The following is a 121896-nucleotide window of genomic DNA, read 5'->3' on the forward strand; positions in this document are numbered from 1 at the left end:
TCCCAGTGCCTAAAGCTGGAGTTGGAACCAGCCCCTTCATGCTGGCTCACACAACGCTGGCTGCTGGGGGAAGGCACTGAAAGGAGACCTGCTTCCCTCTCCCCACAATAAAGCTATTTACATGGCACAAAATGGTGTTAGAAGCTGCGGAGGCAACTTCTGGGCTGCTCCATCCTCCAACAAAATCCTGGGGGCTCTCCCCCTCCCTGCTCGCAGCTGACACTCCCTTTCCCAGCAGCTCTTACTGGTCATTACAGGCAACAATAATGGAAATTGTAAAGTCACCCAGTTGCAGAACAAAGCACTTGCAACCGACTGAAAGTTTTCTACGTCAAAAATATTTGCATTGAAAAATGCACTCAGAGGGCTGGTTCTGAGCTTATTCTGTGGGACCAAGTCCAGAGGAGGTCTCCATGGGCAAGACCTGAAGAACGGACAGGACATTGCACTAATGGTGTTCTATGGGAATGATTAAGCCAAATAACATGTGGCTGAGTAGAGTTCACTGTCATTTTATAAACTTAATAAGGCATGTAATAAATAACTCTTTCCCCACTAGTGGATCTGGTTACTTGACTTAAAAGTCCTACCCAGGAAACCCTCCTGCCTTTTCTGCTGACTTCACTGTATTTCAGCACCATAATAGAGAAGTGGAATTCAGCCTAAAAGTCAGACAATGAATGCAGAAGTCTACACTTAGGAAAAAGATCTAAAAAAGAACTGTTGATCTGTCTCTTCGCTGACATGTCGCAGAGTATCGAAACGGCCACTGCCTTTATTTTCTTTAATCACTTATCTCCATAGAGGGAAGAGGAAATTCCCAAGAATGCATGATCGTTAAAAATATTAACCAGGGCCTGGTGATTATTTTTGGTAGCTGAAAGCTTCCTGACTAAAGGCTTTTGGTTTGCATTGGACTCTGCTAAATGTTTTAGTATAACTTTCATAAATACCCATTATACTCAAATCAGTGCGCAGCTTACAATTCAGCTGGGAAGGGCGGGGAGGTGTTTTTCTTTTGTTTTGTCATGCCGCATGCTAAAGTGCACAGCGCTCCACTGAATTAGCAGTTAGCTATTTTCTTGTATCCTTAAATAAGGACCAGTTCACACAGTCAGAAATCTCTGTTTCCTTTTGGGCAGGAAAAAGGAAGTGAATGCGAGGGGCAGATTTGGAGTTTGCTTGCAAGAACAATTGAGCTCCCATCCAGAGGGGAAGGGGATCTGCGTCAAGAGGAATTCGCTTTTTTTTTTTTTCTTGCTGGAAGGGAAGAGAAAATGACCTTTAGTTTAAAAGCCTGAAAGAATAAAGGTCTGAGCAGTTAGAGCTGCCTGCACAAATATAATCATAAAGGCTTTTTCCTGACAAAGGGCTCCCGCAGCCGCTTGTGCCGTCCCTCAGCCACAGGGTCTGACTGCGAACGCTGCCCCGCGTGCACCCAGCTTAGTGATCCTAGGTGAAGGGCGTCACCAAGACCTGTCAGAAGTTCCTGGCTAGGAGGGACAGTCCCTGGGGGTTTCCACAACATTTTTCTCCCTCTTCCTCCCAGGCGCTGCCAATCTAATGGATTGGATGAGATTTGGTCGATGGGATTGAGTGGATCTTCTTGTCTTTCTCCCCCAAAGTCCTATTTATAGTTCTTTGTACAAGCAGGCAGGGCATCAATTCACTCTGTTATGTGGTCAAGACCTCACACTGGTCCCTTTTTGGTCAACCACAAAACCTTCTCCCACCTTCCCTGGGAAAAGGATGTGAACTGAGGTCTCAGGGGCTTGACTAAGTGTCAAAACATTATCTGTGTGGCCTCATCCATGAGCCCTAAACATTTTAATCCTTACTACAAGTCTTCATTTTAGTGGGTCCTGAATATCCACGTTTTTCTCTGTATTTCTTTCTCCCTGCCATGCAAGGCAGACTTACAAGCAAGCTCCAGAGCTGAAGAACACAGGAATTGAGACCTCAAAAGATGCTTAAGCATCCTGTCTCCAAGGGCACTAAGCACTTTAGGACATTTGAGTCAATCAGCCCCAGAGCCAGTAAGGTCAGTGCTGTGGTTGGGACCTCCCAGTGGTACCCAGTGCTTTGCCAGAGCAATCCTGGGTGAGGAGCATTAACTTATAAACTGCTGCAGCCACAGGGACTCATTGCCCTTCCCTCCATCTCAGTGCTTTTCACAGCACCCATCAAACACTGGCTAAACCCCTGCTGCAACCCAGCATGAGCCCTAAAATCAGAGCTCAGGCTCACAGCTCACGTTGTGCACCCTGCAGCAAGAGCATCACCTTCCCAGGCCTGTTTCCCTCCAGGGATGCAGGTAATAAACAAGGGATCCAGCTCCGGTTTGGTTTCCCACATACTCACACAAGCTTCTCGGAGCAGTTTTTCTTCCATCCAAGCAAAATATTTGCTCAGAACATGAAGCTGCGGCTGGGCAATGTCAGCAGCAAATGTCAGCAAGTGTCAGCAGGAGAGAAGCTAATTAGACAAAATGGGCCAAATTTCTCGGGGGGGGAGCCCCTCTGCAATCACTGCAGGAAGGATGGATGTGGCTTAATGGTTAAATAGATTAGTTTCTGCTCTCTTGTTGCCCCCATCCTGGTTTTAAGCAGGCAGGCAGCCTCACTGATTTTGGCCGGAGCAAGCCTGCCTGCCCAGCAGCTCGTCTGGCCCCGGTGACGGATCCTGGGGCAAAGCAACCCGGCCACGGAGAATCCTGACAGCACATCACGGACACCTCACAGCTGAGCTCAGATGAAGTCACCTCTCGACACTAAAGCTGCGGTTCTCCAAATATATCTTGGCAGGCTTCCACTTTTCTTCTCCGAAGCTGTCCGGCCTCAATACGTGCAGCTGGAGGGATGCCCCTGCCAGCACTCAGAGGGACAAAACCGGAGCCGACGAAGAGCCAGAGGGACATCTTCTCTGCGAAGGTCATTCGTCTGCAGAGCCTGGCACTAGGCAAAGGTGCATCTGGGAGCATTGTGGCTGCAGTGACTCATGGCATGAGGAAATGGTGTCACCCGCCAGCTCTCTGCAGCAGGGCTGCCCCTCACCTCCACCGCTGTTGTCAGCTCAACACGCATTTTTACCTTTTACCACCAAAACTTTCAGACCAAGCTCCCCCAGGTGAAGCCTGAGTGTAACTCGGGGTCTGCATATGGGTCTGTTGCCATCGAGGGAACCAAGCTGGGCAAACCCATCCCTATATCCTATCCGGGATGTCAGCAGAAGAGAAGTGTGAGTGGCATATGGAGCAGGCAAGGGTTGCAGTGCAACACATAGATAGGAGTTTGCCAGCTCCGTGGTTTTCTATTCTTATTTCTGTTCCCCTTGAGCTCCCAGCCAGCACCTTGGTGCATAAAGGTAATCCATTAACCTGCAAGAATGAGGAGGTCTAAACTTTCCCCTAGTCAGTGCAACAGCTCAGTCATGCTGATGTGTTTGGGACAGGCTCCCAGTGCCAGCAATGCAGGGAATGTGTTCATACTCTGCAGGAATGCACCTTCAGAGCAGGGTCTTGGCGAAAGGAAGGGCTGCAGATGGACAAGCGAATGGCACAAAGTCCAGGAGAGCCCATAGGGCACCCCCAGGTCATTGTGAGGGAAAGGAAAACACAAATCGAAGTTCACCCTGCTCATACCTGCTGGATTTCCCCCATGGGACAATCCCCATCAGACAAGAAAGTGCTGCATAACAGTCAGGCTGACGACACAGAGGCACCACTGGTTTGCAGCATAAAGCCAGCGGTGGGTTATTTGAGGAGCTAGGAGCTGGTGTTGGTGTAGTTGGATGTGTAAGGCTGGGTACCAAGAGGTATTTTGCTCCTCTTCGCAGGAAGGATGGGTTTAGGGGAGTCACGGCACTGGGTTTGGAACTCCAGACTAGACTGGGAGGAAAAGCGCTACTGTGGTGGGACAAGGTGTGCTGTACCCCATGGATACCAAGGCAGGGCAGGTTGTGACAGGGTCATGAGTGCTTGTGCAAGGCCAGAGACATGGCAGAGCTGGAGGTGCAATGAGAGGAGCTCTGATCTCCACATCACCTGCAGGGCTGCAAAGTCTGGGGCTGGTGGAGTAAGCTCATTTCACATCCGCTCCTTGCTTTGCCCATCGGAAGGCAGCAGAATTCAGTCCCAGCCAGGGCTGTGTGCAGACATCAGGACTCTGCCCCACTCTAGGCACATAAGTGTCACCCAAGTGCCCCAATAAAGAGGAGGCGACACATCTAGCAGAAATACAGGGACCTATCCAACCTTCACTGAGCAGCAAAGGGGCGCTTTCCCTGTATTCAAGGAGGATCCAGGGCTCATGAGGCTGCTGGAGGCCGTGGCAGCCCAGCACGCTGCAGGGAGCCTTCAGCTGCTTTATTCATTGAAATCCACCCTGCACACCAGCCCTGGAGCTGCTCCCTCCCTGGCACCAGCCCAGAAGGGGTCTGTGCTCCGAGCAAACGAGTAGGTCAGCAAAGGCACCACAGCCAATGTCACAGCAGGAGTGATAACATCTACATCAGCCAGACTGTAGCAGAGAAATCAAGTCATTGGAGCAGGACATTGTCACGCGCCCAGTTCCTCCTGCTGCACAAATGAACACTTCAGTTTGGATCATGGATCTTATTCTCCACAAACATACAGATTTTGCATCCCGAATTTGCAGCACAGAGCTGCTGGGACAGTGCCTTGAGATCAAATATCAAGTAAATCTGAGCCTTACAAAGGTTCCAGGTACAAAGCCACCCCCACTGACTAGGTTCTATATGAACACAAAAACCCATTGGATCAGCATTCCTGCGGCAAACACTGAACTAAATTACTTGTCTGTTATTTCTGAATTCCTTTCTTCCCCTTTTTTTAAATTTGCTTTGTTTTGATTTTGATTTATTTTCCTGCTATCATAGGAAGCACCTAGGAGACTGGTTGTGGCATACCCTGGGCTAATTCAGTGGAAAGCCTGCTTTTAAAAGGAAACATTTGCCATGTTGCTCCCAGCTTTGATTTGCCTGTCCCTGCTTGCTTGCCAGAGCTTATTCTGAGATGTTAATAGGAAAGTTTCTTTTCACGGAGCCAACCAGCTATTGCGCCCAAGTGATTTTGTTCGAGGAATAAAAAGCATATTCACTTTGTGTTGGAGGAGATGACATTTGTTTGATTGGTGTGTTTGAGAGCTCGGTGGGGAATACAGCAGAGAAAAAAACATTCTTGTGAGGAGCTATTTCAAAAGAAAAGAAACAAGAATCCAAGAGAGATAAGAAAACGAATGTTTGCAGAATCTGGAAAAGCCTTGTGCAGAGGGACAGACACAAAGTACAAGAATGCACTTTATTTGTGACAAGCTTTCCATCCTGGGCAGCCAAACAGGACATCCTGCTTCAGTTCTCCTTCCTCTCTTTAATTAGAGTTGTGTTCGGGACACTGCCATTAATGTCATCTCAGCATTTCCATGACAAAACCCTGTTTTTGCGGGACTTCAGGAACTTGGCCCTAGAAAAATCTGTTATTAGCGTAGAACTGCTCAGCCCAGAGACCAGGGCATGTTTGCAGCCGGTTCCATCACAGGGAGGAGATGCCAGCTCAAAGCAAGGTGGTTGTGTGGGGGACGTGGGAGCAGCAGAGGAGAGTGAATCCCAGACGTAGTGGGGTTAACAGTGCTCTGTGCATCCCAGTCTCCGTTTTGGAGAAGTCCACAGTAGCACTGAAAACACAACACCCACATTTCTTAACCTATAAGTCATTGTGTGTTCAAATACAGACCCTCTGGCTGAACATGCCCCAGAAATGGAGACCCCTAAATATCACTCTGCGAAGAGTGGTGTAGCAATCCCTGTCCTGCCCAGCAGCTTCCCAGGGCTCCCTCACCTCTGTGACTGCTGCAGTTTCATGCTGAGCCAACACAAGCAGCAGCTGTGACAGAAATCACCAGCAGCTTTCCTGCTGGTTTCTTAATTGCCGCTCTTCCCCTTCACTCAGAATTGGTGGCTCAGTTCTTGCAGCTCTCACAGCTCTCGCCTCTGCTCCTCATCAGTCCCACGTGTTGGAGAAGCTGCTGCAAACTGTGCCTTGTCAAAACTGCTGCTTGCAACAGCAAAGCGAATAAGACCAAACAGGGTTGTAAAAGTAATCGAAGGAGGGCTGAAATCACACCGGGGCCTGTGGGAGCTCCAGGTCAGGGTAGCTCCAGCAAAGAACCTGGCTGACAAGTGAGCTATTAAACGACGATGTTCAAGAGATACTGAAATGCACCTCAAACACCGGGACAGCCTAGCCTGACTGAAACCTGGCTTGAGTGATAAACCTGATTCCCATCATATTTTATTATAGCGTATAAAATCATTCCTTCAGTTCTCCACAGCAAGACCTGGGGTTTGTGTGTTGGCTTTGAGCACACGGGCAGGAGAAATCCTCATTCCCAGCCCACCACTGGTACCCCACAACACCAGGCCAGGCAGATTGTGCTTGCAGCAAGAGAGCAAGAAAAGCCATAGCTCAGTCCAATCAACACCTCTGAGGCTGGTTTTGGCTCAAGAAGTGCTAAGTATTATTAGCAAAGAGAAAATACTTGTTTTCACGGTGGAAAAAATCCATTCCTTACAACTGAAAATACTATTGTGATTCTTCCACTCCTAAAGGGAGAGAAAACAGATTCCCTTGCTTCCATTGAAGTTCCAGGTGCATCACTGGCATCCATAGCAGAGCAGGCTCTGGAAGAAGCTGTGAAGCAACATCTCAGCACAGGATACTCCAAAGCAGACAGGGTTAAGCTAAACATCCTTTTACTGCTACTCTTTCACTTCCCATTTCAGGGAAGATGACTCAATGGTCCTGTGCCCTGCACTAGAGCTGTGCCGGGGGATCCCCTCCCTGCGCAGTCGTCCCGGGTCCCCCCAGGGCCCATTTGGCTGCAGGAGCCCTGCAATGTGCTGGTTTCCTGCAGCTCTGTGACATGGCCAGGTTAGTCTGTCCTATGTTTGGACCATGCCCTGCCTTTTCCTACCCTCGCTGCCGCCCCGCAGCGCAGGGAGACAGCTCGGGGCCAGACGCCAGTGAGCTGCCTGCGGTCCTGCTACTGGCTTTCCTCACCCGAAGCTCTGCTGAGAAACCGAATCAGAGAAAGTATATGATTTAAACAAGAATATAGAGTAAGAAAATGGTGATAAGCAGCTGGTTTGGGACTCTTGAAGCCATCTGGAGCTGTTTGACTGATTTCCCACCCAGTGGAGTGAGCTGGTTTGGGTAAAAGGCATTTATGCTCCATTGCCACCCCAGCTGATGAGCTCCTCCACGTATGAGAAGCCCACCCAGCTGTAGCTTAGGAGATTTAGGATGTGCTGGCCACGGGGATCCACAGGGCTAACTCAGCAGTGCCCACTGATGCTGGGCACCACCAGGACAGACGGTCAGGCTCTGTCCCCTCTCCTGGGGCTGCAGAACCACAGCGCGGGGCGAGGCAAGGCAGGAAGGGAGCCAGCGGAGATGAGTGTTTCCTGCCTCTCAAGAGCGAAACAGAAAAGCGCTGTCACTCAGTGTTCCCTGCAAGTGCAGGGGCAAGATAACTCCAGACACAGCCGCCATCACTTCCCCTCTTTGTCCCTGGCTTTTTTCAGGCCTTCCTGAGCAGAAACATCCCATCTCCAAAGGAATGTCGTTGCCACTGGCCGCCCATGAAAGGCACAGCGGCTGCGTTGCTTGCAACTCGCTGCCAGCTCAGCTGGGGTGGGGGTGCCCTGGGCACTGCAGAGTGCGGGGCGGCCAGCAGCCCCGGGCTAGGACCTTCCATGGGATCCTGAGGATGACACATAAGCCACCCCAAGGTGGTGGAAAAAGGCTACCACAGCCCTCGGTTTCCTGGCATGGGTCACTCCAGAGTGCAGGAGATGAAAGGCAGCCAGGGGCTCACGGAGAAAACGCCACTCAGGAACCCGGGGCAGCCTCAGTGTTGAGTACTATCCTACACGTGCCTTGGACTGGGACAGCGCAGATCCCTGACAGACTCAGCAAACACTGATGGGGTTGAGACAGGAACCCCATTTTGCAAAGCCAAGAGCAGGCAGGGCAGCTGCAGTTGCAGAAGAGCAACCCCACACCAATACTTTTGCTCCCACAGCACCCTGGGGCAAGAGAGGCCTTGATAGGAACAAGGGGGCAATGGGGCATCCCCAGACAGACAGCACAGCACCAATGTCCCCAGAGCCAAGGCTGGAATGCAGAGAGGCTGTTTTATTATCATCCTCCTCCGCCTCTCAAGGACAAAATAACGGTCGTAGAAACATATTTTTCATCAAGGGATTCTTCATTAGTGTTTGTTTCCTCTCCCAGCCCGTTTCCTGGAAGCAGTTTGTGCTGACAGGGGTGGGCTGGAGCCGGCTGTAGCGTAGCTGCCGTGGGATGCACGGGCTACGTGCACGCGTGTGGATGCACACACGTTCCTTCCACATTCAATGGCCCGGAGTTACAGCTGCGCTGCTTCTGACCACCCCAGGTGATGGATCTTTGTTGGAAAAAGACTTTTTCTTATGTTTATCATAAAGTGGAGGCCCAAGCACCTTGCAGACAGCTCCTGTTGTACACAGCTCAGAGCCTGCCTGGCGTGGGAGCCAAGCGTGTGTTCCGATGCTCCTGCTTTAAACCCTTCCTCACAGACGTTTACAGTTCAGCCATAAATATTTGCTACAGGCTGAAGATTTCCCAAGCAAGATTTCAGCTCAAGAGCAATTGCTTACAGAATGAGTTCTTCCCTGGTTTTTGACTTTTAGAGTTCCCCAGAGTTAAAGGCAGCTTTATTCCTAGAGCAACTGGAATGGCGATATCTATTATCACCAGTTATTGTAATGAACAATTATGGATCTTCTGGCAAGCAAATAACAAAAAATCATCCTGTAACTGGTGACACTGATCAGACACTAAACTCAAGACAGCACAGGTCCTGCCCTCTCTGTATGGGCCAGGGCTGTACATTCAGACAAGGGCTTCAGGGAGCGTTTGGCCACCTTCTGAATACCTTGCACAGAGCCTGGGGTTTGAGGTTTGAGGTTTATGGGTGCAAAGCAAAACTCAGGTCTCCTAGGCTGGAAGGCAGCAAAAACTGTCTGTACAGTTTGGATTGAGTGACTTCGGGCTGTTTGTGCAAATGCTTGTGAGCCCAAAGCAAACGTGCAATGAAAAGGACACAATAAATGAAATTATTTCCCCGAGAAATTCTATCAAAAGTACTGCAGTTTGCATCTTTCCTTCTGAAACCCTATCTGTGAGCCTGAATTAGCTGCCACCCAGCCCAGCAGCAAAGCCACTTCCCACATCCCCTAAATTTCCCCAAGTCTGGATGACTCTGGGGCAGACACGGTGCCCAAAGAGAGACTGGTGGAGGCGATGGGACCCTCATAGCCTATGGGTGCACAACAGATGGCTCGAACCACCCTGCACATCACTTCCAAAAGGAGCTCACGGAGCTGTCCTTTCCCTGAGCAGCTCCCACCATGGGGCTTTTGCCCCTCTGGGCTGAGCAAAGATGCTTTCGGCAGCAGCCAGGCTGGCAGCAAGAGGAAAAGGATATGGTGCTTCTGGGAGCTGCGGCCGTTTGAAGGCTGCGAAGGGAAACAGGCCAGAGGGTTATCCAATCTCTCCGAGCAGACATTTCCGCCTGGCACGCCCCAGCAGCCCAGTCACTCCACTTCATTAATAAATCACTAATCCCGCCTGCTGCGGCTGCCTTGGGAAGGAAACGGGAGCCCGTGCGAGCGGGGCCAGGAGCGGGGCACGTGTGCATGTGCCCATGGGGAAGTGTGCAGGTCACAACTGGGAGCCCCACAAAGCTCTTCCCAGGCAGGCACAGCCCTTTCTTGGCTCACCCAGGTCTGGTCACATGCAAAGGATGCTAAGCTGGCACTTGGCCATGGCTCCCTGCAGCCCAGGTGACCCAGGACCACAAGCACGTGTGACACAACCTGGAGATGGACAGAAACCTTCCTTTTACCAATTGTCTCAAGATCCATTACCCCTTCCCAGGTGCTTCTCTACATTTAGAGAAAGACAGAGTTTTCCAAGGCTCTCCAGGACACTATTTCAGCCCTAAATAATGCAAGCAGCATTGTTTCCCTGGGAACACAAAATACAGTTTATGCAAGGGCAGTTTGGCAGATTATCAGCAGGCAAAGGCAGGGTTTTCCAGGCCTTGGGGCGGTGGCTGCCCAGCAGCCCCAGTGAGGCTAGAGCTGCTCTGGGTGTGCAGCAGGGCCAGGGCTAAAATTTGAGGTGCTGCACGGGCCAAGGTGGTTCTCCTGATGGGCACCGCTCCCCCAGGTGCAGCTTGCCAGGACCCAAGCATCTATGGGGGAGGCTGATGCATCCACAGGTAGCAATTCAGAGCCTGGAACCAGAAATCCAGCATTCCCCACTGCGACAGCCTGGTAGCAGCAGGGATTTCAAGCGCCTGCCATGCAGGAAGACATCCTGGAACAAACCCTGCGGCTGTCACAGTGTGTCTTTACAGCGTAAACACTGGTGTAACGGTGCAGCACAGATGTTTGAGCACAGATAAAACAGGGCGTCCCCCTGGACCCAGCCATGTGCTGCTCCCCATCACAGCACTGCGGCCACTGGCCACATGAGTGATCCCTGGCCCTTTCTCCTTTGGCACACACTGCAGGGAGCTAATCTGCACTGCTTGGGGCATCCAGACTAGCAGCTCCCCATCCCTGTGGAGAGCTGGGGTGCCCAGGGCTCACTGGGAAGCTGGGGGGCACAGCATGGAGCATCATGCACCCGCCCTGGGGTATCAGCACCAGCAAGATACATTTATTTTGGAGTCAAGAGGAGCAGTATGTGCAGTGGGCATTATTCCCCACTTGTATACATACTAACTCGTTCCTTGGTGGCATCCACAGTGCCCCCATCGGAGCAGGACGCAGGCATGTGGGGGTGATGGTGGACCCTGTGGCACCAAGTCCTGCGTGGGGTGTGAGGACACTCGCAAAGACACCTTAGCTAATGAAAGAGGATAAGGGCTGTCCTGTGTGTCGCTGCTCAAGTCCCAGCCTCCAGCAGCATGATGCAACAAGCCTCAGCCCCACGCCTCCCTGGGACATGAAACGCTAAATAAAACAAATTCCTGCCACCAGCGCTGTTTCCTGTTTTCCTGCTCTAACGGATCACGATTCTCCGCAGTCCTTGACCCCAGGGACGGGTGCTAGAAAGGATGTGACAAACTGCTGCCCCCCAGCCTTAGGTGTGCAGGTCAGGGCTGGGGGGCTGCCCCATGCACCCCAAGCCCACGACCTGTTTGTTTGTCCATCTGTGCAGACACAATTGCCCTGTGATGCCAGCTTCCTCTGGGGAGAGGATCTGATAGCCCAGGGGGAAAAGCAGAGCCACAGAACAAAGCAAAGGCCAGCACAGAAAAGCAAACCTGAGCCTTTGATTCAAGCCCTATTTTTTCCCTCTTTGAGCTGGACAACAGTGTTGTCTTCCCACTTGCATTTCCTCATGATTTCAGTTAGAGTTGCTGGACCATGTCCAGAGGAGGGCAAGGGAGCTGGGGAAGGTTCTGCAGAACAAAATTTTTGAGGAGAGTTTGAAGGAACTGGGTTTGTTTAGCCTGGAGAAGAGGAGGCTGAGGGGAGAGCTCACCACTCTCTGCAGCTCTCTGATAGGAGGTTGTAGCCAGGTGGGTGCTGGTCTCTTCTCAAAAATAACGAGTGATAGGACAAGAGGAAATGGCCTCAGATTGTGTCAAGGCAGGTTTAGATTGAATATTAGGAAAAAAATTATTTACCAAAAGAGTGGTGAAGCACTGGTAGATGCTGCTCAGGGCAGTGATGTAGTCTCCATCCCTGGAGGTGTTCAAAGACGTGTAGACATGGAACTTCAGGACAGAGAACAAGAAACACGAGCAGGGCTCTGTCGAGGGGGACCCAGGAGGGCAGCGGGTACCAGCCTTCAGCCAGCAGGGAGCAGACCCAGCACTTGCGACCAGTCTTGCAAAGGGGTACTGTGACAAAGATTTCTTTTGGGGCTGAAGGGTGGCTTTGCAAGCACAGATCTCCTCTTAAGCCAACAGAGCTCGGGGAGAGCACCTGGCAACACCAGGCCATCCTTCAGAGACAGCTCAGCTCTCACAAAGTGCTCATGAGGACACGCTGCCTCACGGTGCTCTGGCCAACCCTCTGAGATGCCTTCCAACCACACATGGCTGAGCGCTTTGCAAAGCACAGGTCGGCAGAGATCACCCCTGCTCCCACTTTGCAATCACAGCCAGATAAAAGTCTTCCCCCTCCCAGCATGCTGGACTCACGTCTCCAGTTACAACACACTTAATCCTTGAGCCAGTTTGACATTGCAGCTCCGGGCTGACTGTGTGACCCAGTTGTGAGACAGCGAGGCCCCACTGAGCTCAGAAATGTTAAATACATTGTAATTGGATGCCCGGAGCCTCCACTTTTCTTTAGACGAAGAGGCCCTGGTAAGTGAATTTTCCAGAGCATTCCTGTGCCGGCATGGCAGCCGTGACCCTGGAGCACAGCTGATTCCCAAACCACCCCGGACAGAAGATTCAGAGGATTTTCCCCGTCTTCCCGCTGCGGGGAGGTCTGGGTTGGCCACATCAATTGCACGGTGAAGGAAACTGAATCCACCCATTCCTGATTTATCCCAGAAGGAAACAGGAGTGGGGCTAGATAAGGAGCGAACTCCCCGGAGGAGGGAGGGGAGAGCTTTCACTCCCTGTTCCTCCTTTGGCTTTTTACTTTTCTGTACTTTTAATATCAAATCTTCTATGCAATGCTGACAGCGCACAGACCCCAGTGAAGGGATGCTGCATTGCAGCCCAGGGAGCCTCCACCAGTAACTGCTTTACGTAGTTTTAAGTAACGTGCCAGCACACATCGACCAGCAGCTGTTGAATGTCACAGATAAGCCACTTCTTGTCCATCCTGGGGAATCAAGCAGGGCAGTGAGTTGGTAACACATCAGCCCTGATATGCGAGAGGCTGCATGAGGGACCAGTGAGGGCACTCGTCCCTGCTGGATGGCTCTGTCTCTCCGGGTGAGCCTTGATATGCCTTTGCCTGCGGAGACTGAAGGCTTTTTGGGACAAGGCTGTCCCCATGGCCATGGCACAACACTCCCAGGTGCTACTTTGATATAAGGAGTAGCACCTCCCTCAGCTCTGAAACCCTTTTCCTCTTTGCCAATGCAGGTGAGTGCTCCTCTCACAGCTGCTGACCTCTCCAAAGGGGCTTTGAAGGCCATCATCACAAAATCAGCAAACTGGGGCAAAAGACTCTGAAAGTTAGACAGGCAAAGGAATCAGATGCACAGGGAACACTGTAACAGCCTTATTTTGCTACCAAACACTCTGAAACATTGTGAGGACAAACCCAGCAGGAGTGTGAAACATCTCCTTAGCCCCTTGGGGGCTTTAAATAAAAGGTCAGTTTGTTCTTCTGAAGTTTCCAGATCATGTCCCAGGCAGCAGGTCAAGTTCTTCAGAGAAAGTGAGTCAGAAGCTGGCATGGGGTTGCTTTTCACTGGTTGTATTGGGGCAGAGATGCGGGGACAGCAGGTCCAGTGGGTGATAGGGAGCACCCACACAGGAAGAATCAGTATAGAAGCAGTTTTGATGGTCTGGAAAATCCCAGAGCATCTTCCTTGGGCTGTGGGTTGTGTAAGACCTCAGCCAACCCCTCATGCACTGATGGAAGAGCTTGTGGCTCCGCTGTGGCTGTTCATCTCTGGCCGTGGGAAGGTAAGATGTGTCTCAGGCCTGGGGTCAGCAGAGAAGGGCTGCCTTGACTTGATAATGCTGGGGCGCTTTGGGGAGGGAGATGCTCTCGTTGTTTGCCTTCCTTTGAAGTAAAAACCCTTGAAAGGGGAAGAATGCCAGAGCCTTCTCCAAGAACACTTAATTAATTCAACTTGTCACATTAACAACATCAAAACAGGGCAACTGCAGCAGAGTCTGGGCCTCATCTCACACCCACCAAGCCAAGAGGCCCCACAGAGCAGCAGAGCTGGGTTGATCGGCTGCAGTGCAAAGGTTTGGGCAGGATGCAAAGGGCTCAAGGTGTGAGTTGTGCCTCCATGGCATTCGTACATCATCATGGAGAGCAGGGCCAGGTCCCCTGCAACAATTCTCAGAGCACACTGGCTACATGGACTGTACAAAGAGCCGTGTATTTTCTTTGCAGCCCTGCTTCCTCTAGCTGGGAGGTTTGGTCCCCCCCGCCCTCAGTATTTCTATCTCCATGAATTTGTGTGTGCTCTTTCCCAGGCGGCTCTCGGGAAGCAGCATAAGGATGGTTGTTAGGGTAACTGTACCTTCAGGTCACACTGTTTTCTCCCTGTGCCCCATTGCAGGCAGTAGCGCCCCCCCCCCCAACCCTGCCATTGCCTTCCTCTCAGCAGCTGACCCCAGCTGATAACCTTGGAAAACTCCCTCTGACCTAGAGGAGATGGGAGGGGGAAAGAGGTTGACTTTTAACCCCCTGATGTGCTTCATCCTCCTCCTAAATGTGCAAAACTCTCCCCTGCTGCCTCCTCTCTGCGCTGAACTCATCCATCTCCCCGCTGCTGGAGCTGGAGGTCCTCAGGTCCTCCCATGAGCCCATCTCACAACAAGGACAACAGAACTTTGCTTGAAACCACAACCTTGCCTGGACCTACAGTTCCCTCTTCACCCTGACTGGTCACCACAGGATGATGGGACACCAGCAGCAGGTCCCTGGCCATCTGCCCAGCGAGGTCCAGTCTCTCAAGTGGACCATGGGGGCAACGCAATTCTGACAGGGCTGCAGGCACTGCTGCTCAGTGGTTAAACCAGACCTCAGCCAAGTCACCAAGTGAGACAGATCTTGATCCCTTCCCCTCCCAGCCTGTATAAAAGGAGCCTCTAAGCAGCCCCACACCCAACCGGGATCTGGTGATAACCACAAGGCTTTGATGTGGAGGGGAAAGGGAGCCATCCTGTGCAACTCCTTATCTTCCTTTTCTTCTACTCATGATGTGAATGAGTCGTGTGGGAAAATGCACTTTCCAAAAGGCATCCCTGGAAAGGATGGGCTGGGCAGAGGGCCGGGTACCCCAAAAACCACGGGAGGAGGCAGCAGTGCTTGCACCCAAGCCCTCTGCAAGCCATGCATGGGGATGTGCTACGTGACAGCTGAGAGACGCCTGCCTGTAGCGCCAGGCCAGCAGTGTCCCCAGGGCCACGAAGGAGCTCAGACACAAAGCTGGGACACCCAGGCTGATCAGAGGAGACTCCAAGCAACTCCATGGGGCCCTATCCCCCTGCCTCCTTCTGCCCTCCTCCGGTGGCCGTGGGAGGTTTGTCTTGGATCATTCTCATCAGCTGTGCCAGCTAAAGCCTGTTTGTTCACATGGAGGCAGACCTTTAACGAAGCCCCCAGCATGGTAGGGATAATTATCTTGTGCTCCAGGAACTGCCTTCACTATTTGTTATTAATACTGGACGGGGTGTTCCCAGCCCAAAGAATTACCATAAGAAATCCCAGCGCTACGTGGGAGCTGTGCAAAAGGGTTTGCAGCGTCTGGGACTAAATATAGACCATGATGCGATGGGGAGGAGGAAGCAGGAGCAAGAGTCGGGAAGGGGAGCGACACACGTGCAGTTCCTTGGCTGGAGCTGGAGTTGCTGCCTGTGTCTGACTGCGCTGCTCACTCCTCGCACGCTTAGGAAGGGATAGCACACCACGCCGTGGCTGCTCACACACTTGTTAAGGGCAGTTTGCATCAGAGACCTCCCTGATGCATAAGCACCCGTCTCAGCTCTCAATGCCATCCACAAAGGGGACACCGAGACTTTTCAGCAGGAAACCCCAGAGTGAGGGAGCATAGGGGCTGGGAGGTGCCCTTCATGTGCCATTTGCCTCCAGAGGGAGAAGGAGAGATGGCAGGGAGGAAAGGAGATAAGATGCTGAGACGAGGTTTTCCCTCCTTCACCTTATGCACTTTGGAGGGGCAAAAAGGTCTGGAAGCAAGGTGTTCTTTTGTGCAGAAAAAATCAGTGTATCCCACCGCCTGGACAGTGCAGGCAGGAGATGGCCCTCTGGGTGATGTCTTGAGCTGCTGCAGGGCTGCTTGGCCCCTGCCACCGCTGCACATCTGGGTCCCCACTCAAGCGTCACACACCACAGCACCTGGGCTGCAAAAGGCAGCAGGGAAATGGCTGGGGGTCCAGAGGCTTTTTCCAATGTTGTTTCAAACCTCAGAAGCAAATTTCAGGAAACTAGAGAAAATCTATAAAGCAATGAGAAGCAACATCTCCAAGTGACAGGAAGGTGGAGTATGAGAGCCACGCTAGCAGGAGCTGAATGGTTTAAGAGCAGAGGTTTCTTTGGGCTTACCATAAAGTAATTCCAAGTTTGAAACTGAGTGAAATTGTCTGCTTACATGGGTCAAATTGAGGCAATGTCTTCATGGAGAAACAGGAAGGAGGATGAATGCAATAAAAATGTTGAAATGCTTTGCACCAGGGCTCACCAATAAAAAGTTTAATTCTGGAGCTGCTGGATGTTTTGTTTCATCATTTTCAGATATGAAATGTGCTTTTGGGAAGCAACATTTTCCCTGAGAAATTGGCCCCAGCTTAAAAAGAAAGACAAAAAGACTTTAAAGGGTATTAAATGGCCCCCAAGAAAGAAAGGAAGGTTTTAATTTCATGTGGAAAACATTTGCAGAATGAACCAGAAAAGGAAACATGGCAGAGACTCTTTGGGTCTGAGCCCATCCGACTTTGTCCTTGTGGTTTTTGGTTCAGCTACAGAGGAGAAATATCCATTTCTCTCCTGTTTCTCCCTCTGAGCTCTCAAATGCGACCTCACAGCCCAGCAGTGCTCGTTGGAGCTGCAGTCAGGTGTGATTAATTCACTTTGGGTGCTGCTGATTAAGAGCCTTTCCCAAACCCCCGCTCTCATCCACAGCTGGGGTTATTGCTTTTCCAGGCTCAGCCATGTGTTTCTATTTATTTGCTCTGTGTGCCAGCAGAGCCCCCACGTCCATACATTATGTTTCCATATAAGTTGCAAATTTGAGTTTGATTTGGTGGGTTGGAGCCCTGGGGCCTCTTGGCTGCCTTTGAAATAGTCGCTGGGTCTGAAAGGTCTCTGATGTATGGGGCTGTGTGGTCCAGGAGAGGTGCTGGGAGGGGGGGTGGGCAGAGAAGAAGATGCAGAGGAAAGAGAAAGGAAAAGGAGAGGAAAGGTGTGGGGACAATAAAGGAGAAATTCTGGTTGGGAGGGGGCTGCCACCAGCACGATGCACAGTGCAGGAACGTGGGACGTTGCCCAGCCTGTAGTGGCACAGCCAGTGCCCAGGTCACAGCAGACACAGCCCGTCTTTCACGTCCTTTACCGAGGGATATACACAAAGCTAAACATCCCTATCCTTCAAGTGAAACTTCCTCGCTTGAGGCAGCAGAGACAGATCAGGCTCTGGCCACCCAAGAAAGCAGAGATCTCCTTGTCTCATCCTCCCATGCAAGGCGACGGCGGCTTTCACAGAGCTCAGCAGCTCCCGTTCCCCCCACTCTCCCACCACCGCGCCCTCACATCCTCTGGCCCTCGTCTGAAACACCCAGCAGGAGGCTGGGAACATTTGGCTGCTCTCCCAAGGAGATTTTCCTTCATAAAACACAAGACAGGCGGGGGCTTTTCACACACAGTGGGCACGGCTGAATCCCTTTTCTTGGCAGCCGGTGGGAGGAGAACGGAGGGGGACAAGAAATGGGCTGGTTCGTGCGCCTTCCTGCACACGCTGGGCCAGCCAGCGCCTTGGCTGAGTGTTTGGTGGAGGCAGAGGGAGGATTTTATAGAGGGGTTAAAGATATAATGATGGCGCTGGTTGTGGAGAAGGAGCAGTGCGGGGTGGGAAAGCTTTGTGCTGTGTGTCTGGGGACAAGTGGCTGAGATGGGGCTGAGCCCCTCGCTGTGGGCCTCTGCGGGGTAGGGATCTTCCTCTGGGTCCGTCCTGCCACGATCACAGGTGGCATTCAAGAGGGAGATAAGGCACCTAGCCGAGTCCTCACACATGGGATTCTGGAGGCACCCAGCTTGTCCCAGGGAGAGCTTTGGCTCTGCAGCCGGTTTCTGCAGCCAGGACTTCTTCAGGAAGTTCTGAGGTTCCCCTTGTCCCAGGGAGAGCTTTGGCTCTGCAGCCAGTTTCTGCAGCCAGGACTTCTTCAGGAAGTTTTGAGGTTCCCCTCAAAAGTTCTGTGGGACATCGAGCTTCTTCTTTTTTTTGATAAAAATAATAAACCAACTCTGTTCCGCACTGTCTCACCCCAAAAGGCCACCCCTGCCCCCAAGTCTGGCTCTGCCCCCCTCAGCCCTCCATTTTCCCCTGGAGGGGCTGATGGGGACAGGGACAGGGACAAGGGGAAGGACAGCCCAGCTGCATGTCACTAGATGGCGGAGCCGCCTCAGAAATGGCTGCTGGAGCCTGGCAGGGTCCAGCCTGGGGGTCCCTTGTCCTGAGGGTCCCCAGCGCAGTCCCCATGCTCCCCTGGCACTTTGTGTCGCCACAGACTCCCGTGGGGGCTGTGCAGAGCCAGCTCGCTCTTCCACCGTGGGGGAAGAACCCTGTGGTGAAATAGCCTTCCCCTGCGAAGAGAGGCTGAGAGATTTGGGGTTGTTCCGCTTGGAGAAGAGGAGACTCTCAGAACACTTTATTTCAGCCTTTCGATAATTTACGGGGGCTTAAAAGAAAGATGGCGGAAAACTTTTTAGCAGGGCCCTTAGCAATAGGAAGAGGGGTAAGGGTTTAAACTAAAAGAGAAGAGATTTAGGCTTGATATTAGGAAGACTTTTTTATGCTGAGGGTGGTGAAAAAACAGAACAGGTTGCCCAGAGAGGTGGGGGCTGCCTCCATCCCTGGAGGTACAAGGCCAGGTTGGATGGGGCTCCGGTGAAGTGACCTGCTCCGGTGGAAGGTGTGCCCCATGGCAGGGAGGTTGGAAAACATTTTCACAGGAAAACATTTCTTCCTAAGATCTCATCTTGATCTCCCCCTTTTCAGCTGTAAACCATTCCCCCTCATCCTGTCCCTGCAGCCCCTGATCAAGACCCCCTCCCCAGCCTTTCTGGAGCCCCTTTCAGTACTGGAAGATGCTCTAAGGTCCCCCTAGAACCTTCTCTTCTCCAGGCTGAACAACTCCATCTCTCTCAGCCTGTCCTCGCACAAGAGGTGCTCCAGCCTTCAAGTCATCTTTCTGGCCTCCTCTGGACTGAATTCCTCACTGACCACCATTCTCCTCACTGGAAAGGGCTGGAGTAGGACGAGCTGGCACAGCTCCCCTAGTACCTGTAGCCCCCAAGGGGGACAAAGCAGGTCAGCAGGTTGTCCATGCTACCCGGTGGCCCAGTACCAATCATCCACCTCTCTGAGATCCCATCCGTGGGTATTTACCCAGCTATGGGATGTTACTGCTATCACCCAAGGCAGCAGATGGCATGCAGGGACAGGGAAGGGAAGCCCACGTTGCAATCACCCACGAGTAAATAAAGATGTGCTACACCTCACCTACTGAAGCTGAAGGCTTTTCCTTTTCTGCTCTCTGCAGCCTCACCTTACAGGACTGTTCCTGCTGGCCAAGGCCTCACCACCCATGATGTGATCAGGACGGCTCCAACACACTCCTCACACGTGCACCACAGTCGCCTCAAAGCCCATCCAGCTTTCTCTTACGCAGCTCCTTCTTGTGAGGCTGCTCTTCAGAGCCACAACACAGCCTAACCCTGGGGGAGAGCAGAGAGGAGGTCAGAGAAATGCATCCCTCTCATTCCCTTCCAAGAAAACCCAGGTGGAGAAGTGGAAAAGGTCTCATTTCATGGCCAGACCATGCCAAGTTAAAAGGTATGAATGTTCCATGGTGGTCTAAAACACCATGCAGCACAACAGAGGAAAGTCCTTCACAGCGCTGAACTCCCAAGCCTGGGCAGAGGCATGTGGGGAGTGTGGATGTGCACCCCACCATAGCAGGGTTTGGGGTCCCCGTCCATGGAAAATCATCAGTGATTCCCTGAGAAGCCTCAAAAATGGAAAGCAATCACCTCTCTCGGCAGCAAACATCCCTAGAACGGCCCCTACCAAACTCCTGTGCTGCCCCACAGTAAGATCAATGCCACGGTGTTCATGTTCCCAGTATGGCCAGTTCCCTCCAGCACTGGCACCCGTTACTAGACAAATCTGCAGCTTTAAGGCACAGCCAGGCCATGGAGCAGGTTGCTCTTTGCAGCCTCCAGTGACCTGCCAGAGTCAACTTAGCTGAGAGTAATTAGTGTGGTTATCAAGGGAAGAGGTGGATTAATGTGGGAAAGTCATTGATGAAGGCAGGGAAGGGCAGATGCTTTCGTGGAGTCCCCAATCAATACAGACCTTGGAGCATGAATGAAGGCTTCAAAGAAAAGCATCAGTGAACAATTGAATGCTTTTAGCTCCCGGATGGCTGCTCTGCCTGAAGCAATGAGTGAAATATGGCACAGGGCACTCTGCACGCTCTAGCAATTATCCCTCACTTGTGCCTCTGAAGGAGCCTCTGCCCACCAGACACCCACGTGAGGTAGGAGGATGCTGGTGGGGTGGGATGGAGCCTTTGAGCTGCCTGGTCTAGTGGGAGGTGTTCCTGCACATGGCAGGGGGGTAGAACTGGGTGGGCTTTACGGTCCCTTCCAGCCCAAACCATTCTATGATTCTGATTCTATGATTCTATGAGTCTATGATGAAGACAGGCACCAAGGATGCAAAGGTGGCTGTGAATTTGCAAGCTGAAGGGACTGGGAACTCCCAGCCCCTTTCCTGCTCCCTCTGAACTCCTGTTCCCTCTGGGCCCTCTGGCTCTGGCCCACACCTTCGGTCCCCAGGAGGGTCAGTGGACATCAACCAGCAACATGAGAGGGGCTGTAGGTGACCACTAGTGTGCAGGGTTCTTTGGGGCAGCCACAGCCCTGAACATGTCCCACACAGGGCAACTGCCAAGAGAAAAACGTGAAACTAAAGGTCCTCTCTCTGAGCTTGAGCAGCACCCAGCACCAACCTCTTTCCTGCCCCATGAATATGCTCTGCCCCACGCCATGCAGCAGCCGCCAGCGAGCTGTGCTGCCAGTCACCACACAATGGGCCAGTGGCCTTGCCAGCGTCCCCTCCTCCTGTTCCATTTTGCTTTAATTGTATGATGTAAAAACTGGGTCAGGAAGAGGTGGGAGGGGAGGGAGCTGCAAGGTCACAAGCTGTGCTGCAGCCCCTCTGAAGCACATGCTGGGGATGCGCTCCTCTGGCCGGCTATGATGCCAAGCTGGTGGCCACCACTCCTGTCTACACTGCCTGCACCGGACACAGGACAAACAGACATGTTCCCATGCCCAGAGCTGACCCCTTCCAAAGTAAAGCCTTGTCAATCTCCAGGGTTCAGGGATGTGTTTTTTCATCACAGTGAGGGAGAAACAGACATGAAGCCAAGAAGCAGCTTGCTCAAAGTCAGCAGCATTGGTAGGAGAACATGCCACCACTTCTGTACCCACTGGTGGATGGATGCTGAGCTGTGTGGGTGGCTCCTGGCACATGGGTTATTGCCTGTGGCCCCCATCGCGGGGCAGTTGGTGCCAGAAGACTACAGCCACACGCTTTTGATGAGCTGGGTCCCCATGGCCCAGATCCTGGGTTGTGGGGAGCGTGGCTGAGGTGTGGGAGGGGAAGAGAGGGCTGCCCTCGATGCCAGTGCCGGGAGGTACCTGCTGGCAGCAGGGCAGCGCTGCACACAGCTGGGACTCACCGCATCCCAGCTCCCTGCCATGCTACCCGCTTGCAGCACCCAGCACCTTTACTCGAAAGCCAAGCAGGGTGTCATAGAGAGGGAGCAAAACCAAAACAAATCAGAGCATGTTTTTTTTTGCACTCCCAGCCCCTCCTCTGTCATCCCTGTTGGAATGTGCCTCCGAATTCCTCCCTGGCTCTCTGCGTGCTCCTGCTGGCTTTGCCTCTGATTGTTTGCAGCGATTGCTCTTTTCCCACACTCCAGATCATGGCTAGGAATCACCCATGGCTCCGTGCCGGCTCCGTATCACCCCCAGCACAATGTGCAAGCGCAGACTTAGGCTAAGAGGAGATTGAAGAGACCTGGCGGGGTGAAGTGGGTGCTGCGTGACTTGGCCCTGAGTCACAGCGCACCAGCTCAGCCTCCCCTCTGATCCCAGTTCAACACCTGCGCCGAGCGCAAGGCAGGCAGGCGGCTGCCTCTTACCCCTTCGCCCCCACATCGGACACTGCTGCGGGGCTCACACGGGCTTGACCACGCAGCGTCTGGGCAGATGCTGGATGAGCAGGGCAAGAGGTAGAGATGTGACTGCTGCTCTTTCACATATTCCTCCTCATTTTGGCCTCAATTTCCATTTCAGTGCCCTTACAGAGCCCTGAAAGCACGGTCACAATTTTAGGTACACCTCTTCCCTGGTACATAGTGTTTGATAGGAATGGTTGGACTCGATGATCCGGTGGGTCTCTTCCAACCTGGTTATTCTATGATTCTATGATAGGCTGTAAACATTGGGATGTCTTCACTTGCCTTTGACATTTTGAGAACATTTTTCCACTTGAACACCTGGACTTCTGCTCTCTGCAGCCCTTGGAGAGGGAGGCGGATGGCTGCAGGGACACGTTTGCCTCCTGCACATTGTTTTTCCTGGCTGGGGTCACTTCCCCCTGCCTGGTATCATTTCCCCACTCCACACACGCAGGGCAGCTGCTGTTTCCATCAGTCTGGACTCACTAGGAAGATACCCATACCAGTACTGGAACATCACTAGCAGCAGGTTGGTCGAAAAATGGCTGAGAACAGCTGTGATCACACAGATCTGGTGTCCATCTGGACACTGATCATCTGACATCTCTAAGCTTGAATCTTCCTGCTCTCACCATTGCATCAGCAGAGCACCTGGCAGCCATTTCCCCTTCCAACACCCCAAAATGCCCTTACCTACATCATAAAGTGGGGAAGAAGTCCTAAGGAGAGATGTTATCTCCTGTGGGTATACAGATCAGGAGCTACATGGGAGTAAGTGGCCCAGATTGAAGCAGTGAATCCAGCTTCCCAAAGCCAAGGCAGCCTCTGTCCACTCCCATTAATAGACTACATTTTACACAGTGACTCCATAAAGTAGTAAATCCTTATCTGCACTTTATAAAAGGATAAACTGCACATTATTAAAACTGTATTGTGCAAGGCATCCAGCTCCAACAAAACAACATCGCACCCCTGCAGCCCTCTGCGCTCAGCTCCCATGAGGAACCAGCACCTTGATCCCAGGACTCTCGAGCCCTCCAGGACCAGACACCAGGGACTTTCCAGAGGTCACTTACAGCCTGGAGCACCCTCCAGGCTCTTGTCTCCCAGTCCAGCTCTAATCTCAGGGCTCGGGACTCTGAGCATGAATAAACTCACCTGTTATTTGCAAACAATTCACCCACAAGTACTCAACAAACAAAAGCCTGTAATTAAGCAAATACCATGAGACCTCTCCCCCATTACACAGCGCTGCAGACTGACTTCTGTTTGAATTGGTTTATTGCGAAGGGTTTTAAATCACTCTTTTTATTTGAGATGAGGTAAAGTCTAAACATAGGGGAAAAAAATCAGGGAAAGAAGGTCTGGATGGGCGGCTGCCAGGACTCATCCCTATCACTGCTTTTCTCATAGGAAACCCCCATAAAACCACTGAGAACAGGACACCCACAGCATTGCCTTCTGTTCTGCTCCTATCACAAACCAAACATAGTGGAAGGTGAATGTAAACAGTTTCTTTAGCTTGATCAAATCGCCAGATGTCAAATTAGCACACTCAGTTAAGCCTCGGCTCTAATTGTGCCATTTGTCGTGGTGGAGCAGGCGGTGGCACAGCAAGCCCCTGCACTCCCCAAGCCCTTCTGGGGGTCAAGGACTCCCGGCCCCCCACTCCCTCCCAGCCCTGGTACCGTGAGTGGGTCCTGCCCCGCCAGGCAAGCACTGCGCCCCATGGAATAAGGATGGAGCAGGGTCGCATGTGAGAGAAGCCCCTGTGGGGGGTGATTTCCCACCCTGTCCTGCCCAGGCACCCGCACTGGGGAGAGAGAATAGCCACTGCAGACGTCCCCTTGGAGCAGCTCCACAGAGCAGCATCTTCCCTTTCCATCTCTCTGGGTCCTGAGTCTTCCAGTGAGCTCTTTTCTTTGGGCACCACATCTGCTTCTGGGGCACTGGGCAGTCAGAAGCCCTTCTGCTCCAGCCCCTCTCCCTGCTGCAGTCCTGCTGGCTCCGATGCTGCCATCCCCAGGCATTTGATTCTCCCCTGCTGCTGAGCACAGACAAGCTCACTGCACACGCTGGCACGCGCATCTCAAACCCGGTGTCGGTGTCAACCCCGGGCGCTGCTGGCAATCCTTATCACGTTTTCTCAGTAGCAGAGCTCCCTCCTTCCCCACACAATGAAGGTCAGGGTGCAGAGGGACATTTGGTTTCTCGCCATCAAAACAGCCTCGTTTGGCAGGGTCTTTTTTCCATCTTCCTGCCCATCGAATCGCAGCTCCTCATATCCAGCAGCCCCACAGCGAGGTGGCAAATGTTGTGTGTGGATGCTGGGAGCTCAGAGCCAGCCCCACTGGCCACCGCTTTGCAGCAGAGCCCTGCGATCTGCGCTGCGCTGATGCCGTTCACACTGACTCCCACCCGGGCAAGCCGGGAAATGACCAAAACGGGAAATTAATGTAGTCAACAAGCATTTGCAGCTTTGCTTATTTTCTTACCGCTTCAAGAGGTTTTTTTGAAAGGGCTCAGTCATTTCCAGGGGTGGGAAAGCCTGCCCTGGAGTTAACACGCTGGGACATCCAGGCCCAGGGGAACAAGAAGATTCTGGTGATTTTGAAATAAAACTATTTTTTCTCTTAGAAAAACAAGTACTTGGCTGGCCAAAGACAAATATTCTCAGTGCTTTTAACGCTTCCAGCATCAGCCAAAGATGTCTTTCTATTTTTCAAAAGCTTCTCACCTTGCAATGCTTCTTGCTAGTTTTTTTAATTAACTTAAAATCAAATAAAAAATTGTTTCATCAGTCCCCAAAGAACACATTTTAACCTTTGGTTTTGTGAAGAGAAGCTTTCTCTGGCCGTGTGGGTTTTGCACAAGCCAAACAAGCCTCCTCTTGCCATCCTGGCTTGCTGGCACAGCCCCCTCGGCCACAGCACCAACCCCATCTCCCCAGAGCTCCACTGCTCCTTCCTACCCCAGAGGCTGGGTGGTGCTGTGTTATCCCATGACGTGCCATGCTTAGCCGTGCCACATCGAGCAATGCCGTGCCATGCTGTGCCACACAACCAACCATACCCCGCCGTGCCGTGGTGGCCAAGCCCTGGCACAGGTGAGGAGCCCTGAGGAGGAAAAGGGCTGGGGCTATGCAGGGCAGCATCACTGGGGCTCAGAGGAGGAATCTCAGCTGTTTGTGTTCAAAGCCGTTGGCAGCTGGAGCCAGGAGCACTGTGGTGGCAGGAGCGTGCAGAGCAGGCTGGCTAGGGTTTCAAACCCATTGGTTCATGGAGGAGATTGCAAGGGAGGGGCAAGGGAGCAGCCTGCTTCCTAATTGAGTTAATTAAGCTGCCTTGCTTGGAGCAGGATCCCACACTGAGCACACCGCACCCGGGGCTGTGCCATCCACACCAAAGGCAGGTGTGGTGCTTTGTCATCCCCTACCCAGGTAGCGTGTCCCGGCAGTGTCACCATCCTCTCCCATCCCCAGTGTTCCAGCAGGAGCATCCAGCCAGGCCTGGGGCATCTTCTGCTCTGAAAGTGGCTCCCAAGAGACTTCTCTATCCCCAACAGACTGCAAGGGTCACACCTAGGGTCACCCTGGGCGTGCAGCCCTTCGACATGATGACTTTGAGAGAGGGGCAGAGCAGTCACACACAGGTTCTTTGCAGGTTGCTGGGAAGGGAGGGCAAAGCAGGGTTCCCAGTGATGCTCAGGGGTATCATCAGGGTCCCCATGTCCTGTCAATCAATAGGGTAGCACCAGGCTACCAGGACATTGCTGCTCTTTGCAGGACCAGGCAAGGTGATGTGTGTGGGATCTGTCCCTCAGGCGTTTGCTCAGCCTGTGTCCAAGTGACGCAATGGAAAGCGGCAAGCAGGAGCATGCCTTGCCCCTACTTGCAGCTCTTCCAGCTCCAGGGCTTGATGGTGGAGATAAACGGCCTTGATGGGACGGCAGGACAAGTTCCAACACTGCTTCCCAGCTCCTGCTGCCAGCTTCGGAGCGTGAGAAAATACCAGGCACGGAGGGAAGGATCAGCATTGCACGGATGTTTGGAGATGATTGATATTTTTATGGTGAAGTTGGGATTTTTAGGTTCCTCCATCCCTCCACTTGGCAGGTTTCTAGGCTCGGGCTTGCATGCACGTGTTCGGCACAGTGCTGCCCACGGGTGCTCAGCAATTTGCCAAGGGCCAAGCTGCACCCCAACTTCTCATCCACGCACCCACAGATGGGGGCAGGCGCCTGCTGAGGCCGCGCACAGCTCCGTGCATGTCCACCACTCCCAGTCCCTATCCCATTCAACACAAGCAAACCTGGTTGAGCCTGCAGGCTGGTCAGGATGGACCCTCAAAGTTAGTGAGTTTGGAAGTAAATTAAGGAAAGGTCCAAAAGCACAAGTTGCCCATAAGCCAGGTACAGCTCAGGGCTTGGTCCCTGCAAAGAGCTGCCACTTCCCTACCTACAGCACAGCCAGCTCTGGGGACCGGCCACGGGAGAGGGCACTGGTTAAAGAAGCAGCAGAGACAACCTGTTGCTTCTTAAACAGACAGTGAAAGAACTTTTCCGTTTGATGCTGGGTAACGATGCTGTAGCAATCAGAAAGTCACAGGGCAGCCCTACTCCTCCCCATCACTTTGGTTGCCTGCATTTACAGCAGCTCTAGAGCCAGCTGAGAGATTGAATCCTGGGGGATGGTGTCACCTGGTCAGCTGGGGAGGACCACACTCTTCTCGAGATGCCCTGGGACACGGCATTCACCTGCTTTCACCAGCACTCCCTTCGTACCACTAAGACAAAAACCAGCCAGGAAGCTCAGTCCTCATCTCCTAGCAGGTTGTGAGACATGTCTAGGCATAAACCAGCCTCCTGCTGCAGATGATGAGCTACTGTGTGCTCCAGAGATGCTGCCTTCTTGCAGGGGTTTTGGTGTGGGCAGGAGCTCCAGGACAGGTCCCTGGCAGGACCTTGTGCTCCTCCAACCTCCCTCTGGAGAGAGGAAAACACAAAGAGCAAGCTCAGCTCTCTGGGAAAGCTCCCTGCCTGCTATTCAGCGCTGCATCCCTTGAGGTTGTCTAGAGGAATTCAGCCTGATTACCATTAGAATGAAGGCCAAAGGAGCCCAGCTCTTTCCCTGCACCCTCCTTGCTCTCACATTTCCCCAGATCTCCCCACCGGGTCCCAGTGCTGTGCCCTGCTCTAGGCTGCAGCCAGGAGCTCTGCCTGGTGCAGGAGAGGGCTGCAGGGAAGACAAGGCTGCAGGGAGAAGTCCTCTGAAACAAGCTACCCTCCTGCTCTCTGTCACTAGCCTGCCTGGTCACCAGCACCCAAAATTCAGGAGGGGAGAGACATCAAAAATCACATGCTCCAGAAGGATCCAGGCTTGATCCAAAGCCTAAACATCCTGGAGTATCTTGTCAATGCTTCAACTGGGACATGGGTCAGGAGCAGATGTAGCCAGCTGGAGAAGGGTCTGCTCCTTCCCAGATTTATGTGCCTTCCCCAAATGAGGGGAGTTTTTCCTAAATGAAGATGAGGCTGAGCCACAGACAGTGGGAGCTAAACTAAAAAGGCACAGCCTGACTCAAAATGTCCTTGCAGCAGATTCAGGGCAAGGAAACCCTTCAGACAGGCAAGTCCAGCCCCAGCAGTGCATCTGGTAGTCCTTCCATACCACGTGTGGATGATCCAGCACAGGGGGAGGTAAATCTACCCGAGTAACTGGGTGCTTTATCAATTAATTGGGAGCCTGCACGTGATTCCTGATGTTATTTATGTCTGAGTGTGCAAAAGCAACAGACACACATCTTGGAGGCAGGGTGCACAATTTTTGCCTCCAGTGCTCTCAGTAAATGTGCGTTTCCGCTCGGGTCCCGGAGGTTTGCTCTCACTTCCTTATCGAAGCAGGGACACGTGTGGTTTTTGGTTGGGAATCATGCCCCCAGGCACTCCACCTGCCAGCTCCACATGGAGGAGGAGGCTGTGCAACCGTGGGATTTCTCATCCTGCAGAGCAGCGGCACGGGGAAGCGGCTGTGCCTGGGCACGTCCCTGCAGCAGGCAGGGCTCGGCTCCCCCAGGCACTGGGGGTGCACACCTCCATGGCCGTGAGCTCACCCCAGCCACCCATCCCGACTCAGTGCTTTCCTCTTGTCCTTCTCAAGGCAGGATCTTGAGGGATGAGGGCCGTCAGAGGTGGAGGGGAGGACAAATTGGTGGGCAACACCTGGATGTGAGGTCACAGCCCAGGCAAGGCAGGACAGTCCCTTACTCTACCCACAATCATCCTCACAACCACGGCTTAACCCTGCTCTGCGCCCTCTCTAGCCCTCAGGCTGTTTCCTTGCAGGTCCAAAAGATGTCCATGAGGGATATGACCCTGCAAAAACCAACAACAGGGCTGGAGCAAAGGAAATATTCATACCCAACCTTTAAACTATTCAATTTTATGAGAGCTGATCTACAGGTGTATGAGTGCAACAGCCTATCTCCATCCCCCGTGTGAGTGAGCGATGCCAACAGTGCCCAGCCCTGTGGCTGGAGGGCTGGCATGTACCCCCTGTCCCTGCCACCCCTGTGCTGGCCTGGGGTGAGGGCACCTATCAGGCAGCACCTGACACATGAGTACACCCAGAAAGCCCCAGCCAACCATGCCAGGATGATCAGAGAGGACATTGAGAGCTGCCCTTGCATCCCATCAAGCTGTTGTCTGCTCCTGTCCTGCACTGCTGCAAAGGGTTTGACGTTGCCCCAGCTGAAATGGGGAACAGTGTGGGGCTGATGCACCTGAGACAGGGCAATGCCTTTGAACAAAAGGCTGGGAGTTGAATATTACACAACTAGCTGGAAACCTGCCACGATTCATAAACAAATAAGGGATGAGCCCTGACAAGTCCGGCTCATAGCTCCAGTGACACAACCACTCTCTCGTCCTCATGCCCTTTAAAAAGCCCTGTTAAGAGCGGACGGAGAGCAACCTTCCCTCCTGCGCTCTCCAGGGCCAAGGACTGCACCCGGCACTGGCCAGGAATGGTGGCTTTTTTGCAGGGACCAGCCGTGGCTCATCCTGGCAAATCCACAATGCTTGTGGCCCGATAACCCCGGCACAGCCACTTTGCCCTTTCAGCATCCTTCATGGTGGGCACTAAGCTCATTGCTGCAGGCTGGGGAGAGATACCCAGGAATGGTATGAGGTGACCCTTCCCAATGGAATATCCTTATTAAAGCCACCGGGAAGATTAGAGCTGGGAGAATTCCAGTCTCCAGGCCATACTCATCCCCTACAAGTGGTGACTGACAACTGTCAATCAACAGATGACACAAAGGGGGCTGGGTATGGCAGTTTGGGTGCATCTGGCCTCCAAAGGGGACCCAGGCCAAACATCTGCCTGCCAGCCTACCGATAAAAAATGGTGTTTTCATAAAACTGAGATTTGGGGGGAGGGTGTGCGTGGGGTGACATTTCCAACAAAACTCTTCTCTAGTGCCGGAACAGCAATCATTTTTATCACTTTTTGGCAGGCAACCAGATTTGCAACGGCCTTTCACTGAAGAAACAGAGCTTCTGTTTGTTTTCGGGGCACACACATTCCCAGGGTTTGACAGAAATGACTCTTTTCCCCCCTTTTCTTCCAAATGTTGACACAGGAGTGAAACACTGCCTTTGCTGCCAGGTCACCGGCCAAGCTGAGAAAGGGAAATGTGCTTTGCGAGAGGAGAGGTCGGGACGTGCCTGACTTTGCCTGTGCCCCCCGGGGTGCTCCACTCATCTAGGATTGCTTGGAGCTTGGTCCCAGAGGGCTGCTGAGCACCATCGCAGGGAAGGAGCAACACTGTTGTGCCCTCACTCATTGTTGCACTGAGCAGGGGGCCCCAAGCAAGGAACCATGGCTTTGCAGGGCTCCCTGTGACGGTCATAGATTTAGAGGGACCCCTAAGGTAGTCACAACTTTGTAGTAACCCCTGTAGCCCTCTCAGTCTGCCCGTGGTCCCAGGAAGATGAGCGTATTCACGAGGGGAAAGGCAGGGACAGGCTGGGAAAGCAGCATCCTCCAGCTGGGAGAGAGGCGGGGAAGAAACCAGGTAGACTCATCTCTTTGTTTGGGCCAGTTTAGGAGGACAATGTGCCACTCAGCACCCCTCTGACACAGTCCCTGCACTGAGGGTGAATCCTGCTGCGAGACAGGTGCCGAAGAGAGGCCACAGGCTGTCTCAACGAGCCTCCACACGCCTGTCTCCATCAGTGTCTCCTTCTGCAAGGAACTGGGAGCTGCACCAGCCTCCCCATCTCCTGGCAGTGCTGGGTGCTTGCACACCCAGGGACAGGCAAAGGACACATTGCACACTGCTGTGCAGAGGGGTGCGTGACACACAAAAGGATGAATTTGCAGTCTGGGGTATGCAGGGCTGCTGGCTGGACCCCAGGGAAGCCATGGACTTCATCTCAGCTCTTGGGGGCTGATGGTTGCTCTCAGCAGGTGCAGCAGAGCCAGGCCAGAGCATCAGGGAGCTCCCAGCTCTCTGCCCACTGTGGCAAAGCCCCACTGCTTGGGAAGCTGGAAGCACCCTTCCTCTGAGTAACACCAGTGCCAGATTCCCAGGGAACTTGAAACAAAGCAAATCCAGTCCAAGACACGCATCTCCAAGCTCTGTAGCTGGAAGGCACCGGGGGGAGCTAAGGGGGAGACAAGATGAGGGGAATCAAAACCTTTTCTGCAGCCAAGTGCACATTTTCCCAAATCCTTTGCAGCTCTTGCATCAGAGGCTGTAATTACTGAGACTTGCCCTCTCTGTCTGCACGAGGCTGCTGTGCTGGATGCTGCCCTGAGACTTTGAAGTTGCTCTTTGCGGCAGGGGAAAGGTTCGTTAACTCTTTTGGGATGAGCGAGGCAACCCCTCCTCTGTGTCCTGGTTTATGAGCAATAAGAGCACCATGGCTGGAGCTCAGTCTCCACCACTGGGCCATGATTTGATGGGCTGTCCAGCAGTGCTGACCTGGCTCTCCCATGGCCATGTCCCTGCAGGGCCATCTTGCTACACTCCTTCTCTGCCACCAGCGAGGAGATGTCAGCCCAGCGAGAGCATCCTGGGCCTGGCCCACTTGCAAATGGGGACCAGCAGCATGCAGGATCCAACACTGCGTGCCTGGACGTGTCAGCAGATGGCAATGTTTCTGTGCTCTGCATATCTCCCCAGATCTCTTCTTTGCAGTTTTCAGCCCACCATCAAACCCTGGCAGCTCAGCAAGACCCCTCTGTGGGGTCCAAGGAGGGCCCAATCCAGAGCAAGGTCCAATGATGCTAACATGCCCAACCATCCCCAGCACTCTGCTAGCAAGGTCTTCCAATGTTTCTCCTCCGTCCATGCCCAGGACATGACCATCTCATCCTCTCCATTGTGGCATTACTGTGCTTGTTCTCAGCTCTGGCCAGGAAGGGCAGAGGCAATGACAAAAATAGCCAACAAACTGTTCAGTGAAGCTTTTTCAGGCGCTTGGGTGTGGTGTGACATTTGGGGAAGAGATTGGGGTGGACTTTTTCCATAGGGCACTGCTCCTCCACACTGGCTTGGCTTGACGCAGCTTGGTTTCACTTGGGTAGGGAGCTTGGGAGCACTGAGACCAGCGGACAGAGGCTGGGAACAGAGGAGGAGGTGGAAAAAGGCTGTCCCAACAGTGGCCTCAGTAAAATGTTAGCCAAAACGTCTCTTCAGGGAACTCTGAAATGCCAAGTCTGAACAGCAGCAAGTCAGAGCTCAGTGCCTTCTGTCCCTACTGTCCTTCTCTGACAAAAGTGAGCCCTACAAGCAGTGCCACCGGTGCCTGGCTGCAGCTCAGTCTGCCTCTTGCAGTGGGACGTTTCCATTTCCCAGACTTCCTCTTTCGAGTGAGATTTATGAAGGACTGATCACAGCAATTAGGAACTGGGAATGACCCAGTAAGCCTGCCCCAGGGCGTAAAAATAGCCCTGGGTAGTGACTCAACAACTTGTGGTGCACAGAGCCCCAAGGCTGTGGGCACGGTCCAGGCTGGTGATGCTGCCACAGCCCTGGGTCACCCATGTTACATGGTCCTGTCCTGCAGATGTGTCAGGAACCTGCTCTGTCCTACCTATTAGCCATATGGGAAGGTGCCAAACCAGGCGGTTTGCGTGATGGGGTGCTCCAGCCTTGACCTACTCTCTTGAGTTGATGCCCCATTGCAGGTTTCTGCATCCCCATGGAAGCTGGAGGGGTGCTCAGCCCTGACCTCATTGCTGCCTTTGGCTTTTGACAGCTCCAGGCACCCAGCAAAGCCTGTCTGGGGGTGCCAGTGGGATGGGGGCTGCTTTCCAAAGAGCCTCACACCCTGCCAGGGGAAGAGCTCATGAGAGAAGCCAGATGGGATGTTTGGAATATTTAGGAATTACATGTTACCTCCTGGTGTGAATGCCTGCACTCCAGCCCTGTCCCTCCCTGTCTTCAGGCTGGGACTGGAGGGGGCCAGACCCTTCGTGATGGCACAGCACCGCAGCACATCCCTGCTGCATCCCCGTGCTGTTCCTCTTCTCTGTCTGATCCCACCAGGTAACCACCTTCACTGATGCAAAGCCCTGGACAGTCAGGCACAGGCAACCAAGTTGTGCGTCAACTCTGCTGAGCAGAAGTGTCTGTTGAGGGTGGGTGGTTATCACAGGGTAACATGTACTTCCTCTGTGCAAGCTAAAAATAGATGGCAGAGCACAAAGAAGCAAGGTGCTGGGTGCACCTCTGCAGGCGCAGGGCACAGGGGAAGGAGGATCTTGACACGGCTTCTGGATAGATGTTGCAAGAACAGCTTAATTCAATGCAACATGTGCTCCAGTTTCGGGACTCTCTTTGTTTTCGCAGGAGATTTGCACTTGAAAAGCCACTGTCAAATTTGCATGCACAAACATGTACGTAGTCAGTCCAGAAACAGAAATGATGCCCTCTGGTTTCCAGAGCAAGCCCCGCTTCCTATTGCGAACCTGCCTTGCACGCCCGTGGAGCAGCACCGGGCTGGTCTCTCGAGCTGAGCACGGGGTGAAAGCACTGTGGCAAATCCATCGTCAGCACGTGTGCTAAACCCATTCCCCATCGCAGAGTGGACAGCTCTGCCCTGCCTGGTGATTAATGACCCTCTGCTGAGATTCTCAGAAGGAAACAAGAGTCTTCCCAATGCAAGGAGCTCGTTTTCCCTGACACGGCCCTGACACCTCATGCCATCCATTCCAAAAGGAGCTTTGACCATGAACTCTCACTCTGGAGGCTGACTTTGCATTCCTGATTGAGGAAAAGCAGCAATGCTCCCACCAGACGGTCCCTCCAGCTGCCGGCTTTGCCCCGATTCATGCAGAGGAGCGCAGTCCTGGGGCCACTGTGGGAAAGGGGAACAGCTCTGTGCACGTTGCCCCCGAGCAGAGCAGAGCTGATCTCCAGTGCGGTCTTTTGCTCCTTTGATAACACCAGCCCTCCCGCGCAGCAAGTTGTTCCCTCGCGTGGCTACACGTCCCCAGCCGAGCCACCAAGCACACGCGGCAGCAGTGCCGGTGCCAACTTGTATTTAAAGCTGAATCCTCGGCAGCTTAAGGGACCTGTGTGGTCTGAGCATCACTTCAATCCACCCCCATGGGGGCTTGCTCCAAGCACACACAGCTGAGAGGCTGCAAGGGGCAAGCAGTGTTGTGCCAGAGCCCATGGAGAGCACTGCTGGTGAGGCTGGAGATGCAGAAAGAAGCCAGCTTTACAGCCTTTTGCCTGGCCAGGGTCTTCCCCGTGCAGACACAAGGAAGAAATTATGTAAGGAAGAAATATATTACAATGAGGGTGCTGAAACTCTGGCCCAGGTTGCCCAGGGAGGTAGTGGAGGCCCCTGGAAACATTCAAGGCCAAATTGGATGGGGCTTTGAGCAATCTGATCTGGTTAAAGATGTCCCAGCTATTGCAGGGGGGTTGGAACGGATGACCTGTAAAAGTCTCTTCCAACTCAAAGCATTCTCTGTTTCTATGAAACACAGTTTGCACCCTTGAAGCATGAAGCTGGTTTTGCAGAGCAAGGCCGGCTCCCTGTCATCCCAGCATCATGCCAGAGGGGACACAGGGGAAACCACAACCCTGGACAGCCTCAAAACATCCCAGTGCCTCACCTGCTGCCCATCAGGCCAGCCTCATCCAGCCTCATTCACTGGGACCATTTGCTCCTGGTCCATTTGGTCAAAGTGAGCACGGAAAGCTGGCCGGAGCCAGGGAGGATTCCTGCCAAGAGCTGATCCTTTCCCATTCACCGCTGGAAGGGTTATCAGGACAGGAGTGAAATCTGGAGCAGGGCCGAGGTGGGAGAGGTGTGGGAACACAGGCAAGGCAGGGTTATTTCCCCCGCGCCGCGGAGAAGTGAGGAAGGAAAGACACACAAATAGACATAATTGAGGCTAAATGTCTTAGGTTTTTGAATCAACATGCACCACTGAGAGCACAATCAAAGGCTCTTTAGTAATTTATTGACTTACCCTGAAGTAAAATTATCTGCCCGTATTTATCACACCCACACCCACCCCTTCCTATTAGGTAACTGAGCCCTTCCAGATTGCTCATCTCCCTGGTGCTGCACACCGGTGGGAGGAACATGGGATGAGGGGCGAGGATCTCCACATGGGAACCATCCTCGTGCCAGCGAGGTGCACGTCAGCACCCATGAGGGTGCATGTTTTGCCACCTCCCCACCGCTGCCGGTCAGCAAACGTGGCCAGATCCTGCCGCTCTGAAATTCAAATAAGATGCAAACACGGCCCCAGAGACGTCCCCGGGGGGTTAGTTGTTCTGCAAGAGCCATGGCCATAGGGGATGGGGCGATTCCCAGCTTCAGCTTCAAGCCAGGGAGGCTTTGATGGGTCAGCGGCACCTTTGGATTCATCACACTGTCCCTGCCCAGCCCAGGAGCGCAAAGAGGCTCCTGCAGAGCAAATGGAGATGGTAGAAAGCGCTGGGCTTTTCTGTTTACCACCCCACAACATCCCAGCTCCCTGGCTTGGTGCCCTCAGCTGGGTGTGTTTTCCCTTCCTGCCTGAAGCTCAGCTGAGCCTAAGCAAACCCATGGCACGGGTGGCCCTTCCTACCCCCAGAGTGGCCCAAGTGACGTTTCAGCCTCATCTTTCCAGACAGAAAGGGGAAGGCAGCAGCAGCACGCGCCGTCACCGGGCCCCAAGGTCAGGCTCAGTTTCAAAAGTCACACACAGGTTTTCTGCGCTTGCAAAACTTCCCCCTCCCTCCTCTTACGAAAGACCCTCAGCTTGCAAAACAGCGGGGGTTTTGGAAGAAGCAAAAATAACCAAATTGTAAAGAAAAAAAAACCAACCACTTAAGTGATCAGGCTTGCAATGGGGTTGAGCACCTGGCTCTAAATTCCCCACCATGCCAGCAGTGAGGACAGCCCCGTGCCTCAGTTTCCCCTGCAGAGGAGCAGAGCAGGCTCGGGGTGAGCAGCTGGTGCCACGGGGCGCCCCTTCTCCCACACTGCCAGCCAGCCCTGGCCCAGGGGGTTGGAAAAACCCTCCCTCCCCCAGCAGCAGATTCAAAATGCCTTGCTGGGTTCCCTGAGACCCCAACTCACCGCAGCAGGGAAGGTGAGGGGCTGCCCAGCCTGGTGAGAGCCAGCAGCCGCCCTGCCCTGTGCTGCAGCCTCGAGGAGCAGGGAGATCTCTGCTTATAATTATCTAGTGGTGAAAGCCCGGAGGGGAAATGCATTCGTTCATGCAATCCTATGCACAGCAGACAGGGGAAAAAAAAGCTCCTACACAAAGCCTTGCCCACGCTTCCTGGTGGACACGGCTCAGCGACGATTGTCCCACGCAGGAGAGCTGCCACAGTTTGTGCCATCAGCCTGAAGCACACATCTGTCCCTGCTTGGTCACCTCCCCAAGTGCTGGGGACAGCAGGGGCTGCCCTGACCGAGTGCCAGAAATGGACCCAGGCTCTTGTGTTCCCACCAAGGTCTAGTTGTTACTGCGAGCAAAGTGAAATAATTGGAGGTTTGGGCCCAGCGCTGGGTCCCTTGGCTGCTCATCCAGCCCAGCTTCCGAAATAAACATCCTCCCAGCGCCCGCGAGGGACAGGGAGCTTCTGCCGCTGCAGAGAAAAACGCCCCAAGAGATCCAAAGCCACAACCAAACAGGAACACGCGCTACCAAAATGGGTCCCAGCGCCCACATGAGGGAAGATGAATCACTGGGAGATGAATCTTCTCCAGTGGGAAACCCTGGGGCCAGGCACAGCCCTCCTGCCAGGCTTCGCTGCGCCCAGGGGTGTTTATCAGAGCCAACGCGGGGGCAGAAGGGGCTTTACAGCCCAAGGATGCATCCCTCGGCACCCAGGACAAAATGTGGAGCAGAACTGAGCCAGAGGGATGCTCCCAAAGATGCACAGAGCCCATGCAGCCCCCAGATCCCTCTGGATGTGGGTAGGGGCACAGGGCCCAGCCCAGCACCCATGTGCAAGGAAGTCCACGCGCACACAAAGCCCTCAGGTTGGGACATGGGGTACTTTCCCCCTGGCTTGCCCCAGCCCTATTGCACAGAGCCAGCTGCTCTGCACATGGGAAACTGTGAGTGCAAGAGAGAAAGATAGTGACCAAGGAGAGATATCGCCCTTGCTTCCTGCCCTCCACCCCATGCCAGGGAGGGGAAGCTGTGCTTCACCCACCCCAGAGCCCCTCTGGCCTGCAGCTCATCTCCTCACCCGGCACCAATTAGCTTGATTAGCACCTGAAGCCTTAGGGCTTCCCTTAAAGCTGTGTTTAGAAGTGCCCATAACCAAGCTTCTCACGTGTACTACAAAACTGAGTGATATGGGACGCAGCACACCACTGCCAGAACTTCATAAAATCCCAGAGTAGGTGCCTCATGTCATGTTTGGCCTCAAAGTCACAAAAAATATCACAGTGCTGAGTAGAGCAATGCCTGAATCCCACCCCTGAGCTGCTGCCCAAGCCAAGAAGACAGACAAGCAGTGTAATGGATGCAAGAGCAGGCGTGTGTGCGCACTCTGGAGCATCGCTGCCTGCAGGCAGGAGGTCAGTGCCCAGGTCGAGCTCTGCCTTGTGCAGGTTGTGAAGTTCAGGGGTCAGAAAGGGGCAGGGGACGGATGCTGGCGTCGTCCCCAGTGACAGACCTGGCCCTGGGAACAATCGCCAGCAGCTCAGGTTGGGCTGCGGTGAATTACGGACGCATCCCCGCAGCCGACGCGGGATGTCCCTGCGGCAGACGGCACTGCTTGGGTTCAGCCCCAGCAGCTGCCTCCCCGGGGCTCCCTGGGGATGGAGACCCTGGGAACCGGTGCCTCATAGCAGGGAGCGCAGCCAGCCCAGGATGGGACCTGCACCCTCTGCCCTGCCCTGGCAGCCCCACATTCACGCTCGGCGGTGAAGCGCAGCGGCTGCGTCGCGCAGCAGAGCTGCCTTGGATCTGCTTGTGCTCCAAACGGAGCCTGTGGGAATCCTGCAGCTGGGAAAGGGCAATCCATCCCATAAATCCATCAGCCTTTCCTTTTTTTTACTGGGAAAACGTCTGGGAAGTTGATGTTGTTATTAAAGTCACCTGAGTCCTGGGCTGAGCTGGGGGGGAGGCGTAGGGGCTTAGTGGGGAGAGATGAAATTGGAGCTGCACAACAGCTCCTGAAACACCAGCAGTGGAAAGGTGCAGCCCCATCCCTGCATGCAGGATTCATCCTCATCGCACAGGATTCATCTTTATTGTGCAGGATTCATCCCTATCACAGTGCTGGGGTGGCCCATCAGGGTTTCGCTCACCCTGTCCTGCAGGTCTGAGCATGGATCCAACAGCATAAATCCTCACCGGCTCTGAGGATCAGCCTAAAGTGGTGGAGAGTCCTGCTCAAGCCAGCTGGGGACAATCCCTGAGCGAGGAAGATGTGTGGGGGCAGGAAAACACAAGGCAGGGAAATGCGGCAGCACTGGGAAGTCTGCTCTTTTTTTTTCTTTTATTATTGTTGGGGGTTTTGTTCTTTTCCTTTTTTTTTTTTTTTTTTCGGAAGGTGCCTGGGAAAGGAAGTGATTGTTTGGAGCAGATCTTGATGGCTCCAGGTCCCTCGTTGGGCAGATAACCAGGCGCAGCCCCTCTGCAGCAGCTTGGGGCTGGTGGGAAACGTCCCATCCCGCTGCAGCTAAGCAGCTGCCGGGGGTGTCAAGGGCTCCAGCATCAAAATTCACCCCTCTGCCACCCTCAGAGGCTCTGCGATGTGAGGAGGGGGTGCCTGAGGGCTGTGCAATGCCACCCCCACTGCTGCTGACCGCAGGGCCACGTCCCCACCTCAGCCGGGGCTGCTTGGGGCTATTTTGGGGGTAAGCAGGAATTAGGCAGCTTTATCTGCTTTCTGATGCTGTTGCCAAAAGTCTTGGCTAAGCATATGTAATTAGGGATCCTGTCGTCTGTGGAACCGTTACCCCCCTACCCGGCGCTGATTTGCAATAGCCACATCTCAAATCCCACCTCCCTGGACCTCTCCTTCGCCTCCCGCCATCTCTAACGACTTGAGCTGGAGATTAGGGAACAAGAGAAGGGTTTGGGGCCTCTCTGTCAGTCGGGAGATAGAGCTGGGTTTGCTCTGAGGAGGGAATTATTCTGGGTATGAATTATGTCATTTTCCTCTCCGGAAACAGCGCATGCTCCCGGGTGTCACAGCTGCTGGGGTGGAGCGGGAGGCTCCCTCTCCGGCACGTCCCGGCTCCCTGACCTCGCCAGGTCCCTGAACCACGAGGAGAACAACAGGAGCTGCCAGGGGATGAAGGAAAATGAGCAGCAAGTCCTCTCCCTTTTCCCCTCTTCCCCCCACCCCAGCCTGGGAAGGATGCAGCCGCAGTTGTGTGGGGGTCACGCCAACCCCCACAGGCTCAGCTGTCCCGGGGGTGTCAGCAAGCGGGGGCCATAATCCAGGCTGGGATGTGGGATGGATCAAAGACCCACCAGCCCCTCTTTCAAACCCCTAGGGAGCATCCACAGGGGTCCAGGCTCTGCGGCACGTGGAGCATCCCAAGAATCAGAGCAAATGTTGGGGGCCTGCGTCCTCCTGCCTTTGGTGGGGTAGTTAAAGATAGTAACGGGGAAAAAGAGCTCTTGGAGGGGATGGGAGCATCTGCCCTGTGACCGGCAGCGCCTGGTTCAGTGGTCGGGCAGGGGTAGGTGGGTGACGAGCCAGGTTGGGATGCGACATCCCACACACACTCACCAGCACCCCACAAACCCCGCCGTGCGCTGCTCGGGAGCGCTGCGAGCCGGCAGCCCCCAGCCCTGCGCCTTGGCCTGTGCCTCGGTGGATGCCGTCAAAGGGAGCATTTAGGGCCACGCTGGCACCCTTGGCAGGCGCCGGGGCGGGCGGCTGGGCCAGCTGCTGCTGCTGGCGCCAGAGCCGGCGGTGCGGGCTGCGGAGCAGGTGGACAGCTGGCTCAGCCACCTCGCTCCCCACAAAGGCACCCCTTTCTCCAGGGCAGAATCGGATATGAATGAATTCACTTGATTTATTTGGCGTCGCTTCCTCAAATGGCTTTCCCTGCAAGCGTGTCCATGCCGCCTCTCCCCGTTCCACCGCGAGCGCAGTGTTGGGTGCTCATGGATCTGCTCCCTCCGGAGCAGACGGTGCACCCCGCTCTGTGGGGTCCCCCTCCAGATGCCTGGGGAAGGGGACACCTGAGCCTATTTGGGGAGAGACCAAGTGCAAGGGCAAACCATTTTCTAGCACCCGGAGAAGATGCTGAGCACGATGTGTGCAAGGATTGAACTGCTGGGACCTGCTCCGGAGGTTCACGTTTACCCCTAAGTAGTTCAGACATGTGCTGGGCAAACCTCCCCACAACCCCTCTTTGTGCAACTCCGAGCTCTGGGCACGCAGAGGGAGACACACAGCAAAACTCTGCTCCATCCCTGCAGGCAGCAGGATCACACTCTGCCTGTCCTGGCACCCTGACCCTGGCAGCACCCGAGAGCCAGGCTCCCTGGACAACCTAGGAGCCCAGACATGAAAAGGCCTCTACAGTTTCCCTTCCTCATGTTATCCAAGCACAATATCAACTAAAAACCGCACTAGTTAAAAATGCAAATGATCCCTGGCGTGCCAATGCAGACAGAGGGAGTTGCCCCGTCTTTGCTGCTGAGGGCCCAGATCTGCTCATTTCACTATCTTGCTCTGTCGGAAATCTTAATTAAATTCCCCCTTTCATTTGGGCGTGCTCCTGCACCCCACACAGCTCCTGCCGGGGCGTGCAAGCCTCCCTGAGCACCCAGCTCCCTCCTCCTGCTCGGGGGAGCACCCCACACCCACAGACCTCGAGGTGGTGGGAGGAGAAACCCCCTTGAGATCATAGAACCATAGAATCTCCAGGTTGGAAAAGACCCATCGGATCATCGAGTCCAACCATGATGCGTCCCCATGCAAAACATTAGGATGTGGCTCAGAATAGGTGTGAGCCATGCCACGTCTGCTCACGCATGACGAAGTGGGAACCCAGGATGGCAAAAGCTTTGTCCTTTTGGCTCGGGGGTGGGGAGGTGCTGCTGACTGGGAGGCTGGTTGGAGGTGCCTTTTCCTTCTGGGCTTTTGCATCCGGGTTGGCATCCACCCAGCCAGCCACGCACTTGGCTGCGCATTGGTGTCTCGGCTTCAAAAGAAAAGAAAGAGAAATGCCAGTCCCAAGGAGATGCCTTGGCTCGTTACAGGCTGTTTGCACACCCTCACGACAGCAGAAAGGTCATCGGCACTGGTCAGAGATGCCTTCTTCGAGCATCCCTGCAGACCAGCTGCCTTCTACTGGATGGCGTTCCCCAGGGCAGCGAGGGGGGTTCCCGCCCCTCTGGAGAAGCAGCCGGAGGGTGAAGCCAGGCGGGTGCCTGACAGCTCACAGATGGGGCAGAGCAGCAAAGTAGGACAGCTTGGGGAGGCAGCTCTGCCTCTCCACCCCCATTGTCCCCTTTTCTTCGGGGAGGACGCGCGATGCTCAGCATCACGCCGGCAGGTTACCATGGCATTTCCCTGCCAACTCCGGCGAGCGGCTGCCTCGCTGGCCAGTCCCTTGGTGCACCACAGAGCCAACTCCTGCCTGCCTCCCCTCCTGCCATTCTTCTGGGCTGCTGGACGAGCAGCCGTTGGGGAAGGAAGCAGCAGGGAGGAATACATTGACCTGGTGTCAGATGTGCTGGCACAGTGAGAGCGGCTCCAGGGATGCGTTTCACCTGCCCAGTGCAACACTAAAGTGGGACTTTCCTACCCGGGTAACTTGAACCAAGCACAGGATCATCTCGTTTGCTGCTAATTTGCTATTTTGTTCCTGCTGCTATGGCAAATATTTGTGTGCGGTATGTGTGGAGAAGTTCCTCCTTTGTTCCGCAGCCTCTCCCTCTGCCAGTCCCTGCAGCAAAAGCAGTCTGGGCTGACTCTCCATGCAAAGTGGTTTGGCAAGAAAGATCCTGTCTCTCCCCAAAATCTCCATCAGTGATGGGCTCCCCCTCCACATGGGCCAAGGAAAGAGGGACTGAGGGAAGCAAAAAGTCTGTTCCGTAGGAATTCAGTGCCAAGTTTGCAAAAGATTTCAGGCATGCATTTTTGTAGACTCGGCTGTGGCAGAGCCAGAGGAGCTCTTGCCTCCCAAGGCACTGGAGCAAATGGTTCAAAGGCGCTGAGCTGGAAGCCTTGATGACCTGAGAAACCCCCTCGGAGACCCAGGTCAGGGCTTGCTGGAGACACTGCTCTGTCCCTCCTGCAGCCAGCATGCTGGGAGCAAAGACCTCATGGAAAATCAAAGTTTTTCAGTGGGTGCTGAGCCACCCTGCATCCCTGCAAGCCCACCCTGGGCTCGCCTCTTGCCCCAGGCTGTGCCTGCTGCTGCCCTGGGAGGAGTTGGAGAGCCAGCTGGGACCATTTGCACACCCTGGTTGACCCCATGCTCCTCACAGAGCCTTGAAACAAGGGCAAGCATGATGCCAAATCCAACCCTGAAGACAGAAACCAAAATTCATTTGCTTTGTTAATTACCTAATTACACTGAAGATAAACAAGAGAGCACGTCTCCAGGGCCCTTTCAGTCTGTTGGATGTCAGATAACCCTAGACTGAGCCCCGCTACGCCGCAGCAGATCAATTTTGGGGTTCCTTGTGCAAGGGCTCCCCCGACTCCAGGTTCTGCTGCTGAGCTGGGCAGCCCCCTGGTGTGACTCCCACCCAGTTCCCACCTGCCAGAGCCAGGAAAAGGAATTTGGCCTCTGGGGCTGCATTAATTATGGTTGCTCCTCACCGCTGCTGCCAGCAGATGAGGTTCCCCTGGCAGAGAAGTGGTTGTGAGCTTTGCAAACGCCCACGTCCCCAGCACAGGGCTGTGGGGTCTGGGACGCGCATCCCTGGCACTGCAGGTGCTCCCACATCCACCTGCTGCCCTGTCCTGCTGCTCCAAGATGAGGCACGGCAAAGGGCAGCTGGGGATGCTGCTTCTTCCCCACACCCTCCTGCTGCAGGGATGTGCCTGGGCATATTCCCCATCGCTAAGACGCAGCCACCCAAAATTCATTTGCCTGGAGTTCAAATGTGGAGCAATATCCCCAGGATGCAAGGAGAGGGGACTGTGTTGGCCATGAGGAGGGTCCTTCTGCCTCCCTTGTGAGCTCTCTTGGGTTGGAAAGGAAGGTCCTGGCTGGGCTAGTCCTATCCAGCCCCCCTGGCACGGCCAGGCGTCCCCATCCTGCCAAAATCACCCCGTGCCACCCCAAGAGGTGTGTGGGCAGGGATGGTTCAGTGCTGGAGGTCCCCACATCGGGCTGACCACTGCGTTTCCGCAGACAGACCGGCTGGTTTCACGATGCGGGAAGGTTTCCAACTGGAGCCCAGCCAAAACCAACCCATTCGTTACAGTCCGGATCTCAGACTGGGCTTTACAGCCACTGCAGCCCCCGAGCAGAGGGGAGAGAAGTCCAGTGAGGCTTCCCCTTCCCAGGCAGCACCACCTTCTCATCTGGTGGGACATTCTCTCCCTTGGAGACTGCGTCCACGGGGCAGCTGGGCAGCTGTGGGTCTGGCCCTGAGATGACTTTGCCAGCACAGTTTTGGGCACGGTGGTGAATGGTTTCACAGGTCTCTGCTGTGCCTGTGTGCCTGGCTGGGGTTGCATCGATTCAGCAATGCGAGATGATTCACTGCTCCCAGGAAAGCTTTGTGGTGGAGGCACAGTGGATGTTCCTGCTTCCATTGGGACCCTAGGGAGCAAACCCCAGCCAGACATGGTGGCGGCAGGGAGACATCAGAAAAGGTTCACAGAATCACTAGGCTGGAAAAGACCTTTGAGATCATCAAGTCCAACCGTACCTGTCCTCTACTAAATCTCATCCCTAAATATTTAATCTGCCTCTCTTTTAAACACCTCCAGGGATGGTGTCTCCACCACTGCCCTGGGCAACCTCTGCCAGTGCTTGATAACCCTTTCTGTGAAGAAATTTTTCCTAATGTCCAACCTGAACCTCCCTTGGCGCAACTTGAGGCCATTCCCTCTCCTACTATCACCTATCACTTGGGCGAAGAGAGCAACACCTACCTTTCCACAAACTCCTTTCAGGTAGTTGTGGGCAGTGATAAGGTCTCCTCTCCTCCACTCTAAGTAGGAGAAGTAGGGAAAGACATCTCAAACCCTCCCTTTGCTGGGATCCCTCAGGTTAAAACCAAACATCTTTGGCAGATGCATGATGGTGGCTCAAGCAGCTCCTTGGCCATGAGGAGGCTTGGGGGGGACCGGCAGTGAGCCATGGGCATGAGGCTTAAATTACCTCAACAGCCTCTCTGTAGCCCAGACTTTGGAGAGACTCTCCAGAGCGCCGGGAAGGGTCTCTGCAAGGCTTGACCTCCCGTCTGTGACGCTTAGGAGTGCAGACACTCCTGGGGTTCTCGCAGAAACCCCACCGCAGGCAGCCCGGCGCAGGCTGAGGTCGTGCTGGTGGGGAACAGCAGAACCGATGGCATCTTCACTGGCACGAGCAGCGCCCGGCTCGCTGCCCCAGCGCTGGGCTGGCTCCAGCTGGAGCGTGAGTGGCTTGGTGCCCCATCGCCGAGCGGGCAGCCAGCTCCTGCCGAGGGCAGCGTGCTCCGGCCAGGAGGTGCATGCGGCACGGCTGGGAGCAGCGATGGGACCAGGGATGGAGACACCAGCACCCCGGCTGCTGTCCCGCAGCTCGCCCAGGCAGCAAAGCCACAAGGACAGCTTGGCTCCCTCCCTTTTCTCTACTGTAATGCAGGATTTTGGGGCATGGAAAATGAAAGGAGTGGCCCCCAAAAGTTGAATTTCCCCCGTGCCCCCCTGCACATAGCAGCAGAGTTGAGTTTAATGCTGTTAGTCAGGCAGTGCCTGGCTGGCTGTGCCGCTCTGCAAGCTGATGGGGAAACCAATTGAGGGCAAAATTGCTGCAAACAATTGTCCTTTTGTCCCTTTCCCTGGGGTCTGTCTGCCAAGGTTAGTGGAGCTGAATAAAACTCACTTGAGCTGCAACTCACACAACATACCAAGGGCTCCTTTTGGGGCTCGGCGGGGCTGGAGGAGGGGGAGCGGGGAGGAGGGGAGGATGGGGAGCAGGAGGGGATGAAGAGAGGAGGACACTTGCGTGCCCAGAGCTGGGATGCAGAGATGGGCTGGGGAGCATCCTCCCAGCCCTGGCGAGACATAGGTGACTGCTGGCAGTAACCAAGGCCAAGCCACGGCTCTGCTCACCTCCTCAGCACCCTGAAACGGGGAGTGCTGCCTGCCCAAGGATTCCAATGGGGCCACGGCTCCTCTCCCACACACCCTCTGCCCGGTGCCAGCCCAAGAACAGCTTGACCGATCCTTCCTTGTGCGCTCAGCAGCCTCAGCAGGAATCATCCCTCCATGCCCGTGGGCTGCCCAGGCAAACCCCTATAAAACACACGGAAACCGATGCTGCCTCCGAATAAATAATAGCACGCTTGTTTGATTTCCTGAGCACAATAATTAAAAGCCTGGGGGCAGGAGGCATTGTCTGAACGCCCCTGGGACCCAGCTCCCTCAGCTGACTCTTTACATTCCCCCAGTTATTCTTTGCATCCCTTTTTTTTCGGCTTCTCCATTGGCAAATGAAAAATAAAAGCACTTTTTTCCATCAATCTGGCTTTGTTACTGGAAGCTGATGCCTGAAAAGGACTTCTGTGGGCTTTTTTTTTCATGAGTAATGAGCATTTCTGTTCTTGCTGCCCGAACATGTATGTGTTTTCCCATGGGGGTGCCCCTCGCTTCCTCTCCCCCTGTCCCCCCCAGGTTTGTCCCAGGAGATTTCTCACCTTATCTGCATGATGTGTTAGAGCACAGCTACAGCCACTTCTCCCTTTTGCTGCCTTCTATTTGTTTCTTCACCTGGCAGGTGGTGCAGCATCAACGTGGTGGGACAGGACCTTCAGTCTCCAGGTCCAGGTGATGGAGAGGACCTGCTGGCTGAAGGTCTGGGTGATGGGCTGCTGGGCTTCTAGGCTAGCACGTCTACCCCAGCCTTGCAGGACAGTCAAGGAGGGAGCAGCATCTCCAGGAAGGCAGGAGCAGAGGCTCAACCTCATTGGCACCTGATGCATCGCTCTGGTGCTCCCCTGCAGCAGGGAGCCCTGGTACAGACCCTTCTTTCTGCCCCTGCTCGGCGCTCAGAGGGGCTGTGGGTGGTGCAGCCCTCCAGCCACTGTGGGGCCATGATGGAAAGCTGCAACGTTCAAGAAAAATATAGCAAGAAGACACCAAAGCAGGGGTGGCTGCTTCATTATTATCATTCCCCAGTTCGTTTGCAAAGCTGCATTGGGCAAAATTCAATTTCTGGGACCTTCTGGGAACTGGTTTTCTAGGAACCCAACCATTTGTGGGAAGGTTGAGGGACAGGCAGGCTGGTGGCGCCTCTGCCACCCCTACGGGGAGGGTTTCCCTGCCATTACAAGGCAGGTTTCAGTTCCTCCCTGTCTGCCCTGGTGGCCTCAAGGGGGGTGGCACATTCCCACCGCTGGGCTGAGGTCCCACAGGGTGTAGGGGCCGGGCAGGGCAGTAGGGGTGGCAGGAGAGGACAGCAAGGCTGCTCCAGCTCTAAAGGTGAGCGTTCCCAGAGTGTCACACTCCTCTGGGTATTTTTATTCCTCCTCAGAGGCCCCACTTTGCTCCCAGGTGTGAAATCTCTCACCTGCCTGCAAAGAGCAGCCGGGACAGCCGTCCCTGCTTTGTCCCTCCGGTGCCCCGGTGCTGGCAGTGGTGTCGGCACAACCCACGTGCACAACAGCTCTGACCCCATCGCCCCTGGGGACACCCCGTTTGTACCAAAATATGAGCGCGAGGAGACCAAGACCTCGCACCGGGATCATGATTGGAGCTGCACACCCCACCCCAGCCCAAAAAACCTTCAATGTCCTCAGGAGAAGCAGCAGCGAGTGGTGGGAGGACATTGGAGCAGGAGCACCAGGATGGGTTGAGGTATCCCACTGCCTCACCATCACCTAGGAGATATTTTACCTTTCCATTTTCAGCTTTGCTGATGAGGAAAACCAAAAACAACCCCAAAGGAGCTGTGTGGAGGGGGAAATCCCTGCAGGAGAACCAACACCAGGCAGACACCGCAGTCTGCAGCCTGTAGAGCTGGTAAGACCACAGCGTGGATTGCACCCTCAGCTCCAACGTGGCAATCAGCTGCTTGAGTGAAGTGAAACCTCCTGAAATGCCAACTGACTGCTGGTTAGCCAGGCACCAGGTTTGGCACTTGATTTAGTGAGGGACCTGTGGCAGGGAGGTGCCTAAGCAGAGGTTCGCTTGTGCTGCTCGGACTGGGCTGCAGAGCCTGCTCTCATCAGCTGAGATGCGACTCTAACACAGAGAGATTCGAGTTTACAGTGACAAAGACTAAAAAAAAAAACCTCCCTTTTTTTTAATCCCTTTTTTGGCAAGTTTTGCTCTGAAAACCCTCCAAGCATCGTAGTATTGTTGTCTTTTTCCAACCCGGAGGCTGCTTAGTGATTCGAACCATCAATGAAAGCTGCTACTCCAGCCACAGCAAAATGAGGCACTTTCAGCAGCCTGAGCGTGTTGTTGGGAAGTTGCCATCCAGCGCTGGTTAAAAAAAAACACAGCATGAAAAAAAATCCAACCAACAAAACAAAACAAAGGCAAGAGTACAAACAGACAGAGCTTGGGATCAGACCGAAGGCAAAAAAAATAAAAAGAAGTTATTAACTATATTTAGTTCGTAAATGTATGAGATCTCTCTGCCTGAGATCCTTCTCTGCCTTCGCTTCTGTGTGCAGTTATTTATTCACCAAGGGTGCAGCAACAGGTCCCCATGGTTGTTCCCTCACCCGGGGGAGCTGCAGTGCTACCTCCAGGTGATGCTTCCCAGCTTTTCTAGACGCTCATTGACTCCCCCAGTACAAAACCAGCGTGAGCATCACAAGCTCAGAGCAGACTGGGTTTTAGTTCAGTGGAAGCTGCTCCTCCGTGGTACCATGAGCCCACATTTCACGTGCCTGACCAGAGGAGCCAGGGAGGGACTGGCTGGGCATCCAAAACCAACCCAGCTCCTGCCAGAGCTGAGGGGAGTGCATTGTCCTGGCAGCTAGGGCACAGGACTGGGTCAGATCCTACAAGTCGCCCTACGCCCCCATGGGGGCTGCAGGGTCAAGGTCGCCACAACGCAGGAGCTGGTTTCTTCTCCATGCTTTGAATTACCACTCGAGTAATGGACATGTCAGAGATGTACATCTCGGGGAGACCGCAAGGCCACCAGCACATAGACTGTCAAAGCTCACCAGCTAAAGATGCAGGGAAAGCGGAGGGAGCTCTTCAAGCAGGTTTACTTTCCCACAGGAAGGAAAGGTGATGCCTGTTATGAGAACCAGCTGTGGCAAGGATCGTTATCTCCAGGAGACCCCTCCACAAGAATCCAGCCTTTCTGCCAGACTTAAATTGCACCCTGACTCGAGAATGAGCCCCGAGTCCAGCCCCCTTGAGTTCTGTAAGGTAAGTGGAGAGGAGTTTAGACCCACCACACCAGCCCCAGGCCTCTGCTCCACCAGCACGGCCAGGCTGCTCCTGAAAGCAAGATGAGAGCAAAGGCTGATGGCTGCCCCAGCATTATTTTAGTTCTTAATTACTTTATTTTTGTGCTGAAATGCCTCCTGCACAGGCACAGAGGTCCCTTACAGAGCCCCAGGAGGGTCCTAGCTGTGCTCTCACCTCACTTCAGAGGGAGCAGGTGGGGAATGACTTGAAATGCAAAAACTCCTTTGCTTTTAGATGTTCTTAACACATCAATCAGGCCATGAAAGCTGCTGCAGCCCTGCTGAGCACTTCACACCGAGGTGTGCAGCCCATCACCGCCACGTCCAGCATCACCAGCATCACCAGCATCACCAGCATCACCCTCAGCCCTGCAAAGCCTTGTGAGTCTCTGCAGTCCTGTTGCCTGGAGGCTGCAGAAAGCTTTCCCTTTGACTTTCTGCTGCTTTCCAGGAGCAGTAGTATCAGTGAGGGGTTTCTGCCGGCTGGGAGCCCCAAGGCCGTCAGGGCTCAGCACTCCCACGTGTCTCCACGCAGGGTTATTTTTCGAGCCTTTCTTTTCTTTCTATTCATCCGGTACTGTTGTTATGACACCACAGTCAGCAAATATCATTAAACTGTAGGAAATGTGAGGTTTTACTGCTTCAGTGAGATTCTGCTGATAAAAAGAGGAAGGCAGAAGCCGTCTGTGAGAGGATGCGAAGCCCTCACGTGCTGTGCCAGACCCCCCCCGCGCCCCTCGGCTGCTTGGACCCCCAGGTCTGGCTCTGATCCATTGCTACCTCCTCACGTGGGGTGAAGGGACTTGCTGGGTGCCCCCCGAAACATGCCAGGGTGCCACTGCCTGCCTGTCACCCTAATTGTGGGGCAGAAGGCAGAATACGACCCCCTCGCTGCCTGATATCACGGGACGTTTGCACGACCTGGGCTCGGCACCCCCAAAATCTGGATAAACCCTATGGCCTCGCTCTCACCAGGGCTGGTGGCCACTCAAGGCTCCTCACCACCACAGCCCAGGGAGCCCTTTTCTGCTCCATTATCTGATTTTTGAGGGAACAATGTCCCCCAAGGCAGAGCTGGGGGGAACAATGGGCGCGGGGTGTCGGGCAGCTCGGCTGCGGGACCCCGGGCGCCCGGGCCCGCAGGAAATCCTTTTATTTTTCACTTGTGAACTGAAACAAACACAAGCTCCTGTTTATTTCCTGGTCGATTGTATTTTGAAGGATGGAGGTGGCTTCCCCATGCCAGGCAGCTTAACTCCTCCCGCGCCGGCTGGGATTGTCCCCCTTGCTGCAGCAAAGCTGCGATGGATGTCATGCAGCGGGACCCCCGCTTCCCCCCCTGCCTCTCTTAATTTATGTTTAATTTGAAAACCTGGGGTCATAAATAACACGTGCTGGCGTGGGAAGTCTGGGAAGCGGGAAGCTGGCCCATCCCCTCCCGCGGCTGGGGAGCCTAGAGCAGCAGCCGGAGGTTTTAGGGCTGGAACTGCTGCTGGAGGAGCGATGAAGGTTCCCTAGGGCTGCTTCAAACCAGCAGTGCAAAGTGGTCACCACCACAGCCCTGTGGGATGCCCTGCTCCGAAATGAGATGGGAACGGGGCCCTGATGCAGTGCTGGCTCAGCACAGAGCTGCTGGGCATGACTTGTCCCTCCTCTCCCCATCCCTCTACACCTCTCCCCATCCCTCTACACCTCTCCCCACCCCTCTGCACCTCTCCCCATCCCTCTACGCCTCTCCCCATCCCTCTGCACCTCTTGCCATACCTCTATGCTTCCCCCCATCCCTCTACGCCTCTCAATCCCTCTACATCTCTCAATCCCTCTACACCTCTTCCCACCCCTCTACGCCTCTTCCCATCCTTCTACACCTCTCTCCATCCTTCTACATCTGTTCCCATCCCTCTACGCCTCTCTCCATCCCTCTACGCCTCTCTCCATCCCTCTACGCCTCTCTCCACCCCTCTACACCTCTCCCCATCCCTCTACACCTCTCCATCCCTCTATGCCTCTCTCCATCCTTCTACCCCTCTTTGCATTCCTCTACACCTCTCTCCATCCTTCTGTGTCTCTTCCCATCCCTCTACGCCTCTCCCCATCCCTCTACACCTCTCTCCATCCCTCTATGCCTCTCTCAATCCCTCTACATTTCTCTCCATCCTTCTACACCTCTCTCCATCCCTCTACACCTCTCTCCATCCCTCTACACCTCTCTCCATCCTTCTATGCCTCTCTCCATCCTTCTACACCTCTCTCCATCCTTCTACATCTGTTCCCATTCCTCTATGCCTCTCTCCATCCCTCTACACCTCTCCCCATCCTTCTACGCCTCTCTCCATCCTTCCACCCCTCTCTCAATCCCTCTATGCCTCTCCCCATCCCTCTACGCCTCTCTCCATGCCTCTACCCCTCTTCCCATCCCTCTCCACCTCTCCCCATGCCCCTACCCCTCTCCCCATCCCTTGGCCCCTCTCCCCCAGCCCAGGCTGCCGTGGTTCCTCGTGCTCAGGGCTAGCATCGCCCCACACCTCGGGCTGCCGAGCCCTGTCCTGCGAGGCAGAGCGGCTCCCACGGTGAGGCCGAAGGTTTGCCGACCTCAGGCTTTTCTCACAGCTTCCCCGTCACATCCTCTCCGGCTCCCACGTCTGCTGTTCACAGGCGCTGCTCTCTTGGCTCCCGGCCCCGAGGCCTGTGCCTGGGTGGAAACAGCATCCAGATGGAGCTATTTTTTCACATTTTTGGGGGGGAGGGGAGGAAAGTTTGGGAAAAAAGTGCTGCCAGGACCAGGAAAGTGGAGGGAAGGAGCAGATTTGCAGGGGGGCTGGTTAGCACAGCCCTGTTTCTGTGGGCTGCTCCTGAAGGGCTGGGCAGGGAAACTGAGGCACAGATCACTCTGTGACTGATGCTGAAGTCTTTTAACTCCTGCCCCGTCCTTGTGGGGGTGTAACTGGGGGAACAGCACAGCCGGGATTGAGCCTCAATGGGGAGCAGCTGCCTGGACAGGGAGTTGGGTGCCTGAACTCAGCTCCCACTCATCCAGAGGCTGGAGGGGGAGGAAAATCTCCCTCCACCCCCTCAAACTTAAATTGCATCCACAGAAAACTTTCGAAACCCCACCATTGTGTGAGAGGATAAACATTTATTGAATATTTCCTGTTTGGCACAAACACTCTTTTGACTCCTCTATGGTCTTTTTCTTCTCGTGTCTTTAAAGAAGAATTATTTGAGCTGAATGTAAAGGAAAAGCATCCCCAGAGCACGGAGCCCCTGGGAGTGCGGAGCGAAGGAAAGCCCACGTGTGTGCCATGCCTGCTTGCTGTTAGCTATTAATTCCCGTCTCCCGAGGTCTGACATGAGCAATGCATTATGCAAAGGTTGTGGGAATATTTCAGGCGCTGCATCCCGAGAGAACTACAATTTCAGTTTTACAGGGTTTGGGGTATTTATTTTTCCACCCCTTTTCTTTCAAATGTGTTATTTCACTGAGATGTAATAGCAGTTACAACTTAAACGGGGAAGGAGGAGCTGGATCTGGCTGGGGTGGACGAGGGCTTCACCACCCCTGGGTAGCCATGGGTCAGCCTGGCCCCCTGCATCCTCAGAGTCCTCCAAGGAGGGATGGAGGAGCAGCAATCGGACCCTGCTTGCTTGCTTGTGTACAGGCAGAACCCATGGGGCTGGGCAGGGGTTGAAATCAGGGCTACAAGCCGCTGGGTAGCCCGGGCTGGGGCAGCAGCGAGGGCTGGAGGCTCACGGGGCAGCAGGGTTGGCACCACTGGGGGACACGCTGGAGCTTGGGACAGCTCTTGGCATAGACCAGTTTGGGGAAAGCCTTGCAAAATGCAAGCTCTTCCAGCAGAGACGTCTTGCAATTCTTACACTCAGCATCACACAGTGGCATGTGCCGCCACAGCACCTCCAGGGCTGGAGCTGGGAAAGCTGGGGGGACGCAGGGACCAGCCCGTCCCGCTCGGCTGGGAGCCCAGAGGGGGAGAGGAGGGCTCGGGCTGGGCTGAAGCTGAGCGAGGCTCGGTCTGAAGTCAGTCTAATTCTGGCCCGGGCACAATCAAAAGGGATTTATTTTTAGGCTCCAGGCTATCGCTGCTTTGGGGAACTGAATGGAAAATGTATATTTAGCCTCTTTGGCTATTTGCTTAGAAAAATAAGCTCCTGTCACTGCTGCGAGTGGTGATTTGTGCCAGCCCTGCCCTCGCCAGCGCCGCCAGGACCCTGGGCAGCCGAGCGAAGCCAGCAGGCATTGTCCCACCACACGGCTGGTGGCTGCAGCCCCTGCTCACTTGGGCAGTGCTGAGCTGGCTTCCAGGATTGCTTTTTTTTTTTGTTTCGCCATCCCACAGGCTTTGTCCTTGCTGTGTGAACACAGGTGCTGGAGGGCAGCTCCCCTCGCGGCTCCCACAGCCCCTGTGCCCACAGGACATCCCACCCAGCTCCATCCCTGTGTCCAGCAGCCAGCGCAGAGGGACGCGGTCACGTAGGTCCCGCTGCTGGGACCTGGTTTCTGTAGAGCCTGTGGGAAGCACCGAGGCCTCTCTGGTGTGAAAGACGCACACGAACGCATGGGAGGGACGTGGTGTTTCCTCCTCGAAATGCAGGTGAGAGCCAGAAGGGCAGAAAGTTATGAAGCCATTCACACTATAAATATGCGAGATACACAGGAACCCAGGCCGGTAGCTATTTTTGCCTGCAGGAAACCAGGATGGGAAGGATAGCATCCCTCCCTCCCCAGCACGTTGCTGGCAGTGGGACGTGCCCGGGGCCAGGGCTGCTGGGTCAGCCACCTCCTGCCGCAGCATCACCACCTGCCAAGGCAAGAACGGGCACGGGGACAGCACTGCCCCATCGCCTTCGCCCTCACAGGGCGAAGAGCAGTTGGCAGAGAGCTGCTGGCCTTCCGCTGGGGCTCTGAAAGAGGCTGCATGGTCCCCTCTGCCAGGGTGATGCCAGCACCTCGTTTCAGGGTGATGGGAGCAGCTTGTGTCTGGCAGAGCCGCTGGACCCCACAATGCTCACGGTCCCCAGCCCCGGCTGGCCAGGCAGCTAAAGGAAAAGACGTGTCGCCTTCTCCGAGACTGATATCAGCTCCGCATCCTGCAAGGCTCTCTGCTGACTGATGACCTGCTCCCCTTGCACCCAGGAAAGAGCATCAGCCCTCCTGGCACTGGATCAAGCCCATGACGTGTGCAGAGCCAGTAGAGGAGGCAGCAAGGGCTGACAACTCCTGAGCTGCTTCAGCTCCTCATCTGTTTTCTTACCCCACTTTCAGCTCTCAGGCTGCGCTGCCGCAGGGTCACCAGCGTTCCCGTGTGAAGCGCACCGGAGAGCTGAAATGCAAACCGCATGCAGCGGATTAAAGGCACTTGGCCCGGAGAGGGGAGAGTGAAAACAGGACCATGGTTGGGGCTGCTCCTCCTCTGACGAGGTCTCAGACAGCTCCCTCCATCCACACTCCTCCGTTCCAATTTCTCGGTTGCTCTCCTATCTCTTGGCTAGCATCTCTTCTTTCTAAGAAGCCAAAGGCTTCTTGCAAGAAACCAGTGACGGCAAATCAGCAGCGTCACCGATTGAACAGATGTTATCACCCCCTTCAGCAGTGCCTGTCTGTCTTTGCATCCTCTCACCTCTAGAAAACAGAACTCAGCAACATTTCTTGGTCCAAAAAACTTAAGGCAGAGTCCTCTCTCTGCTTGGTGTCCACGTGTGTGTGAGGTGCACGCTCGTGCCTGTGGGTTTGAGTGTGTGAGCAGTTGTAGGGAAAGCTCATTTCGCAACAGAGAAATGGGAATAAAATATTTCAAGAATGTTTTTTGAATAAGAAACATGCCCTTTTAACAGGTAGTGATAGGACCAAGGGGGAACGGCTTTAAATTGGAGGGGGAAGATTTAGATTAGATATTAGGAACAAATTCTTCACAGTGAGGGTGGGGAGGTCCAGGTTGCCCAGAGCAGCGGTGGCTGCCACATCCCTGGAGGTGTTCAAGGCCAGGTTCGATGGGGCTTGGAGCCCCTGATCCAGTGGGAGGTGTCCCTGCCCATGGCAGGGGTGGAACTGGATGGGCTTTGAGGTCCCTTCCAACCCAACCCATTCCATGATTCTGTGAATAAAGTAACCTTGGGGAATTTGACAGCTGAGATCATCAATAACTTTCTCTTCTGGTTTGCTCAGTGCTGGCTCTGGGCTCTGCATGAGCAGGGTCCCACAGACAAGGAGCTCACCTGTGTGGTTCAGGATCTCCATCCAAAAGGAGCAACAGCTTCAGGATGTGGCCGGGACCCAGAGCTCCCCCCTCACCCCTGCAGGAAGAACCCTGCCTGGGGAGCATCTCTCCTCCGAGTCCCGGCATGACCTGCCAGGGCACGCTCCATCTCCAGCATTCACCAAAAGAAAAGAAGGAAGAAATAAAGTCAGCTCCTCGTGATGCAGCCTCATAATTACCTGTTATTCTCATATCAAGGTAATTAACAATTAGGCAGCTGTCTGAATCACATGCAGAGGAACAATTATTTCGTTATTAATGGACTCTGTTTAACAGGTCCTTTTTTCCCAGATGTTTTTTTTCCTCCTGCTCTCATGAATTACCCCAGCAATTAAACCTGCACTAGAAACAGGGAGGAGTAGTCCTAATATTTACTGAACCTTGCAAAGCATTGCATTTCTCAGCTTATGAACCTGTCACAAGTCATCGGGGGGCTCTGGCGGTGACGGGGAGCCCGTAACCCAACACCCTGCACTGTCACCTGCGCTGATCTGCTGGCTCTGCCCCACCGCTGCCAGGGAGCTTATTCATTTCACGGGTAGCGCTGCAGATAAAAGCTATTATTTACAGTCAGTTACATATTTCCGTTGGCAAACCTCCTCCCTTAAGTGCAAGTTTGAAAACAACCCACTCAGCAAACCAAAGCAAGACAGGCTAAAGCCAAGGTGCTTGCTCGCGGTGTCGTGCCTGCCCCGCTGCCCCAGCGATGCTGGGCTGGTTGTCACCCCTGCACGGCTGAGGGCTGGGGTCTAGGACCATCCTGGCTGCATCATTCACCTTCATATTTCCAAAAGCCATTCTGCAGGAGGCACCCCGGGCTCTCCTCAGGGCTACCTGTTCAGAGAGACCTGTTGATACCCCCGAACGCTTAAAGCCTGGTGGCTCAGGACAGCCCAGGTGGGACAGAGTCAGCTCCTGGGGGTGCAGAGGTGGTTTTGGCTGCTCTGCCTTGGACTCCACGTGGATGGGACCTGCTGGGCTGCTCTGGGGACCCTGGTGGGCACAGGAGCTGCCCTGGGATGCTGCGGCAGGCGCCAGTGATGCTGGTGGAGGGCAGCAAGCATGTGGGAGCTAATCATAGAATCATAGAATCACCAGGTTGGAAAAGACCCATCGGATCATCGAGTCCAACCGTTCCTATCAAACACTAAACCATGCCCCTCAGCACCTCATCCACCCGTGCCTTGAACACCTCCAGGGAAGGTGACTTAACCACCTCCCTGAGCAAAATGCCTCCCCAAAGAAAGTTTCAGCGGCATTTCCCCAGCTTTTCAGTTTGGCTCCCTCCCAAACCCTTGAGTTTTGGTGTTTTTCTGGCAAGGAGAGGGTTTTGAGTTTGCTTTCATTGGTTTGTTCATATGGACTGGTCCAGCTCTGGAGCGTGCATTTTCAACAGAACCCTGGGCTGAGCCTTCCCGGCCGCCCTGCACTGGACCGGGCACCTACTCTGCTCCCATTTGTTTTTTCCAGGCACAGAGTTGGGGATTTCACTGAAAAACAGGAACTTTGCCGGACAGCAGCTGCTCCGAGGTGGTGAATCAGCTTGTCCCGCTGACGCCCAGCAGAGCTGTGCCAGCACCCAACGCCCCGTGCGCTCAGACCCCAGCGTGGTAGCTGGTGGCTGTGACCACCCGCGTGGCAGCGAGGGGTCTGTGGCTGGTGCTGCGTCCCCACCGCCTGCCTAGAGGTCAACGGGCCAGGACCAGGCGCAGACAGCTAATGCCTTTTGTCCTTGTTGACTTTTCCCCTCTCGGCGGGATTAGGATGGGATGACCAGGCAAGGAGGCCCCTAATCCTATTACCAGACCCTAGCACAGCCCCGTCGGGCAACCCTGGGAACCGGCCCCGCTGCGAGGCATCAGGGATGCAGGCAGTGGGTGAGGAAGCAGCCCATGATGTGCTGCACTGCTGCTGCAAAACTGAATGCAGCTGCCATCCCGCTCGGCACCATCTCCACTGATTTTCCCAAACTCCCTTTGCTCTGCGCTCGCTGAGCTCTGGGCACGATGCCCCGGCACGTACGGGCAGGAGGGGCAGCTCTGAGCCCTGCAGCCCCCCCAGCGGGGTCAGACTCCCACAGTCACACACCCAGCAGCATTTGGAGCAGGTGGTCCTGAGCCCTTTTGGCTCGTTTGGCTCATTTGGCTCATTTGCCACATTTCTCTGCTTGGTTGCAGCTGAGAAGGCAGCAAACCTTCTCCCGCCTGGAAAGCGAGTTGTTTTTCTCCCTGACAGTTGCAAGGAGCTGTGTTTGTCTTGCTCTCCCTTCCTGTTTACTCGCTGCCATCAGGACGGGCTTTGATGTGTTTTTGCTGCTGGACTTTCGTGGGAGCATCGTCTCGAGGGTGCCTGCAGCTGCCCGCATGGTGCAGCGGGGACTGTGGTTCTCACCGTGGCTGCTCCGACCGTGCCAGGGCCCCGGTGGGGCATGGGGGCACAGCTTGGCGTGGTGCCGGAGCAGGAGGGAGCGAGCACACCACAGCCCTCCACAGCACCTGGGCTTGCGCACAGCTCCTACATTCCAAAGTCCAGGCAGCAGGGAGAGCCCTGCCCGGCCGTACCCAGGGCTGATGCTGCCTCCTGCCAGGACTGGGAAACCAGTGAGGGCACGGGGGTCCCATCCCTCCAGCAGATTCAGGGGTGCAAGGATGAAATCCTGTGTTCAGTTCTGGGCCCCTCACCACAAGAAGGATGTTGAGGCTCTGGAGCGAGTCCAGAGAAGAGCAACAAAGCTGGTGAAGGGGCTGGAGAACAGGCCTTATGAGGAGCGGCTGAGAGAGCTGGGGGAGTTTAGCCTGGAGAAGAGGAGGCTGAGGGGAGACCTCATTGCTCTCTCCAACTCCCTGAAAGGAGGTTGTGGAGAGGAGGGAGCTGGGCTCTTCTCCCAAGGGACAGGGGACAGGATGAGAGGGAATGGCCTCGAGCTCCACCAGGGAAGGTTCAGGCTGGACATTAGGAAAAAATTTTTCATGGAAAGGGTCATTGGGCACTGGCAGAGGCTGCCCAGGGAGGGGGTTGAGTCCCCTTCCCTGGAGGGGTTTAAGGGACGGGTAGACAAGATGCTGAGGGACATGGTTTAGTGTTTGATAGGAATGGTTGGACTCGATTCGGTGGGTCTTTTCCAACCTGGTGATTCTATGATTCTATGATCCCCTCTGACACTCCCTCTTCCTCCCCAGCTGTGAGTCTCACCACCCTGTGCGAGAGCTGCTGCATTTGAAAGGTCACTGGACTTTGAAGTCGGCACTTCGGGGCGGAGGGAGAGAGAGCTCACACCTTGCTGGCATCTCCTTGCCAGCCGGTTCCCAGCCCGTCTCCCGTGCTGGCCCGTGTCGCGGGGACGGATGCTGCTGGTGGGTGGTGCGGCACACAGCCTGCCCCGTGCCACCAGCCCTGTGCTGGCACCGCGGCTCGGGAACAGCGAGACCATCCTTAGATGTGGGAAATCCTATTGCCCAGGGATTCCCTCAGGACTTGGGGAACAGCCCGAGAGAGAATCTCCATCCTGCCAAGCAGCCCTCGTGAAGCAGAAGTGATTCCTCCCTACGGAGAGGACCCCGTGGAGGGTCATTGGGCACTGGGACAGGCTGCCCAGGGAGGGGGTTGAGTCACCTTCCCTGGAGGGGTTTAAGGGACGGGTGGACAAGATGCTGAGGGGCATGGCTTAGTGTTTGATAGGAATGGTTGGACTCGATGATCTGGTGGGTCCTTTCCAACCTGGTGATTCTATGATTGTATGAAAGTGTTGTGGCACCACAGCGGCTTTTTGCTAATTTACTTTTCAACCTAATTCTAAAGAGTATCTGCAATGATTTTCCAGGAAATAAATCGCTCCTCTACAGCTCAAAGTGGGCAGTGGTCGGGGAACGGGCTCTGGGGCTTCTCCAAACCCCTCGGCACCAATTGCAGCTCCATGAAAGCTCAGCCCCACGAGACAAGGCAGGGGAGCCTTGATGCTCGGGCTTTCCCCAAGGCTCCTGGGTGCACCCAGACGTGGTCTGGTGGGGTCTACACTCCCTCTCTCCCTCTCGGGCACGGAGCCCACGGCGATGGGGCACCTCGAGATAAAGCAGGCGGCTCCGGGGAGGCAGCCGGTGCCCTGCAGCCTCTCATCTCGCAGCGGAAACAGCATCTTTGGGCCGATTTCTCCTGGTTCCCATCTTCGTGTGCCTGGCTTTGATTCGCAGCTGAGCCCTGTGATAAAGTGGCTGCCTGGGAAGGAAGGGAGTAGAAGGAACTGGCTATTATGCTTGGCCCCTGGCCAGGAGGTGTTTTTTGCTGGGAGGCACCAAGGTCAGAGCCGGCTGGGAAGCGTTCCCCAGCAGCAGCCCCTCAAACATGTGCCTGGAGGTGGTGGTGGGGGATGCAGGAGCCCCCACGGCGCCCACAGCCCAAGCACCCTGCATCGGTGCGGAAGATGCGTGCTCCCCTTTGCATGCATTTCAGGGGTGAAAGCGCTGCTTGGCAGCCGCTCCGTAGGATAAAACATCTTCAAATCTTCTCTCTTCCACACGGAAGGAAAGAGGGGGCGGTGGGAGCGCCCACAAACGGAGCGAGCAGCAAGGGCTGTGTGCAGAAAGCACTTTTTCACCCTCTTTTTGTAATCACTTAAGAATTTCAGCTGGCTTCAGCCTGGTGCAGGAGCTCCCAAATCCCGAATCCCATTGCTGTGAGAACAGAGCTGGCACCCAACAGCCCCTGACATTACCCGCTGGCATCAGTGGCATCCCAGGGTGCTGTAACTCAGCCCCCCAGGTCAGCAGAGCAAGAAGGAGCACGCCTGGGTCTCTGGGAGCAACGTCTCCCAAAAAAAAAAAAAAACACGTGCCCGAAAACCTGCAGAGAACAAGTGTCCACACGGCGTGACGTCTCTCTTGAGTGCTCACCCTGGGAGAGGCAAATCCCAGCAGCACGGAGCCGGGTGAAACTGCGGGGATGCCAGCGTAACTCGGATGAGCTTGGCATTGCGCGGCGGTCCAGAAAGCCAGTATCAGGTTCATGCCCAGGCTTGTGCACAGAGAATCACGCTTGGGTTTTCGCCGCTGTGAGCGATGGTTTTTCAATTATTTAATATAAATATCAGAAGAGGGCTGATCCTGGCCGCTCCACACGCTTTGGTAAGCAAAAGTCCCGTGCGCCCCAGTGAGAAGTAGTGAATGGAAGGGAAAGCAAAGAAATGGGCGGTTTTGAAAGAAGGCGCACGTGGAACGTGGGGCGCAAACATGTCCCGTGTGGAGGCAGGGCTGGGGGGGAAGGTTGGGTTGGGGTCTGTGCTTCAGCAGAGCCAGAGTCACCACCTGTCCCCCACCCAAACTGCATCCCTGAGGTACCCCAAGGGATTGTCCCAGAGAAGGAGGGGACAGGGACGCGCAGGGTCTGCAGCACCCGAGTGCAGGCAAGGACCAGAACAAGCATAGAGGGGATAGGGACGCACGCTGAGGGATGGTGGGTGCACCCATGCCCCGGCACCCGCGAGGGAGCAGCGTAGGGATGTGCCACGGGACAGGCACATCATCTCCCGCGACTCCGTAAACTCTGTCAGGCTCTGTTTACACAACAGCAAACGTTACAGTTGTTTTATGGAGGTGGATAAGAGCAGCACAGGGGATGGCGAGGCCAGGGACGGGAGGAGAGATGCCTGCCCAACACCTGCTCCTCTCCACAGCCCATAAAGGCATTTTATTTTAGACGTGACAGAGATTTTATAGAGCAATAGCGCACCAGCACCTTTCACCCGGGTACAAACAGTGCGGGGAAATCTGCTCCTGTGAGACATCTCCTTGTTTGTCCTCATCCCACGGGTGAGAGTTACTGAGCTGACTTCGCACACCGAGAAACGATGGCCAGGAGCAACCTCGCAATTAAAACCAGTTTAAGCAGCCTGCAAGGAGGAAAACCCCACGGGTACCAAGTCCAAGCGCAGCAGCCGGGCCAGGGCAGGGACATGCTTGGCACTAAATTCTGCCCAGGGCAGCGAGGACTGGTTGTTCTCAATCCCATCGCAACCCTGATGAGGTGCTGAGGGACATGGTTTAGTGATTGATGGGAATGGTTGGACTCAATGATCCAGTGGGTCTTTTCCGACCTGGTGATTCTGTGATATCCAGGTGGGACTGATCCCCACTGCGCTGCGGGGAGGAAATTCGTCCTCCGTGGGCATGTGCTGCTGGAGATGCTGCCACCAGCGCCGTGCTGGAGGGACAGTGCGATCAGTGGGGTTTATTCTATTGCTATCCATTCACAATCCTCTGCTATAGGAACAAAAATCAGGATTTAGACTCTTCTTGCAAATCCAGCCCCATTTCTTCAGTGCCCTGGGGAACCACAGCTTAATCCCATTACAGGGCAGCATTGCCTGGGATGGTTTTCCATTGCAGACTCCGTGACCAGCTGAGTTTTTATCTGCTCAGACTTTCCAGGATGCTCTACCCACTTTCACTCAGGCTTAATTACTAAAAATTGCTTTTTTTTGAGAGTGTGAACGAGGGTGCGAGTGCATGTACCAGCGTGAGGAGGGCTAACCCTGCACCCCAGCAGAGAAATACGGGAGGGAAAGCAGGAGAGATCCAGCTTGATGCCTCCCTTATCGGTCCTGGGTTTATTGCACTGAAAGTAGAAGAGCAAAATATTGATTGCGATGATAAAGAGATGAAAGTGTGGAGAAGGAATAGGCACACCGGTTACTCAGGCGATTGGAAGCCGAGTTGGTTGTATTTAACAGGAATCTGCCATTAAAAAAAAAAACGCCTGTTTTTATTTAAATAGCCTAGGGCAAATTTCTCACTAAACCAACTTTCCCACGCCAGCCCAGTGCTCTAACTCTGGGTTTTGGCAAATTTTTTCCTGAGCTGTCAAGGCAAAATATATATAAGAATGCTGGTCTCACTTAGTTTTTTTTCCAGCCCCTGGAGACACGAAAATAATTTACAGATGTGCATTACCTGTTTATATTTGTATTAAGTTTTGCTTAACGGACATAATTTTCTTAGCTTGCAGTAACAAAAAAATATTCCCAGAGTTTCACTCATTTAATTTTAACTTATTAAAGCTTTTAAACATGTGTGGAGGTTTTATGTTTTTAAATCACTAATCGCATGGCCAGCTGCCAAGGTTTCTATTAAAGCCTTTTACAAACGCTATTTTTAAAAGTACCTAAAATCCCATTATTTTTAACCCCCGAAGACCACTCAAAATAAAAAGTTGCTTTGGATTTATGTTATATCCACGTCTTATTGCAAAAAGATTTATGCTGAGCGCTGACTTTTCCCTTCCTCCCCTTTGTCTTGAACTGGCACGAGTCTCTGGGGGAGGCATCTGGGAGAAGGAAACTCGAGGAGGTTCCCTGCGAGGATCTCGCACCAGATCCCTGCTGTACCAGGGGAACGACGGCACCAGAATAAGGCTGAGAAGCTCTGGTTAGGGGAGTTATCCTTGCAACGAGATGCTCGTGCACCCGTCCTGCTGTGGAAAACCACAGAGGAGCCTTGTGCCTCCTCCATGGCAAAGCCCCTGTGTGATGGAAATAAATAGATGTATTTGAGCTCTCGTTTTTGGGGGGCCAGGCTCCCCACCGCAAAGGAAAGCTGCAGCCAGGGCTCACACGCGGCTTCCAACACGCTCTTTTGGGCTCCAGCTCGTGGATTCCCAGCACCCCAAAGAGCAGCCGGTGCCAGGGACATGTGGTTATCCACTAGTGCCAAGGCTGGGGGTCTCCACCACCCCAACCTGCCCCTGCATCCCACCACGCTGCACGGCAAGCGGCATCACCACCTCTTCACCCCCAGATGATGGGGGCTTGGCAAGCATCCCGATAGCCCCAAGCACTCGAGCGTGGCCGCAGCTGCCTGGTGGGGCTGGGGGAGCTCCCTCAGGTTTCGGAGATCGAGTCCCCGAGCACAACGAAGCTGAACGCTGCTCGGTGCTTTCTGCACGTGGAGAACAAGCCCGGGCAAAGCTGCGGCCGGTGTTTCCAGGCTGGTAGAGCTGAGATGCTCCCTGCTTGCTGGGCTCTAGCGAGGAGGGAGAGAGGAAGAAGATGGAGAGAAAAAGAGCAGAAGTCTTTATCTCCAAGGAAGCTTGAAGCAGTGGAAACCTCAGGCTGGCCTCGCAACCTCTAGCTGGGGCTGAGGATGGGAGCAAGGTTGTGGTGATGTAGGGATGTGACTCAGCCAGGGCAGCAGCAGGGGTCACATCCCACCACTGCCGTCCTGCTCAGGGAGGATAAAACAGGGGGAGCACCCACTTCCCTGCCAAGAGTAGAAAATAAAGGTGAAGAGGCACCGCAGCCTCGCATCCTAGGGCATCCCAGCCTTGCTCCCATTCTGCTGTGACAAACTGAGGCAAGCAGCACTTTCTCAGGATGCTTTAAGTTTCCAGAAGGGCCTCAGGAGGTCCCAGTGGCACCTGAACCCCAAACAGCACCCTGAGCCCCAACCTCCCCCACTCGGATCCGTTTTAGAGCCCAAAGCAACGACTGCAGGAGGAGCAGGGAAGGAGGGGAGAGCCAGGAGTGAGGTACCGCTGCAGGGCTCGCTCCTTTGATCTGACAAGCAGACTCTGCCCTTCGGTTCATTTAATTGTTTCACACTTACTCTGGAAATATTTTACAACAGGAAGCGCTGGGATCACACCAGGCCTGGCATGGGATGGGATGGGATGGGATGGGATGGGATGGGATGGGATGAGCCTGGAGGGCTGGTGGAGAGGTGCCCCGGGATGAGAGACACAGATGACAATGGTGTCACCTCCTTCTCATTAACCTGTTGCCGACCCTTCCCCAGGCTTTCAGCCAAAGGGCTCATATTTGAGCTATAAAAGACCCATCCCATGGCCTCCAACAGCCACAGTTCAGAAGGAGAAACAGGAGCCCGATGGGATTTAGGTGCCGGCATCCCCGGGGCTGTTATTCTCTCGGGCTCTCTCGGGAGCTTTTGCCCCCCACTTTCCACGCACCGTGACCCAGCACTGCGGTGACGGACACCAAGCTGCTGTGGTGTGACGCTGGGGACCAGCGTCGCATGAGCCTCGCGGAGCAGGGTTGGCTCCCCCAGCCCCACAAGGAAGCATCACTCCTTCCCTAAACCTAATTTTCAGAGCCCAGCAAGCACAGGTTTAAGGGTTTAAGGGCCTGGCTGGGTTTCAGGTGGGACATCCCCATGCTCCTCTCCCACGGCTCGGCACACTGGGCTCCACAGCGGCGCAGAAGCAGCTGGAGTGGGGTCTGGGAACACAGCGATGCGGGTGCAGAGACCCACCGGCAGCGCCGCACGCGTGGGAACCCAGCACACGTCCTGGGGTTGTTGTGCTGCCTCTGCGTTTGGCTTCCCTGCTTCTCCTAGTTTATTTGTTTATTTGTTGATGCAGCATCGGGCTGGCCAGGGCTCTGCCTGCGAGCTCATTAGTTCCCAACACAAAACAAATAACATCCGACCCCAGCTCCACGGGTAACTGTAGGAAGCGACTTGGCGTACCTGCGCGCACCTGCATGGCGGGGCAGGTCAGGGGGTGAACCCCACGCCGAGCCCCTGAGCGCACCCTGTGCCCGGCTCTCCTGGGAGCCCCAAGGGATGCTCAGCACAAGCTCTGGTCCTCATAGTTCATATGGCCCGGTCCCATGTTTCTGTGTCCAGAGCTCCTGCACGCACACGGTGCGGGTCAGGATGGGCTCTGGGTTTTCTTCTGGTCCCCAAGCCGTTGCTGTGACCCCAGGGTCGCGAAGGAGCTGGGGGCTGTGCGGGGGCTGCACCTGGGCTGGGAGGAGGTTGTGTTGGGGCTGCACTGGGATTATGGGGGGAACCACGCTGGGATTATGGGGGGAACTGCACTGGGATTGTTGGGGTAACTATACTGGGATTATGGGGGGAACTACACTGGGATTGTGGGGGGAACTGTACTGGGATTATGGGGGGAACTACACTGGGATTGTTGGGGTAACTGCACTGGGATTATGGGGGTAACTGCACAGGAATTAGCCAGATGTGCATGGAGAAGCTGCACCAAAACTGGGGGGGACTGAACTGGAGGTGCCTGGGGCTGCACTGGAGCTACACTGGGAACGTGGGGCTGCACCGTGGGGTTGTGGAGGCTGCATGGGGGGGCTGCACTGGGGGTGTCCTGTGGCTGCACTTGGGGGGCTGCACCAGGGGTGTCTCGGGCTGCTCGAGGAGGCTGCACTGGGGGTGTCCAGTGTTTGCACAGGGGAGGCTGCACTGGGGGTGTCCAGTGTTTGCACGGGGGAGGCTGTACCGGGAGCGTCCGGGGGGGCTGCATCGGCCGGGTCGGGGGGCTGCACCGGGGGTGGGGGGGGCAGTGTTTGGGACTGCTTGGGTGGGCTGCAAGGGTGTCTGGAGGTTGCAAGGAGTGGGGGGGCTGCAGTGGGGGTGTCCAGTGGTTGCAGGGGGGTTGTCCTGGGCTGCACGGGGGTGAGGGGCTGCACCAGGGGTGTCCAGTGGCTGCAGGGGGGGGTGTCCCGGGTTGCACGGGGGTGAGGGGCTGCACTGTGGCTGTCCTGGGCTGTATGGGGGGGCTGTATTGGGGGTGCCCAGTGGCTGCATAGGGGCGAGGGGCTGCACTGGGGGTATCCTGGGTTGCACGGGGGTGAGGGGCTGCACTGTGGCTTTCCCGAGCTGCACGGGGGCGAGGGGCTGCACCGGGGGTGTCCAGTGGCTGCACGGGAGGGCTCCCCAGGGGTGTCCCGGGTTGCATGGGGGTGAGGGGCTGCACTGGGGGTGTCCTGGGCTGTATGGGGGGGCTGTAATGGGGGTGCCCAGTGGCTGCATAGGGGTGAGGGGCTGCACCAGGGATGTCCAGTGGCTGCAGTGGGGGGTGTCCTGGGCTGCAAGGGAGTGAGGGGCTGCACTGTGGCTGTCCCGGGCTGTATGGGGGGGGCTGTATTGGGGGTGCCCGGTGCCTGCATAGGGGTGAGGGGCTGCACTGGGGGTGTCCCGGGCTGTATGGGGGGCTGTAATGGGGGTGCCCAGTGGCTGCATAGGGGTGAGGGGCTGCACTGGGGGTGTCCAGTGGCTGCACGGGGGGGCTCCCCAGGAGTGTCCCGGGCTGCACGGGGGTGAGGGGCTGCACTGGGGGTGTCCCGGGCTGCACGGAGGGGCTGCACTTTGACTTTGGCGAGCTGCACGGGGGCGAGGGGCTGCACTGGGGGTGTCCCGAGCTGCACGGGGGGGCTCCCCAGGGGTGTCCCGGGCTGCACGGGGGTGAGGGGCTGCACTGTGGCCGGGCTGCACGAGGGGGCTGTAATGGGGGTGCCCGGTGGCTGCGGGGGGGGGACTCTGCCCCGGGGGGGTGCCCTTAGCCCCCCTCCCCGCCGCACGCAGGGCCCCCGGTTGGCTGGCAGGGGTCTCCCAGCGCTGGCCCCCGGGCTGGGCAGGGAGGAGCGTCCCGGCCCGTCCCGTCCCAGCCCGCCCCGCGCCGGCCCGGCCCGCCCCCCCCCGGCCCGCGGGGGGCTGAGCGTCGGCGGGAGGCGCCGGGAGTCGCTGCGCTCGGCGCTGGGGCGCGGGGAGCTCGGGGCGCTGCACCGGGACCGGCCCGGCTCGGCCGAGGCCCCGCGGATCTATGCGGCTGTGAGCGGCGGCGAGCAGAGCGGGGATGGAGCGGCTGCTGGCGCCCGGGCTCCTGGTGCTCCTGCTGCCCGCCCTGACGCGAGGTGAGGGCCGCCCCGCCGCGAGGGTCCCGGCGGCCGCCGAGAGCCGCGGCCCCGGGGGCTCGGGAGGAGGAGGGGGGGGGGGGACCCGTGGGAACCGGGCCGCCGGGGTGCGTGGGAACCGGGCTGAGCTCAGCGGGGGCCGCCGGGGCTCGGGGGAAGGGGGATTCGGGATGTCCCGGGAGCGGAGCTCGGGGGAGCCGCCGGGATGCGTGGGAACCGGGCTCGGCGCGGCGGGGACGGAGGAGCTCGGTGCCTCCGGGGCAGCCGGGGCTGGAACTGCGGGGATAGAGGAGCTCCGTGCCCCGGAGGGTGGCGGTAACGGCGCTTGGGGCTGCCGGGACCGGAGCTCGGGACCGGGGGTGCAATGGGGAGTTGCTTTTGGTGCCGTCGAGCGGAACCGGAGCTCGGTACCGGGGCCGTCGGGGGGGACCGGAGCTCGGTACCGGGGGTGCAATGGGGAGTTGCCTTTGGTGCCGTCGGGGGGGACCGGAGCTCGGTTCCAGGGCAGTGCAGGGAGCAGCAGCGCTCGCTGCCATCGGAGGGCACCGGAGCTCGGGGCGGGGGGCGCTGGGGGACCGGGGCTCGGGGCGGAGGGGAGCGCAGCGCTCCCCGGCGTTGTTCCGCGAGAGCTTTTTGACCGGTTTGAGCATTTTTCTCGGTTTCCTGTTTCTTGAAAGTCAGACGGGGGTCTCCTTCCCTCCCCCCCCTAAAAATCCCACCCCCCCGGCCCAGGGCGCCGGGTCCGGGATGGTTGGACTCGATGATCCAGTGGGTCCTTTCCAACCTAGTGATTCTATGATTCAATGCAAAGTCGGAGGCTGAGGAAAAGACCCCTAAAAGCAGCTGGAGTGGGAGCATCCCGCCGTGGGGGCAGAAAGGGGGGTGATGCCCCAGGGCACTGCCCCCTCTGCACACCCCGAGGAGCCTCCAGGAGCAGGAGTGTCCTGGGAAGATTCTGGGAAGGGGAGGCAGCGGGGATGCCTTCGTCCCGCTCCCCGTTGGCTTCAAGGAGCTGAAGTTTGCAGAAAGTTGTGCCTGATTGGAGTGGTCCCCAGCATCCCACTCCATCCCTGTGGGATACGCGAGGCTGGGGACAGAAGGATGTTCCTGGGGTGCGTGGGGCTCGTAGCAGTCTGCGAGAAAAGTTTGGTTATAGCAGCACAAAGCTGTAGTTGTTCAACATGCAACCACTCTGGCTGCACAGGCGTGTGGCAGAACCGGTTACCGTGAAGAGCAAGCCGGGTAGAGAAGGGGAAGAGCAAGCCAAGGTGGAAATCGGAAGCGATTCTGGTACTTTCAGCAAGTTGCTGTGGTAACTGAGCAGAATTTGGCTCTAGGGGCCAGACAATGAAACCTTTACTCATAGCAAGTTGTGATGGGCGACTCATTTTGTTACTGAGTTAATGGTAACTAATGGGCCCTCAGGGGGATGTTTCTTCCCAAATGGCATTTGTCACTCAAGGGCCTGATCTGGGGTTTCTCTCTGTCAGCCCTCCCGCTGGAGGAGAAGGCAGAGCCCACCCTGAGTTTATTTTTAGGTGAGCCTCTTGCTGCTGGGGCCACGCGGTGCCTGCCTGCTTCCATCACCCTGTGGGGCTGCACCGACCGTGCTGTGCAGGGACAGGGCTCTGCAGGGGTCTCGGCGAGCCTGTCCTGGGTCCAGATGATGCTAGAGGATGCAGCCCCTCTCCTACCACCTGGGACCTTCACCGTGGCTAACCCTCTTCTTCTGTTTGCAGGTTTACGGTGCACGCAGCTTGCCGAATCCTGCCTCAACGGGGGCAAGTGTGAAACTCTTCTCAACGGGACGGAGGTGTGCCAGTAAGTATGGAGGAGCCAGAGGATTTTCATCTCCCCCTCAACCAAAGTATTGACATGCATGTTGACTTTGCTTTGAAGGCTCTGGGTTTAATAGGGTGAGATGCGTGCTCTTTCCTTGAGTGGCAGGAATAACCTGCTTGTGTAGGAGTCGCCACAAGTTTAGCAGGATCAGGCTTTGTTCCTCGCTGGGTGGAAAAACATGGGCAAAGGGCCATGTTTTGCTGGTGTTAACATTTGCAGACTGCCCTGCTGGTTGGTGGAGCGGGAGGTAGGGCTAGCCCGTGGCACTCGTTGGACCGGTGGGCAGCGAGGGAGGCTGTCTGTCTGTCTTCCAGCTAGTCCCTCCTGGCCCTGAAGCATTGCCTTTCAGTCCCCCGCACCCTGGCAGTTCGTGGTGCGGTGTCCACTCCAATAAACATCCAAAGGAGGTTTCGCGGTGTGGCTCTGGCTTGCTGGAGCTGCCCCACTGAGGTCTGGGCGCCCGCGGGGCATCACCGGAGGGAGCAGGGCCACCTCCTCCCACATCCCCAGTGGCACCGTGCCAAGCTGCGGTCCAGCCCGGTGTTCCTGGAGAGACCTGGCACCCGGGCAGGAGCTTTCTCCAAGCCGATTGTGGGGAAAACGGATGTGTAAAAGCATTGGGAGTCTTTGAAGGACCAACCGACCCACCGCAGCGATGGCCGATTCACTCCAGGCTCCCAGGGAACAATAACCAAGAGAAATGAATAAGGCTTCAGCTCCCTTTTAAAAACTATTCCATAAAAGAAATGTGAATGGGCAAGGCTCTGTTTTCCGGCCAGGTTTCCCCTCTGCCTGTTGAACATGGAGAGCAGGCGGGGAGATGTTCCTACCCACCCCAGATTTCCCAATAGGAAGTCCTCAGCGGAGGAACCCGAAGGCATTTCCAATCCCAACCTGTTGAATGGCAGTTTCCCTTGACAATGCGTGTTGCTTTTTTGCAAATCCGCCTGGGTGCCGTTACTCTGCCCAGTAGCCGGGCACCTCCCGCCCCCTTCTCCAAGCTGAGCCCCTCAACCCTTTGGTGCAAATAAATCAGCAAATCAATCAGGCACATGAGCAATTTAATGGACAAAGGCTGGGTCCCTTTGTGAGCCACTAATGAATGCACGCCACTTTTTTTTGCACAGAAGCCCTTACCAACGCTTGACGCTCTAAATCTTGTTTTCTTTCATTCAAAGAGCGACAGCTGGGATTCGGTCGAAATTCGGCAGCTATTGTTAAGGAAGGCAGATTAATGCTGTGTGACTAATCATGTATGGCTTCCCAGAATGCCCAACCCTCCACCCCCTCCCCAACCTTACACCCCTCCTTTTCCTTGTGGTCATTCTTCCCTTTTTTTCTTAAGTCTCTGCAACTCCTGATTTACATTTCATGTGCAGATGGTGATGGAATCTAATTAGATCTGATGTGTGCGAGCTCTATTTGGAGGAGAAGCCTCCAAAGCAGGCTCGGGGTGGGGCTTTTTTAAGAGAAAAAGTTAACTTTAAAGAACTTCTTCGTGGCTAGCTGTGAATAACCACCTCCCTCTTGGCTGCAGATGCTGGGATGGCTTTGCGCACGTGAGTTATTTATGTAGGAAACCAAGGTGTGCGCTCTCAGTCTTGTCCCGTGTAGGGGACGCCCCGTGGGTGATGGGGGCAGATATTGGAGACAATTCCAGACTGGAGGAGGTGCAACTTTCCAAGGTATCTGATAGCAGCTCGCAAAATCTTTGGGTTTTTTTTTTTTTTTTTCACTTGTTTGAATATCTCTTTACGAGGAGTTTTGCTTCCAAGCTTCTTAAACAAAGCAGAGCCAAGAACACAGATACCAGACGCAGAAAAGCTTGGCACTGCCCTTTGGCGCCTGCGTGAAATGCACCATTTTGGCTGCTGGCCACGTCTCCGCTCGGCCTGGCACTTAACAAAGTTTGGCCATAAAGCCCCATTGTGCTGCCCCCACAAATCCAATTAGAAAAGTGGAGTGAAATAAATAGCGTACGAGGGAGACGCTTCTCCAGCGGACAAGCGCCCCGGAGTTTGTGGCGGGAGAGAGCTAGTTGGGTTACACGAAGACGACTCCGATAACACCAAAACTGAGTTATCAGCCCTGTTACGGAAAGGGAATCGCCGGTGTGAGACGAGGAGCTTTCTCCGCCTTTTTTATTTGACAGTGATAGTTTATAAAGCTCCAGGTGCCTTATCTTGCTTGTCCCTTTGCCAGGCAGTGCGGGGCACACGGGGTGTTAATTGAATGGAGAGGAGTGAGCGTTTGATGGGCTCGAGGGCTCGCGACAGAAGCAGCCTCATTAAACCACCTTCGGAGCCGTTTTCCATCTTGGCAGGGGGAGCCAGGTCTTTCAGTGCTGGAAAAGCAGCAGCAGCGGAGTTTAGTGCACCTTGTGCCGAAGGTGTGGTGTGTTTTCATCCCACACATGGCACTCGCGCCGAATCTGGAGCTTTCCAAGGTCCAGCAGGCAGACGGTGGCTGCTGCGGTGTTGCTCTGTGGTTTCAGGGCACCAGGGAGTTGTGGTTTTCCAGAAAAGGCACTCGCCTTTGACGAAGGCATTTTCCCAGGCGAAATGAGAAGATTTTCCAAAGAGGTCGTTTTGACTTCTAGTGATAGCTCCCAATTAGACTGCTGGAAAACTGTAGTTTTCACTGGCATCCCTACGAATGAGCGGAGCCGATTTTAGATTGCTGTGCCATGTGACATTTATTCCCAGGACCTCCCTTGCTCCGATAGTTAAAAGCAGATGGCATGGAAGAGGGCTGAGATTCAAACCCCGCTCCACCAGCCTTTCACCATTAAAGTCAGAGGAACCACGTCGGGGTTGTCCTACTCTTACCTAGAGAAGCCAAAGAGACGGCAGAGGAAAAGAATAAGTTAAATTAATCACTAGGCTTGTGCTGAAAAGGGGGAAAAGTCGGTTTGCTAAAGTACTTCCTCTGTTTATGAATCAGCACGGCGTTGTAGTTCAGCCAGGGCGATGGCTCCCGCGCCGGTGCCCGTTGCCACCACCAGCTTCCATGGGCAGGGAGCCAAAAACCTCAGAAGAAATGTTCAGAGGGGGACTGTGGCGGGTAGAGGTGATTATTTTAGCTCAAAACTCTTTCAGGAGACAACCAGGAAGACAGAGGAGTGATCTGAGCCCTGCAGCTCTCTCTGTGTCCTTCGAGTTATTCAACTGCTCAGTCATTGTTATCTCATTGTAAAGGGCGGAAGTTTCCTTCTGGTTTGGTTTTTTCTCATGTGCTTTAACCCAACGTTATTGCCATGAAATAATAACAAAGAAAAAATGCAGTCTCCGTGCTGGAGAGGAAGAGGGTGGAGTGTTGAACAATCAACCAGAGGAAGCTCTTAAAGAAGTAGACGAGCGGTGATTCAGCCATGTTGAGAACCTCCATGGCTCTTTTTGAGTCTGATCTCATTCTCGGAAAGAACAAGGTGGAAATGGGTAAGAGGGTAGATTAAAAATACAAAAGTGTCACCTGTTGTGGATTCCAATGGAAGAGAAACGTAGCTCGGAAGCCCAGCTGGTGAGGTCACTGGGAGTTTTAGCTCCTTTCTAGAAGAATCTGTTTACATTGCTCTGCGAGGCGTCTTGATGGTTATCAGTTGTCTCAGGTGGTCCCACTGACTCCTGATAACTCACCCTGGGATTTTAGTGGCTGGGCTGAGGGGTTTTTTTGCTTGATTTTTCTCATGGCTGTGATGGCCAGAGGGTCGTGCTGCCTCTGGGCAGGGGCCAGCAAGGATCACGCTCATGAGGAGATGTCTCGAAAGGCCCCTCAGCAGTACCTGTGGCACAGAGGTGAGCAGGAGAGGTGGGGTGATGCTGAGATGAAGGAATCCAGAGAAGATAAGGTGTTTGCAGTGGCCATCACCACCTGAGATCAGAAGGTCTGTTCCCCACCACTTACTTGCAGCTGCTGTGTGATCCCACTGTGTGATGGGACTCTGCTTCATGGACAGCTTTGTCACGCGTGGTACATTTTAGTCCACCAAAACCTCTGACTTGCTATCTTCCTACCTGCTGGAAGCCACAATACATCCATTTGTTCCAGCTGATGCTACACACCCTGGTCTCACCTCCAAGGCTGTTATGGTTTGTTGTATGTAGCATGAAGGAGACATGCATGGTCATTGCAAGGCCAAGCTATTCCCCAATTAACGGCTTGGGTAACATAATCAGCAGGCAGTTAGCAAGTTTTAAAATAACATTGTTTGGAAATTAACCTGCTCTTTCCAGGCCCCGAGGTGTGCTGACCCTCGTTTTGCTCGTGTTGGTAGGTGTCCCGAGTGGTAACGGCGTGTGTACATGAGTGGAATGTGAAATTTATAGAGCACCAGAGTGTTTAACAAGGGAGTAGCCTCGGGGTGCAGTTACTGTGAGCTGGTAAGCTCTGGATCTGGATGGAGACTTCTCTGTGTTTACTATGTCATCAGACTCCAGGTGAAGGTTTGAGACCTTGTAGTGGGTCTGTGGAGTTGAAGAGCCTCTTGGATACAGCTTAACCCCCCTGGGAAAGCAGATCTGCAGCGGGGTCTCGGTTGAGTTCTGCCTCCATCCCAGGAGCTGAAAAGGTGTTTGGGGTCTGCCTGCTCCTCTAGGGACTGCAGGTACAGGGCTTTGTGTCCCACTATCCCAGAGGACTGCTGGGCTCCTGCTGCCACCCGGGATGGGGCAGCACCGTGGGGCACTTGGGCTGCTCACTCGCTGCACCCCAAGCCAGTTTTGTGCTGACCTCCTGCAGCTCTTTACTTTGGGGGTCAGGATTAGAAAGGCCATCAGGCTGTGTGGTTTGGGGCAATTCCAATGCTTTATGAGTCCATGGGTGATTCCTTGGTGCTTTCACCTCGTTACATGCTCTTGGCAGGCAGCGCTGAGCCTCAGTGCTTGGAAGGACGATGCTCCAGCTGTGCTGAAATCCCACAAAGCCCTGACACTGCCTTGCTGCGTGGTGCCCTCATGAGCCCATATTTGCTGTGGGGAGGAGGCATCCCGGCTTTTCCAGACCATCCACCCACAGAAGGGCTCTGTCCTGCAGTGCCGGGCTCCTTGGAGCATCAAGGAACAGAGATGTGAGGGTCAGGGCTTTGGCATCACTGGGGTCAGCAGGGTCTGATCAGGGTTGCAGAGCAGGGGCTCTGAAGGGCTGAGGAAGCCCCAGTTATACTTAGTAGCACAAATCTCTTTGCGCATCTGTCGCGTGTGATGTTGGGAAGTCTTTGCAGACCTCCACCAGGTTTCAGTGACGCTGGACCAGGGCAGCTCCCATCTGCCTGCTTGGAGAGCCCCAGGGCAGATAGAGATGCTCACCTGGGGGCACGCCAGTCTTTACTTTGACACCTGAGTCCTGCTGGTAGAGCAGCTCACCCCTGCTTTCAGCTGGCCCTCTGGCCAAGGTGTGATGCTGCCCATTCAGACTTGTGTGCCCTTGGCTGGACTCTCCCTTCCTTGGTGCACGACAGCACCTGGACCCGTTGCAGCGTCTCTGTCTGCTCATCTAGTGTGAGTCTGGTGAACCAGGTCACCTTGTCTCACCTCCCTGTGCCTCACGAGCAGGGGTTTGTGGTACAGGACAGCTTTGGGGTTCCTACGTACATCAAGCAAGGTCTGCTTGGTGCCTCAGTTTCCTTCCGTGTGCTTATCTGAACATCAAAACCTGTCTTGGTGTGAGAAAGAGCAGCATAACCTGCCAGGCGCATCCCGGCTTGTGGAGGTGAAGTACGTGATGGGGTTCCCTGTTAGTAAATGTGAGAAGTGCAGGATCAGGACCACGATTAAAGCGTGTGTGAAGGGTTGGGAGATGTTTGGCTGGGCCATATGGGGAACTGTACTCCAGAAGAGAAGAAAATATTTTCAGTTGGAAGGGACCTACAATGATCGTCTGTCCCAACTGATGGAGCAGCATCCTGCTTGGCACCCCATGGGCAGTGGGGTTCATGCTGTGCTCATGGGCTGTGATGTCCCACATCTTTGTCTTCAAAAGGCTGTTGGGAGTGTGATGCCAGTGAGCTGTGAGTGATGCACACTCTGGGTGTCATAGAATCATAGAATGGTTTGAGTTGGAAGGGACCTCAAAGCCCGTCCAGTTCCAACATCCTATCATGCACAGGGACACCTCCCACTGGATCTGGTGGCTCCAAGCCCCATCCAACCTGGCCTTGGACACCTTCAGGGATGGGGCAGCCACCACTGCTCTGAGCAACCTGGGCCAGCATCTCAAAGGCACACACAGGGTCCTCTCCCTGGTAATTCATGCACAGCAGTAATTCATGCCTGCTTCAAGCTTTCACCCATCACGCCCTCCCCTTCCCCCACAGCAGCCTGAAGTTAATATTGGAAAAGTCAGTTAAACAGTTAATGTTTAGGTGCTGGTTATTAGGCTCTTGCACATTTCCAGCAAGGGGAGCGGGGTTGCATTTTAATGGGAAACTTTCACGCTCAGTCAAGTTGCAAAAATTTATTTGCGCAGAAGTCATTTTCTTTTAACAAGTTTTCACCCTAATTCCCTTCCCCAAAATCTGAATTTAATGGTATTTATATGGGAAATGGATTTATTAAGTTTTAATGATGCTATAACCTTGCACTTATTTAATGGGGGGGGGTGCCCTGCAGGCAAGCGGCTTTGTGGTGGTGGGCTGGGAGGGCTGGGCGCCAGGAGGAGCACTGATGGGATGCAGAACCTGTTTCTTTGGGCTTGATCTGAACTCAGCATAGCTGAGAGCAGTGGTTCCAGGCTTTGCTTGGATCTCCAGGGCTGTGCAGGATCAGTCCCAGGCTGAGCCTTGCCTCCTGCTGCCAGTTCCTCCTCTTTCTCTGTGGCTCCAGGCGCGATGTGACACTACCTGTGTCCACCAAGAGGAGCAATGAAAGGAGCCTTTGGCACTGGGGCTCTTCACTTTGTCATCTGCTCTGTCTCATGTTCCCTTGCTGAGAGAGCTGGTGTCTACAGGGCGATGGGGACCCTGAGGACCTTGCAGTCCCTGCAGGCAACGTTGCTTGGGGGTTGAGTGTTTGTGGGCGTGCAGAGGTATATTTTTTGATGGGAATGATCTACTGTTGATGAGCAGCCGTGGAGGAGAGCGTGTGCTCACCCACTGGTGCATCCTTTCACAGGAAAGTCAGAAAAAGACCTTCCCAAAGGCACTTGTGGCTGGTTAACCACAGAATAGCTCCTCTCATAGAATCATGGACTTGTTAAGGTTGGAAAAGACCTCCAAGATCGTTGAGTCCAACTATCAGCCCAACACCACCGTGCCTGCTAAACCATGTCCCCAGGTGCCGTGTCTACAAGTTTTTTGAACTCGCCCAGAGATGGGGACTCCACCACTGCCCTGGGAAGCCTCTGCCAGTGCTTCACCAGTCTTCCAGTAAAGACATTTTTCCTAACATCCAATCTAAACCTTCCCTGGTGCAACCTGAGGCCGTTTCCTCTCATCCTGTCACTTCTTACTTAGACAAGAGACCAACACCCACCTCACTACACCTTCCTCGTAGGCAGTTTTGGAGGATGATGAGGTCTCCCCTCTTCTCCAGGCTGAAGAATCTCTTGGAGCAGGTGGTAGAATGTCCCTTGACAGCGGGATGCGCGGCGCCGCCAGCTCCCGCCTTCGCACCCACTGGAGCCCCGCGCGCCGGCTTCGGGGCGGCTTGGGAGAGTGACCCCGCGGGGAGCAGCCCAGGAGGAGGGGGCCTCTCCCCGGCCCCCAGCCCCTATTAAAATGTTAGACACAGACCTCCGAGTCAAAAGGCAGGGCGACAGACGGCCCTTTCACAGGGCCTGCTGCTCCCCACAAAAGAGGGGTTTCCAGGGGAGGGGGGCAGGAATGCAGGCAGCGGCCGGAGGGCAGAGCCGCCACCATTGTCCCCACTCCCTCAGCGAGGGCGTCATGTTGACACAGGGATTTCTGCTGGCAAAAGGTGTCGGAGGCAGAGTCTTTCCTCCCTCTCTCACCGTTTCCTTGGTTAAACTCTGTGGCAGCAGAAATCCCGGGATACGGATTCCCCATGCTCGGAGGTGCTCTGCGTCCCTCAGGCTGTGGTTTCCAAGGGGTGAGGTTTTTGTCCCTAATAACTATTTTTGGGGAGTTCACAGAATCACCAGGTTGGAAGAGACCCACTGGATCATCGAGTCCAACCACTCCCATCAATCACTAACCCATGTCCCTCAGCGCCTCGTCCACCCATCCCTTAAACCCCTCCAGGGAAGGTGACTCAACCCCCTCCCTGGGCAGCCTCTGCCAGTGCCCAATGACCCTTTCTGTGAAAAATATTTTCCTGATGTCCAGCCTAAACCTTCCCCTGGAGGACCAGCACCTTCCTGGCTGGGAGGTTGGAAGGTTTGGATCCATCACTGTTGGATCATTGTCCTCTTTGCCTGCTCACCGAAACGGCTCCATCATGGATCTCTTTGGCTTTTGGTGGAGTTTGTGCTCCAGGGGCACCCGTGTGCTCTGCAAAACCCCCCTCTCCTCCTGTTTATAAATATCGGAGCTAAATATAGCTTGTTTAAACTCTTGGTAGCTGTTCAGATCCTAATCTTGGGGTTTATGTTCAGGATTAGGAAAGTGGGATGGTGGGGTCACGCGTGTCCCGTGTGGGAGTTTTCCATATTAGGCTCTCGGGCAGCGCTGTGTTTAGCCAGAGCTTGGTTTGAAGGGGGAAAAGGAAAAAAAAATAAGAGAGTTCATCATGGCTTAGCAAGATGGAGATACCAGAGCTCCTGGGAGCAAGAATTTGCCCTGCAAAGGCAGGAGGGTGGGGAGCACCGTGTCTAGAGTTGCTGAAAATGGGTATTTACCCCAAAATGGGAGAGTGGCCTTGGGGGCCAGCAGCGCTGGTGAGTGGTCTAGGAGGTGGAAATTCCTCATCTCTCCCAGATTGTGACTTTTCTTTCTTCTGGCTTAAGGAATGAAGTATTTTGAAAGCAAAAAACACTTAGAATTGAAAAATCAAAGCAGGGATCAGTTGTGGGTGCTCTCGAATGCTACAGCTGCCCCAAGGAGGAAAAGAAGAGCCAGGTACCTAATGGTGTCACACAGGGGCACCAGTCACCGGGATGGGGACTGGGACCATTAGCCAGGGTCTGTTCCCTGGGGATCCTCTGCTGAAGGCGTTTCCTTCATGGTCACCCCACAAATGGGCTCCTTCAAGAGAAGGAGCAGGGACCGGGATGCGCGGGGAGAGCGCAGGTCAGCTCGCTCCGTTAAACAATGGGGTTGTGCAGATTTACGCTGGCAGAGGATGTAAAAACCTGAGGGAGACACAAAAATATTTCATAGCAGCCATTGTTGAGGGTGGGAGTGAGGCGAGTTTTGTCTTGGTCTCTTCCTTCGACATCTTTCATGTTTATTGTGAATGAAGCTCCATTGAAAAGCAGCTCCTTCCCAGGTAGCTGGTTACCACCCGGGAATAGCCTGGCTGCTTTGCTTAGTAATGGGATTATATTGTTTTTCTGTACAATGGGAACTCTGATTCCCAAACTGTCCTGACTAATGTCTGCTTAAGAAACAAAGCCATTTATTTTCTCTCTTCCCTCCACGCTGGTAGGAGGAGCCGGGCTCTAGCAGGTTTTTCCCCACTCCCATCGGTGAGTATATCCAGCTTTGGGAATTCCTTTAGTTTCTCTTCAGATGAAAGTCTGGGTCTTTAAATCGCAATTAGATGGCTTGGGCTAGGTCAAAAATGAAATGGAACAAAAAAAAAACACATCAAAGACTTTACATTGCAGTTTGCTTTCTTTAATTAAACAAGACTGGAGACCTGCTCTTGCTTTATTAACCTAATGTCACTCGCAGTAACCTGCTGCTTTTCAACCACCATCCCTGGGTGAAACTCTGTTGTTTTTCCCAGGCTGGTGTCTCAGAGTGTTTAATAAAGCAGAGCCTGGATGGGACTTCATAAAAAGAACCACCAGTTTGGTCTAGCGCTGGGTTTTGGTGTTGGGAGCTGTGTCGTGGCTGCGGGAGGTGTTTGTGGGGCGATGCTGGCGCTGCGGGAGCGCGTTGGGCTGGTGGGAGCTTTGGGGTGTATCACCTGGTAAGGGGAAGACAGAAAGCTCTGCCTTCTCTCTTTGGAGCCCTTGTGAAGTCCTTGATTTCTATTCCTCATCATTCCATACAGTCGTGCACGCCTGCAGATCCCAGCATCGCTCCATGCAGGAGCTCGGGAGGGGCTAGTAGGGAGGCAGTGGAATAAGATGGAATGGGAAGACAGAATAAGAAGCAGATCTCTTCTCTCGGTGACATGGAAATATATCCCCAAGCACCATCCCTTTCTCTGGTCAGATTGGAGCTGGGGAAGAGCAGCGTCCCCCAGGCTGGCACCGAGCAAACGTGTCTTAGGGGGAAGGGTGTGACTTCAGGAGAAAGCTGGGGTGTTGCTTCCAGGCTGTGCCAGGTGGGAAGCCGCTGGCACAACTGGAAAAGTGACTCTAGTGCATGGATGCCTGATGGAAAGCAAGCCTAACGCCCCACGTCTGCAGCTGCTGGGGGGGCTGCGCAGGAAGGAGGTGTGAGAGCAGGCAGTTGTGGTTCCCGTTCATCAGCCTGAGGATGACGGTTATCCCGAGAGGTGTGGGGACGGTCGAGTAGGGTTGTGCCACTGCTCTGCAGCTGGGAGCAGCGTGCGGTGGCTGTGGTCCTGCGTGCAGCTAAGGGAGACTCTCCTGCTGGTTATTTCTCCTTCCCTCAGCTGTTGCCAGCAAACATGTGGAATCCCGAGTGTTCTGCTCCCGTTTGGCCACTGGTTTCTCTCCGCAGGGTCCGGGACACTGGCACAGGTCAAACGGTGCGCTTGGTGGTGCAGAGGGCTCTGCGGGTGTGATGCTTGCTGCACCACGCAAGCTCACGGTCGTGGTTTCTGAACCGTCTCTGTGCTGGGGTGGCTCTGCCAGGGACTCGGGGACGTGGGGACCGCAGCGCGTGGAGCAGAGAGCAGCTTCTGCCCCAGGGGAGGGTGTCAGGGTGGGGGCCGTTCCCCTTGGCATCCCTGCCTTGGTTTGCTGCTACCCCGGAGGCAGCGGGCGCTCTCCTGGCCCCGTTGGTCTCAAGTGTCCCCAAAATAAGACTTGAGTAAAGACCCGAGCCTCCCCTCGTCAGCTTTCCCACGGTGCTCGTACCTTGGGGAAAACAACCGTGGCCGTTTATGCTTCCAGCAGATGGGGGTGAGGAAGAGGTTATGTGATAGCAGCGCAGATAAGAGGCAGCCTGGACACGGGGCTGGCGGCTGGGATGGGGCTCCCCTCCAGCCCCCCTGTCCCACAGCGAGGGGCTGCTCTCCGGACCCCTCCCTGCGCAAGGTGGGGTGTCCTTCAGCTCACATCTGGGTTTCATTTTTAAGCTGAAAGAGGAGAGATTGAGATGAGATGTTAGGAAGAAATGTTTTCCGGTGAAGGTGGGGAGGCCCTGGCTCAGGTTGCCCGGAGAAGCCGTGGCTGCCCCATCCCTGGAGGGGTTCAAGGCCAGGTTGGATGGGGCTTGGAGCCCCTGATCCAGTGGGAGGTGGAACTGAATGGGCTTTGATAACCCTTCCAACCGAAACCATTCTATGATTCATTTCACTTATTGGTTTATTTTGTGCATTTTAAGCCCGAGGTGGGTTTTACCTCCAGCCCTGCCGTGGCCTCAGCCCTTGGAGGGATGCTCTGGGGCCAGGCAGGAGAGCGACGCACGCTGAGCCTCTGCTGAGCCCGCTGCATCCAGAGCATCCCACACACTCCCAGCCCCTCTTAAACACCTCCCGGCCCCCAGGTTGCGTTTGTGTAGGGCTGATGTATCCCCAGTTTGAACAAAGCCCCGCGGTGCCGTGCGGGAGCTGTGCCGTGCCGGGGTGGGCTGCGGGAGCGCCTGGGTGTCATCTGTGCCGGCCGTGGCAGATGGCAGCTTAGCGCGGAAAGGAAAACAGCAAAACTCTTGAATTAGTCTTGGGTCAGAGGTCACGGAAACATCTGCCTCGGGATGCTTTCAGTGCCCGCATTGCTGCGGAGGGGACAAAACCTGTTGCTGGTAGGTTGGACAAAAAGCCTCACGTGCTGCAAGCGGGGAGGGAGCAAACAAAGGGCTGGCGGTGTGCACGGATCCGCACACGTGGAGAACCCGAGATGGCATCCCAGCTCTTCCAGGACTGTTCGTAGGTGCCGGAAAATGGGATATTTGGGCAAGCACATGCGTCATGCTAAGCTGGGGCAGCATGGTAGTTCTCTGATGTTTCTGCAGCTCATTCATGCTTTTGATTCCATGATCTGCCGAGCTTCTCTGGAGCCTCACTGGAGTAACTGCAGCGCTGGGTGCTCGTTTGTGGCTTGTTAAGGATGTGCAGCAGACACAACAAATGCACGTGCCCACGCTGAGAGGATCCAGATCTGGCCTGGGCTCAGCGCTGGGAGTGGGGTGGGAATCTGGGGCCGCTGTTCCCATTCCCAGGCCATCCCCTGGGACTCTCTGTCTGACCTTGGACAAGGCCTTCTCCATCACCCTTCGCATCGCTTATGAATCTTGCTGGAGATTTATGGGTTGGGAGCACAGTGCATTATTAATTGCGCCTCCTCGCTCACAGCAGTTTGCAGTCTGGGCGCTCGCTCGGGGCCGGGGTGGAGGGGGAAGGCACGTCGCAGCCCAGTGTCGTGGGAATCCAGCCCCCAGCCTCTGCCTGACCCCCCAAAACAAAAACCCACTGGCATGGACCAGAGCCCCAGATGCTCGGGGGGTGTAAATCACACCTGCATGGAGCACACGCAGCATCTCCATCTGCAGGGATGGGGACCAGCTGCTGCATCTCTGTCTCCTGTCCTGCTTGATGCTTCAGTGACAGCCCCAGGTCCCTGGCTTAGGTCGTGTAGAGTATCCCAGAAGCAAAGAGAGCGGTGAGACCATCAGTGGGGGTGTTGTGCAACAGAGTGGGACTCAGTTGTCACCAGGTTTGGGATGCCATCGCCTCCTGGTGCCATCCAAAACCTCAAAGTGGGTCTTGGCTGGAGTGTTTGGTGCCTCTTCAGCGTGGGAGAGACTCTACTGAGTCAATGGAAACATTTCTTAGCTGGGAGAAACGTTTCTCAGGGGAGCAAGAGGCACTGGTATTTTTAGCCTAGGTCAGGAACAGGGCACGTGGGAGTGCAGCCACGCTGGCCTCTCCAGGGATTTCATGGAAGATCTTTGGGATCCCAGGGATCTCGGCCACCATTCATTGCCCCAAAGCTGGTTTCTAATGGACCTTCTGAGCTGTTTTGATCCTGGAGCACCTGCCCTGTCCTCTGCCAGCACATATATCTGTAATTAAAGCACAGCTTTAATGTCTCTTATGCTAATATCCATAAGCTGCTTGGGGTTTGGTTTGGGTAGGCTTTGCTTGGGAAATGCCAAAGGAAAAACCACAGGGTGATCTTCACCTGGCTGAGCCCGCAGGGTCATTGCATCCTCCACGTCTGCTCTCTTGAGAGCCCTGATGCCACCACCCAGTGGTATTTTTTTTCCAGAAAGTGAAGCTTTGCTCCCTGGGCTGAACTTCAGGAGTGGTTTTTAGCTGCTGGAGAAGTAGGTGGATGTATGATGAGGGTGCAGCACAGCTGGGAGCTGAACCTGGCTTTGCTGAATCCAGCTTTTCCAGACCTAGGAGAGCTGAAAACTAACTTCATCTTGGGGTGGCCTTGTTCGTCACCTGTTTTTTGATCTCTTGCTTTGCATGGAGGTTTGTCTCCAGGCTTTCCTCTGCAGCCAGGAGTTTAAAGCAGTTGTGGTTGTCAGGCTTTTAAATGCAGCTTGAGAGGCTCTAGCTGTGAGCGAGCTCCAGGACTTGTGTGGGGAGGAAACCGCAAAATTCATCTCCTAGCTTTGGTCTGAAGCCCTGCTTTAGAGTTACAGTTGGAAACGTGGACGGGAGGAGCATTTAGAGAGGATGCAGGAGCAGTGTCGAAGCTGCCTGTGGGCGCATCGCAGGTGCTGCTGTGTGTGAGCAGAGGAGCCGCTGGTGTCCTTGTTTCATGCTCTTGCTGGGCAGCAATATCACTATCGTGACAGTGATATCCCTGCTGTCAGAGACCTCTTGTTTTGAAACCTTGAAAAGCAACTGAGATGGCTGTGGGAGGAGTTTGAGGGGGCTCCCTGCGCCAGGAGCGGGTGCGATGGGTACGTGAGGGTTGTCCTCGTCCCTGCGGTGGCTGGGGATGTCATTTGGGAATCATCAGGTGTTTGCCACGGGTCTGTGCTGCACAGCAATGCTCGTGCCCCTCTGGGTTATAGCAGGGGCAATGCTGGATTTTGAGGGTGCACGTGTTGCTTTTTTTTGAGCCGTTGCTTCGCCAGCACTTCTCAGTGGCTGGAAATACACGTCTCGTGGGGAGCTGTGTGACACTGCTCGTGCCCGCCGGTGCCCATCACTCAGCTCAGCCCCTTCTGGCTGGAGCAGACCTGTGCCGAGCCCTTTCCTGGCATCTGCCGCGCCCTCCACTCGCTTCTTGAGCTGATTGCGTCCATGAACCAGCTCTTCAAACAAACAAATAGAAAGCCATTTAAAAAAAGAAAAATAATTTGCAAACTCTATGAAACTTGAGGGATTTCCTGAAGCACAGACCTGGAAAGCACCCAGGCAGCCCAGCCGGGCACGGGGCATCCCCCAGCCCAGACGCTGCCCGCGGCCCCAAATCCCTCGTGCCTTCAGGCAGGGGCTCCCCTGCCCCTCAGGGAAGTTCCTCTGATCACTAATTAACCTGCTGGCTAATAACCATGCCTAGACTCGGGCTGGGCTCTGCTCTGGCTTCCCATCCGTGAGCTCAAACCACCTCTTGCCTGCACTTAAATAAGAAATGGCCCGAAAACTAATTGGGTGGGAGGGCTTTCGGCTCCGCAGCCTTCGCCCTGGCCTCATTTAAGCCCTGTGGCACGGGAACCACAAGCCCAGTGGCCACTTGGCTCAGCCTGGGATGCGCAGCATCGCATCCCAGTCCTGGCTGCCCACAGCAGCGCCGTGGCACGGGGACCCCAATCCCAGTGGTCACCCCAGCGGCCACCCAGCTCAGCCTGGGATGCAGAGCATCGCCTCCAAATCCCAGCTGCCCACGGCAGCACCGCTCCTTGGCTTCATGTAAACTCCATGGCATGGGATTCCTATTTGATAGGAATGGTTGGACTCGATGATGCGGTGGGTCTTTTCCAACCTGGTGATTCTATGATTCTATGAACCCCAATCCCAGTGATCACCCTAGCAGCCACCCAGCTCAGCCAGGGATGCAGAGCATCGCCTCCCGGTCCCGGCTGCCTGTGGTGCCACGAGCTAAAGCCTGTGCCATGGTGATTCCCGCGCGCTCGGCTGTTCCCGCGCTCCTCCCAGGGCTCTTTGTCCAGCATCAATTTTGTTGTTTTTCTTATTCCTTTTTGGATTGGTTTTTTTTTTTCCGCCTTTTTCTCCCATTGGAGACCCTCGTGACGCTTCCCTGTCCTCCAGCCACCGCGAAAGCCCGGAGGATTGTTTTAAGAAAAAAAGCGTGTGTGGTGCGGGGAGGCGAGGGAGAGCGATGCTCTTAACAGATGACTGCACACTTGTACGGTTTGCCGGCGGCGTGCCTGCGCCGGCCGCCCAGCCCCGCACAAAGGCCCCTCTGAGGCGGCCGTGGCCCCAGCCCCTCGCATTCCCCCGCGCGGGGCCGCGGCGCAGCCACCCAGAAGCGCCGTCGCCCCACGGCCGTGGCGCCCTAGGCTTGGAGCCACCGGCGAGCCAGGCATCGGGCGCGGGCGCCGGCAGCTGCTCTGCCTCATTAGGATGCACACCTGCTCCCCGCCGCCCTTTGTGTGCCGAGCAGATGCCCTGATTTATTATTATACACATTTTCTTTTTCATTTGGCCTGGATAATGCCGTCTCATTAACTCAAAATGTCTCCGAATCCTGACAAATTCTCACACAATCCCCAACAATGAAATCAGAATTGGGTTAAAAAAAAAAAAAAAAAAAAGTAGGGGAAGAGGAGAGGGGGCTGCCAGCACAGCACGGCAAAGGATGGCAGCTCCGGGCTGGAGCCAGCAGAGCGCGGGGATTTGCTGGCTGTGCTTCACTGAAGGAGCCCCCGCATTCTTGGTTTGGGGCTTGCAGGCTGGTGGGATTTGCGAGTGGCTGCTTGGCTCTGTAGCCATGGGGCTGCAGTGTTCCCTGCTCACTCCAGAGGCTGCCTGCCCTGGGAGCCTTGGAGGGCTGTGCATGATGCTCAGGGATGTTTGAGGGCCATGCATGATGCTCAGGGATGTTTGAGGGCCATGCATGAGGCTTAGGGGTGCTGGAGGTCCATGCATGATGCTCAGGGATGCTCGAGGTCCATGTATGATGCTCAGGGATGCTCGAGGTCCGTGCATGATGCTTAGGGATGCTGGATCCACGCATGATGCTCAGGGATGCTGGAGGTCCATGCATGATGCTCAGGGGTGCTGGGGGTCCATGCATGATGCTCAGGGATGCTGGAGGTCCATACCTGAGGCTTAGGGATGCAGGGACCCCCCAGCTCCGGTGGCGATGGCTGCAGCACGTGGTGAGCCCCAGCCTGCTCAAGCACAGCAGGGACGGTCCCCAAGTGCCCAGGCACTGTTGTCTTCCGTGGGCATCACCTCCTGCTGTGGTTCTCTTGTTCCAAGCTCTTGGCAATGCGTGTGAGCACCCCCAGATTTATTTCTGTTCCCGAGGCCTTTGAGAGCAGCAGGCAGCCCCACGTGAGCTGACTGTGGTGTGCCCGGCTCTGCTGCGGCGGCATCGCCATCACGGTGTGGGACAGCAGCGTGCTGGCGTCGCCTCACTCCTCCCATGCCCTGCTCGCGACAGCTGCTCCATGCAGCCCAGCCAGCGCAGAAAATCCCCCTCTAGAAGCAGTGAAATGTGAGCAGAGCTGGTTGGGAACAAAGCACACAACATCTCGTATTGCAGGCGCGACGCAAGAGATGCTGCACGGCAGGGTTTGTGCTGGGGAGCTGCTGAAGACCCCGTGATCTCAGGATCTTCAGTGGATGTTGGGTGCCCTTGATCCCTCCGTGCACAGCTTTGCTCCATCCTCCCATTCCTGGGAGGCAGCTCCTGCCTTTGCAGAGTCCTTTGCTGCGTCCTCACCAGGATTTGTCCTTGCACCGTGTCCCCCCCCGCCTGCCCTGGTCCTGTGCAGGCAGTTGCTCCAGTCCTGTCGGCCAACGGTGACAGATGGTTGAGCCGGTGGCCGCGTCAGGGGGGCCTTTTCTCAGGGCCCCCATGCAGAGGGACGCGGTGGCTGGGGCCACTCATCCCTCCTTGCGCAGGGTTTATCTTTGGGGAAGATCTCAACCAGTGATGAGGAGCAGGAATGCGTCACACCTGCTCCCACAGCACTGTTTCATCGTGTTTGAGTGATTTCTTAGGATAAAAGTGGCCCTGGTGGAGCAGGGACTGTGGTGCAGGCAGGGGCTCAGGGCTATCCCTGTGCGCATCAGCCCTGGGGGTCACTGTGTGGTTTCCTCTCGCTTGGGATCTGTGGGTGCCCTGGGTTGGATGTGGGTCTGGAGTGCTCCTCCAGCTCCACCGCGTCTCTTCTTGTGCCTTGGCTTCCTCTTCGATAAGGGGTGGGGGGAACCAAAGAAAAGGCCCGTGTTGTGATGAGAAGCAGGAGTCAGCGCTGGAGGCTGCGGTTTTGCAAGTCAGTGCAGGCTCCTCGACTGGGGACGCCTTTGTTCCCAACTCCTCTTTCATGTTCCTCTTCTCAACCCAGCGTGGCCAGGGCAGAGCCTTGCAATTGCCAAACCTGCCGTGCCGGGCTGCGCTGCGGGCTCGGACCTGGGGGGGCATTCCCGGAGCCGGTTCCTGGGGTGCCCCTCGGGGTGATCCCCCCTGACGGCGCGTCTCGCCCCCTGGCAGGTGTAGCAGCGCCTACGTGGGCGAGCGGTGCCAGCTGCCCAACCCCTGCTTGAGCTCCCCCTGCAAGAACGCCGGCACCTGCATCCCGGTTGTGCGCGGCAGCACCGTCGATTACACCTGCGCCTGCCGCCTGGGCTTCACCGACGAGCTCTGCCTGACGCCCCGCAACAACGTCTGCCTCAGCAACCCCTGCCGCAACGGGGGCACCTGCGAGCTGCTGACGCTCAGCGAGTACAAATGCCGCTGCCCGCCGGGGTGGTCAGGTGAGGCGATGCCAGCGAGCCGCGCGGGGACGCGGGGAGAGGGGCAGCCTGCTCCTGGAAAAACCCCATGGATGGAGAAGGGTTCTGCCTCTGATTTCAGGTGCTGGGGGAAAGGAATGGGGTCTGGAAATGGGAGCTTGGGAGGGTCCCGGGCTGAGCTGCACGCCTCATGCAGGGGTGAGGGTTTTATAGGGGCAGAGCTGGGGGGAGTTAGTGAACACAGCCCCAAAGCCCAGCACCCCAGCGCAAAGATCGCTCCCACTGAGTGCCTGAGCCGCGATTTGCATCTTCATCCTCCCTCCCTCCCCTCCCCAGGCAAAACCTGCCAGCAGGCTGACCCCTGTGCCTCCAACCCCTGTGCCAACGGGGGGAAGTGCGTCCCCTTCGATGCCCACTACGTCTGCCGCTGCACCAACGGCTTCCACGGCGCCAACTGCAAGCAGGACCTGAACGAGTGCAGCATCATCCCGTTCGTCTGCAAGAACGGCGGGACCTGCACCAACGAGGTGGGCACCTACCAGTGCACCTGCAAGCCGGCATTCACGGGGCAGAACTGCGAGCATCCCTACGTGCCCTGCAACCCCTCACCCTGCCAGAACGGAGGGACGTGCCGCCAGATCGGAGACACCACCTACGACTGCACGTGCCTGCCAGGTAGGGGCTGCCTTCCAGCGGGGTGATGGGGACCAGGGACCCTCCTGCAGCCCCTTTGCCCTCCCTGCTTAACAAGTAGTGTGTGATCTTCCAAATTATGACTCTGGGAGGGATGAAAATGAGGGGCTCTGGGCTTGCTGTGTCACGTGCGTTTGGGAAGACGTTGCCTGAAGAGGAGAGGTCATCTGGGGGCTTTTTATACTTGGTGATTCACCAAAATAGCTCTTCCAAAACAAGTGTTTCAGCAGAGGCCCCTGTGCGGATGCTCATATTTCAGAATAAGAGTGCCTTTTTCCGCTTTAGCTTAATCCACTTCCAGAATGGAATAATTAGCCCGGAGTAGCTGTTTTGGAAAGTTTCCGAGTGCAAACAGAGTTGGGGAAAGGAGACCCTCTTGGTGCTCGATGCTGCTCCCTCCGGCAAGCGCCAGAGCTGAATTACCCAGCTGAATTACAGCCTCTGAAATGAAGGGCTCTTGCAGGATGGGGCCCAGCAGGGAATGTCCCAGGAGCTCAGCACCCTGTGAGGGACCTTGGCGCTCCATGTGCTGGAGGAAAAGCTGTGGAAGGACCCCCTGACCCTGGCAACCCCTTTCACTTCTGCCCCCGGGCAGCGATCTGCAGCACAGTCAGGGCAGGGAGAGAAGGGGCTGAGTGTGGACCCAGCTCCTCGCATCCCTGCACCCGCAGGAGAAATGAAACAGAGGAGTTTCCTGACAGTGGGTGCATAGCCCAGAGTTGTGCTGCTGCTCGGTGCAGCCCCACGCTCAGAGCAGGCTGTGTTTGCCGGGAACAAGAACCATTTCTCAGCCGAGCCAGCCAGCCACGCTCGCCCGCTGCAGCAGACGCGGAAGGGACACATCCGTCCTGCCCTTGGAAGGAAGCCGTGGGCAGCGCTAAGCTGCCTGAGAAGTCTCTCGCGGGGTTACTTTGATCTCTGGTCACCATAGCCCTGCAGGGTTTGGGGCCGGAGGAGGGGTAAGTGGCTTCTCCATTCTGCACCCCATGCAGTGCTTGGTGTTACTGTGGGGAGCTCCAGCCTCCCTTTGCTGTGGCTCCTGCCTCACCACGGCTGGGGTCGTGGCATCAGGGTGGGGATGGGGTCTCCTGCCCCACCACAGCTGGGGACGTGGCATCAGGGTGGGGATGGGGTCTCCTGCCCCACCACAGCTGGGGATGTGGCGTCAAGTTGGGGATGGGGTCTCCTGCCTCACCACGGCTGGGGACGTGGTGTCAGGGTGGCAATAGGGTCTCCAAGCTGGTACCCCCATCCTGCTGGCAGCCCAGCCTGGTGTTGGGGGAAGCCGTGCGATCCTGTGGGGCAGCATCAAGGATCTCGTCTTGATCTCTTGACACAGGCTCTGAGGTTCAGTCCCTTTCCCTAAGCTTTTGGCTGCAATAACTCGGGAGATGCGTTAACCATGCAAAACGCACAGGGTCTCCTGCATCCCCTCCGTGCCTGCTCACCCAGACTGGAGCAGAGCTCCTCTCGTTAGGGTTAGCGAGGCGCTGCCAGGGCGAGCGCTGCCGGGAAGGAAGCCTTTCCTTCCAGGATGAGCTGGTGCAGCCAGGAGCTCCCAGGGGCGATGTTCTGTGGAGCAGCTCCAAGTCCTGGCCCAGCAGCGCCGCGGGGCTGGGCAGGTGGCGAGGGCAAGAGGAGTGGTGCTGGCCCTGCCCTGCTCTTCTGCTGAGAAGGCACTTTCACCCAAGCATCGGGCACGTCTTGGTGAGGGATGGCCCTGGGGGAGCATCCCTGCTGCTGGTGGGGTGGGGAGGGATCGGGATCAGCGCTTTCACACCCTGCTGCGGCTTCGTGGGCTGCTTCCAGGTGATTTGCATGGTGCAGGAGCTGGTTCGTCTCCCATGGAGTGGAACAGCAGGTTCTCTGCTCCGATGGGATGGGGGAGTCTCTCGGCTGCAGGAGCTGCATCGGCTCGGGTGGAGGCAGGAGGGGCTGGGGGCTGGTTCTCATGATAAGAGGGTGATTGATACGCTGGTATGCAGCGCAGCAGACCTGAAACAATGTCCTCTTTTCATTCCCGGAGAGGCCTGGCTGTACCGGGTTTCTTCAAGTTAAACTAATCTCAGTTGTTTTATCATACCATCGCTGTAGAATGTAACCCTGAGTTTAAAGTAATTGCAGTACTAATTACTCATTGGGATGGTTCGAAATGAGTTAATCCTGGTATATAGGACATTGCCAGTTACTGCTGTTCAGTCTCAGCCCAGCTGCCTAAAAATGAGGTGCAAATCAACATTGTCTGCTTTGGACTCCCACCAGCAATCATAAATAGCTGCTGGTGCTCCTCGTGTAATGGGGAAGAGGGAAACATGGCTCTTTGGAGGGAGAAAAGGGAAGAAACTCGGCTGGACCAGGGTCTGGGGTCCCACAGAGGATGAGCCTGGGCACCCAGTCCCTTCCCTGCGGAGGCGGAGGTGACGCAGCGAGCTGCTTGTGCTGGGGAGCAGCCTGGTCTGGACCTACAGAACGCCTTGAGGAGTTTGGGAGAGCTGCAGGTGCCCGTCGGCACCGCGGGGAGCTGCCGTGGGCTGGTGTTGCCATCCTGACCCTGAGCGCCTGGGTGGGCTGGGAAGGCTGGGTCGGGGGCTTGGAGGGTCTGAATGCAGCTCTTAACCCAAGTGGCACTTGGAGGGGAGCAGGGTAACTGAGCAGATGCCCCAAGAAGAATCTGGCTGTTTCATTCCTGCTGCAGATGCTGCAGGGAGAGGCTAAGGGCGGCGTGGTTTCCGTGTGAGCCGCGCTATCAAGTGGAGGCAATAACATAAACCGGAGCAGCCAGGCTCACCGCAGGAGAGGGGGGCTGGAATTCACACAGCGCAGCGTGGGGTGCTTGGATCCCCCTCCAGGCAAAGTGCTGCTCCTGAGCCTCTTCACATGTGCAATTAAAAGCTGGTGATTCAGCACCGCAAGCCTTTGTGGGAGCAGACACGATTCATCTTGGTTTGCTGTGGAGCTGGATCCTCTGCCGCTTGGGGCAAGCACCTCCCGAGCTGGGGAGCTCCACAGTAGGGATGCTCCTGCCCCACGCAGGGGGAGTTGCTGCTGCTCGTCAGGCTCCAGAGGTGGTTCCCTGGCAGGTAAAACTGCGCAGCAGAACCAAGACCCAGTAGAGGCAGGACAGGGCTGGGGATGAAACCGTGTGGCTGGCTTCAAAGCCGGGCTGGGAGTGCCGGGAGCATGTTCAGCACCCGATAACGAGCAACTTGCCATCGGTGGGGGTTGGCACGGCAGGTTGATCGGTCAGCATCACAGCAGATTTCTCCTCTGCGCAGGGTTCACTGGCCAGAACTGTGAGGAGAACATCAATGACTGTCCAGGCAACAACTGCAAGAATGGAGGCACCTGCGTGGATGGCGTCAACACCTACAACTGCCAGTGCCCGCCCGAGTGGACAGGTAACTGGGTGGGCAGCGAGGGTGGCACGGGACGGGGCCGGGAGGATGAATCCTGCCCCAGGCGATGCCGGAGACTGGGTAGGGAGAGCCATCCAGCCTCATGAAGGTGCCCCGTCCCCTGGCAGGTCAGTACTGCACCGAGGACGTGGACGAGTGCCAGCTGATGCCCAACGCCTGCCAGAATGGGGGCACCTGCCACAACAACCACGGCAGCTACAACTGCGTCTGCGTCAACGGCTGGACAGGCGAGGACTGCAGTGAGAACATCGACGACTGTGCCATGGCCGCCTGCTTCCACGGGGCCACCTGCCACGACCGGGTGGCCTCCTTCTACTGCGAGTGCCCCCACGGCCGCACAGGTGAGGCCCCATCCTATCTCGCCCCATGCTCACAGTGCAGGGTGGCATCTTCCTGCGCGTTCCCCGGGCTCCTAGCTGAGGTCTTGGTACCTGACGACTTGTGTGCCCCATGACCCTTGACGTGCTCTTGCCTTTTGCTGCCCAGGTTTGCTGTGCCACCTCGATGACGCCTGCATCAGCAACCCCTGCAATGAGGGCTCCAACTGTGACACCAACCCAGTCAACGGCAAAGCCATCTGCACGTGTCCTTCAGGGTACATGGGGCCAGCCTGCAACCAGGACGTGGATGAGTGCTCGCTGGGTGAGTGCTGGGGCTGAGCTCGTGCGGGTGACAAAGGAGCCGCTGGGGAAAGTGTCAGTGCCACCAGGAGTTCTTGGGAGGCCAGGAGCATGTCCTGTGAGCTGCATTAGAATCATAGAATAGTTTAGGTTGGAAAGAACTTTAAGATCAAGTCCAACCCTTACCCAACGCTGATGAGTCCACCGCTAAACTGTGTGTCTAGGCACCACACCTACATGTCTTTTAAGTACCTCCAGGGATGGTGACTCAACCACTTCCCTAAGCAGCCTGTTCCAATGCTCGACAACCCTTTCGATGAAGTAGTATTTCCTAGTATCCAATCTAAACCTCCCCTGGTGCAGTTTGAGGCCATTTCATAGAATAATAAATCGTTAAAGTTGGAAAAGCCTTCTAAGGTTATACAGTCCAGCTGTCGCCCAACAACTTCCTCTCATCCTCTCGCTTGTTACTTGGAGAAGAGGCTGACACCTATGTTGCTACAGCCTCCTTTCAGGTAGTTTTAGAGAGTGATTTGTGTGTTGCAGGAGCCAACCCTTGCGAGCACGCCGGGAAATGCATCAACACCCAGGGGTCCTTCCAGTGCCAGTGCCTACAGGGCTACTCAGGCCCTCGCTGTGAGATGGACGTCAACGAGTGCCTCTCCAACCCCTGCCAGAACGATGCCACGTGCCTGGACCAGATTGGGGAGTTCCAGTGCATCTGCATGCCCGGTGAGCGGGGAGCCCTGCAGACTCCTGTGTCGGTGCTGGATGCGGGTGGTAGGAGGGCTCCGGGTGCCCTGAGCTTCAGCTCAATGTTGGTTCGGATGAGGAGCCGCGGGAGCTGTGTGTGCCTGGGAACAGGAATGAAAAGAAAGAGCTTGGTAAAGGTTGCACAGTCTCCCCCAGCAATGAGGGGACAGGAGGTGAGAGTTGGGCACCATCAGCCCCGCTCTGGATGACTCCTCTTGCCGACCTTCATGGCTAGGATCAAGCCAAGGGCAGGGAGATACGGGGTGGGCAACCACGGAGCGCTCTGTGCGTCAGGTCCCACCGCCTGTAGCACAGCTCCTGAGCTGCTTTTGTAAAGACAAGGGGACCAAATGTGCCCTGGTGTAACCTGCCCATCCTGGTGTTCCCGTGCCGGGCTGCTGACGGTGTGCCGGGTCTCCACAGGTTACGAAGGGGTTTACTGCGAGATCAACACGGACGAGTGCGCCAGCAGCCCCTGCCTGCACAACGGCAACTGCCTCGACAAGATCAACGAGTTCCACTGCGAGTGCCCCACTGGTACGCGGCATCCGTCCCGCTGCGTCCCACTGCCACCACAGTGGAAACAAAGCTGTGATGCATCCCAGATTGAGCCAGGGAGGAGATGAAAATGGGCTCCTTAAAGACTGGAGCCCCACAAAATGGGGAGAAGGGGCTGAGCACCTCTCGCAGCTTTTTGGTGGGAGGTTCCCGCATTCATAGAACCATAGAATCACCAGGTTGGAAAAGACCCACTGGATCCTCGAGTCCAACCATTGCAGCGAGGGGCTGAGCCGATGCAGGCGATGCTGCTGGGGTCCAGCAGCCCATGGGAGAGGGGAAGGAGGATTAAACCCCACGGCTTTGCACTTGAAAAGGCCCCTCTTTGGGAAGGAGGGCTGGGGGCTAGGGGGGCCGCACCAGCAGCTTTGAATGTGGTGTCAAAGTCACGGGGTGGAGTGGAGAATGGGGAGACGGTTAATCTGTGAAAGGAGGTTTTGAAGTTCAGAGACTTTGCTCCTCTAGAGATGTAAATAAGATGCTCTCAATGGCTGGTCGCAGTCCCGCATTCAGGGCCCCCAGCAGCCATCCCCATGGAAACCCTGCGCCCGGCCGGGCTGTGTGGGGGCTGGCGGGGGCTGCTCGCCGGTGGGGGAGAGGCTGGTGGGTCCGACCGCTGCACAGGGGCGGACGTGACTTCTCCCTTCGTTCCAGGCTTCAACGGGCACCTGTGCCAGTTCGACATCGACGAGTGCGCCAGCACCCCCTGCAAGAATGGCGCCAAGTGCGTGGACGGCCCCAACACCTACAGCTGCGAGTGCACCGAAGGTGAGGGGACCCGGGGCGCTCGGGGATCCCACTTGACTTGGCAGGAAGAAGCCACCTTCTGCCTCGTGCTGTGCCATAAAACCACGTCGCTGAATTATTAACGAGTGCCCGTGTTCCCAAGCACCCATCCCTGAACCCCCGAGCAGCAGCATCGGTCCTTGCTGCCGTGACTCCCGTGTGGCAGGATTGTCCCTTTCCCAGGCGTCGGTGGAGCGAGATGAGCCTCGCTGCCCACCAGCCGTGGATCTGGGTGTGAGGAACCCGGTGTTCGTTAGGTGTGGCCCCGCAGCAGCCGTCCCGCCGTGCTCCTTGCCGCAGCGGCAGGCGGCAGCGAGGGGGACGGCAGGAAGGAAGGAATAAAGCTGCCTCTATGGGGACGCAAGGTGCAGGGCTGCAAGGGCTCGCCGACCGAAACCCAAGGAGCGGTTGCACAAAATGATGACTTGAGCCCTGGTGGCAAACAGTGGCTCTTTTGTGGAGCAGCTCCCGCCAGAAATCTTCCAGCTGAATGGCCTCTAATTAGTGTCTTGCTAATGCCAAGCCCCGATGAAAAGCTGCTATGTGGGCTTGGCGGGGTCTAGTCAAAGCTGTACTTTGTCCTCAGCTCTCCACCCCCAGCTCGGTAGGGAGGGAGCCGGCCAGGAGAATAGGATCTGCCGAGGGGGGTTATTATTCGGGGTGCCTGTGGCTGGCCCCCCCTGCACACTCCGGGACGAGCCGCAGGCGAGCGCGGGGCCCCCGCTCCTCAGCCGAGCAGCTTTAATGCGAGGCATTGTGCGCCCCAGAACAAAGCCTGCGAGCTGGGGTCTGACTGGCCCCACCAACCGAGTGCCGGGGTGCTCCCCAGCTCCCAGGGGTCCCGGGGCTTCTGGTGGGGTGGGTGGGCAGGTCACGTCACCCTAGTGCACTGCACCACACGTGGCTGTGGTGGGAAGGAGTGACCCCCATCCCAACGCTGCATTTCCCATCATCATCCCATGTCCCCCATCCCAACCCTGCATCTCCCATCATCATCCCATGTCTCCCACCCTGATCCTGCGTCTCCCATCATCCCGTATCCCCCATCCCAACCCTGTATCTCCCATCATCATCCCACATCCCCCATCCCGACCCTGCATCTCCCATTATCATCCCATGTCCCCTATCCCAACCCTGTATCTCCCATCACCATCCCATGTCTCCCATCCTGATTCTGCGTCTCCCATCATCACCCGATGTCCCCCATCTGAACCCTGCATCCCCCATCCTCATCCTGCATCTCCCATCATTCCGTATCCCCCATCCCAACCCTGCATCTCCCACCACCATCCCATGTCCCCCATCCTGACCCTGTATCTCCCATCATCACCCCATGTTTTCCATCCTGACCCCGCGTCTCCTCCACTGGTGGCAGGTTTCTCGGGCACTCACTGCGAGATCGACATCAATGAGTGCGACCCCGACCCGTGCCATTACGGGACCTGCAAGGACAGCATCGCCTCCTTCACCTGCTTCTGCCAGCCTGGCTACACAGGCCACCGCTGCGACATCAACATCAACGAGTGCCAGAGCCAGCCCTGCAAAAACGGAGGGACCTGCCAGGACAGGAACAACGCCTACAACTGCCTCTGCCTCAAAGGGACCACGGGTGAGCAGAAGGAAACCCTGGGGGGCTCTGTGGGTCCCATCCCTGATCCCAAGTTGTCCCTGGGCCCCCCTAACAGCACCGTTCTGCTCCTCAGGTCCCAACTGCGAGATCAACCTGGACGACTGCGCCAGCAACCCCTGCGACTACGGCAAGTGCATCGACAAGATCAATGGCTACGAGTGCACCTGCGAGCCGGGGTACACAGGTGAGAGCAGGGCACGGCAGCCACCGCAGCACCCTGGGGACCTGGTCCAGATCCAGCCTCATGCTGGGGAGCCCTGGGATGTCCCCTGTGCCTGAGAAGGTGCGAGGATGCCTGCAGCTGGCGGTGCCCCATGCAGCTGTGGGAAGGTGCTGCTATCCTATCCAGCTCGCCGGAGGCTTTACACCCTCTGGTGCTCCTGCTTTTCAGAAGGGTGACCCCGGCTCAGGCCTAAATCAAAGGGGTGTCTGGTGCCGCAAATTTGACTCCCGCTGCGCCCACTCCCATGGGTATCAGGTTGCCGCCTTGTCCGACTGGTTTGTTTGATCGCGGAGGGCTTTGATGGGAACAGCCCCCACCTCTCCCCACTCCCACAGCCCCTTGTCCTCCTGCTTGCCAGGAGCCACAATAAAGCCTGGCTTTGTCAGCCACGGCAGGTAGGGTTACAGGCTGAAACCAGCTCCCTTCTTTACTCCCTCCTGGACCAAAGGAGCCCATGCACGGCCTCTTCCCAGTCACATCTAATTAAGGCAGGGGTGTGATGTCACCCTACCCAGAGAGCAGCCCGCTCACACGTGTGCCCGGAGCCTCTGGCAGTCATTCCCGAGTGGCTGGAGGTGGGACATGCCCAGTGGGTGCCCCACGGGAGGCAGCGTGCACCCGATGTGCCATGGAAGAACATTTCCTCACCCCCCACATCTCCTTTTCCCAGGGCGCATGTGCAACATCAACATCGACGAGTGTGCCAGCAACCCCTGCCACAACGGGGGCACGTGCAAGGATGGCATCAACGGCTTCACCTGCCTCTGCCCCGAGGGCTTCCACGACCCCAAGTGCCTGTCTGAAGTGAACGAGTGCAACAGCAACCCTTGCATCCATGGGAAATGTCACGACGGGCTGAACGGGTAGGTTGGAGGGCGTGGGGGCTGCTGGGACGCAAGAGACACTCGGCAGAGTCAGGTTTAGAGGCAGGGTGAAGCAGCCATCCCCTGTGTGGAGCTTTTCCACGCTCTGCGCCCGTGTCAGGAGATGTTTCCCTTCACAGGCACAAATGGGAGTCGAGGTTTGCTGGGTGAATGATGCCCAGTGTAGCCAGGAGGGCCGGGCTGGACCGAATCCTGTGGTTTATGCCCCAGTTTTTCCCTAAAGCTACAGGTGTGACTGTGACCCAGGCTGGAGCGGGACAAACTGCGACATTAACAACAACGAGTGTGAATCCAATCCCTGCATGAACGGTGGCACCTGCAAGGACATGACCAGCGGCTACGTCTGCACCTGCAGGGAGGGCTTCAGCGGTAAGAACACAGCCAGGGACACTGCCCTGTCCCCTCCACGGGTGGGTGTCCTCCTGATGCCACACGGGCTGGAGGCTTCGCTGGGGGGGTGGTTGGAGATGGTGTGGTTAGGTTTGGCTGGGAGATGGGGCAGTTCAGCCAGCCTGGGGACCTTCAGCAGAGTTTGGGTGCCCGTGGCTGGAGCTGAGAGCAGGAGTCCCCACTGTACCTGCCGTCCCCTCCCACCAGCACGCCTTCATCACAGCCAGTTTTGTCTATTTTTTTCTGAACTCAGGGCCCAACTGCCAGACCAACATCAACGAATGTGCTTCCAACCCCTGCCTGAACCAGGGCACGTGCATCGATGATGTCGCCGGCTACACCTGCAACTGCCTCCTGCCCTACACAGGTGAGAGGGAGCCCTCCCCGGGGCTCTATGGGGCTGCTGCTTCAGGTGTGACTGCAGGTCGGTGCCTCTGCACATGCAAGCAGCACCGAGCACAAAGGGTTAGGATTAGGGCTGCCCAGGGCCACGGCTCCACCTCCCTGTGCCGGGAGACAGCCGGAGGAAATTTGGAGATTTGGGAAGGGGCCAGCCAGAGCTTCCTCCATCCTTCTCCTCCTCTTCCTCCTCCTCCTGGAGGGCACTGAGGCGATGGCTCAGCCTGGACCCAGAGCAGCAACACCCGTCAGCCGCCCCACTCACACCCCACCGCCCGCGGGGGTCGGCGCTGCCGGTGGCCCCGTTCCCCTGGTGGCCCCGTTTCTCCTGCCACGATGCTCTTGCTGGAAAAAGCGAGCCGAGGCCGAAGGGTCGGGGTATTCTGCTGAGCCAATTCCTGTTTGCCGGCCTCCTGCTTCCGCTCGCGCAGAGCAGCAGCCGGTGCACAATTGCAGGAAGCCGTGAGCCGTTTCCTGCCCTCGGCAGTGGCCATAGAAACCCCGGGGAGGACGGGGACGGGGCAGGCGGGGAGGGGAAGGCTCTGGAAAATAGCAAAGGCCAGTTCAGGAGATACTGGCTGACAGGGAAGATAAGGGTTTGGAGGGAACGTGTCCCTTGGCTGGAGGTAAACAGGAAAAGCAGCCGAGAGGGGGGAGTGCGAGTGAGAAAGACACCCCAAGCGATGCTTCCATGCCAAAGGAAGTGTGCGGTGCTTTAATGCAGCCCAGATTGCCAAGGCTTAAAGATTCATAGGAGGCCTGGGGTTAGGGGGGTCCAGGGATGAAGAAGATGGACCTAGCTGGACTGCCCCAGGGTGGTGGGGGAGACCAGAGCCTGCTCCAGGGCTGGCAGCAGCCAGCACCTTGTGTTTTGGCACCTTGTGTTTTGGAGAGGGTGCCAGCGAGTATTTGTGCCTGTGTAGGAGCCACCTGCGAGGACGTGCTGGCCCCCTGTGCTGGCAGCCCCTGCAAGAACGGCGGCGAGTGCCAGGAGTCAGAAGACTACAAGAGCTTCTCGTGCAGTTGCCCCTCTGGCTGGCAAGGTAGGGGCATGGCCCATCTTGGGGTTCGGCACACACCGCTCTCCTCAGCTGCTCGGGGAGCGAAAGGCAGGAGGGAGTGAGGCTGGGAGGCAGCGGGCAGTGGCTCCCTGCGTGCCCTGCCAGACAGGAGCAGCCCCACACGGTGCCAGCTTTGGGGAGGGTCCTGATCTGCCCCACGGCTCAGCTAGGTAGATGGGACGTGACCATCACCCACACCCCTTGGTGAGGGTGGTTTTTTGGGAGGGCTCCCACCCTGGTGTGAGCGGTGCCCAAGACATGATTGTTGTCTCTGGGGTTTATGCCAGCACCTGCAGCCCACATGATCCCCGTCCCGTTCTCTCCTGCAGGTCAGACCTGTGAGATCGACATCAACGAGTGCGTGAAGAACCCCTGTCGCAATGGGGCCACGTGCCAGAACACCAACGGGAGCTACCGCTGCGCGTGCAGAACCGGCTTCAGCGGCCGCAACTGCGACACCGACATCGATGACTGCAAGCCCAGTAAGAGCAGGGGCCGCTGCTGTCAGCTTTGTTGCCCTTCCCAGGGCTGGGATCCTCCTCCCCGTGCGTGAGCGAGTCCTGCCTGCTGCTTTAGCCTGGGCAGCACTGCAAACCCTGTTGGGGCTTTTGGGCCACCTCAAGCACATCACGGTTGAGCTGCTTCGATGGAAGGCTCGATGGAAGCTGGGAAGGGGTTTCGGGGGAAGAGTGACGTGCAGGCAGTGAATGTGTCCCAAGTGCCCTCCTTAGAATCATAGAATCATCAGATTGGAAGAGACCCATAGGATCATCGAGTCCAACCATTCCTATCAATCACTAACCCATGTCCCTCAGCGCCTCGTCCACCCGTCCCTTAAACCCCTCCAGGGAAGGTGACTCAACCCCCTCCCTGGGCAGCCTGTTCCAGTGCCCAATGACCCTTTCTGTGAAAAATTTTTTCCTGATGTTCAGCCTGAACCTCCCCTGGCAGAACTTGAGGCCTTTCCCTCTCGTCCTGTCCCCTGTCACTTGGGAGAAGAGCCCAGCTCCCTCCTCTCCACAACCTCCTTTCAGGTAGTTGCACAGAGCAATGAGGTCTCCCCTCAGCCTCCTCTTCTCCAGGCTAAACACCCCCAGCTCTCTCAGCCGTTCCTCATAAGGCCTGTTCCCCAGCCCCCTCACCAGCTTCGTTGCTCTTCTCTGGACTCGCTCCAGAGCCTCAACATCCTTCTTGTGGTGAGGGGCCGAGAACTGAACACAGGATTCGAGCAGCGGTCTCCCCAGTGCCGAGTCCAGAGGGAGAAGAACCTCCCTGGACCTGCTGGCCACGCCGTTTCTGATCCAAGCCAAGATGCCATTGGCCTTCTTGGCCACCTGGGCCCCTGCTGGCTCATGTTCAGTCACTGTCAACCAACACCCCCAGGTCCCTCTCCTCCAGGCAGCTCCTCCTCCTTCTCCTCCTTGTGCCCAGTGGGGCTGGCCTGGACTCTGCCTGGTGCCCAGGCTCTGTCCCATCCCTCCACACAACCAGGGGACACATGCAGGGACGGGGCTGAGAGGCAACTCCCAGGCAGGGCTGCCGCACCGGGGCTGGACCCGCTGCGTCCTCACACACGTGTCCCTTTTCTCCAGATCCTTGCCACAACGGTGGCTCCTGCACGGATGGCATCGGCACGTTCTTCTGCGAGTGCCTGGCTGGTTTCCGTGGGCCCAAGTGCGAGGAGGACATCAACGAGTGCGCCAGCAACCCCTGCAAGAACGGTGCCAACTGCACTGACTGCGTCAACAGCTACACCTGCACCTGCCCCTCCGGCTTCAGCGGCATCCACTGCGAGAACAACACACCCGACTGCACAGAGAGGTACAGCCTGGCACATGTCCTGCCACAGCCCTTGTCGGGGCTGGAGCAAGGGGCTGAGCTCCCTGTGCTGCCCTGTAGCCCTGGGCTGGTTTGTGGGTGTTCTAGTGGGGAGCATGACGGGCAGTGACTGACTGGAATGTGATGTCTGTGTTCCCAGCTCCTGCTTCAATGGTGGGACCTGTGTGGATGGCATCAACACCTTCACCTGCCTCTGTCCGGCTGGCTTCACAGGCAGCTACTGCGAGCATGACATTAATGAGTGCGACTCCAAGCCGTGCCTGAACGGGGGCACGTGTCAGGACAGCTACGGGACGTACAAGTGCACTTGTCCCCAGGGATACACTGGGCTCAACTGCCAGGTAGAGGAGCCTTGGGCTGTCGGCTTATCCCAGGATCTGTCTGTGTCTGCTGGCTGTGGGAATTTGGGGGTCACTGCAGTCTCAAGCCCTGCTGGGTCCTGACCCCCATCTCTTGCTCTGCTCCTTCCAGAACTTGGTGCGTTGGTGCGACTCCTCTCCCTGCAAAAACGGAGGCAAGTGCTGGCAGACCAACAACCTGTACCGCTGCGAGTGCAACAGCGGATGGACAGGGCTCTACTGCGACGTCCCCAGTGTTTCCTGTGAGGTGGCTGCAAAGCAGCAAGGTCAGTCCCTGCCATGTGTATGGCCAGGATGGGGTCCCCAGGTGTCCTATGCGCTGGGCTGCGAGCAGGGACACGCTCGGTTCTCCTGGTGGGAAGCTTTGGCACGAACGGAGCGATCTCGAGGACTGCTGTATGTGCACCCATCAAGGCTGCAGTCCTGGATGTGATCCGGGTGGGATGCGTGGGTGTCACTGACGTCCCTGTGTCTCACTCTGCTCTCCCCGGCAGGTATCGACGTAGCACACCTCTGCAGGAATTCGGGGCTCTGTGTGGACACTGGCAACACTCACTTCTGCCGCTGCCAGGCTGGCTACACGGGCAGCTACTGTGAGGAGCAGGTGGACGAGTGCTCCCCCAACCCCTGCCAGAACGGAGCCACCTGCACTGACTACCTGGGAGGCTACTCCTGCGAGGTGAGCACTGCAGGGAGCAGAAGTGAACAGGGAGAAAGCGCCAGTTCCTGCCTTTCTGCTGCCCAAGGAGCTGCCCCAGCTTCAGGCTGGCTCAGTGCCCTTTACTGGGTTGGAGGCTGGGGTGCTGGCCGTGCTCCTACAGCCACGCGGGAACTGAGTGAACCTGTCTGATAATTCCCCTCTTCCCTCCTTGCAGTGTGTGGCTGGTTATCATGGAGTTAACTGCTCAGAGGAGATCAATGAGTGCTTGTCCCACCCATGCCAGAATGGAGGAACCTGTATCGATCTCATCAATACCTACAAATGCTCCTGCCCCAGAGGAACTCAAGGTAAATTAATTCCCCAGGCTGGGGCATTAGTGGGCTGAGTGCAGATATTGTCGGTATCTGCTCATTAGCTGCTCAGGCTAGCAGAAGCAAACACAACGGTAGAGGTTTGCGTTTGCTTGTGAGCTTAGCCATCAAGGCCACGCAACCTTGGACATGAGCTGCGCGGTGCCGCGTGCCTCCTGCCAGAGGAGCGGCTCAGGCTGCCATTGAGTTGGTCGGGCTCAGCCCCTTCGCAGGGAGGGCTCACACGAGGGACCAGCGGGCACCCCGATACTGTTTGATGAGCTGTGTGTGGGTTGTTCCCCCATTTCTCTAGGGGTGCACTGTGAGATCAATGTGGATGACTGCAGCCCTTTCTTTGACCCCGTCACCCTGGGCCCCAAGTGCTTTAACAATGGCAAGTGCACGGATCGGGTAGGTGGCTACAGCTGCATCTGCCCCCCTGGCTTTGTAGGGGAGCGCTGCGAGGGAGACGTCAACGAGTGCCTGTCCAACCCCTGCGATGCCCGCGGCACCCAGAACTGCGTGCAGCGGGTCAATGACTACAAATGCGAGTGCCGACCTGGCTATACAGGTGAGCACCACATCCCCACTGCTCCCAGCGGCCATCCCTGTGGCCCCCAACCATCCCAAGCATCTCGCACGCCTTTCTCTGCTCCTCACACGCTCCTCTCCCCTGGCAGGCCGTCGCTGCGACACTGTGGTAGATGGTTGTAAAGGCAAACCTTGCCGGAACGGTGGAACTTGTGCCGTTGCCAGCAATACCGGCCGTGGCTTCATCTGCAAATGCCCCCCGGTAGGTACCTGCTCCTCTCCGGCTCTGAGCACGGGATGCGGCACGGGCCCTGCAAATCAGCTCCTTCCAGGTAGAGGAGTCTTGGGCTGTCGGCTGCTGACACCTCACTTGCAAGGAGAATGGGTTAGGGTCAGGGAGAAGGAGGTGGCTCAGCCCCACAGGTACCACGCAAGGCTCTGTAGGATGGACTCTTGCCTTGTTGACCATTATTTGCTCTACCTAAAGATGGAGCAGGCAGCTGTAGGGAAAAGCTCCCATCATTTTGAAGGCAACACTCTAAAAGGGTTTACATGGCAGGTTATTCTTGCCCATCATTAGTTTCAGAGGATGCACCAGAGCCGTGCCCTAGGTACATCTGCCTGGTTCACTGGGTTTGTGCCGTTTCCCAGAACATACGTGTGTGTTAGGCTGCTCGTAGGACACCCTCAGTGATTCTGACTCCCTCCTTGCTGTCACCTCCCCAGGGATTCGTGGGTGCCACCTGCGAGAACGACTCCCGCAGCTGTGGGAACCTGCACTGCCTGAACGGTGGCACCTGCACCTCCATCCACAAGAGCTCCAAGTGCACGTGCACCCCGGCTTTCACGGGGCCCGAGTGCCAGTACCCAGCCAGGAGCCCCTGCACATCCAACCCCTGCTACAACGGGGGCACCTGCGAGTTCTTCGGCGATGCCGCCCCCTACTACCGCTGCAACTGCCCGGCCAACTTCAACGGCCTCAACTGCCACATCCTCGACTTCGATTTCCAAGGTGGGATCGGGCAGGACATCATCCCACCTAAAATCGAGGAGAAGTGCGAGATTGCAGTTTGCGCGGGGTACGCCGGCAACAAGATCTGCGATGGGAAATGCAACAACCACGCCTGCGGCTGGGACGGGGGCGACTGCTCCCTCAATTTCAACGACCCCTGGAAGAACTGCTCCCAGTCTCTGCAGTGCTGGAAGTACTTCAACGATGGCAAGTGCGACTCGCAGTGCAATAATGCTGGCTGCCTCTACGATGGATTTGACTGCCAGAAATACGAAGGGCAGTGCAAGTAAGTGTCTCGCTCCTTGACCCTTAGAGCAGCCTTGCAGTATTGAAAGGGGCTGCAGGGAAGCTGGGGAGGGGCTCTTTGTTGGGGAGCACAGGGGCGGAACAAGAGGGAATGGTTTTAAGCTTAAAGAGGGGAGATTGAGATGAGATATTGAGAAGAAATGTTTTGCTGCGAGGGTGGGGAGACATTTGCCCAGGATCCCAGGAGAAGTGCTGGCTGCCCCATCCCTGAATGCGTTCAAGGCCAAGTTGGATGGGGCTTGGAGCCCCTGATCCAGTGGGAGGTGGAGCTGGATGGGCTTTAAGATCCCTTCCAATCCAAACCATTCTATGATTTTAAAGCTATGGTCTCTGTGCTGATCACCTGGGGGTATTTTCTGGTTGCCTCTGCTAAAGCTCCTAAGTGCAGGCCAGTTATTCACACTCTGTATCCTGTCCTGCTGCCTATGGGGCTGCAACTCAACCAACAACACTTCCCTGTGGTGTTACTGAGTTTAAATACGCTTGAAAGCTCTCTGGGTTTGGCTTGTTGTAGATGGCTTCCCTGTCCTTGCCTGTATCACACGATAGAAGCAAATTTTCCAACTCACAGTAGTAACACAGTAAATGTCATGGTAGGGAGACCCCAGATGGAAGAGCAGACAGAAAATGTGATGATGTTAACATCCAAGCATTTATCAAGCATTGTCTTTGGCAACAGCAGGAACTTCATCCCAGATTCCTGGACAAACTCTGGCTTGAGTAACCATTCTGTGTCCCTCTGTCTTCTTTGAGTTAATGTAATTTGTCCCCGTTTCTAGCATTTAAATTGCGATTTTTAATGGAACAGATGCCATCTTGCACCTGCAGAGGTGAATGCTTCACATCATTGCAGGAAACGGTTGCCTTTTATGTAAACTGGCCTAGTGTCTATCAGGATGAAGAATATTTATATAAAAGTGAGCTCCTTGTGGAGCACTGCTTGTTTTCTGAGTAGACAGGTGATATGCACAGTACTCGGTCTAATTCATTCTTCTGCCTTTCCTTCTCTTCTGCCCAGCCCCTTGTACGACCAGTACTGCAAAGACCACTTCTCTGACGGTCACTGTGACCAAGGCTGCAACAATTTTGAGTGTGAATGGGATGGTCTGGACTGTGCAAACAACATGCCGGAGAAGCTAGCCGATGGCACGCTGGTGGTGGTGGTTCTGATCACCCCCGAGAACCTGAAGAACAACTCCTTCAACTTCTTGCGGGAGCTGAGCCGCGTGCTGCACACCAACGTGGTCTTCAAGAAGAACCCCAAGGGAGAGTATATGATCTTCCCATACTACGGCAATGAGGAGGAGCTGAAAAAGCATTACATCAAGAGGTCAACGGAGGACTGGTCAGATATGTCTAGTGCTGTCATCAACAAAGTAAAGAGCAGCCTCTACTCCAGAGCTGGCAGGAGGCAGAAGAGAGAGCTCGATCAGATGGACATCAGAGGGTAAGGGGAGACCAATCCTCTTCCACCGAGCAGCTTTTTTGTGTGTTGATAATAGTAACACGCTATAAAAGGAAGGATGTCGGCCAGATAATTGTATTTAGACGTTGCTTTCTGTGTGAACAGAAACCGGATTTTGCTCTCATGCGGGAAAAGCGAGTGGTCGCTCAGGAATCCCTAATACAATGCTGCACCGACTCTCACGATTGAAGGAGTCCTGTGTATTGTTGGGAGCCGGGGCTGGGCTGGGTGGGACCTGGAAGCAGAGGCTGGCCTGACCGACTGTCTGACTTCAGGAAGTTATTAAGTTAAGCCTCAGTTTCTCCCTGGGAAATGCTTTCTAGAGCTTTGTTGTAAAACTCAATTACTGCAAACTGTGTTTGGAGGTCTTTGATATCAACTTATAGATCTAACCTTCTCCCTCTCTTTGGGCTCAATCAAAAGCCACCGAAAGCAAAAGAGTTCGAGCAGCGAAACTGATGTGAAAAGATCTGAAGGCTCCTAAACTGCATTAAATTTAAGATACTGTAGTGTGTGGGTAATTTTAAAATGTTGTGAAGAGAATCCCTTCCATTCCTGTAGATAAGGAGTTAGATTTTGCAGTACTCATTAAAGCAAATCCAATGAACCATGAGCATGAGCTGCAGAGCTTGGGCCACAGGGAAGCAAGGAGATGGGTTCCCACCTTCCAGTTCCCCCTGATGGGGGCTAAGGAAGGAAAGGGGACAGGGCTCACCTGCCTTCTCCATGTAATCATTGCTCCATGGTTCTATCGGCTCTTCTCTCACACAGATCTATCGTCTACTTGGAAATCGATAACCGCCAGTGCATCCAGTCGTCATCCCAGTGCTTCCAGAGTGCGACTGATGTGGCAGCGTTCCTGGGTGCCTTGGCCTCCCTTGGCAACCTCAACATACCCTATAAAATAGAAGCCGTTAAAAGTGAGTACGGCTGGGGAGGAGAGAGAGACAAAACTTTGCAACCTTCTCCACGTTCAGTTATCTGTCAGCTGGCTGCATTTGAGCACAGTCTGGTTTTAATAACCTTGCATCTGGGGTTGTTTTCTTTAAATCTGATCTTTAAAAAAAATTGCAAAAAAAAATTTATTATTTTTGCTTATTCCAGGTTTATTTCAAAATCATTATCACTATAAAAGTTATATAAAAAATAAAAGAAAAAGAAAACCCAACCAGCTCCGATCAATCAGTGACATGCGAGGAGTTGAAGTTTGTATCTTGAAAATCCCCCCTAAATCCTTTTGTCTTAACAGCTCAATGCGAGCGCAATGATTTGAAGTTTGCTAATCCTTTTCCTTAAAGGAGAAAAAAGTGAAGCTGTCTCCTGATGCAGACTGGCTTGTGCAGCCGAGAATTTGCCGATAGTTTGCAATTCTGATTAATAGCGTAGAAAATGACCTTATTTTGGGGGTGGGGGGGCTGATTTAGATCAGACTTAGGTACCTCTATTAACTAATTTCCCTTCATTTCCACTCTGTCACTGCTTTGCTATGCAGCTTAATGTCTCAGCATCTCTTTGTGCCCCTCTGTTTTGTAGGTGAAACGGCTGAGCCCACGAAGAACTCCCAGCTGTATCCTATGTACGTGGTGGTGGCTTTGCTGATCTTGCTTGCTTTCATCGGAGTGGGAGTATTGGTGTCTCGTAAGCGGCGCAGGGAGCATGGGCAGCTTTGGTTCCCAGAAGGCTTCAAAGTGACAGAGTCGAGCAAGAAGAAGCGGCGAGAACCACTGGGGGAGGATTCTGTTGGACTGAAGTGAGTAATATGCTTGCTAACCCGTTAAACACAGCGCAGCGGGGCTGCTCGGGGCTCTGCTGAGAGAACCCATCGGATTTTGGTTCTCTAAGTGCATCGTATTGGTCTAGTGGGGAGGAGAAAAATCAGGTTTCTTAAAATTCTGCATGGGGAAACCGTGTTCCCATCTGGAGGAGGTTTTATAATGCTTCGTGGTCTGCGTACACTAGGTAAAAAATGAAAAGCAACCTGAGGGGAACCACCTGGAAATCGCCTTGTTGATTCTTCCTTCGGTTTGTGCGTGTAGATAAGTGCAGTCCATTGCGGGCTGGAGCTGATTTTTTTTTATGGTTTTATTTTTAAAGACCACTCAAAAATGCTTCAGACGGCACGCTGATGGATGACAACCAAAATGAGTGGGGTGATGAGGAGACCTTGGACACCAAGAAGTTCAGGGTAAGCTCACAGCCACGTTCCCTATCTGAGCTGCAATTAGCCACACTCTGGGCTTTGTCAGGCTCCTAGGGGAGCGCTGCAGAAAGCAGCAGAGCAGAGGGAACCTTGGAGGCTCTCTGCATCGCTCCTGTCAGCTCCTGCGTGTGACAAACATACCTTTGAGACTTGCAGAGCTTCCCACGCTAGAGCTCAGCTCCCTCCTCCCTCCCTGCCTCGTGTGCTCTGCTCGGTGCTCATCGCCCGCTGTCATTTCGCAGTTCGAGGAGCAGGCGATGCTGCCGGACACGGACGATCAGACGGATCACAGGCAGTGGACCCAGCAGCACCTGGATGCTGCTGACCTGCGCATATCCTCCATGGCACCGACTCCACCGCAGGGGGAAATCGATGCGGACTGCATGGATGTCAACGTCAGAGGTCCCGGTAAGGGTGGACTCCTTTCACTTCTGCGCCGTTTGTCAGTTAATCTAAAATCCTCCCCTGGCAAATGAGCAGTCCCAGGCAGCCCTGCCTGTCTCCATTCCTAGTACAGAGTCGCTGCTGGGTGTTCTGCATCACATGGTTGCTCTTGTGAGCGATTTAGAGGTAGACCCTGTCGCATTTTGCTTTCCATGAAATCTCTTGTTTGTCACTGAGATGGAAATCGGAAAATACAGAAGTAGTACCTTTTAAGTCACCCAGCGCATCTCTCTGCCACTCCTAGATTCCTCTCCTCCCGCCAAACTGCACATTTCACAATCTTCTTTTCACATTTTTAACTATTTTAATAGTTAATAGGCTTTTAAATTATGACACACATTTGGTCCTCCCCACATCAGTGAAGTTGTCCTCTGAAATAATGAAAATATTTAAGGCTGTGCTGTACTGTACTCAAGTTTTCTTTGAGTGACCTTCCTTATAAATTGCACCCTTACACGTTAGCGCGCAAGCTAGCAGATGAAATAGGAAAAGCAGCAAGTGGTGAGATACCACTGAGGAATTTCAGATCCATATCAGAGGAAGGATATTCGTGTTTGATGTTTAGAACCAGCCAGGAATTCAGCCTTGATGCACCCACGAGGATAAGCATCTATTGCAGACAGAGCATCTTGCTGAGCCGCCTGCATTAGAGGAAAGTAAAAAGCCTTTTTTCACCGAGTTCCCCTGTGCTTTTCAGACGGCTTCACCCCGCTTATGATCGCCTCCTGCAGCGGAGGAGGGCTGGAAACGGGCAATAGCGAAGAGGAAGATGATGCTCCTGCCGTCATCTCAGATTTCATTTACCAAGGCGCCAGCTTACACAACCAGACTGACCGCACCGGCGAGACGGCGCTTCACCTGGCTGCCAGGTACTCCCGCTCGGACGCTGCCAAGCGCCTGCTGGAAGCCAGCGCTGATGCCAACATCCAGGATAACATGGGCAGGACACCCCTCCACGCTGCCGTCTCTGCCGATGCCCAAGGAGTCTTCCAGGTAATTGGTTGTTTCACCATTGGTCTTGGGGCATTCAGGGAAGTGTTGGTGCTCCATGTAGAGTCGGGCACACGACTGAGCGTATGGCAGGGGCTCCTGCTGGTCCTGGCACGGCGCAGGGTAGAGGTCTTAAAAACTGAAGCCCCTGTTGTCTCATGGCACAGCAAAACAGCAACCCCATAGCTGCCCTCCAGGTCCACACTCCTAGACTGGGAGCAGGGACTGGAGGGACCAGCATCTGGAAAGGGGGTTCCAGGTCCTGAGACCTGGGTATGTGGAGTGTCCGCTTTCTGTCCCGCCTAACGGTTGTGTTTCCTGCACTTTGATCCAGATCCTGATTAGAAACAGGGCAACCGATCTCGATGCCCGGATGCACGACGGGACCACTCCTCTGATCTTGGCCGCTCGCTTGGCCGTGGAGGGCATGCTGGACGATCTCATCAACTGCCACGCAGACGTCAATGCCGTGGACGATCTAGGTATTGCAGGCAAATAAAACATGGGTTTCCCTCCGAGGTGGAAGGAAAGAGCTGCTTGCAGTTACTCTCGCCACTGACTAATGCATGTTTCATGGTCTTCCTCTGCAGGCAAGTCAGCGCTGCACTGGGCAGCTGCTGTGAACAACGTTGAAGCCGCAGTGGTCCTCCTGAAGAACGGTGCCAATAAGGATATGCAGAATAATAAGGTAAGGGTCTCCTGGGCTGACATAGGCAAGGAAAGAACCATTTGGGGAGTCCGTTAAAGGGTAATTTTTGCCTGAAATGAAACACTGTCTGGCATCGAGACTCTGGCATCGAGACTCTGATTTGATTGTTCTGCTGTGTGTGAAGCATTTGGGTTTAGCCCAAAAAGCAGTGTGGGATTTGGTCCTACAGGTGATGTTGAGAGACTGTGCGGTGCTTGGTGAGCAGTATGATAGAGGTTTTGTGCGGCCATCTCCTCACACGTTCTGGGTCACTCATAGGGTTCCTGGTTTGATAGCAGTGTAAGGATATGGCTCAGCATGGTAGGAACAAGCAGCAAAACCTCACCAGAGGAGACATCTCTGCTACCCAGCCGCATGGTGTTGGGCTTGGACCTCAGGGTAGTGTTAGCCAGGTGAATCCAGGGACTTAAACCTAACCATCTTTGCTGCGTTTCTAGGAGGAGACTCCACTGTTCCTCGCAGCTAGAGAAGGGAGCTATGAAACCGCCAAGGTCCTGCTGGAGCATTTTGCCAACCGTGATATCACGGACCACATGGACCGTCTCCCGCGGGACATCGCCCAGGAGCGCATGCACCACGACATTGTGAGGCTGCTGGACGAGTACAACCTGGTGCGGAGCCCACCGCTGCACAACGGCCCCCTGGGAGCACCCACGCTGTCCCCACCACTCTGCTCTCCCAACAGCTACATCGGCAACCTGAAACCTGCCGTCCAGGGCAAGAAAGCCAGGAAGCCGAGTACCAAGGGCCTGAGCTGCAACGGCAAGGATGCCAAAGACCTCAAAGCCCGGAGAAAAAAGTCACAAGATGGAAAAGGATGCCTGCTTGACAACTCCAGCGTGTTATCTCCAGTGGACTCCCTGGAATCACCCCACGGGTACCTGTCGGATGTTGCCTCTCCTCCGCTGATGACATCTCCGTTTCAGCAGTCCCCTTCCATGCCTCTGAATCATCTGCCAGGCATGCCTGATGCCCACATGAGCATCAACCACCTCAACATGGCGGGGAAGCAGGATTTGGCCATGGGAAGCTCCAGCAGGATGGCCTTCGATGCGGTGCCACCGCGTCTCTCTCACCTCCCCGTCTCCAGCCCCAGCACCGTGATGAGCAACGCGCCGATGAATTTCTCCGTCGGCGGAGCGGCGGGGCTGAACGGGCAGTGTGACTGGCTGAGCCGGCTGCAGAACGGCATGGTCCAGAACCAGTACAACCCGATGAGAGGCAACCTGCAAGCCGGGGCACACCAGCAGACGCCGAACCTTCAGCACGGCATGATGACCTCCCTGCACAACGGCTTGCCCACCACGAGCTTGTCGCAGATGATGAGCTACCAGGCCATGCCCAACACTCGGCTGGCATCCCAGCCTCACCTGATGCAGAGCCAGCAGCTCCAGCAGATGCAGCAGCAGCAGCTCCAGCAGCCGAACATGCAGCCGCAGCAGCCGCAGCAAGCCCAGCAGCAGCCGCAGCCGCCGCAGCCGCAGCAGCATCACAACCCCAGCTCCAACGCGAGCGGCCACATGGGTCAAAATTTCCTCGGTACGGAGCTGAGCCAGCCCGACATGCAGCCGGTGAGCAGCAGCAGCATGGCAGTGCACACCATCCTGCCTCAAGATTCGCAGATGCTGCCCACGTCTCTGCCATCCTCCCTCGCCCAGCCCATGACCACCACGCAGTTTCTAACTCCACCTTCCCAGCACAGTTATTCCTCCCCCTTGGACAACACCCCCAGCCACCAGCTCCAGGTGCCCGACCACCCTTTCCTAACGCCGTCGCCGGAGTCGCCGGACCAGTGGTCCAGCTCATCTCCTCACTCCAACGTGTCCGACTGGTCCGAGGGCATCTCCAGCCCTCCCACCAGTATGCAGTCGCAGATGGGACACATCCCCGAAGCCTTCAAGTAAAAGACAGTGTTTCAGAGACGCTGGCACTCAGTGGGAGTTAGAAGCTCGAGGAGTTCTTTTTTAAAAGGACGTTGGATGCTTTTATTAAAGGATCCTTTTTTAAATATGTTTTTATAAAAAAAGAAAAAAAAAGACAATTCATCTTTTTTAAGTATTTATTTATGTACTTTTTATTTTACATGAAAACACTGCCTTTTTATTTATATGTTCTATTGTTAAGAACTCAATTGTGTTTCCAGAAGTCAAAAAATTAGGTTTTAATAAGACATTCTCTTTTGTTTAGGGGGGTTCATTGTGTTCGATTTGAGAGGAAATGTTTAGGTAAAGCTATAAGCAGCGATTTGTGATTCTGAAATGCCATTAATTTATTTTTTTTTTTCTCTTTCAAGTCAGAAAGAGAGGTGAGAAAGAAAAGGGGAAAGAAAAATTGACTAAAAATGCCGCTCCTTAGGGGGGAAAAAAAATAAGTATGGACAGATTTTTGAAATGTACTTTAAAATGTTTCCTTTACTGTTATATCTGAGAGGACATTTTATGGTACCAGTCATGAATCTATCTTTAAATTTCAGTATTATATAGTTGTACATTTGCCTTGATAATAGAAATTTTTGTTCTCGCTTGTTTTTATATATATATATAAAAAATATATATATTTAAATGATTTTTATGATATAAAAAAAATCAGCATTATAGGCCTGTAAGAACAGGTTCTAAGCTAAAAAAAAAACACCCCTGCAAAACATGAATACTGTCCCCCACCAAAACCAAGTGTATTTGCCAATTTGGAAGAGAACAAGCCCATAACTATGGAGCGTATCCAAACCCATGACTGAGTTTATACACAAAGGAGATTTAATTTTGCTTTGAATATCTTTACTGTTGTTTTCTTTTTGTTTTCGTGTTTGCCTTGGAGTAACTGTTTAAGAAAGAAATGCCAATATAAACTTGTAAACCACATCCTTATTTTAAGGATGGCCTGCCTGGTTTAAAGAAGGTGTGTCTATGGATGCAGACAACCTGAGTGAGACTACAAAGCATTCGAGTGCTGCCACCAGCTCCAGCTCCTGCTCTGGTGTTGGGGGATGCTGAACAGGAGGGCGAAGGGCAGCCCAGGCTGTGCTGTGAACCCTTAACACTTTGTTCTTGTTAGCCCGGAGTGATGCATCTTTTTTTATATTGATGTACACTCGCTCTGTGTATCATGTAAAATATAGTATAAGCCTGTGGCAGATTTAATGGTTGTAAATACGTTGGGGTTTGGTTTGTTTTTTTTTTTTTAAAGAAAAGGTGGATTTTGTTTCAAAAATCTAAATGAGCAAGTCTTAAATATATCGTAAATATATCACCGTGTAGAGGTGTTGGAATATCACTCACGAAGGCGAGCAGACACCCTGAGACTAGAGATGTGTATGGGACAGGCAACTAGAGCAGTTAATCAAGAAAACCTAAGAAAAGGGTTCCTTTTCCTCGTTCCTTTTTTATTAGAACACCAAATAAAATGGATATTTCTCAAGGCACAGCGCCTTGCTGAGCACTCATCTTAGTTAAAATTTCAGACAATTGTTATTGTGACATATGAGTGATAAAAACATCACGTGGTGTTGAATCTTCCTATGTTTTATAAACTAGAGTGTAGTTTCAGAAAAGCTATCTTCTGTAATAAAGTTATCTACATGCAAAGTTGTAGTTTGCAAAAATGATGTATTTTTTTTGGTTAACTGATTTGCAATAAATGATGCTTGTGGGCATCTAGATTTTACTAAACCTGGAACTTAGTGTTTTTGTTATGGATCAGTTGAGTTCTGGTCTTTGAATAATGCTCGGCTGCCTCCCGTCACTTTCCTAGGGTCTTGTTCTCTGTGTGGAAGCTCAAAGCAGAGCTTTGGACAATGGAACTTTCTCCTTATGCAAAACTCTTACGACTTAGGACATCTTTTTTTTTTTTTTATTTAAGAAGAGGAGGCTGAGGGGAGACCTCATTGCTCTCTCCAACTCCCTGAAAGGAGGTTGTGGAGAGGAGGGAGCTGGGCTCTTCTCCCAAGTGACAGGGGACAGGACGAGAGGGAATGGCCTCAAGCTCCACCAGGGGAGGTTTAGGCTGAATATTAGGAAAAAAATTTTCACAGAAAGGGTCATTGGGCACTGGCAGAGGCTGCCCAGGGAGGGGGTTGAGTCCCCTTCCCTGGAGGTGTTTAAGGGACGGGTGGACGAGGTGCTGAGGGACATGGTTTAGTGTTTGATAGGAATGGTTGGACTTGATGATCTGGTGGGTCTCTTCCAACCTGGTGATTCTATGATTCTATGTTCAAAGTACTGCTTTCTGCACTTTCAAGCTTCACTTTCTGATCAGTTTTTTAGGAGTGTACTCTGGCTAATGAAACGGCTAAGGGGAAAAAATGACCCCGCGCTTTTAATTATGTAATGCCTGTGGAAACAGAGCCCTCTGTGAGTGGTGCTGAGCTCCAGACAGTGCCTCCTGCCCCACGCACAGCGCTGAGCCTGTGGCTGGGCTCTGCTGTGGTGGTTTGCACAGACTGGAACTGGGAATCCATCTGACGACACCGCCGAGGGGCAGCAGCACCAAGGGAGGGTTTCACGGGTGCCACTCTGGGCACAAGCACTGCTCTGAAGCATTTGCTTTTCTTTGCTGTGCTCAAGATTTTTAAGGTAATTTCATTTCACTTCATTCTTTCTCTTCCCCACAGGGACTCAGTTGGCCAAATGCAGCTGCAAAGTCCCTAGATAACTGGTTATAAATAGCCGACCCTGGACCTCCTCCCAAATCAGATAAGCCTGGTAACTCTTGGAATGCTGGTATTTTCCACTCTGTGGCTGGGGAGGGAGTGGGCATGTGTGTACATGTGCCTAGTATCGAGCCCCAGGCAGATTTGGGGCTACCAGACTTGTGCTGTAAAACCAGTGAGAAACCAGAGCTGCCAGTGGCATCTTCTGTGCCACCCAGCAGCAGCAAGACACAGCAGCTTCAGAGGTCAGGGAGGTGATATGCCAGCGTGTGCTCCCTGCAAACTCCATGGAAAAGGGCATTTTAACTGAAGACAAATCCCTCTTTCCTCTGAAAAAAGGTATTTTACCAGGGAGAATCTCGTTATCCCAAAGGACACCCTGGACCTGGGCTTCCTGAGACGTGCTCTTCCCCCCAGTTGTGTCTCACTGCGTCCCGTCTGGGATTCGCTAGATGAAGTTTGTCTGTGATTCGCACCATGTGCTGTCCATGAATCACATCTGTGAACTTCCAGCTGTATTCCCACACAGCCCATCCTTCCAGGCTTCTCCCACACGTACACATCCCACAGCTGGCTGCGAGCATGGGGCATCTCTGCGCTCCGGTGATGCTCATGCCGACTCGAGGCTTCGGTAAGACTCTACGACCTGGTCTAACATGCAACATTCCAGTCACTCATGGTCAAAGTGGGAATTTGGCCTGAAATAGATTAGAAAAAGGAGTTACAAGGACGTGCAAAACAATGTGACGTTGCACAAGGCAACTAACCACATGTGGCTCGTTTAAGAAGTGAGGGGCTGCAGAGAATGTAGTTTTCCATGGGGATGGGTCAGAAGGACAGAATGAGGAAAGAGGGGGCTAAATACCAGGGAAAGAGACAAAATTAAAAGGTCCAGATTGGCATGTGAATAGGTACTAATAAGTTAGCCATGAGGTAATTCAAACTTGAAGTCAGAACAGGTTTTCTAAGCAGTAGAGGAGTAAGGACATTAAGTTTAGTTTTTAAGCGTTTAGCCCAAATGACTCTAAGATTTAAGGAGGCACCCGGTGGCCCACAAACTTCTGTCAGTCCCTTGTTCCTGCTTCCCTGAGTGGATACCCGAGATTATTGTGGGGTCACGGATCCCCAGCTGGGGCGGAGGCAAAGTTAAATGAGAAACTAGGGAAATGGTTCTAGTTTCTCCCTCCACACTTAGGGCTTTCCCATCAGCTCTCTAACTAGAAGGATTTGCCTTCTCTCATGCCCCTCCGACCAGCCCAACCCCAAGCTCATCTTTACTTCATGCTGGTAAGGATGCTGGGAGCTGAATTTCAAGCTCTCACAGCAACAGGAGATGCCAAAGAATGACTGGGTCACGGCAAGCAGGGTTGGTTTAGCCTTCCAGGTGAAAAAGGCTGAGAAGCACTAAAATCATACCGCATGCCAAGGGAAGGGTTCAGAAGTGTTTGCTAAATCAAGATTAGCACCCAGCTATTCCGATGGCAAGCCTGTTGATGCTATGAGGAATGGGTGCATCTGAACTATTTGTTTACATGCTGGAGGGCTTGGGTTTTTATTCTTTGTTTTCATTATTCCTGCCCAATTAGATGGGACATTTAGAAATTGCTACTCTGTATTGCTTTTAGCCCCAGGCTACTGATGTTTGCTCAGAAAGTTGCTAACAGCTGCTTGAACCCTGATTGCCAATGTTTCTGCACTCCAACCACCCCCTTAAGAATGTACGAAAGGAGCCAAATTCACCCAAGGTGCAGCCTCTCCCGAATTACACACGGGTTAGTGTGGCTGGGGTAGTTTGGATGATCACAGCAACTAAAAGAGCGAATAAATAAAGCTCAGCTTGTCCGAGTTGGCTAACCTGATACAAAACTCTGATCCTCCTAAGAGAAACTCCACTTTAAACATTTTCCCTGTTTCTAAACTCAAGGAATGATCCTTTTAGTAGCGAACTCCTAGGGCAGGGCTGTGTTTATGGTTGGCTGCAGCCTGAAGGCTGAACTAATTAGTAGAATTTAATGGGGAAAGGTCAGCATCACCTGTGTTGTAACCCCAAGGAAGCTGATGAAGCAGAGGAGGACACATGCTGTCCTCTTCCCAGCAGCAAGACTTTTTATTTGTAATGGGTCACTCTCGAGTCCAGAACGGGCTGCGTTTGCTGTGAATCAGCTAGAAAGCTTCAGAATACAAAGGGACTGAATGTCTTAATGCGATGATTCTTTATAATCTCATACTTCTCTCAGGAGAACAGCAAAGGTGAGAGCCCCTCATCAGTGTTTGCATGGTGTATGCATGTGTACAGGTGCATAAGAGGAGGGTTAGATGTGTAAATATCTGGCTATAGATACAGCTGTAAGCTGTGGATGGTACTTACAGAGTGCATACGTATTTTTCAAAAGCCAATCAGGCTAATTAAAATCTTGTTTCCTCAGATTACACCTGTTTGTGGAAATAGCAAGGGAGGATCAGGGCTTTATCTGCAATTCATGCTTGTATAGGGAAATCGTATTTGGCAAGCTGGGTCATAAGAATGTTCCTACAAAAGAGGGAGATGAAAGGCACTTTAAAAATCACAGCACTGCCTCTGGTTCCCACACCAGCATCAAAGTGCTGCTTCCCCTGCCTGGCCTGGGCTTTCAGGATATCACCCTGCTTTAATGATCAAGCGGCAGGAACAGCTCTTGTGCTGATAATGACCCTTGATTAAGATGTTTGTTTAGGTCGTTTGTATTTTCCCCTCCATGGTTTGTTGTTGGGTGAAGTGTGTGACCAGCACAGTGGCCACCGCCTGTGTACAAACTGGTAAACAAGACACAAACTGGTAAACAAGACACAAACTGGAAATGAGATGCATCCTTCTTCCATCTGAACAGGGACTCCCCTTCAAAAGCTTCGTCTTGGCGTGACACAGACCCTCAAAGCAAGGCTGGAGCACAGAGCAGAGCGGAGTGAAACATCTTCAGACTTATTCGTGACTGATACGGAATCATAGAATCACCAGGTTGGAAGAGACCCACGGAATCATCGAGTCCAACCATTCCTATCAAACACTAAACCATGCCCCTCAGTGCCTCGTCCACCCGTCCCTTAAACCCCTCCAGGGAAGGGGACTCAACCCCCTCCCTGGGCAGCCTCTGCCAGTGACCAATGACCCTTTCTGTGAAGAATTTTTTCCTTATGTCCAGCCTGAACCTCCCCTGGCAGAACTTGAGGCCATTCTCTCTCATCCTGTCCCCTGTCACTTGGGAGAAGAGCCCAGCTCCCTCCTCTCCACAACCTCCTTTCAGGTAGTTGTAGAGAGCAATGAGGTCTCCCCTCAGCCCCCTCTTCTCCAGGCTAAACACCCCCAGCTCTCTCAGCCGCTCCTCATAAGGCCTGTTCTCCAGCCCTTCCCCAGCTCTTCTCTGGACTCGCTCCAGAGCCTCAACATCCTTCTTGTGGTGAGGGGCCCAGAACTGAACACAGGATTCGAGGAGCGGTCTCACCAGTGCCGAGTCCAGAGGGAGAAGAACCTCCCTGGCCCTGCTGGTCACGCCGTTTCTGATCCAAGCCAAGATGCCATTGGCCTTCTTGGCCACCTGGGCCACTGCTGGCTCACGTTCAACCAACACCCCCAGGTCCTTCTCCTCCAGGCAGTTTCCAGCCAGACTTCTCCTAGTCTGTAGCTGCCCAGGGTTGTTGTGCCCCAAGTGCAGGACCCGCCATTTGGCCTTAAACCTCCTGCCATTGGACTCTGCCCAGCGGTCCAGCCTGTTCAGATCCCTTCGGGTTGAACTGGACGAGCCGAGAGGTCTTTTCCCATCCTTAACGATTCTCTGATGCCGCGTCTCCTCCTCCAGCAGACGGGTTTTCCCCGGGGCAGCCTCCTGAAGCTCCCGGCTCGGCCCCCAGCTCCGCCGGACACCCCCGGGCTGGCGGAGCTCTGTCCCGCCCTGCCGGCCGCCCGCCACACTGCAGCCGCGGCCCCGGGGCCGGAGAGGGAGAGGGAGGGAGGAGGAGAGGGGCTGAGGGAGAGAGGGCAGGGAGACAGAGAGGGGCTGGGGCTAGGAGAGGGGCCGAGAGAGGGACAGGGAGAGAGAGGAGGACTGGGAGAGGGGAACTGGGAGAGGGAGGCCAGTGACAAGGGGTTCCCCAGGGCTCAGTGCTGGGTCCAGCCCTGTTCAATGTCTTTATCAATGACCTGGATGAAGGCATCGAGTGCACCCTGAGCAAGTTTGTGGACAACACTAAGCTGGGTGGAAGTGTCGATCTGCTGGAGGGTCGGGATCTGAACAGGCTGGACCGCCGGGAAGATCAAATGGCATGAGGTTTAACAAGGCCAAATTGCGGGTCCTGCACCTGGGGCACAACAACCCTGAGCAGCTACAGACTGGGAGAAGCCTGGCTGGAAACTGCCTGGAGGAGAAGGACCTGGGGGTGTTGGATGACAGCGACTGAACAGGAGTCAGCAGTGGCCCAGGTGGCCAAGAAGGCCAATGGCATCTTGGCTTGGATCAGAAACGGCGTGACCAGCAGGGCCAGGGAGGTTCTTCTCCCTCTGTACTCGGCACTGGGGAGACCGCTCCTCGAATCCTGTGTTCAGTTCTGGGCCCCTCACCACAAGAAGGATGTTGAGGCTCTGGAGCGAGTCCAGAGAAGAGCAACGAAGCTGGTGAGGGGGCTGGAGAACAGGCCTTATGAGGAGCGGCTGAGAGAGCTGGGGGTGTTTTTTAGCCTGGAGAAGAGGAGGCTGAGGGGAGACCTCATTGCTCTGTGCAACTACCTGAAAGGAGGTTGTGGAGAGGAGGGAGCTGGGCTCTTCTCCCAAGTGCCAGGGGACAGGACGAGAGGGAATGGCCTCAAGCTCCGCCAGGGGAGATTTAGGCTGGAGATTAGGAAAAAATTCTTCACAGAAAGGGTCATTGGGCACTGGCAGAGGCTGCCCAGGAAGGGGGTTGATTCACCTTCCCTGGAGGTGTTTAAGGGATGGGTGGATGAGGTGCTGAGGGACATGGTTTAGTGTTTGATAGGAATGGTTGGACTCGATGATTCCGTGGGTCTCTTCCAACCTGGTGATTCTATGATTCTATAAAGAGGACTGGAAGAGGGACAAGGAGAGGGGCTGGGAGAGGGGGGCATGGAAAGGGAGAGGGGCAGGGGGAGGGCAGGAGCAGGTAGAGGTGGACGCAGGGGGAGTCACAGTCACAGGGGCAGGCACACGGGTGATACAGTCTCAGGGACAGTCTAAGGTGGAGAGGTAGCAGAGGGACAGGCAGGGAGAGGGGTCGGGGTAGAAGCCGGCACAGGCTCAAGGGCAGCGTGTAGGGCAGAGAGATGGACAAGGACAGGCTCAGCAGCTGGGGCAAGGGGGGCACAGGCTCGGGCTCAGGCGTGCATACAGACAGGCACCGGCCGCAGCCGCCCCACGCGGGCCTCGAACCCGCGGCCCCAGAGCGCCCCGCCCCCTGCGCCACCCGGCGCGCTGCGACACGAGCGCCGCTGACGCCACTTCCGCCCTTAGCGTGCGGGGGGTTCTTTTCCCTGCGACACTTCCGCCCTTTCCCTCCGAGTCCCGCGGAAGGACGGGGCGGAACCGGCGGGCGAGGATCGCGACCAGGCACGCGGCGCCGGCTCCCCAGCAGGCGCAGTGACGTCATCGCGCGGCGCGGCGTGACACGTCGGCGGAGGAACACAACCCGGCCGGATGTGCCAAGATGGCGGCGGAGGGAGCCGGTGCTGCGGCCCGCGGCGGGGGCGGCGCCCGGTGCTGAGCGGCCGCGAGCGCGGGGGGCGAGGACAGGTACGGGAAGGGGGGGACAGGTACGGGAAGGGGGGGACTCTGTGGTACCAGGGGGGAGGGGGGGACAGGTATGGGAAGGAGGGGGTCTGTGGTACTGGGGAGAGGTACGGGGGGGGGCGGGCGAGAGGGAAGGGGGCGGGATCCCGTGAGGAGAGAGAGGGAAAGGGGTGATCCTGTGGAGAGAGGGAAGGGGGGGGTCCTGTGAGAGGGAAAGGGGGGATCCCATGAGACGGGGAAGGGAAAGGGGGGGTCCCATGAGAGGAGGGAGGGAAAGGGGGGGTCCCGTGAGAGGAGAGAGGGAAAGGGGGGATCCTGTGGAGAGAGAGAGGGAGGGGGGAGTCCTGTGAGAGGGAAAGGGGGGATCCCGTGAGAGGGGAGAGGGAAAGGGGGGGTCCCGTGAGAGGAGAGAGGGAAAGGGGGGGTCCCGTGAGAGGAGAGAGGGAAAGGGGGGATCCGGTGGAGAGGAGAGAGGGAAAGGGGGGATCCCGTGAGAGGAGGGAGGGAAACGGGGGATCCTGTGAGAGGAGGGAGGGAAAGGGGGGCGTGAAGAGAGAGAGGGAAGGGAGGGATCCCGTGGAGAGAGAGAGGGAAGGGGGGGGGGTCCCTCATTGGGAGAGGGAAAGGGAGTGTGTTCCTTGTTGGGAGAGGGAGAGAGACGGAGGCAGTGTACTGGGAGGGAGAGAGTGCAGATCCCATGGTGGGAGAAGAGTCTTGTGAGTGGGAGAGAGGGGGGATTCCTTGTGGAGGAAAGGGAGAGAGAGGAGGACACTCATGGTAGGAGAGGGAGCAAGGGGCCCTATAGTGGGAAGTGTCTCCTGGCACTCCTCACCATCTGTTTCCTTCAAGGAGATACAGTAGTTCTCACAACCTGTAGTGTTTTTTCCGAGTTGTTGAGTGGCCTCAGCTTTTAGACGAGAGGTACTGGATATAAGTTGCTCCTGAGGAGGTTCTGTTTGGATTCGCCATAAGAACAGTTAGACAATGGAATAATCTCCCCGGGAAAGTGATAGATTCCTCTACACAGGGCACTTAAGGTTCTGCTTGACAGGGTGCTGGGCCACCTCATTTAAACTATAGATCACCTAAAAAGGTTGGACCAGGTGATCCTCGAGGTCCCCTCCAGCCTGGCATTCTGTGATTCTAGGATTTGGTGGAGCTGGCGCTGCCCTGCGCAGGAGCACTCAGGAGCTGCAGCTGAGGACAGGGTCGGTCTGACAGGACATGGAGCAGTTTGTGCTGCTGCCAGCGCATCGCATTAAGCTCCATACTCCTGATTCCCAAGGAGCTCTTTTCACTAAGTAATATCTGTAACTGTGGCTGCTGTGTATGAGGAAGCTGGTAGAGAGCAGTTAGCAGGGCAGATGATGCTCAGTGTTTTCAGTCTAGTGTTATCTGCAGGTGTGCAGAAGTCTGCATAGCAAAAAACCTGAAGAACTAGTATCCTAAATACTGATTGTAAGGGTGCAAGTCTCATTTCCCAGCTATTCTTCTATTTGGGATTGCAGCAGACTTTTTTTATTCACTTCATTCCCGTTCTTAGGAATCATTGAACCATTGAATGGTTTGGGTCGGAAGGGACACCTCCCACTGGATCAGGTTCATCAAAGTCCCATCCAACCTGGCCTTGAACACCTCCAGGGATGGGGAAGCCACGAGTTCTCTGGACAACCTGGGCCAGGGCCTCCCTACCCTCCCAGGAAAAACATTCTTTCTAAGATCTAGTCTGAATCTCCCTTCTTCCAACTACCCCTTGTCCTGTCCCTGCAGGCCCTTGTAAAAAGTCCCTCTCCAGCTTTCCTTCAGGCCCCAAGAACTTCTGTGTATGTGAATATGTTATTTATTGTTCAGTCCGTGCACGTGTGTGTGTGTATGTAGGCACACAAGAGAATTAATGTTACATTCTGTAACCAGCTTTGTGGGCTTACTTATGCTTGTTTAAGAGTCATTGTTTTAGCTTATGTCCCTTGGAGATAGGATTAAATTAATTCCCCCCAAATAAATCATTCCTTCATACAGGTAAGTTTTCAGAGAAGTTTAAAGCCAACCATGGCTGTAGAGCTTGTCAATTGAAATTTATTGATGGCCTTGTCTAGAGGGTAGTTTTAATCTTCTTTCTTTTCTCTTTGGTAATATTTTTCTGGTGCGCCTGGAAACATGGTCTGCAATTGTTATTCCTGGTGACTAATGTTTAGCAGGCTGCCCTGCATTATCTATTAATAAACCTGCTGAAAGTTAAGAATTTCCAACCTAGATAAAGCAGAGATGGATTGCCTTTAACTCGCGTAGTTATTTGTCATTTATAAATGTCTTAAAATCCACATTCCTGGTAGTACTGGAGTGGGGGCAGGGTAGGTCAGGATCACCCAGTTGATATCTTCTGTTTAAATTACCTGAAATGGGCACGTTCATTTTATTTGGACTTAATTCTTCAAATCTTGTGTGCTTTTACTACTGTGTGCAGTCTGTTAATATTAACTTTCCTTCGATGAGGAAGCAGATACTCTCATTGAACTTCTGTAATGCAACATTAGAGACCTTGTTATAGGAATGGCAAACCAGCGCTTTAAAGTAAAGCCTACACTTATTCTAATTAGCTAATTACTGGTACTGGTTGTCACAAAAATGTGGGAAAGCATTAGGCCTGTTTTTCTTTGTTTTTCTTTGTGTATGTCTGATAAGACACTGTAAGGAGTGAAGGCCATGTTAGAAATTTGGCAGTGGGGTTTTCAGTTGTGAAACCACTTGGCTTTTGTGCTCGACTGTATTTTAGAAACAACTTTTCTACTAAGAACAGAACTATTAGGTGGATATCAGTGTTTTGTTCAGTTAAGTTGGTGCTTTCCAGGAGGTCACTGTCTTGGCAGATGGTTTAATTAGGTTTTTTTTCCCCCTCCCTACTTCACAGTCTGCTGCATAAAGACACTGGTTTGTTTGGAGAAGAGAGGGGAGTTTTTGCAGTTAGATTAATACAAAAAGAACCTAGTGAAGAATAAATGGGGATGTCCAGAACAGC

At 55.0% G+C, this 121896-nt stretch overlaps 1 protein-coding gene across 2 annotated transcripts; it reads left to right on the top strand.

Moving 5' to 3' along the window:
• The first annotated feature begins 66057 nt into the window (after positions 1-66057).
• Positions 66058-112130, top strand: NOTCH1 (notch receptor 1). 2 transcript variants are annotated; one of them, XM_069873497.1, is made up of 34 exons: positions 66058-66258; positions 67998-68079; positions 85942-86204; positions 86520-86858; positions 90152-90274; positions 90400-90633; positions 90779-90934; positions 91459-91644; positions 92089-92202; positions 92878-92991; positions 94385-94618; positions 94713-94823; positions 95533-95725; positions 95970-96115; positions 96390-96503; positions 97459-97578; positions 97926-98078; positions 99189-99417; positions 99575-99776; positions 99907-100060; positions 100289-100473; positions 100670-100802; positions 101119-101376; positions 101486-101598; positions 102063-102634; positions 103673-104101; positions 104891-105039; positions 105653-105869; positions 106214-106304; positions 106562-106727; positions 107461-107756; positions 108088-108235; positions 108344-108441; positions 108900-112130. In XM_069873497.1, the coding sequence occupies exons 1-34, from the start codon at positions 66201-66203 to the stop codon at positions 110364-110366; spliced, it is 7647 nt and encodes a 2548-aa protein (XP_069729598.1). In that variant the 5' UTR covers positions 66058-66200; the 3' UTR covers positions 110367-112130. The 2 variants fall into 2 exon arrangements, with proteins under 2 accessions (XP_069729598.1, XP_069729599.1); XM_069873498.1 differs by having other exon boundaries at positions 101257-101376.
• The last annotated feature ends 9766 nt before the right edge of the window (positions 112131-121896 follow it).

Source organism: Phaenicophaeus curvirostris, chromosome 20 (genome assembly GCF_032191515.1).
Source record: "Phaenicophaeus curvirostris isolate KB17595 chromosome 20, BPBGC_Pcur_1.0, whole genome shotgun sequence".
NCBI classification, from domain to species: domain Eukaryota; kingdom Metazoa; phylum Chordata; class Aves; order Cuculiformes; family Cuculidae; genus Phaenicophaeus; species Phaenicophaeus curvirostris.

What these genes read in the sequence shown, in the direction of transcription:
- NOTCH1 (XM_069873497.1), top strand. Translation starts at nt 66,201, where the DNA reads ATGGAGCGGCTGCTGGCGCCCGGGCTCCTGGTGCTCCTGCTGCCCGCC. An exon ending in CTGCAGGGAGGGCTTCAGCG is followed by an intron (nt 96,116 to 96,389) that starts GTAAGAACACAG and finishes TTCTGAACTCAG; the next exon opens with GGCCCAACTGCCAGACCAAC. An exon ending in ACACCCGACTGCACAGAGAG is followed by an intron (nt 99,418 to 99,574) that starts GTACAGCCTGGC and finishes CTGTGTTCCCAG; the next exon opens with CTCCTGCTTCAATGGTGGGA.